The 108747-nt window shown below is 39.6% G+C and overlaps 5 protein-coding genes across 7 annotated transcripts; 4 read left to right on the top strand and 1 right to left on the bottom strand.

Annotated features, from left to right (window-relative positions):
* The first annotated feature begins 2355 nt into the window (after positions 1-2355).
* supv3l1 (SUV3-like helicase) lies at positions 2356-10360 on the top strand. The gene is made up of 16 exons (XM_040137878.1): positions 2356-2782; positions 3008-3085; positions 3982-4089; positions 4182-4296; positions 4492-4660; positions 5188-5299; positions 5709-5786; positions 6143-6234; positions 6350-6530; positions 6905-6998; positions 7412-7531; positions 7647-7746; positions 7859-7939; positions 8436-8612; positions 9307-9455; positions 9593-10360. The coding sequence occupies exons 1-16, from the start codon at positions 2527-2529 to the stop codon at positions 10020-10022; spliced, it is 2340 nt and encodes a 779-aa protein (XP_039993812.1). The 5' UTR covers positions 2356-2526; the 3' UTR covers positions 10023-10360.
* Positions 10361-11747: 1387 nt separating this feature from the next.
* On the top strand, positions 11748-25191 carry LOC120783192 (hexokinase HKDC1-like). Of its 2 annotated transcripts, XM_040116116.1 has the most exons (21): positions 11748-11980; positions 13666-13828; positions 13961-14118; positions 14335-14457; positions 14585-14680; positions 15081-15180; positions 16485-16668; positions 16787-16942; positions 17022-17255; positions 17878-18019; positions 18187-18343; positions 18609-18757; positions 19042-19161; positions 19391-19486; positions 19699-19798; positions 20807-20919; positions 21039-21190; positions 21982-22137; positions 22332-22419; positions 23339-23484; positions 23662-25191. In XM_040116116.1, exons 1-21 carry the CDS (start codon positions 11918-11920, stop codon positions 23795-23797), a joined length of 2832 nt encoding a protein of 943 aa, XP_039972050.1. In that variant the 5' UTR covers positions 11748-11917; the 3' UTR covers positions 23798-25191. The 2 variants fall into 2 exon arrangements, with proteins under 2 accessions (XP_039972050.1, XP_039971960.1); XM_040116026.1 differs by lacking the exons at positions 11748-11980; positions 13666-13828; positions 13961-14118; ... (12 more) ...; positions 20807-20919; positions 21039-21190 and adding an exon at positions 21593-21696.
* Positions 25192-30575: 5384 nt separating this feature from the next.
* hk1 (hexokinase 1) lies at positions 30576-51346 on the top strand. Its single transcript, XM_040115568.1, has 21 exons — positions 30576-30638; positions 36987-37149; positions 41341-41489; positions 41611-41730; positions 42049-42144; positions 42279-42378; positions 42536-42719; positions 43454-43609; positions 43761-43848; positions 44153-44298; positions 44580-44772; positions 44870-44981; positions 45166-45314; positions 46019-46138; positions 46346-46441; positions 46539-46638; positions 46724-46907; positions 47068-47223; positions 47530-47617; positions 48104-48249; positions 49156-51346. Exons 1-21 carry the CDS (start codon positions 30576-30578, stop codon positions 49301-49303), a joined length of 2757 nt encoding a protein of 918 aa, XP_039971502.1. The 3' UTR covers positions 49304-51346.
* A 277-nt stretch (positions 51347-51623) lies between these two features.
* Positions 51624-60245, bottom strand: tacr2 (tachykinin receptor 2). The gene is made up of 8 exons (XM_040115694.1): positions 60120-60245; positions 59182-59333; positions 58157-58452; positions 55065-55259; positions 54114-54264; positions 53774-53893; positions 53611-53687; positions 51624-53520 (listed from the first exon to the last, which is right to left on the bottom strand). Exons 2-8 carry the CDS (start codon positions 59314-59316, stop codon positions 53181-53183), a joined length of 1314 nt encoding a protein of 437 aa, XP_039971628.1. The 5' UTR covers positions 59317-59333; positions 60120-60245; the 3' UTR covers positions 51624-53180.
* Positions 60246-64231: 3986 nt separating this feature from the next.
* tspan15 (tetraspanin 15) lies at positions 64232-97196 on the top strand. 2 transcript variants are annotated; one of them, XM_040115820.1, is made up of 8 exons: positions 64232-64454; positions 73046-73231; positions 76526-76600; positions 80342-80437; positions 89710-89826; positions 93572-93622; positions 94246-94362; positions 96505-97196. In XM_040115820.1, exons 1-8 carry the CDS (start codon positions 64365-64367, stop codon positions 96670-96672), a joined length of 900 nt encoding a protein of 299 aa, XP_039971754.1. In that variant the 5' UTR covers positions 64232-64364; the 3' UTR covers positions 96673-97196. The 2 variants fall into 2 exon arrangements, with proteins under 2 accessions (XP_039971754.1, XP_039971836.1); XM_040115902.1 differs by having other exon boundaries at positions 64245-64454; positions 73053-73231.
* The last annotated feature ends 11551 nt before the right edge of the window (positions 97197-108747 follow it).

Genomic DNA, 108747 nt, shown 5'->3' with positions numbered 1-108747 from the left:
TTGTAAGCACTGGAAGGTATGCAGTATCAATATACTGTACAATCCAACAATGTTCCACTGTGACGCTCAGACGGGCAGTGTAGGTCCTGCTTTAAAGACATACTCGTACACGCACAGTTACCAGTCCTGTGTGTAGGGTCAGTTTGCCCTTAAGCTCTGTCGCCAGTTTTGCACTTTTCCCTCCAAAGCTTAACTTTGTATAAAGGGGCATGGAAGCTGAAATGAAACATCACTCAAGGACAACTTCACCTCAGAGATCTCCTGTGTGTGTGTGTGTGTGTGTAATGAAAATTATACTGTAATTTATATATCACTACTTATTTTAATTGGACTGACTAAGTAAAATATTTTGTTGCTTTTTGTCTCTTTACTGTGCAAGTCATATCTCTATGTTATATGTTTCATTTCTTAAATGTCTGCACACTCAGATTCACTTTAACTCGGTTTTTCTTTGCTCCTTCACATTAGTATTGACCTTGCATTTTGGTCTTTCCTTTGTCCAGGCAGTGTAATTTATTTGCAAGTAGCGCTTTGTTCCTTTCTGCCTGTGAGATATATTTTCTGTCTTTCTGAACACTGTACTGGTAGGGTTTGTTTGGTGTACTTTAAATGCCTTCCAAGGTAATGAAGAAACACTTAAATGCCAAAACTCTCTGCCCCTGTCTTATCTACTGCATGTTAATCGTTACACAATGTCTAATCGTGTGGGAGCGTGAGTGTGAGAGTGAGAGTGAGAGTGAGAGTGTGAGGTATGTGTGTGTATGTATACACCAAACCCAAATATATAGCTTAAATGAATAGTGAATAAAGCAAATTTATACTGAATATCTTGTGGAAAACACTCTTTAAAAGAAATGTGGTCAGAGGAGTTCAATTCTTTATTAAGTATATCTCAACATATGTTGTAAACCTAAACGAGAATAGTGTTGGATGTTAAATTGTGATATTGATTCAGACGGTGACATCAGTCTGCCATCAGAGTTTTCTTCACAATGGCAGGACACTTTACGTTCAAGACTACAAAAATGCATTAGTTATCCACCTTGAGGTCTGTGTGGATAATACCCACAGGCTCCAGGTATTGCAATGCAGGCCAAGTCACTGCTGACAACCTACTTAGTCAGTATCCATTTTCAGAGAGTTTACTGTTGCATAGAGAAAGATTGCAACATATCTAAATACTGTCATCTAATCTCCTTCAGAGGCAGAGGTCAGAAATATCTATGCTTCATTAAGTCTGTAAGACTCATGTCCAGATGTTCAAATTACACAGAAATGTGTCCTCTGTCACCAAAAAGGTGATTCCACTACACAATGTTGCATATGTGTGTGTCCAGTTTTTTGATATTCTCTTCCCATGGAGGCCATCTGCACAGAGACTACAGAGGTCACAGATTTATTTACTTGAGTACTGCATTGAAAGCTAAAAATGACTCTTTTAAATACAACTGACAGAGTCATTCCACATAGTATTATCACAACTCAAACTTTCAAATCCCCAGCTTCTTTCTTGCCTTTATTTCCCCCTTGATTTTTAATCCTCTCCATGGTCACTGGTGTTCATCGATGCTTTTGGCAGTTCTCCTAAAGGATTCAGCATGGTGCATCAGAATCTTGATCTGTAAGACTGGAGTAAGCTTTGAAAGAACAACTTAGATGATAATATGAGAAGATTAAACTTTAAAAAGTATAACCGCATAGTTATATTAATATAATTTTAAAATTTCATTGAAATTTTCTTGGTGGCTAGTCAAACATTTCTGTGGGGCCTTGAGGTTGTGATGAATTTTGGGTTAGTACCTCAGTATTTCTACAATTCTGGCTATGTGCATGCCAATAGAGAAAAGAAGTACTTACTTTTTTTTTTTTAAAGTGTACTTCAACATTTGTCTTGAATTATACTAGAAAGGTTGATATGGAATGGTAGACATTATTTTTTATCTTTTTTTTTTTTAATTAACTGACCTAATTAACCTAACATAGGTAGGCCTAAGCCTCGATACTGTAAATTTTGTTGGAAGAACAAGCGTTAACGCGGGTGAATGTATGGCATTGGAAACCTTCAAAGATCGTTTTTAGTCGTTATCAATGAAAGACACCTAAAGCGGAACTTTTTTTTTTGAAATGGTGAGGCAATGATCAGTGTAGTATATACGATCTTCGGGTTCAGCTATAGAGAAGTCCTTGTTTTTGCCTATTTATAACTCGATCAACCGAAAATGAATTCAGGGTCATATTAATTTATTTGAAAAATGCGTGCTCATGTTATTGAGTAGCTCTCATTACATTTTTATTACAAGTCATTTTACTTGTAATCGGATTTGCTTAATTTTATTAAAGGCACATTTGCGGGCAGCTACACAGAGACTGGTCCTGTCCCACGTTGTGTTAGCAGGAAGGTAAATGTGTTGACCGTCCTCTGCCGAAGCTGGTGGTTCGTATTTAGACCTGCGGAACAGTATGGCGCGACAGTAACACGGGTGTTGTACGTAGCCCACAAAAGGTGCTAACACCCGGGGTGTAACTATGTCAGTAAACCGGTGTATGTCTTTGTTTTCTCGGCTGCAGCGCCACATTAACAGCCGTGCTTGCCGCATCACCGCTGGCAGCTGTCATGTAACTCCACATCAGGCCGGTTCTGCGGTTTGCAGCCGAAATGTTGCATCCAACAGCTCTCCTCCAAAAGCCCCGGACACTTCTCTCTTTGTCCCCGTCTCTCTGAAGACCGACTCGTCGGCAGATGGGAGTGTAGGAGCAGAGCTGACCCAGCCGCTCGAGAAAGGTCAGTAGATTCGCTTTTAAGTAAGTAACAACACCTATTTCACTTACGCTGGTGCTGTTGCTGTCAGGTTCGGCTCCAGTGCTCGGTCTGTCAGACGCAGCTAGAGTATTTTGCTGTGTGTTTGGTGCTTGTCTGATCTCTGAATGACAGTCAATTTTCTTTGTGTGTCTTTGTTTTTCTTCTTCTAATGCTAGTTTCTCTCCGCTCTTTGTTTCTCTGATTCAGATGAACTTTTGAAAGTTTTGAACCGGTTTTATAAGAGGAAGGAGATGCAGAAGCTGGCAGCAGATCATGGCCTGGATGGTGAGGAAACAAACTGTCAAATCAACGGCTGATCATTTCACAGTTGTCAATGCGTTGTCTTCGTAAGCGTTACTTGCTCTATTTGTCTACATTTAACTCAGTCACCATTAAACTGTCGTTTAATTAATGTTCTGTGTGAAAGATCACATCGTTTTAAAACGCTGTATCATTACGTTTTGTCACATTCATGACAGTGTGTATTCCTTAGCTTCCATTTCGTTAAATAAGTTAACATAGAAATATAATGCTAAGAGCCTAACTACATAATTAAGAAATACAAAAAAATAATTAAATAGTGAAAACATTCTCACATTTACACACATACACAGGGGGAGAAGAAAAACCTTATTAATACAAGATGTAAGTTTCTTTCATTGATCTTTCCGGTATAATTACACTGTCAGAGCTAAACATCGGTCTGTAGTGACATTATTTTATAGATTTTCTTGTTTTGTTTTTTTGGAATGTGAAGCTTCTTTGAGGCGAGAAGAGATAAAAGTTGTCATCAACCAGACAACGTTTATTCTTTAAGCAGAGTAAACCTTCGTAGAACAAATAAAAAACTAAGAAAGTCAAGATCTTTACAATTCAGCCAAAAGGGAAAATTTTGTACAAAGTAATCAAGTCGATAGCGAGTTCTTACATCAGTGGAAAGCCAGGGGTGTCCCATCATGCAACTGAGGTTTCATCATCTGGTGCTGAAAGCTGCAGCCGCCTTGATCACTTGAGGTTATCCTTGCTGATGTCAGCATGATCCAAAAGGAAGTCGGACAGAAATTTAACCAGCATGCTTTGTACAGTGATCTCTGGTGCAGACCATGTGTCTTTTTGTTTTTGTTTTTGTGTGTGTGTGTGTGTGTGTGTGTGTGTGTGTGTGTGTGTGTGTGTGTGTACAGCTCGTCTATTCCACCAGGCCTTCATCAGCTTCAGGAAGTACGCCCTGGAAGTGTCGACACTCCCCGCCGATCTGCACATCATCTTCAGTGACATCTGCTGCGGAGGAGGTTTTTCATTTTTGTTATTAAAGCCTCAAGATGTGTGTGTCATTAGAAACGAATTCAAGTCATGATTTAATTTCATTTCTGCTGCTCTGAAGGTCACATAGACGACATCTACCCGTACTTCATGCGTCACGCCAAGCAAATCTTTCCCATGTTGGACTGTATGGATGACCTGAGAAAGATCTCAGACCTCAGAGTCCCTGCCAACTGGTATGTAGAACAGATCCAGAGCTGGGAATGTAGACGCTGTTAATACATCTCATATTGGATTTAACTCTCTTGCACCCACAGGGGTTAATACCTTTACTTCAATCGAAATGGTTCTAGGTTTCAGTCACTATCAGTGTGCATGTGTCATAACTTGCACTTGTGGTTTTAGTATCTCTCTGTCTGTGTGTTCATCAGGTACCCTGAGGCTCGTGCCATCCAGAGGAAAGTGATTTTCCACGCTGGTCCCACTAACAGTGGTAAAACCTACCACGCCATCCAGCGCTACCTGGCTGCTAAGTCTGGAGTCTATTGTGGCCCTCTAAAACTACTCGCCCACGAGATCTTTGAGAAGAGCAACAATGCTGTGCGTATCCACCAATCACTGTCCACTGAATTTACACATCAGGGTCTTTTTACAGGTCTTAGGCAGTACTGCTTCATATTTGGGGGGAAAAAAATGCATAAAGCCCTTTGTGGCTTCAGAAGGATCTGTGTGAAATCTGATTGATTGCTCAAGTTGACACCTGAATCTCAGACCAAACTGTCGGTGGTCAAGTTTGATTGTGGATAAAGTAGGCGCTAGGTTTTGAAGAACAACACGTGGAGTAAAAGGGGCTGTATCTGTGGTTCTTCCGCGTCAATTTTGAACCTTTTTAAAACTGTCCATTGTGAATTCAACAATATTGTAGGAATGCAATGCGAAACTGGTGGAATACTCTTTCCTAATATTCTGTCTTTTTCTTTTGGTAATGTCTTTATCTCACCGTGTGTCTCCTGTCTTTTCTACATCCCATATCTGTGTGATGACTACTGCCCTTTGTGTGTGTGTGTGTGTGTGTGTGTGTGTGTGTGTGTGTGTGTGTGTGTGTGTGTGTGTGTGTGTACTCCCAGGGTGTGCCCTGTGACTTGGTTACAGGAGAGGAGAGGACTTTCGTTGACTTGGAGGGTCGAGCAGCTGGTCATGTGGCCTGCACCATTGAGATGTGCAGTGTCACCACGCCTTGTAAGTAGACATAAAACACACAAACATTTCTGCTCAGTAGCATAAAATGTAACAAGAAAACTACATTGCTCCGTACGACATTGCAATAGCACTGATCAAAAACCGTTGTAATCATAATGAAACCAAATGAATGAAATAGTTCTTTCCTTTGGAAATAAGGTGTTTGAAGTTTTTGTGTTGTGGCTATAATCGTCGATGCTCAGATGCATGTACTTTATTACTGTCCTCAAAGTGATACAATTGTATTTAAAGACCAGCGATTAATTTGTTTGTTTTTCATGTGATAATCCTTCCTGCGGAGGGCTCATCAGCCAAAATACAGAAGTTTTGAACAAGCACATCCATTCCTTTTGATGTTTATTGAACTTCACCTAGAATATTTATCACTTTTTTTTTTTTTTTTTGGTAGATGAGGTGGCTGTAATTGATGAAATTCAGATGATCAGAGACCCTTCCAGAGGCTGGGCCTGGACCAGAGCACTGCTGGGTTTGTACCACACTTAAAAAACATACAGTCAAACACACACACAGAAGGCCTGTTGCACTGTCTTGAACCCTGTGATTCATTTGGCCTAAAGCTAAAGTAATGAGAATCTTCTAAAAATTTCCTTTACCACTCAGTTAATAAAACCCATACTTAGTATTTGCACTAGTAACAGTCATGTTATGTTACGACACACACAACATTTTTAGCCCTTTTTACCTACATGGTCACCTCTAACAAACCTAATTTGCACTGCTTTTTCATGTGATTCTTTCCGATGTACCTACGATTTTTATCATTTGTTTTGAATGATGATGTTTCCAACCTCCACGGATGACATTATCTTTCTATTTCTGTAGGTCTCTGTGCAGAGGAGATCCATGTGTGTGGAGAACCTGCAGCCATAGACTTTGTCAGAGAGCTGATGTACACCACTGGGGAGGAGGTGGAGGTGAGGCTGTAGCATGTAGTGCATCAGAAAGAGCATGGCTGATGTTGTCCAACTTTTCTTTTGGGCCACCACTCACTGCCCTCTTAACTTCCTCTGTCCCTTCATTCCTCTTAAGGTACACACCTACCAGCGTTTAACTCCATTCTCAGTCTTGGATCGGGCTGTGGAGTCATTAGACAACCTGAGTCCAGGGGACTGTATCGTCTGCTTCAGTAAAAATGACATCTACTCCATAAGCAGACAGATTGAGGCCAGAGGACTAGAATGTGCTGTAATCTATGGGAGCTTACCTCCAGGTGAGTGTGTAAGTTTTTTTTGAGAACATGTAAACTTGTCACGTGGAGTCAACTTGGTCCTCAGTCCTAATGACAACTAAAAGCAAGCTAGAAATATAAGAGGAGAAGTTCGTCCATGGAGCATCTGCATGTGTGAGTAATAAATGGAAAATCATCAAGATCTTAGTGAGCTCAACTTGCAAAAATATTAATTGACTCCAGCTCAAACACTGCAAAAACAAAACCATTAGGATAAAAAAAACATGTTGTTCATAAATTATTTACAGACCAATATTTCAGACTTAGAAACTTTAAAAAACTTCTGGAAATGAGCTCCAGACTCTGCTGATTACTTTTTTTACAAAGACCAAGCTTAGTTGTTCTGTGGTTTACAGGCACTAAGCTTTCACAGGCCAAGAAGTTCAATGACCCCGATGACCCCTGCAAGATCCTGGTCGCTACGGATGCCATTGGCATGGGCCTTAACCTGTACGTACCGACATACACACTGTAATATTACCAAGATGTCTTTATAAATGTTTTTTTTTTGTTTCTCTACAAAAATAATTTAAAAGCCATTACATGACCTCACTGAGTTTGGTTTTCCCAAAAGAGGTGTTTAGTTTGTTGTCAGTGTCTTGTGAAATCAAGCCTTCATTCTCTTGGTCCTGCTCTATGGAGATGTTAGTTATTTTTACATCATTTAATACCTCCTTTCAAATGATTCTGTTCCACCTTGAGGAGTTGCAAAGGTCAGACATTCTTTAATCCTACAAACAGAGACTTTAATATGCTACAGTGGCAGCGTAATGGTTAAATTTTTATTAAGAAATTGTGTAGATTCAATCAACTCCGCTCACATCCATCCATTTGTCTGTATCCCCTCCACTTTCTCTTTCTAGGAGTATAAAACGTATCATCTTCAACAGTCTTGTGAAGCCTAATGTTAATGAGAAGGGGGAGAAACAGATGGAGACCATCAGCACATCACAGGCTCTGCAGATAGCTGGCCGCGCAGGGAGGTCGGTCTCATGTCTGCTTATATTATCCCCATTCTGGAGGGTTAAAGGTGGCAGAGATGCAACCCTCACAAGCAAGATAGTTTTTTAAACCCGTCTCCTCTGTCACCTCAAATAGGTTCTCCTCCAAGTTCAAAGAGGGAGAAGTTACCACCATGCACAGAGATGATCTGCCTGTCCTGAAGGAAATACTCAGCCACTCAGTAGACCCCATAGAGGTGATTATTCATACTCAGACACGGGCATATACTCAACCATGCACACAAAAACACACACACACACACACACACACAGCTGTACTGGATGTTTATCTCTCCTCCTTTGTCTCAGACTGCAGGTCTCCATCCCACAGCAGAGCAGATAGAAATGTTTGCATATCATCTACCTGATGCTACACTATCCAACCTTGTTGTGAGTACGGCCGTCTATTCATATACCCTCCCACCTTTTTTAAGCAGGATAGCAACAGCGTGAGGAAAATGATCGCACTGAGCTGGAAAAGTGGGACAAAATAACAGTCATGTGGCTTTAACAGTGAAGGCTTCGCAAATGTACGCTCAATGTTTACATTATTAGCATATTTTGAGCTTGAAGGTTCATTTTTGATGTTGGAAACAGAAGTTTGTGGAAAAACTGGAAAAAAAAAAAAAAGAAAAAAACTCAAGTTCCCCTTAAGTAGATTTTTTTCCCAGAGCTTTTAGCTACATTTCTGGGCTTTAAGAGTTCTCTGCCGATTTAGCACTGTCGGACTCCTGATGGATAGTCTAGAAAACACTGCCAAATTCTGATGGTTTTATCCACAGTACTTGTAAATATTTGATGCTACTTTTTAATGTATCCATTGTAGGCTCATCTTCTCATCCTGACAAACTTATTGACTCGCCTCTCTTTCGCCTCTTTTTCTCAGGACATATTTGTCAGCCTCTCTCAGGTGGATGGTATGTATTTCGTCTGCAACATTGACGACTTCAAGTTTCTGGCTGATATGATTCAGCATATCCCACTCAACCTGAGGTCCCGCTACGTCTTCTGTACTGCTCCCATCAACAAGAAGCAACCCTTTGTATGCACCTCCTTCCTGAAGGTAAGGATGAGTAGAAGTAAACAAGGGAAGGAGGTATGAGGTACATGGAGAGAGACCAGGAAGGAAGGATGGGCAGATGAGCAGTAGCAACACTGAGGTGGATAGTTGGAATAAATTAATAGTGACAGCAGTGACTGGGTACAGTGAAAGACCAAACTAAACGTTGGATCTGTAGATATCGCTCAGACACACTCGGTTTTGCTTAATCATTTCAGTTTATCAGACAACAGAAACAGATTCAGTGAGTCAGTGTCCAAGGAGGGCTGAATATTTTTTTATAGACACTGTACTATAGACTCTCTCACTTTATAATGACATCACACTGATAAAACAAGATAAACTCCAGAATAAAATTATTGTCCTCAACAAGTAACCTTTGAGATTCAGGGCTATGTTCTGGATATCGGTGTTGTTTATGTGTACAAAGAAAACTCCCTTCTGCTTGTGGAGTGTTCACGAAGTGTATGATGCAAATGCAAAGCAAAATATTTAATTTAATGATACACTAATAAGATTTTTTTCTGAATCATGAGCTTGTATTTCTCATTATTGCATTAATATTGATGGTAATATTATGACACTGTTCATGTGGTATAGTATAATATTTCTTTATCTTATTTCTTCCATTTCCTTGATGGTCAAGCTTTATATACTGTCCTGTACTTACAGCTTTGTGCACTGGTTTCTCTTTCAGTTTGCACGTCAGTTCAGTCGAGATGAACCCCTGACTTTTGACTGGGTCTGTCGCCATGTCAGCTGGCCTCTGGCTCAACCCAAAAACATTAAAGACCTGGCTCACTTGGAAGCTGTTCACGATGTGTTGGATCTTTACCTCTGGTTAAGGTAACTTTATCTTTTTTAACGTTTCCAATGTTTCAAACTCTTCTTTACAATATAAAATTGTATTTTTACAGGCAACTCTGTTAATGACATGTTTGCAACCCTAATCCTTGTTGCTGTTGATGTCTGTCTGTCTATAGCTACCGTTTCATGGACATGTTTCCAGACACTGCCATGGTTCGAGAAATCCAGCAGGAGCTTGATGATATCATCCAACAGGGCGTCCGAAATATCACCCGTCTCATCAGAGCCACTGACCCAACCATTACTAACTCACCAAAGGCACAGAGCAGCAGGCATAGACAAACAAGTGGCAACAGTGGAACTGCCGATAGTAATTATTTGACCGGCAGCAGAGGTCAAAGGGGACAGAGGGGCTCAGGAGAGATGATGGACAGCTCTCTGGCCAGTCGACTGGTAAGAGACGGGCTGTTGACCCCTGATTTGCTCCGGCAGCTGCAGAGGGAGTGGTCCAAAGATCAAAAGCAGGATTTCACCAATCAGCGCGCACTCGATACAGAACATCACAATAATAACAACAAAGGAAAAAGGAAAAAGAAGAAGAAATGAAGAGTAAAACAACTACGTATTGATGGTTGCACGATGTCATTACTGTTCCAATGGAGTTCAATAACTGATTCAAGCCTGGGGTAGTATCTGGTGGTTAGTATGAAATGAATCATGATTTCAGGCAGTTCAAATGGATCTGTGAACCTTTTCTAGCCCTGGAGGGATCATAAAAAGCATTTAGCTTGAGCTGTCATAATAAAGACACCAAAATGTAGCTTGAACACAAGAGCAGTGTTGTATGGTCATATGGTTTTGTCTGAGATTTACACCAGAATACTGTCATTAAATTTGTCATGTAATTGCTTATTTTCTTACTAAAAGGTAACTTTGTATGTTTTCTTCCAACCTATAAATGTACATAAAGTAATTCACAGAATCACCTTGGAAACTAATTTAAAAGGGTCAAACTGGCCCAACAACGATCTTTACAGACCAGACTTGGATTTTGCTTACTAGAAATAGACCCATTGTCGTGGATCATTGTGGGACATGCCATGTCCCGTCGGACTTACCACCGGCTCACAGTAAGGGCTGACAAGAAACATTGTTTACCAAAATAATGTTTCAGCAAATGGCACACCATCATAAATGCTATTTTAGAAGCATTTTTTGTGACCAGGAAATAGTTTAAAATGCGCACTGTGTGTGTGTTATGCAGGTCTGGACTCATTTTACTTTCACTTTGCTCACTTCATGGGGTGGACTCAAATGTAGAACTTCAGAACAGCATGAGAGTATATATCCAACTTATTCGGGTATACTTGAAGCATTCCCTTTAAACTACTCTCTAATGAATTGCATTTTCTGTGAGCATACAGTTAACACTATGGACAGATTGAATTGAGCAGAACCCTGTTAGTGTCCATATAGAGATGAGATGCCCTGTTTTTTCTTGTTTGTATATTTAAGTTGATAACATTAGTCAGTATGAATCTGTTGTTTTAACTGTCTGGATTTAATGTTTAATTGTTTTTTATGCGCCACACACCTTTTAGTTAAAAAATTCTGACGCATGAAAAACTTACTCTGAAGTAACTTATAATCAGTTCTTAATAAAAGGTCACATTATTTAATGGCAGTAATTCAATCAAAACCTTCCTGTGAATATTCAATGGACCATGAAGAAAGAACTCCAAAGAGATGAATCCATCTTTACGTATTATAACCAAATTGCAAGTTTATTAGTTAAAAACAGACTGTATACCAAACACAGGCAAACCACATCAGTCACAAGCCAGAATTAACGGACATGGATGTGGCGGACATACCTGCCTCTACAGTTACATCTTTCCTTCAACTGTTTGTCTACATCTTCGCCATTCCTAAAATATACAGCTTTTGGTGTTAGCATACATTCAATCTATACTTGTTTTGTTTTAATCTGGTATCATTTAATGTAATTGTCTTTCAAAAAGTCATGGGGCAAAGCCATCTCACTGAAAATTACAAAATATGAAACGTCACATCCTCATTCCCATGACCTTTGCTGAATAACTCAGGCATCAATGAATTGCTCATATTTTGGAGATCTTAGGACTCTGCAGAAATTCAGCAAAGGTCTAGTACAGGTAAAAACAGAGACTATAATGACTCCAAAAAGAAAACAGGGTTGGGCTGTGAGACAGAAAGAGAGGAGGAAGTGATGGTAGAAAGGGGTTTGGCTTATTGTTTATCACCGAGATAGTGCAGAAGCTGGTCTCTGCTCAGTGGACTCTGTCAGTGAGAACAAGATACAATTATTAGAGAAAAAGCGGGGGAAAAAGAGTATCTACATCTTAATATGTGTACACGCTGAACGCATTTTTCATACTTTCATTAAAGCGCATGCACTTGCATCTTGCACCGACCTATGAGCACAAAAGGACGTCTCATGGTGGTGTGCGTTGTACATCAAGATGTTTGCTGTTCATCTTATTTCCTTCTACTTCTCCAAACTCCACGAGGACCCCACAAAGAAGGTAAGAGTTATTCTATAGTGTTAACTTTGCGTAACAAACAAACAAGTTGTGTTCCAGTAGCAGATATACTCATCTTTAAAGAGGTAACTTTCCATATGTAATTTGCTACAGATGAGGTCTTATGAGACTGACGGGGATATGTGTAGATAATCATTACTGCCTGGTAACGATTGTGTTTGGAGCACTATCTATTGAGTTAAAAACAAAATAATTTCTTACTTATGAAAGTTAGTGATAACGCACTGGATTAGTCACATTTGGTAATCTTAGTTTTGTCTGGTTACTTGACCTCTTTCCACTGATGACATTATTTTTCAGTTTGCACTGTCATTTGCAAAATTGCTATGCAGTTTCCTAAATTATCTGTTCTGTTTTAGTATGAAATCACTCTTTGAATTTAATTGGTTTCTACAACGAATTTTGACTTGTTTTAGCTGACCAAATTATTGAAAAACATTTTAAATGCAAATCGTGATAAATTCATTGTCAAAGATTTATTCAGCTTCAATGTTTTGTCATTTAAGTTACATGATCAAATTGAAATTCTCCCTTTTTGCTCTAATGTGGTGTTTCATCATTCATTGTTGGCAATTATGACAGAATTATGACTTATCCATATTTTAAAATTTGTATAAAGCACTTCACCTGCTGAGGTTTTGCAAATGCACACAAATACCTTCATCTAAAAGATAAGGCAGTAGCTAATGCTGTACTAAGATGATCAATGTACCGTATAAATAGTTACTGTGTCACCATTTGTCTTTTCCTAAGAAATGATTAACATCCTCCCCAGGCAGTGACACTACTCCTCTCTTAGTGCAGAGGGGATCAACACACACTTTTACAGGGGCAAAACATTGACTCTCCCATTAGCAATGCTGCACACACTCTCACGGACACAAATACAGAGTGACACCCAGGTAGAGGGACTTTGTCCCATGATCGCGTAGCCACGGTGATAGTTTGGCTGAGCATACAGGCTGGAACTGAGTGTGAAAAAACAGTTTCCTTTTTATAACCTTTATTTCCCATCCACTTGTCGCAAACACCTAGTCCATAGTCTTCTATAGTCCCACATTCAAGTGCCACTCCCTGGATTAAGTTACTGTTGATAGTACTGAAGTACTGAATCTGAGTTTAGCAAATGTTGCTACAGATTTTAAACCTATGCCACATGCAGACCATGAAGATTAAAGAAACCACTATTTTTGCTGATACCGGATAACTATTCCCATCATTTCCACATCTTTACAACTATGATGGGAAGATACCCCAAATTTGAGGGTCCTCCTCTCCTCTTTCCCCCCTGCTGTCTCCCTGCCTTCCTTCTCTCGCTCAAGTCTATTCAGTAGTGAACAGGGCCGTATCCTGGTGCCACCCAAATGCTAGAGTGCTGTCAGTACCACTTTTCATTTCATACCACCTGTATTAGGGCACAGGGCACTGCACAAGAGCCTGAAAATCGTGCCCAGTGATTTCAAAGCCAATTTTCAAAGCTCTATTTCTCTCTGACAGAGTTTTCGGATTTCCCATGGGCCCCGCCGAACGGTTCTTGGTCCACTCTTTTGCTACGTTATTTAGAAAAATCCTGGAATTGCCCCTGTTGGTAATTAAATCACTATGCCTCATTTCTCTTTGTTTCTGTTTGCTCTCCGTTTGCACTGTCTCTCCTATAATTTTTTTAGGTGGACAGGTTTCTGTACGCAATGTGTCTCCATGACGACCAGCTACGAGACATCTCGGCTCGTTTCAAGGCTGAAATGAAGAAGGGGCTTTCAGCAGAAAGCAATGCTGTTGCAGCAGTGAAGATGCTGCCGACACATGTCCGCTCCACTCCTGATGGATCAGGTTACTCACACATGGGGTTTTCAAACTTTTTCAGGCTGATATGTTGGTCAATGTACTCTGAAGGAATATATAATACATACATAGAGCACAATGCAGATGATGTAATTTTGTCTCTCCCCTTCTCTCCTGCAGAGAAAGGACAGTTTCTGGCATTGGATCTTGGAGGCTCCAAGTTTAAGGTGCTCCAAGTTAAAGTGAGAGAGGGAATGGGGATTAGGAAGGGAGGAGTGGAGATAGAGGAGAAGACTTTCACGATACCGGAGGAGCTACGCATGGGGAGAGCAGTGGAGGTAAGAAGGTGAAGTGGAGAGACAGGAAACGTGGAGAGTGGAATTCAAGGAGGAACAGAAAAGGAACATATGTTTGGGAGCAGGATGGGAGCAGACGTAGGGGCGTTCGAGGAGGGTTCAACAACAGAGGGGGGGGGTTAAAAAATTCAGATTTTCCATCCTTGTTCTTGACTTTCTTTCTCTCTTTTGTCTCTCTGTTTGACTCATTGTGTGTAGTTATTCGACCATGTGTCAGAGTCTCTAAAGGACGTCCTGGTTGAGAAGAACATCAGTTTGGAGAAGAAACATCCTCTGGCCTTCACTTTTTCTTTCCCCTGTGAACAGTCCACCCTGGATCAGGCAATGACACTCATTTGGTTTTCATGACATCTACCTGCAGTATATTCTACTCTCTATGTTGACATGGCTCTGTCTTTTTAGATTTACATCCCTAAAAACCTCCTGACAACTTCTCTCCTCTCTGTAGGGATTATTGTTAAGCTGGAGTAAGAACTACCGGGCTCGAGGCCTCCAGGGGAAGGATGTGGTCCAGGCCCTCAGAGATGCTATTGACAGAACTGGGGTATGAACTACTTTTCATTCATGAGACAGGCCCTCAGAGGAACTGAGACATGATTGTTGATTAGGATCTTATTTTACACATTTAGCTGGTACCTCTGTTCAAAGAAACTTTCAGTAATTCTGACGACTGCTATAACTGGGATACTACTCATAGCTGACATTATCAAAAAACATGAAAACAGATAAGGGGGAACGAAATCAGAGGTAAACTGTGCACAGGACTGTATGGGATTTTTTTTGCTTGGTGTTTTGCTAAGAGTGCTGCATTATGGTCACCTCAGAATAGACAGATGCACATACAGAATGCACCCATATGACTGACTACATTAGCCCTTTGAAAACGTTAAATAAACTGTACTCTAATTATAAACCGGTGCATCACTCTGTAACTCACTCTGCAGGGAATGGATATAGAGGTGTTAGCTATGGTTAATGACACTGTAGCGACCATGATGACCTGTGGTTTTGATGACAAGTACTGTGAAGTGGGACTCATCATTGGTAAGTACATTCACATAATTCATACTATTCACTGTAGCACTTGTGGGAAAATAATTATGTTCATTTACTCTAGAGCTGTACTTAAGTACAGTTTTGAAGTACTTGTACTTAACTTGAGTGTTTCCATTTTTTGCAACTTTATACTTATACACAACTAAAATTCAGAGTGTAATGTTGTACTATTTACTCCACTACATTTTTTTGAGAGCTTTAGTTACTGGTTACTTTTCGGTAAGTTTTTATATAAAGAAAAATATGATACTCTTATAAAATACAACACATTATTAAAGATTTCCAACCTTTTGGCCTGTCACCTCTTACAAAAAAAAGCAGTGTATAGTTGGTGCCCCTTGTCACATTTCAGATGTCTGTGAGTTGTTTGCAACTCCACCAAATAGTGATTTCTCCTCCAAATTTATCACATGGTTTCACTTGAATAACTGTTCTAAAGATTTGTGTACCAGAACTTTGTTTTTCCTTCCTTCTTGCCTCAGATTTATCTGGTGACCCCCTTGGAGGGATCAGACCCTTTTGTTGGGAACCAATGGACTAAACCACATGACTGTATATGAAGTAGTTAATACTAACACATTAAGAATCTAATAACCTCATATATAATAATATATCAGTTACCGATTTGAAAGGATTACTTTTACTTTCATACTTTAGGTAAATTTTGCCATTACTAATTTTGGACTTTTACTTAAATAGGATTTTTTTTTTTCATGCATTTTTCATTCTTTTACTTGTAATGGAGTATTTTTCCATTGCTGTACTTCATCCACAACAGCCTGTAGCTGTGTAAGGCAGCAGCCAGCTGGTGCTGTAAATCTACCTACAATTTAAGAGATACTGCTCTGTGTGTCCGTTGAATCTTCCATCTTAATGCTGTCGGTGTAATATACTGTTTGGGTGTTGGACAAAAAAGGAACACCTGACAATATAATACAATACATCCACCACGACAAACTGCAGACTCAAAAGTTACAATAAAATTGATCTGACACCTTCCTCAATGTTTTAAAAGTTAGAATTTAATTTTAGTGTGAAATTAACATATTTTGGTATATTAGAATGAAATAATCAACCTTTGAAAGTTGTGTGCACCTTCAGTTAAGTTACTACTCTCTCTAGTGGTTCGCTGTTTTATTGCATGTACATGTGTGTGTGTGTGTGTGTGTGTGTGTGGGTAGTTTATGTTAGACATCTTCTTGTTGAGGATTAAAGAAAAGAACATTAATGTAGCCAGTGCAAATTGATTCTGATAATTATAATTCACTCAATAAATAGGATTTTGTGTTTAGGCACAGGCACCAATGCGTGCTACATGGAGGAGCTTCGTCACGTTGACCTGGTGGAGGGAGACGAGGGCAGGATGTGTGTGAACACTGAGTGGGGAGCCTTCGGAGATGATGGGGCTCTGAAGGATTACATCACTGAGTTTGACAGGGATATCGATGCAGCCTCCATCAACCCTGGGAAACAAATGTAAGCGAAGCAGCTTTGTCTTTTTTGGCGATATGGCATTCAGTGACACAGCATGAATGACACAGTATCAACCTTAAGCCCTCTATTTCTCTATTCCCACACTTGTTCCGAATTGCAGCTTTGAGAAGATGGTCAGTGGGATGTATCTGGGTGAGTTGGTGAGGCTGGTTGTGTTAAAGATGACTAAAATGGGACAGCTGTTTGACGGACGTGTGTCTGACGCCCTGAGGACCAAAGGAAAAATAACTACTGCACATGTGGCAGCAATGGAGGAGTAAGTTAACTTTGTCTTTATGTGTCACGCTGCCTCTGTCTGAAAGCAGTGAGATATTATATATGTCCATCTTTCTTAGGTACAAAAATGGCCTGAAGAACACCAGAGACATTCTCACAGGCCTTGACCTGAACCCTTCACATGATGACTGCACTGCTGTTCAGCGTGTCAGCACCATTGTGTCCTTCAGGTCCTCAAATCTAGTGGCTGCAGGACTGGCTGCCATCTTGACTAGAATAAAGCAAAACCGGAATTTGAGGACATTAAGGATCACTGTAGGTGTGGATGGGACAGTGTACAAGACCCACCCACAGTAGGTTATTATGGAAAGTCATACTCATATGCCAGTGGCGCACATCAAAAGGCCTGTTTCATGGAAGACATTTTGACATGTCACAGTAGGAAAAGCACAGGTAGGAGTAAAAAAAATTAACAATGGCTGAAAACCGTTTACCTGTCTCAGTTTCACGGCCCTGGAACTATACATGCTGGTTCGTTGTCACATTGTCATGGCTCACTGGACAATTGAATAGAATTGTTAATGTTATTATTTACACCTGTGCTTCTCTTACTGCGATATGTTAGATTTTGACATCATAAATTAAATCTAATCAATCTAATATGTACGAAAACAGTGTAATAAAATATATAAAAGCATGTTTGGAGATGCAGTATCTTGATTTATCCTCCTTACTAGTCTCATTGTAAATACTGTACCTTTAATTATGATTCTGACTGGTCACATTGTTAGGGCATGATACATTTAAAGGCATCTAAATTAAAATATAATTATGCATTCTTATTTGTTAAATCAACTTGTCATTGTATGCCAGACTTTAACGTGGGGAAATTCCAGTAGTAGTGATGTTGTTGCAGCTGCTACAGATTACCTATAGAGGTCAGAAACGTTAAACATTACACTCCCTCCATTTCAGGTATCCTAAACGTCTCCATAAAGTTGTGCGCCGTTTGCTTCCTGAGTGCCATGTCAGATTCATCTTGTCAGACAGCGGCAGCAGCAAAGGAGCTGCCTTAGTAACAGCAGTCGCCCGACGACTGGCATCACAGAAGCGAAAGGTTAGGATGCTCTGTGTGTTTTGTGTGTGTGTGTGTGTGTGTGTGTGTGTGTGTGTGTGTGTGTGTGTGTGTGTGTGTGTGTGTGTGTGTGCGCGTGCGCCTTCAGTTGTCTTATCCCCCTTAATAAAACGATGTCTGACATACAGTATCTCTTACTTGTGTTCCAGTTGGATGAGTCACTGTCTCCCCTCAGTCTGAGCCACGAGCAGCTCCAGCTGGTGAAGGCCAGGATGAGGGCGGGGCTGGAGGCAGGGCTGAAGAGAAAAGGCCCCACTGCAATTAAGATGTTGCCTTCCTTTGTGTACCGTACACCTGATGGCACAGGTCAGGGAAGCACCAGTGTGTTTTCCCTAAAACTGAAATTACAGTTAAAACCTCTGTTGGTTAAGGAAACACATGGGCAATTGCCACATGGGCAATTTATTTTGTCACAGCTAATGTCTCTTTCAGCTTTCGGACAAGAGAAGTAACTTCTTGGTTGAAAAAAGTGGCCTATTGCTTTTTTAATTGCCCACATTTGAATGAATACATTTAACTGGATCTAATTGAATCAGATAATCAGCAACCTAACTTTTTGTGTTTTCTCAAGAGCATGGAAAATACATCGCCCTGGATCTGGGAGGAACCAACTTCAGAGCGTTGCTGGTGAACCTTAAAAAAGGTCTACAACAGAACTCACAAGTCTACCATAAGATCTACACCATACCACAGGAGATAATGCAGGGAACTGGAGAAGAGGTACGACACACAGATACACTGTCAGCATGTTTAAATAATATTGGCAGAAAGACTAGCAGTGGCAGGCAGACAGACCACATGGAAATGGGATTGGGTTTAATTAATTATTTATGAAAGTTAATGAGGATTTCAAAATACAGACTAAATAAGCACATGCAGTGTTGTCTAAATAGGCCTGTGAGAAGTGGAAGGCCAAAATTCATTTACCTAGTACCGAAAGTGAAGTACACAGTTGACAGTTTTTCTTTAGAAAGTGTTCTTTCTCTCTCTCTATCCGACTCTAGTTGTTTGATAACATCGCAGAGTTTATTAGTGACTTCCTGGACTACATGGGGATGAAAAAGGCTCATCTTCCCGCGGGCTTCACCTTCTCTTTCCCCTGCGAGCAGACGGCCATTGACACGGTAAGCATGGACATCAAGAGGTGTGTAGTTGGGCTCGTGTTCAGTTGTGTTAGGTCAGTTTGTTACAGCCACAAAAAAACTTTTCCTCCATGGAATAGCAATCAATGATCAAATTAGTAGCTTTTCAAATGCATCTTTTCAAAAGATACATAAGCAGTAAAAAAGTAAACCGACACCAAAAGGAGAAACATCCATATGTAACCCTCTCCAACCTCTGTGTGTTCTGTAGGGCACACTGGTGAGCTGGACCAAGGGCTTCAAGGCCACCAACTGTGAGGGACATGATGTTGTTACCATGCTGCGGGAGGCCATCAAGAGACGCAATGTGAGTCAGAATACAACAGAATAGAGTTTTATGATTATGATCGGGGTTTTATCAGATGAGGTGAAAGAATAATGCTGCACTCTTTCCTATTGGTACCTATTTGTCAGTGTAAAAATAGTGACAATGAACCTGTAAATATAAATGCACCAGTAAATAACATATGTATGTGCTTGTGTTTGTGTACACACCTATGTATGTTTGTGCCTATATAGGAGTTTGACTTGGATATAGCAGCTGTAGTCAATGACACAGTTGGGACCATGATGAGCTGCGCCTATGAAGACCCTCTGTGTGAAATTGGAATGATTGCTGGTAAGTGACCTAAAAGTGGAAACCGAAAACTTTTCAGCCCCCCACGTTTCATTATGAGCTCCACTGTTGCAAAGATGGGTCACTTTCTGTCCTCACTGCTATGATAAGGGCAGAGTAAAACATCCGGCCGTATTAATAAGTGGGCAGGTTTTTTTAACTTTGCCTGCTGATCTAGTAGAAATAATGCCAACTGAATGTCGGTTTTGAACCCTCTCAAATCCCGGAGCTCTCTCCACTGAGTGAATGCCCATCGGAGGTTCACTGTTGTCTCACCTCAGTTTCTGTCACTCTCCCTTTTTGCCTTCTTTGCCATGTTCCGACAACAGGGCTCCATTTCTTTTGCCAGGCAGAGTTTCCACAGTTACTCCATTTCTTCCAGTTGTTACCTGTGGAAAACGTTTACCTGGTAAAACAAAAGCATTACCCTCTTTTTTGGTTGTGAAGTGGCAGATGCACTTCGTTGTACCATAAATTAAGCCTCAATTTTCCCAGGAGAATTCGTACCCGGTGGCAGACAGAATTGCATGAATTGATGGTGTCATTACTCTATAGCCATTATATCGTGCAATCAACATTTACTTCATAATGATAAGTTAAATCAAAAAACCTTGCTATTGCCACTTTAATGGAGAGGATATGTTTGCAAAGTGAAGACATTTCGGTCCGTCCTCACTTTTTAAGAATGCTGCTTTTCAGTTAGGTCTTTGCTTTCAGATCAAGATTAAAACTGAGTTTAAGGTTAATTTGAGAGTAGTGGTTAAGGTAAGGGTTGTATTTATGATGGTAAATTTGGGGTTTCGGGCCACAAAAAGCCTTCAGCAATTAGAGTCCTCACTATTACTGCAATAATAATGTATATTTGTGTGTGTTTTTTGGTCCAACTGGATTGTGTCCCTAAACTCAACCCAGCGAGTTCGACAACCAATATATATTTTGAATTCCTGCTGTGTAGTAAATGTAATGTGTAATTAGTAATACAGAAATCAAGCATATGATTCTGTTTCACAGGAACTGGCACTAATGTTTGTTACATGGAGGAACTGAAGAACATTGAGAAAACTGAACAAAAGAAAGGACAAATGGAAAGAGGAGAGGGGATGCCTGAAGGAGAGGGGGATAAGGTACAGGGGAATCCTAGAAAATGCTCAAAGTGTTCAGTTTGTCAGTCAGATGTGGTGATGTAACGAATTTTTGGATGAGAGCCCATATATTCAACCCCCTCATTTATATCCGCACTCAGGAGGACGATGGGACGGAGGGAGATGCCGAGACACAAAAGATGTGTATAAACACAGAGTGGGGAGGTCTGGGTGATGATGGCTCTCTGGATGATATCATCACATTTTATGATGTTGAAGTTGACCAAAACTCACTGAACCCTGGAAAACAAAGGTTGGAAACTGTCTGTGTATGTGCTGACCTCTAAATGCTCCCTGAATCACCACTGAACACACATATTAAATATGTATGTATGTACACATGTGGTATATGTGTATGTGTGTGTGTGTGTGTGTACATACGCAGAATATATGCGTATATATGTGGTATATATGAGAGTATGTGTGTACTCGGTGTATTTACTTGTATGCGTGTTCGCACATCTAGCATACCTGCGTGTCTGCATGTGTATACATCAAGTATATATGCGTACATGAATGTGTACACAAGCAGTATAGGCGTGTACCTGGCCGATGGACTGCACTTATGAAAACGCTTTAGACTACATTCATCCACTCACACACGCATTCATTTTTCTACACATGCAGCGCTTTCTTACACATCCACACAGTCACACGAGATGACACATGATCGATCGGGGATCGAACCGCCGACCTTCCGGTTGGTGGGCGACCCGCTCTACCCCCTGAAGCTTAGCTTCCGAGATCGGGCGTATCCAGGTTGGTACGGCCTTAAGTTACAAGTGCGTGTGTACACGTTTAGTATATGTACTTGTATGTATGTGTACACGTGTAGTATAAATGTGTGTATGTGGACACTCTCTCACTTTTGCGTAAATCACTTGGACGTGTTTTCATGTGTTTAGGCTACATATCCTTCTCATATTTGTCTATACTTGCAACCTGTAACGTGGTCAGGTGGTCACGCAGTCCTAATGGATCTAACAAATTCTGTGTGTGTGTGTGTGTGTGTGTGTGTGTGTGTGTGTGTGTTTGTGTGTTTAGGTTTGAAAAGCTGACCAGCGGGATGTACTTAGGTGAAGTTGTCCGCAAAGTTTTACTGGATTTAACCAGAGGAGGTTTGCTGTTCAGAGGACACGTCACTGAAACTTTAAAAACACCTGGAATATTCGAAACCAAATACCTGTCGGAAATAGAGAGGTAGGGGAAACTTTTCTTGTGTGTGTGTGTGTGTGTGTGTGTGTGTGTGTGTGTGTGTGTGAGAGAGAGAGATATCTCCAAACTACCACACCACGCGTGTGTGTGTGTGTGTGTGTGTGTGTGTGAATGTATATGCCTGTATAGTTGTGTCTGTGTTTTGCTGCAATGTGTGTAAGTGTGCTGTCTCCCCCTAGTGACCGCCTGGCTCTACTGCAGGTCAGATCTATTCTCCAGGGCCTGGGGCTCGACAGCACCTGTGATGACAGCATCATTGTAAAACAGGTAGGGGATAGAAAATGATGAGCAAGGGCAGGGGCCCGAACACTGACAGCTGCCCGGAGCCAAGTCTTTTGGTGAACAGTTGTGCCAGTACATGGGCTTTTTTTAAAGACCTGTGCGTTTTTGAAGTAAAATCCAATCTTAAAGATATCCTGTGCTTTGGTTGAATTCTGTGGTTAGCTGTACGCGACGGCCGTGCAGGACAAACCCGGACATTTTAATCAATTATCCTTGATATTTTATTAATAGTAGTCCTTTTTTACCACTCTCTCACCCTCACACAGACAGACTACATCACAAGTCTAAATCAATTAACAGCAATTGTATACGGTACATACTGGACCAGTAGGCTTTCTTTATAGCAGACATTTTGGCCAATGATTGAAGAAAAAACACAGCTTTATGTGTGGCATTAATTATAGCTCTGTTCTATTCAACATCCCTTGCTAAGGGTTGCTAGCGAAAGTCCTTAAAAAAAAAAAACGCATAAATGACATGGAGCAGTCACTAATGTTATTAGTTACACCTGTGCTTTTCATGCTATCACATGTCGAAATATCAGCCCCTAAAAGGTCTGTTAGCAAACAATGAGGAGCATGTGGTGACTGTGCCAAAACTTTGGCACCTTGTTAACAACCAATAAATCTAAGGGTTGTAGTTGTAAGGCAGCACAATTCTGCACCCTTATGGCCATCTCTTGAATTCGAGTTCATCCCAAATTTCAGAAAAGAGGTTAGAAAAGTTAAAAATATGACCCACTGCAATGCTCAAAAAAACATGTTCTCTGTTGCAATGCTCAAATTGGGATTAGTAAGATTTTTTTCCACTGTGAAATGATTTGATATTGTCTGTCTCAGCAAACCGTGGCACCAACAGTCTATTAACTTCTGCAGTAATGATAATGGTTTTCATTGTTGTATAGGTATGTGGAGCAGTGTCACGTCGTGCAGCTCAGCTGTGTGGGGCAGGAATGGCGGCCGTGGTCGATAAGATCAGAGAGAACCGAGGACTGGACCATCTCAACATCACTGTAGGGGTAGATGGGGCACTCTACAAACTACATCCACAGTGAGTTATTTTTATTATTCCTTTTCGTAGTCATAGTTTCAATGAATTCAGTTCAATTCAAATTTTATGTTGTTGGTGACTGGATTCAACAGCTACTTTTACTCTTTTACTCTTTTATTTAGTTTTCTCGAATTACTTTCTACAAACTACAAACTCTTCTTCTTCTGTTACTTCTAGTTTCTCTGGAGTCCTCCAAGAGACTGCCAGAGTTTTGGCTCCCCAGTGTAACGTGACCTTCCTCCCATCAGAGGAGGGCAGCGGGAAGGGTGCCGCCCTCATCACAGCTGTGGTCAGGCAGAAGGAGGAGATGTAACTTGACACGACTGAAAAAATGATGTATCAAAGTTTGTTTTGTTTTGTTTTGTTTTTTCTAACTTTTTGTCATTTTTCTTGCAACTGGAGTGTAAGATTGTGCACTGTGCACTGGTACTCATGTCACTGCTAACGTCCTCTGTTGGTCTGGGAGAACTTCAGACTGTTATTTGTTGTCTCTGAAACAAATAGATTCACCAGCCACTACTTTTGTCCTGACAACAAGGAGCTTCGCATGCAGGTTCTCAATCCCTAACAGGCTTCCCACCAGCAAACACAACTATTTGTGCTATCGTGCAAAGACGGAAGTACTGATGCCAGAGATTTAGATTTTTGTCCCTTAAAATGTTTAAAGAAGCAGATTTCAATTACTGGATTTTTACAAAATCACAATAAAACTTGTTAACCTGCTTCTCTGTTCAGAGAAAACGTTGTTGGCTCTGTATCAGAGATGAACTACACAATTCCAAATTTCAATATAAATGTATGACTGGCATAGCAAATATATTTGGTTCTTCATCCATGTTTGATACTTGACGGCGTTAAACCAAAGCTTTTCACTTTCTAATCATTAACAAGTCAGCCGCGGGATAAGTGTCACCCACAGCTGCATGGTCACATGCTAATGTTAGCCATGCACTGATTACACTCCTGCCTCTGATATCAGAGCTGAGTACTTAGTAAGTAAGAAAGTAAGGGAGTAAGACAGGCTTCAGTTGTCAAAATGTGATCATACTGTACTTATGTTGTAACTCTATGAAGATAAGAACTGAACAGTCTCTTCCCTTCTGTTCAAATACTCACACATTGCAATGTGTTCTCCTTCGCGGAATGTGCTTGTAATCCTCCTGTGTGTCCACCAATGCTGCCGTGTTTGAAGTTTTTATGTTCAGCTTTTACACTGCAGTAATTTGTATCAGTGATTTGGTTAATAAGTTCTTCACTTCTTTGAACCAGATGAAAATAATTAATTTTTTTTTTTAATATTTGATGTCAATCTATTTAGAAAATGTGGTACATGTTGTATAAATGAGAGACAAAGAGAAGGTGTGTGTGTGTGTGTGTGTGTGTGTGTTAGTCAGCAGTACTTCAGTATTGATGAAGGGCAGGAGGAGGATAGGAATGCCGCTGACCACATTTCCCAACAATAAAAACAACTAATGCTCTGTTCAGTCATTCTGGACTGACCCCGTGTCCTTGTGATCGCCTGTCTGTCTGTCTGTCTGTCTCTCTGCTCTCTGTCTTAGCATCTGTGCCATTTTGGTCATTCGGTCTGTGTCCTTTATCTGGCTGGCTGGATCCTTGCCCATCTGCCTATGTCTTTATCTGTCGATCTGCTTGGCACATTCTAAAATAACAGTACAGGCGAGTTTCAGACATTCATTCTGTTACAAGTGAGCCGAAGATGGAGTTTTAGTATTATTGGTACAATTTCAGTCTAGGGACCTGAATTACGAGGCCACGTGTAGAGATTGTCTTGGTGAATGTGATGGATCGATGTTTTTATTAACAATTTTTGGCAGAGAATTATAACTGGTGTTTGTGTTTACATGTTGCATTATAATCTCGAACTACTGATCTGACAATACTGGAGAGGGAATGAGCAGTGCAATGATCAGTGTATTTATGCTAATCCATTCATGACGGATTAGATGATGTGTTGAAGATGAAGGCAAGCAGGAAGAAAACAGCAGAGCGTAAGGGAAAAAAGGAAATAATAAAGAATGGAAAACAAAATCAAAGCATCAAGGAAGAAAGACTGACAGAAGGAAACTAATTAGAAAAGATAAAAGTGCAGAAGAAAATAAATCTATAGAGAAAGGCTGCATGCTAACAGGAGTGAAACAGTAGCTAATCTGTCAGGGATTAACATGTTAGAATGCTACCAGATGAGGGTTACGTCACACACACAGACAAACCTACCAACACACACACAGTACAGTACAGTAATCCCACACCGTCCTAGTGGTGACCTAGTAGCTTCATGGTTAAACTACACATGCACTGACACTGCAGCTTCAATGCAGCAACACACACAAACACAGCTGGGCTGCTGAATCTGCAGCTCCTGCAGCAAAGTGAAGTCACTGATAAAGAAACTGGTATTACTTTCTTTTCCTCTCATGTTCTGTAACCATGTCCGTTCTGTTTCCTCTTGCTGTCTTGCCCTTTCTTCTTTATTCTTTCATCCTGTATCAACTTCCTCCTCTTAATTCAACATTTTTTACACCTTTTCTGTACATCCCTTTTTCTTTCAGCGTTCATTTTAGTTTGAATAACCTCCAATACACCTCAAACCTTCAGATTTTCCCTGAATTGGCATTCCTCAGGGAGCAAGGTTTGTGAGTGTTATTATAGATTCATGTTCTTTTGTGTGTGTGTGTGTGTGTGTGTGTGTGTGTGTGTGTGTGTGTGTGTGTGTGTGTGTATCCAAGTCTGCATGAGTATGTGCTTGTGTGTCTTTGTCTCCCCTGTGAAGCAACAATAAGAGCTTTGACACACACACACATGCACACACAAACACTGAAATGGTCGCCAGTAGATGGGCAGAGTTGAGACGCTGGTTCTTAAGGACCTACAAAGGGAAGAGCTCTGGCTCTTTTCTGGTAAGACCGTGCTCTGGCTTTTTCCATACAGTTTTTCAGGGAGCACAGGCTTTCATGTTTATTTTTTCACCCATTTACTGTCTCCAAAGACACAATGAATGAGAGCTTGAAGCCGGGATTTGAACCTCTGTATGGAGCAGACAGTAGGAGAGTGAAACAGCTCAATGCCCCGAAACATCGCTGTGGTGACAGCTGTTGGATACCGGCTCCTGTGGATCATGGGAAAACTTTATCAATTAAGGTAACTGAATTATTTAGATAGTATAGTAATCTGGAGGAGCTAACACTGCTGGGACTGCGATTTTCTATAAAAGTGCAACTGCAGGTTCAGTGGCGAAGATGTGGGATTAGTTGTGATGCGTGTATTGCAGCTGGAGCTGCGGGTAATGGGAAATCGAGTCTGTAGAAGAAGGCTACAAAGATATTATGGAAAGGGATGATAGGGTGAAGAGGGAGGAGGCACAGCCCTGTAGGTAAACGTGAACTATATAGAACTTGGAAATACTGTATGTTGTCATGTAACTTGATGCTGCAGAGATCCACCATACTCACAGATAGCTGGTTTTGTTTGCACATAACTTACTGTCATGTGTCTCAGCCTTTAGCAGGGTGGCTAAAGCTATCTTATGTGGATTGATCTGTAGTATAAACTTTCCTGGCTTGATGCTTCAGCCAGCACAGCTAAAACTGTGGTCAGATTAACGTGATCTTTAAAATGACAAACATGCCAAGAGGTGTTGCTAACATATGTTAGCATATTGCTATTTTGATCGTATTTGAAACAGTATTGAAACAAACAGTAAAGCAATTTGCAAATGGTGTATAGGAAAACACCAGAAAACACTTTGACTGAGAGAATTGGCCTGCACTGTAGCAGAAATCAGAGGCTTAAAGGAGATACCAATTAAAGGATTAAAAACTGTTTCCTTTGAATTGCTAAACCAGAAAGAGGACTTTTGACATGAAAAACAGCAGTGGGTGATGAACCTTAGAGAGATGGTGTTTGTCTTCCTGCTGTTGATAAGTGACGGGCTGTACATGACATGCACAGTTTGTTTTCAGTTCAGATCAAATTTTATACGAAAAAATGTGCTCTAGTGCTCTGAAATATCAGCAGTCGTGATCGCCACATAGGTACATTTCACGCCCGTCTTCAACAGTCTCGCGTAGAGAAATCCATTGTAGAAGAGGCTCTAATGACTTCAGCCTCAAGAGATCTGCTTTCATTAAGGCCAAGGCAGTTTGTGTTTTATGTAAGCAGCACAACTCTCACTACTGCTCACTGCCCACATGAATGCAACAAGTTCAGGCAGGTTGGCAGGGAGGATGTTGAAGGACATCCTGCTGCACTAGTATTTTTGTGCCTTGCTGTGCGATCAGACAGTGTAGATTTTGATGTGATGATGTTTTTTGCTGTATACTGGATGCCCTGGAAGCTGTGGCAAATTTAAGTTCTGTCAGTACAGGCTGAATTGTAGTCAAAAATGCATTTTTTAATTGAAAAGGTTTTCTAAAAGAAAGCCAGTTAGCACCACTTTACAGTTTCCATTTAAGTCTCGCTATTACTTAAACCTTATTTTTGCTTTAACCTTTCCATCATGAATTTAGAAGTCAGAGTCAGTTACAAAGCATTTTCTGTTTAACGTGTCTTGGATGACACTTTGGCAGGGCTCGGACTGAGCCTGGCTACCCACTTTGCCACACTGCTGCATTTTAGATAAGATACTAAGGTGGAATTAATTCCAGTTAGGTCCACTTTTAGTATATGAAGGATTACAGTTCCTCTGTGTCTGTGGTTGTTCTCTAGAGAGTCCAGACAACAGACAGCTGTTGTTGTTAGGATGATGATGTCATGCCTGTCTGAAAGGACAGTGGAGCCGGAGAAAGCGGCTGTCTGATGGGTTGACTCTCAGGATGGCTGAGCGAGCAAGTGGCTTTCTTCCTACTTAAATTATGGAAGATCCACTGAAGCGATAGGAGTGGTAGGTGGACGCTCCTCTGTTGGATTTCTCAGTATTGTTAAGAGGTAGGAAGACATGTGAAGAGAAGTCAAACCATCCGCATACTCATCTGCGCTCCAAACAAAGTTTATCAACTAAGCTTTCAGTCACACAGATCCAAACAATTGCTGTGGTGTCACATGCAGGCAGGCGGGCTCATGAATGTTTGATTAGCACACCTAAAGTGTGTTCACAATAGGTGTGCTATTACAGGGTATTATACGGCAGTATGGTTGCTTTAAAATGTGTGTATTTTCACATGTTAGTCGATGTTTGACATTAAACCCTACAATTAAATCATAGGCCTTCAACCACGCATAACATTAAATAACAGGATCATCCATTGATAACCAACAAAGGCCCTACAGAACACTAGAGAGCTCCATCTAATCTGAGGTAAAGAGGCAAAAAAAGATGGAGTGAGTTAAGAGACTGAGACGCACACACACACACATACAAAACTATTTTCATTTTTGACTAATCTGCAGACTATTTTCTTGATTAGTAATTTTTTCATGTCATTAACATGTCAGAAAATAATGAAAAATTCCCAGTATGATTTCTCAGAGCCAAACATGACCTATTCAGATTGCTTCTTTTGTAAAACCAACATTCCAAAACACAAAGATATTCATCTTTCTATTGTATATGACAAAGACAAGAATCAAATCCTTAAAATAGAGAATCTTTGGCATTTCTGCCAGGAAAAAATAGACCCAAATGATTAATCAAGTGTCAAAATGGGTGCTGATTAATTTTGTGCCGATCAATTAATTGATTAATCTAATTGTTTCAACAATATACAGTATATAAAAGACGTAAAGCCTAAATGCACACAAAGTCATACATACATGCCCAGCCCTCACATTACACACCTTGCAAAACGTAATATTGATAGAGTCAAATAATCATTTCCCCAAAAACAAAATACAAAACAAAGCAGTGTAAAAAAAAAATCACAAATTGAGTTCCCCTCAGACTGCAGGCAGCCCCATCTACGCATCACACCTTCTGAGACAATGGTCGTTCAATTAAAATAGTATTCATACTCAGCTCTAAAAGACGTGGAGACCAGCCCCATAAACAATAACCATAAAGTATAATAACATTTGGATACAGTTTGAAAAAAAACACCAACGCTACAAGGGGCCCCATATAACTCCCACCACTGGAGGTCCCCTGACATCTTAGAGAGAAGGAGCTTTTACAGTACGCTCCACTTAAACTCTGCCACACTCTTCCCCCTGGTTACACAGCCACTGATTCTCCCAAACCTCCCTACAGTCATGTTCCTGAACTTTACCAAAGCTGCGTGTAAAAAAAAAAACTTTCCTTGTACCCCTCAAAGTTTCCCAGGGTCAAAGAGGCAAATGACTGTGGGTGTCCCTCCTCTTCCTCTGGGGGCTCATGAGTCAGCTGACAATTGTCTCAAGAGCTTAATAGTGCTCTGAGTAATATCATGACTGTGTGACTAATTTTCTCTACAACAGACTGAAGGGAGTCTAACTTTATAACTTCCTTGAACAGTAAAACCCAAATTCCCTGCTCACTTTACTTCCTTCTTTTTTTTTACATATCCCTCCCCCTCCCCCTCCCCGCCTCTCCTCCTCCCTAATTAGGCAGAGGGGGCTCTTCCTCCTCCATCGCTGAGTTTGCCTCCAAGGCGTCAGCAGAACAGCCAATCGTAGAAAAGAGGATGTGGCACTCACACCCCCCCCAAATCCCCAGCCCCACCCCCCCCACCCAAACCAATCACACTCTCTAACCAATGAGCTCACATGTAGTGGGCAGGGCTCATGTTCTGGCCCTCCCTGCCTCTCTCCCTTTCTGCCTCCTGCAGCTGAACTTGCTGTCTCACTCATGCTTCCTGGCTTCACTCACATGCTCAGAGAAGGAAGAGCTGTTGAGTCTTAGCTGCACATGAAGCAGCTCTGTCTATTTTAAACCACACCGGATTGGACTCAGGATATTTTTATATCTCTTGCAGTGTGTGACAGATTGTATGTACGAAGTACAGCCAGAGCAGAGTTTCTCTGTCTTTTTTTTACCTTTTTATTTCAGATTTTTTCGAATCTGACTGTAGGTGAACGTGTGTGTGACAGAGAAGAATCGAAAGAGAGTGTGTGTGTTTGAGTGAGTCTGCATGTGTGTGTGAGACAGAAAGAGGACCAGGATGATTGCGGCCCAGCTACTAGCCTATTACTTCACTGAACTCAAGGATGACCAGGTTAAAAAGGTGAGTGCTTTCTGCTTCTTCCTCCTCAATTTTTAATGTTGTTCGTGCTTTTGTCTTTGTGTGAGTGAGTGAGAGAGAATGACACAAAGAAAAAGAAGAGGCTGTGAAGAGAGTGGTCAGAGAGAAGAGTTAAGCATGTGTTTTAGAGGTCATTGAGTTTATTCACACTTTCATCATCAAAACTTTGCTGGAAAACTTCACTGAACTGGAATGCACTGAACTTGAAAGAGTTGTCCAGTGCAGTACGTGTTAAGAAATGTAGATGTACCTCTTTCAGGAAGTGAATAAAACATTCATCATGTGGGGTGAGCAGCGTAAGAAATCACCAAGATTCGTTTTTATAGTAAGATTTGAATCAACCGGGTTCAGTGAGACGTGAGCAATTGCACAGGAGTGCTTGTGTAGTAAAATGTGTAGGATACACGACACACTGGTGTGTGATTATTGCCATGATGTAAGTTTTGAGAGGTGTGGCGGAGAGGAAGGAGGAAGTCAGAGGCAAACATGAAAAGTCAGATGAACAGAGGGATGAGAAGGTGGAACTTCACGTGAAGGAGGAAAGTCATTTTAGGGGTCATTTACTCTTATTTATGATCTTGTTCAAATGATACTTGACCTTTAATTTCCCTCGGCGGGGCTCAACGGAGTAGAAATAGGAATTTAAGATAAGAAGCCTTGAATAAAATCATAATTTTTCTGCTGTCTGTTAACAACTGATCCTTCGACGTAATCATTATCATCATTATAACCCTAGGAAAACATTCTATGATTAATTTCTTTTCTTTCTTTTTTCCAAAAAAAGAGAAAAAAAGTCCCAAGTAACGTAGTAATAGCCAACTAAAAAACAGTAGCAGCCATGCACATGATGTGTCTCCCTTGTCACCATATCTGCCCTTACCCAATATCCATATGATCTCTGTCTCTTTAAAAGCCTAGTTTGTGCAGCATTAATATGTGTTTAAGCTAAAAGAATGAGGCAAGAACTGATATGAATACAAATGCGAAAAACATTTTGCTGAAACTGATTCTTGTAGCTTCGTTTAGTAAGTTTTAAAGCATGATTGTGTATGAAAAAGTTCAGCCTTAAAGAGGAGAAGAATGACATGAGGTGATCACCATGAATGCATGTCTTTCATAACTCCTCAGCGGAGCAGCCCCTGCTGCAAGACTTCTGGTGTAAAACTGATTGGACCTGTTTTAGTTGCCCTCAGAGTGTAAGCTGAGCTTTTCCAGTCGCTCAGACCTCAACAGTTCCCAGTAATTCTTGATCGACTGTGCTTCGAAAAAATTACGTTGCCAGGCAACAAACGCAGTTAGTTGTATTTTGTAATCTCATGTAGTCCCATAAAGTAAACTGAGTCAGAGGAGGTTAAAATACTTCCAGATTGTGTCATCCAAGGTGTCTTTGGGAACGTGATCATCACATTTTTGCCTGAATTTGAAAGTATTCCAAGGCCGTTTCTCAACATGTGCTTTTTAATTCGTATATGACGGAGATACTGATAATGTCACAGGTCATCACCACCTGCAGATGCTGAATCAAACTCTGGTCTTTTTTCTGTATAAATGGAAAACGCTGTCACAATTCCTTCCTCCGTTTTCCTCACCTTTCCTTGACTTCCTTCTCAGTTCAGTTACACTGTGCACTCTTAGTTGCACAATGCGCAAAGTCAAATCACGGTCTGTCAAGATAAAATACATTTATCAGTGACAATGATCTGATGTAATACACCACATCTCCCTCCCTCTTTACTCCTGCTCTCCTCCTCTCCCTGCCTCCCTAAAATAGGCCAGCTTTGAACCACGTGACCACAGGTGACAGGAGGAGAAGGCTTACACACAAATACACCCACACACTCGCACACAGGGCCAGGTGTGTAGCTATTGTGTAGCTCTTCAGAGAGCAGGGTTTGTTTAGGCTGCGACAACAACTTCAACATACAGCTCAGGATTTAAGCAGCCACAAGTGAATGTGTACAGATAGTTTCATCACTATTTTGTTTTCAGACAGACTGGGTTGTGTCTGCAGTTGTCAAAGAGCCTCAATCAGCTGAGTGCGTATCCCCTCAATCCACTGCACTGTCCTTGACTGTACTCTCTGATACACTGTGGGCTGTTAGCGGGCATTGAAAGCAGTGTTTTAGTGTGTGTGTGTGTGTATGTGTGCGCGCACGTGCGCATGCGCGCGCGCGCACATAAGGTAGAAGGAGGGAAGGTGCAGGAGAGGGCAGTGTAGAGGACAGTATTTTTCCACATGGCAAGGCTGTGCATGCACAACACCGTGCACACGTACATACACAATGGAGTCAGGTTTCAGTGCTTCCCTGAATCACCTCACGGCCATGAGGAGAACAGGGCTCTGTTTAGAGGAGGAATGCAAACAGAAAGGAGAGGGAGAAGGAGAGAGAGAAGGGGGAAGAAAAAGGCTGGGAAGGACAGGCAGAGAGTGTGATCTCTTCCTACAACTTGAACCAGCTCCAGGTGGTGTCAGAGAAATACGTGTGTGTCAGAGGTATGTTTAGGGGAAAACATGGCCTTTATACACTCATGCGTGCAGACAACAGAGGCCTCATGTCACCTCGTCGGGGAATGTCCCCTTGCTCAACATGAGTGGAAAAAAGAAAGAAAATCTAATTATTAAACTGCGAAAGTGAAGTTATTTGTGAAAGATGAGGATGAATCATATTTGTCGAGCACAGTATTTTCTGTATTCATGTGACGTATAAAACTCACAGCAGAGATATTTATCTGAGCTGTGTGAGATCAGCTGATGCCCTGCTATAATAAAGTGCTTACACATGGTTTCTAGCTGCAGAGTGCTGAGTCATAGTACAGTGATGCTAATTTCTTTCCTGCAGCATGAACTGAATTTAGTCTGTGGTTCAGTGGATTTCTCTTAGCCTGATGTGGAGAAGCGTGGACAATGCCTGCTTTTAATCCTCCTCTCTGTAACCAGGACCTGGGGCGGTCAGCTAGGAACGCATTGTTATTTAAGTAGACTGGCTAAGAATGCATTCTCACTCAATTAGCTGCTTAGGAACACATTCTTATTTTAAACAGGCTATTTGAAAAAGAATCCAAGTTATGTATGAATAGTCATACAATTGTGCAGTGTTTGGCAGTACAGTTTCCATCATCGGTAATGCTTAATAAGGAACCTGAACAGGAAGAGGCTGGGGGGTGATAGGAGGACTATAACCCGAAAGAGCAGTGAGTGGCAGGGAGCAGCAGTGTGGAGCAGCAGTTGGCATGGGCAGAATGCGTTGGCAGCTTAAACAGATCGCCATGTTGAAGCATCCAACCCTGAATGGATCTGTTTGCATCAGCTGACAGCTCATACAAGCTTAATTTCTTCATTCAAAGAAACAAAGACACATCTGTTTCAAGAAGGTTCAGCAGTATAACAGTGTGGTACAAAGTAAGCTGTAACTCATGAAGCCTTGATTTACTAGATCAACTTATTACATTTTTATGGCAAACATCTTAAGAAACACTTGGCTTCCCTGACGGTATGTGCAACAAAAGGTAATGATGGGTAAGATTTCCAAGGTTTGGACTTGAAACATTCACGCCATTGGACAGCTGAAGTTGGCAAATGCAAGTTCCATTAATAAAAAGGCAATTTACTCTTTCGATGATTATTCATATACCACTGAGATGTGACACTGTGTTCAATGTGATAGGCAGTCTGTCTGCAGTGGAGGTAAAAACAGTGTTATTTCCCTGAATTAGAATTCATTCAGGGCATTGTTATTTTCAGTGAAGGTCTCTAGGTGACATGAAGACCTCAGTGTTTGTCGGCTTGTCAGACATTTCTGTGAATTAATGCAAGGTCAGAGAAGTCACAATTACAATCTGTATGGGAGTTTCTTTTTGGAAACTGATGATATATGTTGTGCAAGAGCTCTTGCGTTAATACGCTTTCGTTTCCTCATATTAGATAGATGGCCTGGGTCAAACAGACCAAAAGCAAAAATACATACACAAATGCAACAACCTCTTTCTATCTGTTTTTAAGCTATTTTATTGTCTTACCATAACGGTTTACTGTGTAATGAAATAACAGATGCTGAGGGCTTGCAGTAGCATCTTGAGGGGAGGCAGCAACATGTCACTGCTGTTAAAATGTCTCTTCCGTCGGCAGGCTAGACCTCAGTGTAAAATAGAACTCAGGGAGGGCCATGGGCCTGTTGTATGGCGCCATCCAGCAGTTTTACAGTGCTAATGTATTTTCCTGCGCTTATGAAGGTGAGAGGTTACATTTTCTCAGCTGTGGGCTCCTGTCTGGCATGAGCATGTGCTAATGAGCTTTCATCCCAGAGGCAGACTCCACATGTAGACAGAATATAGGGAATGTAACACCTATATAGTAGTTCACGTTTGGATAGTGCTGTTCTCAAGTATGCGTCTCTCCAGCCATGTTGGCTCGCAACTTGTTCATATTATTCAAACTACCTGTTAACGCCCATCTGCTGTATGATAAAAGCTAGACACACAAAATCTCATATCTCAACACACTCTTTTCTTTGCTGGTTCTGGTACATTGTTATAATATTCCGTTTCACCCTGTCTTTATTATTATATTTTGTGCATAGAAATCCTTTTTTACTATCTGGTAACAAAATCAAACCACAGTTTTGTCTACCTTAAGGTAAATATCTGCCGACTGTAGCCTTCATGTCAAAAGCACTGGATTTGTCCTTTAGTGTCCGCACACATATTTTTACTACTATGAAGTCCAGTCCTGCGGCACAGCAGATGCAAATTCCTGTAAATACTCTAACACCCTACTTGGCATCGTCCTGAATCAGATCGCAAAGAACAGAGCTATACCGGAAATACAGTTAATGTGTGACTCCCAAGACAGGAAGTTTCAGAATTTCTATCTGATGTCTGTTACAATGAGTAATACTAGTAAATTATCACACAGGGCCGTAATGAATGTCACAGTACATACAAGAATTGTTTGTGTGTGAATACTGAATCATGTGAGCATGTTTGTGTGAACTAATCTGACCCTGTAAGTGTTATGTATTTGACATACATACACACATACACACATATATGTGTGTGTGTGTGTGTGTGTGTGTGTGTGTGTGTGTGTGTGTGTGTGTGTGTGTGTGTGTTTGTAATGGCTCCAGCAGATTCCGGGTACATCATCTGAGGTCTCTGTCCAGTCCTAGGAACAGCTAAGATACTGCGCAGAACCCTCAAGCTCCCAGGCCTGGTAGAAGACCCGAGCTTGAGGAAGACACACCACCACCCTCCATGGGAGGGGGGTGAGAGGGAGATTTTTTTTTTATACACACATTCATACACACATATATATATGTGTGTGTGTGTGTGTGTGTGTGTGTGTGTAATATGTGTATCTCACATATTCTCAGTGTTATGTTATGTTATGTAACAGACTGGTGATAATCCAGTCATGAGTCCTGCTGACAATTGGTGGAGTTAATCTTGTTTAGCTTCATGTCATTTTACAGAGCAAGTCGTGATGAACGTGACATTTAAGCAGAGTTATGTGCGGGCAATATTCTGCCCTGAAATTTTTCATACTCTCCTATCATAAAGCAGGTCTTTGCTTCATCGCACTGTGTGATGCAACAGTAGATTTCACCCGGATTGTTTAACATCCTGTTCCTGATAGGCCACACAGCTCAGGCGGTTGTGTGCTGTATCTGCGACACTTTATACACTGGGCAGTTTCGACAGGCAATAAGATTGGTCAAGATATATCATTTTCACATCTGTGCTCTATCTGTGGATTGGGTACTATTCCTGACCAGAATAATTTGTGACTTTTCCTGTCTTCTTCTGTAATTGATTGTAGTTATATCTCCTACTTAGCCTCATCACCTACATACAAATAATAAAATCACAAGGAACGCCGTTCTGTGTAATAATGCCTTGAAAACAGGACTGAGTGAGTGTGTTACTGATGATTTCACTGTACATAAGTTGTACAATATGACCACAATGTGATAGGTAGCATTCAGCATTCATCAACGTTCTGCAATAAAGCAATATAAAAATAGTTATGTTATATGGCTGTGATTCATTTCTGGGTTAAGCAGGGCTGGGATCAAATTAGTTTTATTTTAGTCAATCAAGAAGTGGATTATCCTCATGGATGACTAAAAAGTTATGGGATGGGGAGTTGGTCATATTCACTGCATCATTGTGCTTATAGAAAATAAGGGCTATGTGATTAGCAAATCCAGTAAACCTCTATTACTTGAGTTAAAAGTAAAAGTGACTTAGCGGCATTGTTGGGATAGTGTTTTGTATATGTGTGTAATACGTGAATGATTATGATTTTTTTTGTCGTCTGATCTTTCATTCCAGATCGATAAGTACCTGTACTCCATGCGTTTCTCAGATGAGACATTGCTGGACATCATGCAGCGGTTTCGGAGGGAGCTGGCCAAAGGACTAGGTCGGGACACTAACCCAACAGCTGCACTAAAGATGCTGCCAACATTTGTGCGCTCAATCCCCGATGGCTCAGGTCAGTATCTCTAACACTCATTGGAGCCCTGGTTGGATTATCTGAACCCCACCGGGTGAAGCACTTTTTGTGATGAAATCAGTATCAAAACCAGTTTGACCATTTTATCCCTGTATGAATGAGAGTCCACAAAAGTCAGTCTGCACAATCAGCTATTGAACATTGTTATTCTTGTTAAAGAATACTTCAATAAGCCCCATGCGAACATGGGGCCCCTGGACCCTGGTCCAAATTCGGAGAAACCTATAAAGAGAAAATGATCTGCTAAAATGACAAATCTATAATTTTGTCTCCTCTTTGCTTCGCTTTTCATGGCAAGTAGTCCTACTCTGCTTCATCCAAATAATAAAAGTATTGATACAACAGAGACAGGAAGGACTATTTTGTAGCCGCAGCTAAATAAAATGTATTTTGACCAATACCATTCAGCTCTGTAGTCACAACAGATAATGTTTCACCGTGTGCAATATTAAGTTCAGTCATGCAGTCACCAGGACAGTGCATTGTAATCAAGAGACAGTTAGCAAAGGTCAGTTTAGGTATTTTTTATAGTAGCTGGGCCCTGTCTCACCTTCCAGAAGACAAAGAAAAACCTGCTGCCGGAAGGCACTGGCATTCATGAAGCATCTCCACTTGACCTGATTTTCATGTCTTTGGCATGTGGGAGGAAACAAGGTTTAACCATAGTAATACAGGGCAAACACATACACACTTACACAAACAGTTCTGGTGTGGTGACATAAGCCAAGGTTCTTCTAGCTGTGTGTCAACAGTGCTAACCACCACAGCGTGTCCAGTTAGATTAGATTACAAGCAGAACCACTTGTGCCAGTTGGTGATGATGAACACTGAAGTTGTTCATCTGGTTTGAGAACAATACAATCCTGAAAACATGTTGATTGATAATTGTGTCACACAGAGAAATGTTTACCTTGTAGGAGATGGGTGACAAAAAGCACTGCATGGTACTTTTCACTCCTTATTTGGCACATCAGATCTCTTGCGTACATTAATCTAACCTGAACTTAAAATCAAAAGTACTGTTCCCACTTGAATTAGTGACATATACCAGTACATAAATATGTTATCTCCCTTCTTTTCCTGTCATTATGTCATTGCTTGCTGCATAATGTCTTATCCTAATTTACTGCAGTTGTTCTGCCTTCAAATTCACGTGAATATGAGTCAGAATTTTATCATGTCTGGTACGTGACGCACATGGGGAAGAAAAGTTCTGCCCACTTTAATTGAGAAACAGATTTTATTACTTTACTCAGCTGAATACTAATGGGAGCAAAGCCTGCTCTCCCCCTCTTTTTCTCCCTCCCTCTCTGTCTGTCTCTCTCTTCCTCTCTCCCTTACAAGCAAACACAAGTTCATAAAAAGGGAATCTTAGATTTACTTCATTCTACAACATGAAAGCTGTACCTCCAGACACACAATTACTTACAGACAGACAGACACACATACACACACACACACACACACACACACACTCACACAAACCATAACCACTACTTGCCTAACTCTAATCCCAATCTAACCTAATGCTAAACTCAACCACTGACCCAAAAATCATTTTTTTCCCAACTGGGGACATGGCTTTTGTCCCCAATTAGACCAGCCTTCCCCAGTTAACTGGTGTTTAGTTTGAAATCTGTCCCCAAAAGTCGCCTATGACAGACAGACACACAAACACACTTCAAATACTAACACTAATCCTGCCATTGTTAGACAAGACAGTGACAGTGGAATCCTAATGTTACAACAATGCACATGCATTCACATAGAGTTATATAACAAAGTGTTTATTTAAATGCCTGGCTTCGTGCAGCTAACTGCTGCTCCTGCCTTTGTTCACTGGCCAGCAGCCTCCTCTGGATAGTGAGCTGATTGACAAACTATTAATCACTTTTTCTGTGATACGGGAGACATTTATGGATAAATTCATGCATACCATCAATCGATACCAGTGCCAAGTCAGTAAAGAGGCAATTCGGCATGACAGTCATAACTCGTTACAACTTTTGTTAGTTTAGTTTGTTTGAGCTACAGTAAGAGTGTTTGGCAGAGATTGGAATGGATGGGATTATTATTCTGTTGAGACAGACAGTGGAATTAGCCTGTGTGTTGTTCATTTTATGAACTGGAAGTGAAGACAGGTTATGTTTCGCCGTCTTCTTACTGTGAGCCACTACAATATGTTTAATTATCTACTGTATTTTCAGATGTGCACAATTAACACTGAGCAGCCATGAAAAAATATCAGTTACAGTCTTATTCCATGGCTCGTCCCTCTCTGTTCCCACTTACCAACAGAAAATAAAAGTAATTAGAAAATACTTGAAATCAAAAATAAATATTTCATGTTTTCTCATTATCTTAAAACTATGATTGCAACTTCCTGTGGTATCTTGATTCCCAGTTTGAAAACTGGTTTCCTGTTGTCTCTACTGCATTTACATTCTTTCCACATAAATGACCAGTCACTCTGCCCCAAGTGAGCTACACTGACCTGACCTTGCATTCTGATCTGCACAAAAAGTTGCAGCGCAAGATCATAAGAATGTGAAATTACACCACTGTTTATTGTTGTTTACTGTATATTGTTTTTAATATTATTTGACATTTACTCAGAAACAACATAATGTGGCATTTTGCCATGTTAAATCATTGTCTACAATCTTCATTGCTAGCAATCTTAGAAAAGCAGGATGGACTATATCTAAATTAGTTGTTAGACAAATCAATGGGCTCTTTATTTTAACTCTGTATCGGCAGCAGTAACACCAAGAACTTTCTGACCTGCAGTAGGACATCGTGTTAGTACTTTCTAAATGTGTACTTGAGGTGAAGGGTCAAAGTTTGATTCGTTTGTACAGGATCACCAAGGAATAACAGTAGAAAGGAAACGAGTACAAAGAAGGGAGTGGACCAAATCTGTGATGAGTTACTGCCTGGTTTATCACCTCTAATCAATAGGCAGGACGCTCTCTGAGTCATCTTAATGATGACTTATGATAAACAGTGAAATACTATTCCAGTTTATCTAATCAGAAGGCTATAAACCAATTATGATCCCAATTCAGACAGAAGAATAAACTACCGTCACTGCTTATTGGCAAGTGACCATGATGATATACCATATTTTTATGTGAATTAGTGGTCTAAATGAGCAGTACCCTTAATCACAGGTTACAGACACCATCAATACCTAATGTGTATCCTTAGTGGTTAGGATGGGGGTTAAGATCAAGATTTAAAACCTACATGTTAACCTATACTAGTATCATTTTCTGTAGACAATATTTACTGAACACAATAATTGCTTACAGTGCTTGAGACATAATAATTATCTCAAAGCTCTTTGAGGCTTTAACAACAGTATTAGTTTGAATAAAAGGAAACATTGTATTTGGTGCACCTCTTGGTTTAATGCTTTTTTATTCCAGCTATATAATAACAGTTTACTCATCAACATTTACTCATGAAGCATCATCTCTGATAAGCTCTGGACCAGGTGGTGTGGCTAGCATAGCACCTTGGGTGGTGTTGGGCAATAACCAATAACCAATAACCAATAAATATACAGGGGGTTGACCTTGCAGCAGGACAGAATAGAGTCAAGCAAACCTATGGTATGCACACCGGCATACACACAGGTGAAGAAACAAACAAGTATGCATATAAACATACAGTGTTTGACTGTAAACTTTATTTTCTATGCATTTATTTACTCATTATTTACTATTTACTTGTGTCTGGAGGAGTTGATAAATGTCCGCTTTGGCCCAAAGACAAGATATAACTTTGGATAAAAGCCATCTGGGACCGCTTTATCTTTCAATACACCTCTTCTTTCCCATGTTGCTTATAGGCTGCACACTGTGTGACATTAATTCACTGTCGAGTAATGATGAGAGCTGTATTTGTTTACTAAGCGAACAGAAGGAGGATGTACTGGTATTGGATGTCTTCCTGTTGAGTAAAAACCCAGCGTATTCTTCAGTAATGTCTGCAACACTTTCTCTAGAAAACCAAATGACTAGTGCTGAAACCTTGCCCTTTGCAATGAAGGGGACACATTTGCTATAAATTACAACGTCCGTGTATAAGTCTATAGCCATGTGACTAACTCCAAAATGTCATTTCTCCCTCTCTGCCCTTTCTTTCGTCTGTCTGTCTTGACAGAGAAAGGAGACTTCATTGCGTTGGATCTGGGAGGCAGTAACTTCAGGATCCTCCGTGTCAAAGTGAGCCATGAGAAGAAACAGACTGTTCAGATGGAGAGTCAAATCTATGACACACCAGAGGACATAATTCACGGCAGTGGAACGAGAGTAGGTTTATACTGAAACACGCGCGCGCACACGCACGCACGCACACACACACACACAGAAACACACAGTCTCTTTCAGCTCAACCTGAGACGGCCTCTCCCTCTTTCAACCTCTGTTCCAGCTGTTCGACCATGTGGCAGAGTGTCTCGGTGACTTCATGGAAAAACACAGCATCAAAGACAAGAAACTCCCAGTTGGTTTTACCTTCTCCTTCCCCTGCCAGCAGACCAAACTAGATGAGGTAAAACAATATCTGATTTATCGAATGATGAAGGTTCTCAAGCAGTAGCCAGAAACACCTTTCTTGCCTATACGGTTTGCTGTGTAGATGACATCCTTGTGACACACTACACTTTCCAGTTATCATCTTTTATTCAAATATCTGAAGATTACCGTACAGTCCATTTACATTATGAGTTGCCAGAACTGTAATGGAGGCGTGATCCACAGTTATGGTTGTGCCAGGCTCTGCCCAGCAAAACCAAGTCTCCTTTAAGCATGAAATATTTCTGGTTTGTTTCTCATTTTTGTCTCGTGCTTTCCTTCTGTTTGTCTCCAGGGTTATCTGATAACATGGACAAAGCGTTTCAAGGCTGGCGGAGTGGAGGGGATGGATGTTGTCAAGCTACTCAACAAAGCTATTAAGAAACGAGGAGTGAGTCGTATGTTTTTTCTCATTTGCACTCATTTAATGCCACACTTGAGTTCTGTAGTCTGAAGTTATCAACTTGTTTATCCTAACGTATTTGTACTAACCGTGTGTGTGTGTGTGTGTGTTAATTATTTCAGGACTATGATGCTGATATCATGGCTGTAGTAAATGATACGGTTGGAACGATGATGACCTGTGGTTTCGATGACCAACGCTGTGAAGTCGGCATCATCATCGGTACTAAAACTATGTGTATTGAAATAGTCAAAGTACCAATCAGATTCGAGAGTGCCATTGTTCCACCTAAAATGGAATTTAGTATTATCGAATAAAATCAAACAAGTAAAATAGAAATTATATAAAACTGTGAGGATATGTATTTCTGTGTTTTTAGGTACAGGCACCAATGCGTGCTACATGGAGGAGCTGCGTCACATTGACCTGGTGGAGGGAGACGAGGGCAGGATGTGTGTGAACACTGAGTGGGGAGCCTTCGGAGACGATGGCAGGCTGGAAGACATCAGGACAGAGTTTGACAGAGAGATAGACCGAGGCTCTCTCAACCCCGGCAAACAGCTGTATGTCAACACACACTATCAGGGCCTTATTCATCCCTGATATAACTTAGATGAGCTGCGTTCTAAGCTACATGGGAAACACAGAATCAGCTGATGATTAGCTTTCAGTTACTCAGCCTGCTGTTTATTGTTTTAGGTAGAGAGAAAGATTAAGATGATTTGGAAAAATTTTATTCATTTATGTCGAAACAAAAAAAAATTATCATAATTCCAGTAATAACATTTTTTTAAGTAGTTACTACAAACTTTAAGGGATAGCAGTGATGTACCTCTAACCCCACTGTTTTATCATTGGATAAATGTTTCTGATTGATGATCCAAGTTGGCCTGCATTGTTGTTGTTTACACAAGTTGTCACAGAAGTCTTGCACTCTGTTAATATGACAAGCAGAGAAAAAGGCAGTGCTCTTGGTTGGCCCTCTGCCCTTGTTTTTTTTTTTTTTTTTTCCAACATGAGAGGCAGTCTGTTTTTCTAAAAATGTGAGGTGCCTATAGCTTCACCATGAGGTGAGTGGCACCTGAATTAGCACATTTAAAGCTTCCTCTGAATGAGCAAACAGGTAGAAACGTTTAAGCATCAAAAAACACAAATATTCGCATCTTCATCTATTAGAAAACAGCCATTTGTTGGAAAAAGTACGGTATAGTGCTATTTATCCATATCTCAGGATGTTCAACCAAAAGTTTCTGGATGTCTGTTTTACCCTCTTCTCTCGTCTTTGACTGTGCCGTAGATTTGAGAAGATGGTCAGTGGTATGTACATGGGGGAGCTGGTTCGTCTCATTCTGGTGAAAATGGCCAGAGAAGGCCTGCTGTTTGAGGGAAGGATCACCCCTGAGCTGCTCACTAAAGGGAAGTTTGAGACCAAGCACATCTCAGCCATAGAGAAGTAAGTCAGTCTACGGGGTTACAAACGGCAGAATGAAGTGCACTTGCTTAACCAAGTAGTTGTACAAAACTAAATTATTTAAAATTCAATCATATTATTTTCCAGTCAGTCATAGTGTCTGTGTGTGTGTGTCTTTCTCTCTCCTGTGTAGGAGTAAGGAAGGCCTGACCAAAGCCAGAGAGATTTTAACCAGACTTGGTGTGGAGCCCTCAACTGAAGACTGCATCGCTGTGCAGCATGTATGTAGCGTTGGGGAAATTCCACTTGCCACAGAAGCCACTTAGAATAAGGAATTAATACCTGGTCAAGTGTTTCATTTATTACTTTCAAAAAAAAAATGTTTGAAGAATTTCTATTTAGATGCTTTTGATTTCAAAAGTAAACAAGGGAATTTATACTACCATACATTTTTTAAAACATATAATCACCTTTTTAACAACCAACTTGCATAACAGATGAGGTGCTTTGTTTATCCTCAGCAGCTCATGAAGTTTGGATAAGCTGCTTGATGACTTTCTCCCCTCACCTCTCCTTTCCCTTCAGGTTTGCACCATTGTGTCTTTCCGCTCTGCCAACCTGATAGCTGCCACGCTTGCTGCCATCCTAATGAGGCTAAAGGAGAACAAAGGTGTGTCACGACTCCGAACCACCGTAGGCATCGATGGGTCTCTCTACAAGATGCACCCACAGTGAGTGACAGTAAAATAAAAACATTTATGCATTTGTATTTACTTTGCATGTTCTATCAGCACCGTCTTAATTATTTTTATTTCTCTTTTGATATCATACATCTCAGTTTTGCTCCCCACTTTTCCGCTATAATCATTGAGAGCTGCTGTCAGAGGCTCAAACTACAAACTTATAAACTACATTATTTTGTGTGTTATCAGTCTGTAATACAAGCTATCTGAAGAAGAGGAAATTTGCTATTAAAGCTGTTAAAAGCACTTCAACACTACATTTATTACAGGTATGCCCGTCGTCTTCATAAGACAGTCCGACGTTTGGTCCCGGACTCTGATGTCCGATTCCTCCTGTCAGAGAGTGGCAGTGGAAAGGGCGCTGCCATGGTGACAGCTGTGGCGTACAGACTAGCCGACCAATCACGACAAATCATCCAAACACTGTCCGAATTCCGCTTGACGACCGAACAGCTGCTGGAGGTGAGGAGAGGGAGATGCTGAAGTGTGTGTATTTGTGTGTGTGTGCATCTTTCACTGTTTCTCACTTCACTAATTAAAATATTCTGTATTTCTTTAGGTGAAGAAGCGAATGAGGATAGAGATCCAAAATGGCCTTTCGAAGAGCACTCATGACGGTGCTACTGTCAAAATGCTGCCAACATTTGTGCGAAGCACTCCCGATGGCACAGGTGACACACACACTCGTGCGCACATACATACGTAATCAAGCTGGCACATTGCAACTGCACGTGTGTGTCTATCAGGAAGGAAAAGTCACTAAGGTCATTATCTCTGCTTGTGGGCATGTGTGTGTGTTTGACATGGTTACTGTTTTGTTTATCTGTCTGTCTGTCTGCCTCTCTTGTTATCCAGAAAATGGTGATTTCCTGGCTTTGGACTTAGGAGGAACCAATTTTAGAGTTCTGTTGGTCAAGATTCGTTCTGGCAAAAGGAGAACGGTGGAGATGCACAACAAGATCTACGCTATTCCTATGGAAGTGATGCAGGGCACAGGGGAGGAGGTGAGATACATCAGTCATTTGACCGAGTAATCCATGTAAACTGATAGAACGTATGCAAATAGAGTACTAGAGAGAAAGATAGAAGGATGGGTGAAAAGCTTTGAACTTTACCTCCTGTTACCTTGGTGGTACTGTAAAGTTTAGGGTATTTAGGTAGGAGGCTGAGGGTGTGACGCTTGTTGGCTCAGAGGTAAGAAAATAGGATAGAAGCAGGGAAGAGCGTCAATAGGTAAGATGTAGACAGACAGACAGACAGAGAGGTTGACTGGTCAAGATTAGCATTGAGTTGACAGTCTTTTAAAACATAGATTTGAACTCTACACTGGTTTAGGCTAATCCTGTCTGTCACCTTTTGGCCTTTTCATCCCCGCTAACACTCCTCCATCCGTTTCTCTGCCTGTCACTATACTTATTGTAATATTTCACAGGCGTTTCCACTTATTTCGCCAAGTTACATGTCTGTTCACTCTCCAACGGGACAACATGCTCCTTTTATCATATTTATTCATGTACTTAGTTTGGTTAAGTCACACATTTCCCACTATATATTTCTGCCCACAATCTAATAAACGCCTAATATTGAACGGTGTATGTAAAAGCCTAATCACTGGAGGCTGAAAATGGAAGAAAATGTCAAAAATGTTTTTGAAATATAAAGGCCTACTGTAGTATCAAACATTGTCATATCTTCTCTCGTCCTCCAGTTATTTGATCACATTGTACAGTGCGTCAGTGACTTCCTGGACTACATGGGGATGAAGAATGCTCGTCTTCCTCTAGGCTTCACCTTCTCATTCCCCTGCCGACAGACCAGCCTGGACGCTGTGAGTGTAGACCTCCTCCTTCCTCTCTGTTATACTGTACTGTGTCTTAGTTACTCTTACTTACCTGAATATGAATTTTTCAAGAAGCAGTTTTGTTGATAGCTTTACAACACTATGTTTCAACAGCCCGAAAATGGAAACACATCCTATGCAAGATGTGACAATTTTCAATTGTGTGTGTGTGTGTGTGCGTGTGTGTGCGCGCAGGGCATCCTGGTGACATGGACCAAAGGCTTCAAGGCAACAGACTGTGAAGGAGAAGATGTGGTGGGACTGTTGAGGGAGGCCATTAAGAGGAGAGAGGTGGGATATGAGGAGCAGGATCATTGAGTTAAACATGGTTCTGTGTGCAAAAATACAAACAGTGATGTGCCATTGCCTTGTGTGCTTCCTTTTCTAGGAATTTGAACTGGATGTAGTGGCCATAGTCAATGATACAGTTGGAACCATGATGACATGCGCCTACGAAGAACTCAGCTGTGAGATTGGACTCATCGCTGGTTAGTTTACCTTACATTGATTCTTTCTGATAAATATTCAGTTTTCTGTGCTCTGTCCATCTAATGTGTCTATCTTTGATTATAGGCACTGGTAGTAATGCATGTTACATGGAGGAGATGAGGAACATTGAGATGATAGAGGGAGATGAGGGACGGATGTGTGTCAACATGGAGTGGGGGGCTTTTGGAGACAATGGATGCCTTGACGACATTAGGACAGAGTACGACCGCGCTGTGGATGATTTCTCACTCAATCCAGGCAAACAAAGGTTAAAATCCCCCTCACATACACACGTATTCTGTTCACGCTCTTCAAGTCAAAAACACCTGTTCCATGTTAACCCTTTATTTTTCTGGGCTCATATTTTAGTAAATTACTTCCAGTATGTCTATTTATGTGTATGTCTTGTGCTTGCATGTGTTTTACAGATATGAGAAAATGTGCAGTGGCATGTACCTTGGGGAAATTGTTCGAAACATCCTCATAGACATGACCAAGAGAGGATTCCTGTTCAGAGGACAGATTTCTGAGACACTGAAGACCAGAGGCATCTTTGAAACAAAATTCCTCTCACAGATAGAGAGGTAAAAAAAAAAAGAGTACTCTGTTTGTTTTTGTCAAGTGGGAGTAATTTACTTAAGAGGGTGAAAAGTATTCTGGACTTCATTCTCATCTCTGAGTTGTGAAAGTGGCCACATCTCTTCCCTACAGACTGTACTCCATTAGCAACCCTTGTAGAATGACATCTGCAACAAATTATCTTTGTTTATTTCACTGTTAGGATACTGATGCTCTTATCTTTAAAGTTGAATTTGTATTTTTTGGCTGAGTTTATTCCCCTTCTGCTACTGGCTCAGTCCTTTGTGTGTGTGTCTGTGTCCTTCTTTCAGTGACAGATTGGCTTTGCTGCAGGTCAGATCCATCCTGCAACACTTAGGACTGGACAGCACCTGTGACGACAGTATCATAGTCAAAGAGGTGAGATATAGTGAGATACATATGAAACAATAATAAACCATCGGAAACCATTATATTAAAATATGTTTTTCAAATTTTTAACCAATCAAAACACGAGCATGTTTAGTAGCTAATCCAGTCTCACACTCAACTCTTGATAATGCATCAAGGGCAGTTATCAGCACAAACTCTTGACTGTTTTTGCACAACGCATGGTGTTTGGAGAGAATAAAGGATTTATTGCAGGGCTGTTGTACTAGACTGCATTAGTTTGAGCTAGGTGTACCTAATAAAGGGGACACTGTGAAAGAGTCTGACCCCCACAATACATTTTTATCAGGCCTTTCTTGTGAAAGAGCCAGGCACATGTGACAATTCAAGAGTTAACACAAAGCAGACATGTTATATTTGTTTTCAATAATTGTGGAGTTGTGGGCATGCACTTTTTGTGGCATGCACTTTTTGTTAACTGTTGCAGTAATGATAATGGTTTTCATTGTTGTATAGGTATGTGGAACAGTGTCACATCGTGCAGCTCAGCTGTGTGGGGCAGGAATGGCGGCCGTGGTCGATAAGATCAGAGAGAACCGAGGACTGGACCATCTCAACATCACTGTAGGGGTAGATGGGACACTGTACAAACTACATCCACAGTGAGTTCAATTCATCAGTAACTGATCATACAAAACTATCCACTGTCTACTAAAGTGCATAAGAAATCGAGGTGAGATATAACGCATGATGACCAGGCCATTCGGTCATGTGCGGAAGTGACTTGTCTCAAGGACTTGTTTTAAGTTCTAGTACAGCTAATGACACATGCACCTGGGGTTGGAAATTACTGTGCAGTAGATAAGCAAATACAAACAAGGGCAGACTCAACCTGTTATGGACAGCAATGATGAGAAGAGCTGCAGGCCACTATATCTGAACAAACAAATGTCCTTGTTTGCTATACTTTTGCTACTCAAAAGTATAGAAAGTACACTTTTTACTTTCTATAAAGTATAGAAAGTATACAACTGTCATGACAAAATTTGTCATGACAGTTTTATGTCTTAGCCATCTCTTGACAAATTCAACTGTATGTTGTTGCTGAGCCTGCCAAAGCATTACCTGAGGTTAAATGAATTTTCTCCCTCGACATCCTGTCCTCTTTGCTAGTATCTTCTCAAAAGCTCCATTAATGAAACATTATTGTTTATTATAATAGTGTTATTGATATAGGTCATTTTAGTTTAGCTGTCATGCCAATCAATTTACAGTCAGTGGCAGAATCAGGAGAAATTAAGACTTGGTTTATGCCTAACTAACTTAGCCAGAAGAGGCATACCCATAGTCAAACAGGAGAGCTCTGGCTGTCTGGCTGCTCCACCTGCAGGCGGATTTAGGCCTCCATAGAAAACCGTGATCTCACTCATGACATGTCAGTGAGTGAGATCACATCATACCCTGCTTCACCTCAAAGTTACATTTAGACTGGCTCTGTTTTTCTAATTCATCCCAATATCTTTTACTTCCCTGTTTAACATTGGGTCAAATCTGTTGTTTTTGTCTAGTTTCTCCCGGATCATGCACCAGACAGTTAATGAACTGTCTCCTCAATGTAATGTCAACTTCTTGCTGTCGGAGGACGGCAGTGGGAAAGGAGCTGCACTCATCACAGCCGTGGGCTGCCGGCTGAGACAAGAGTTGAACAATAAATAGAAAATATCTCCTCTGTCTTGCTGTTATCTCCACGCTTCTCTGGGTTCCCCCTCTACTCATGTCTTTCACTCTTTTTCCCACCCATTGTCTCCTTTTCCTCCAGTCAATGTATCACACTCCAGTAGCTGCTTTAGTCTGTTTATGTGACAGAGAGAGAGAGAAGGAGATAGCTTTCTCTGCTGTGTTAAATATTACAGAGTCAGGCACTATGTTGTAGTTAGATTATGTTTGATTAACCAATTGTAACAAAACCCACATTCTTAAGGTTTTTTTGCTTTTTTTTTTATTTCTGAGTTTAAACTTATCATAGAGATAAACACACACACATTCAACTCTTGAAAAAATGTGCAGGTCAGAACAAAAAAATAAAACAAAGACTTCACATACACTCCTGTATTGCTCCTATGTCACCATCTGGAGGATTCTTCAGATAACTGAAGTCTGTTGCAATACAGCAAACACAACAGCTGCGGGACCATTTCAACAAAACATTGCAGTAAAAAAAAACAAAACTATCCTTGCAATATGTTCAGTAAATGCAGTGGGATAAACAAACTGTTTTAGACCAAAGTCACGAAACTGTGTCTGCTGTAGGCTACTCACATACTGTAAAAGGGATAGGAGGTGATATATAAATGTGTAATGAGATGAAAGGGAATATTGTTTGCTTTAAATTTTTTAGTATCTTACCCAGAAATAATACAATATGTTATACATACATTGTTGCTATTTATTTTATTTTTATATCGGGAGATGTTGAAAAATGTTACTGTTGCTATAATGATGCACACAGAAGAAGCCATCATTCAAAATGCCCTCAGACGTTACCTGTCCTGTGAACGAGGGCAGAAACATGACAAAAGAGGGACCTTTACCATGACTTGATCTGCAGGGAAAGCCATGTGGCGTACTTGCTGAATGTGCAGATTTGTTCTAATTTAAGACAACAATCCTTTTCGTCTCTGATGTTCTCTACTGTAAAATATGTCCAAAGAGCACTTGTATTTTACTAAGCAGAAATCCTGTTGTTGTTATTAATCACAGCTGCTGATAATTTGTTCTCGTCTCAAGAAGTGCTGGCTACCCTCATCACCACAGTGAGACTTACGAGTTACATAGCAACCGCCATGAAGAAGAAATTGTGGTGCTAACACAGATGCCAGAGGAACAGCTATGGCCAAACTGTGTATAAGAAGAACATTACAGTAGCTGAAACCTTTAAGGGAATTTAAACATTTTTGATCAAGCTCCTTCCTACACTCACTCCCTGTTCTCCATATGCTCCTAAAGGCTCAGGAGGGTGTTTAAGTGAACTACTGTATGGCTCATTCAAGTAGCACAATTCTTGCAAATTCAATATTTATTTTCTCTTTAATAAAAGCAAATAATCAAATTAATGACTGCTACTTGTGATACTCATTGACAGATGGGCTTATTTGATCACTGCCAGTTCTGAGACATTTTTTATCTTTGGCTGGCCTTTTCTGATCTCACATGAAGATATTGTAGACATGATGATGATGATATATTGATTATATATATGATATATGTGATGATATTCTAGATGTTTTTAAAATAAAACATATGCATTCTTACACTGGGGTTGCACGTGCACCAGGTTAGTGGTATCCACAGGGTACCATGATTCAACGGCAGTTGTGGTGCATGGATGGCCCTTTGAGATGTTACTTGAAAATTACTGCCGTCTACATGAACCACAATTGAAATTCTGGCTTGTGGGGATATGTTAGCACCAGTCCAACCTGAAGCTAATACTGATAACAAATCATAGCGATGAAACTGCAGGCTAATTGAATTTCCATTCCTACTTACTGCCAAGATAAAGAAGGTCAGCCTATCCTACAGGTCCTAAGATACCCTGCTTTCAGAGGTCAGTCCAAAAGCCATCCCCATCACACAAAAACATGCAGACACCTTGATCTCTTTGCCTCTGTTCACAAAACCTAGACTGTATCTATCCAACACTGTCAATCAACCAGTCACTAAATAAAAACAAACCTGTGTCAATCTGATATTGTAGTTCTTTGCACCAGAGATTTTGAACTCATGTATGTATGGATTCTGTTTGGTGATGGTTTTAGTCTATTCAAAAGTCACCATTCCCCATGTCTGTTACCATTAGTCTGAAGTGTTGTTCAGCAATACACCTGCGATGCACCAGCTCCAGACCTGTTAACTCCAGCACTAGACCTCTGATTCCTCTGTAGCTGGAATTGACAAAAAGAAAATGGTTATAACCATAGTTAATAGGTTGATGAGTTCGAGCAGCTGTGTGCATATTCACAAAACCTCAATGGGATCACTCCAGGATACAAAAAAAAGTGTTTGGATACTTTCTGCATTGCAATTTTATTATTGTTGTCACATTTATTAAGCATATTATTGACTTTTTTGTTCTAAAAAATGCAGATGTTTCATATCATCACCATGTGTATGTTACAAGTTAATAAGCTGTTACAAAGAACCGAAAGGTTTTTACTACATTCTGAAATGTTAACGCTGACGGGCTATATTCTTTACAGCATCATGCCCTGACTGTAAATGTGCAACCATCACACAAGTTGCATATTTACATTTGCACTTCATTAGCATATTTTACATTAATCTACTCAATGGATGCCAGTGTTACATTTCACATCAGACTCTTTTAAGTAGCAACACTTTGACTTTATAATCCGGACTAATGTACACTGACCATGAAAAATTTTACACTTGAACTGGTGAAATCACAATATATGAGCACCAAACTGCATGACCACACACTATGTGACTGTACTGTACAATAATAGATTTGTGCTAAAAGTATAATTAATGTTGGGAAGAATCAGCAGATTCTGTGAAATAAGGTAAATTCAAGAATGATTTTCCTTCTAAAATGTGTAATGATAAATTATTGTGTTAAAGTTGTATTTATGTTAGAAACAGGAGCTTCTTGTGTTCAGAAAACGTTGATGTTGTCCTGCTGCTCCACATAAAGTTGCACAGTCATGGTTTATGTGTCACTTCCTACTTTTTGTACCATGTCATCAATATAGCCAATTTCAGACTAACTATAGGGGCTAACCTGCACTTTGGTGCTAATTTTGAATACTGGCAAGGTTGAAAAGACATTTTTTTTTTCAATAAAGTGAGGAACCAGAATTAATTTAATTATCACTTTGTGCATGATGATTGGTGAAGAAAAGGAATTAAGAAGAAAATGTCCCTTTAAGAATGAAGTCCTGTGTTCAGGGCAGTCAAAAGAAGAAAACCCACGATAACAACAACATTGAGGCTTGGTGGTGATGTCAGGGGATTGTTCATCCATTGTACGCATTAGAAAACCAATAACCACAGATAAAAACTTTACAATTACACTAAAATGTCATGGTTTGCAGTTTTTTTTCCAAAAGAGGGGAAGAAAAAAAGAATAAGTGTAGGAAAAAAGGATTTAGAAGATGGAGCATGGGGGAAGGAGAATGTGATCAAGTAAAAGAAACGAAAGATGGATGGATTTATCCTCAGACTTTCCCACTGGCAGCAAATGCTAACAATGCCAGAATAAATCGCTCTTGTTCGGTATGCAGATGTATTTTCTCCCAGTTATAACTATATTTTCAGATGTTCCTATGGCCACTTTTGCATTAACAGTAAAACATCCATCAGCTTGATAGTCACATTCATTCATATACCTCTGTAACAAAAAAGGTCAGGTCTGATGAACATGAAAGTCACCGTAGCTTCATCAACTCAGGAACTATCTTATTTTGTTTGTCTTCACTGGCTAGTCTTTATTTTAGTTAGCTCTGTTTTAGCTATAGAAAAACCCTGTTGCCTTCACATCAACAATGTCCTCATTGTGATTTTTTTTCAGTTGTCAGTGGTTGTGCTCTAAGAGTTTGGCAGCTGGTGAGCTAGTGTCATCCGGCCAGTTAATCACATGTGTGTTGTGTGCACTGTATATTTTTGACAAAGTGTATTCTTTAAGATGCATGTAAGCGTCACTTTCTGTGTTTAGCTCATTTTGGACAGCTGAGTTTGGGTCGAAGGTGATGTTTGTTTTGATGGAGGTGTGTGCGTATGAGATTTTAGTAGCTGAGTGGCTGCGTTTCATGGTGACTCTGAAGGTGTGTGTGTGCTGCAGTTCCAACTTGTCTTTCTCCGACACTTTGATGAACGGACACCAAGCAAACGCATGACGGAAACCGGCACGAAACCTGCAGAAAGAAGGGAGAGTTGGCTTTCCGCTTCCTTTTTTGAGACACGGAAACTTGAGGAGTTTCTGGGTGTGAAAGTGTTTTTTTTACCTTTGGTTTAGACAACAGTAAATGATGGGATTGTACATGGTCGAACTCATCGCCAACCAGAATATGGCCAGGTACACCTGACAAGGAAAGGAGACATGATGCCCAATAAACAGGTAACTCAGACTAAAAAGAGTTAATAACAGGCAGAGAGGCAGCTGCTAACCTGCTGAATGTAATGTTGTTTATAAATGTCTCCGTTGAACGATCCCAGTATGAAGTAGATGTGGTAGGGAAGCCAGCAGAGGGCAAAGGTCATCACCACGACAACCATCATCTTGACCACCTGTGGGAAATCACAGACAAACGATATATAGGCCCATGTATGTACTGCTGTATTTTCAATTTTAGGTCAGCATTGTGTTTAAGCTTCATCTCATTTTAAAATCAGTCACATCAGTTCAGCTCAGATGAATTTAGAGCAGCTTATCTGAGCATTTTGAAAATAGTGTGGTTGACACATTAGAGTTACAGTTTATGACACCAAGAGAGTAGAAGTGTGTGACCTTTCTCTTGGCTGTTATCTGGCTGTGGTAATGGTCTGACGCCTCTCCGGGGATGTGTCCAGCCCACAGCGACTGGCCAATCAAACTATAGGTCACCAGCATCACCAGCAGAGGGAGCAAGTAGATCAGCAATATGACTGAAAACTGGTAACTGCACAGGGTAAAAAAGAGCGGAAGCATGTCAGTAGGTTCATGTGCCTGTCAGTGTACGTTCACACCTGTTGTATCTTTTAGTATTTATTCGATTTCAAGTGTGTGTTTGTCAATGCACATGTCTCTTATTCTTGCAAAAACTGCGCGGCTTCCCTACGACCATTTGATCATTTGATTTTCTAATAACACCGCTTACTTTGAAAGCTTTTAAAGACTGTCCCTGGTAACTAAACCTGAGGTTCTGAGCCCACATTTATGTGAAAGGTCCTTCTGGGTGATATATGCCCGCTGCTAAATTAGCTTACTTTAGTTTTAAACCAACTCCATGTACTGACTTGCCAGCTTTTAGAAGTGCAGACATGACTGCACATAAAGTGGGGGGGGGGGAAATCATTATTCTCCTTCATTAAGAAGTTAAGAGAAGTTTAAAAAGTCATTAAACCAACAATTATAAATGTTAGTCAGTTATTAGTAAATGGATTTTGATCCAGACGTTTTTTTTTTTACAGGAAGTGTCAAACAGTTCTTGGGAGCTAAAAAGACAAACTAGAGGACATGAACCGTCCAAATATAATAACTGCACCCTTCACATAAATTAATGCTCAGAGATTTTTAAAAATTTGCTCATTATTATAACTTGCTGTATACTGATCTGCAAGTCATTGGTGTCATGGTATAAATGCTTTTACAGTAAGTATGCTTTTGTAAAATGTATCCTGTCATACAGGCAGTATATATGTGTTTACTAACAAAATGTATATATGTCCATGTATGTGACATGTGCACTGTCTCTTTCACCTTAGCTGATGTTTTCCTCCATAATCATCAGGCCAGTTGACCATGCACACGGTTCTGGAGTTATAAAATCTTGTATCGCTGTAGTAGCACTGGGGGAAAGCCAATGAAATCGCTACAATCCAAATCAAAGCGATCACAACCTTTATTGAAGTGGAGGAGAGGCGGGGCTTCAGAGGGTGGATGATGGCCATGTACCTGAAAAAAAAAAAAGGTTTATTAATGTACAGCATGAGCTAATGGATGAAATCATGTTAGAATCATGTTAGTCTGAGGTAAGACTATTGTTTTTTTTGTTTGTTGCATCCATGTGGCATTTCCTTTTCTGCAATCCTCATGAGCACACATTTTTCTCAACCTAATAAGCTTCACAATTGAAACAACCTGTAATTCAAACTAATGATGTATGAAGGGTTTTTCACCTTTAATTCAATTAGTACTTTCACGTGAAAATTGTGCACAGTAATCATATGTTTCTCTGTGTGAAATGTTCATGAGATGACTACATTGATTCTGTTGATTTGATATCTGCCTTAGAGTAGGGAATCAGCTTAATGAAAGAGGGGACTACTCTACAGAGAGATATCACGCTGCAAAAAATGACAAGCTCTACATTTTGTGTGGTATTCGGAATTATCTAGATTATTTCAAGTCGCTTTGAGTCATGTGGACAATAGGCAGAGGAGTATTCATTATTGTATTGTATTGATTGATATGTATTCATTCATTATGTCGTGGCGATCTGCCAAAGTTATAATCACAATACTTTATTCCTTCCTACATCTCTGGGTGATGGGAGCAGAATTCAGTGTACTGACAGGGCCAATAGTAAATGCAATATCTTCAATTATCAATATCTTACGTATATGGCTCTGTGTCATAATTATTTTTTGAATACAGAAAAATCCTTTTAACAAAGTGAATTAACTTTCAAGAAGGAAAGACTGAAAAATGAAACAGAGATATAGTAGCTGCAGCAAAGACTCACTGATCATTTACATGATATATAAATGATCATGGATAAAAGCTACTCCAAGTGTTTCCATATCTGATGTGCCAGAACAAGAATCCACATGGTTAAGGAGGAGAAATGTACTACACTGAAAAGAAATAATGTCCCCAGCTGTATCAACCTAGTCAGCCCACTGATGGCAGCTGTGTACCATGTCATGGAGAAGCTGTGTCAGCAAAGGTAGAATAATACCAATAAAGGAAATAATGATATTAATACCAATAATCCTGAAGGCCTTGGTAACCCATCGTGAATCTCGTACAATGTACTCAAAGTCATCTGCTTAGCAACAGTACTGAGTATTGTCACCATTATAGTCAAATGATTCAACTACGGCCATGAATCATTCATGTGAATTATTCAGGACTGACAGTGTGCATCTTTTTTTTTTTTTTTTTTTTAATTTTATGGATGTAGTTATAACAGAGTGTGATCTTTCATAAAATGATTTGCATCAAAGATGAAATATCAAAGTAATTTCTTACTGCATTCTGCTGTTGTGGGTGGAACAACTGAGAAGTGTGGCCTCAAATTAAGCTCAGTGGAGCGTTAATGAAAAGGAAAATATATAATAACTGAAACAAAAAAGTCTTTAAACTTGGTATGTAAATCGTGTAAGCGTATGCAGAAATAATAAATGTAATTCGAATTGGTTTTCTGTTTGCTGTTGCAGCTGATGACACAAAAGAAAAGCCTTGAATAAAGTGACGTAAGATGATGATTCCACATATTGGAAACTAATAAGGAGGAATTATCGAGTTAGAAGCAGCTTTTTACACCTGGTCTGATCCCTTCATAAGGCTCATTCATCACTCCACCTGCCCTGAGCCACAGAGAGCCACGCATCATATATGTCATACATGTATGAGAGAATTATGAAAGGCTTTAATGGAACTCTCTCCTCTGGAACAATTGCATTGCAGTGTATGTACAGTTACGTGTTTACTGGGTGCACCTGTGCTATCAAATGCAGACTCATACCCAAAGTCATGCGAAGTTGATAATGTTCAGGTTGCGTCAGAGAGGAGTAGGTTCAACTCTATGGGCATTTTCGAAGCTATAATTACTGGTGGTGTTGTACAGGACTGAAAGGTATTAACATTCAGTCCCTCTCACGTATGTAAATGAGGGTGGGTAAACTTTGGAAACACCTGCGGTCTAATGCAACACCAGCACTTACCACAGCTTCAAAAAATGAACACAAGCTTCACATACACAATATTTATTATTGAGCTGTTGTATTTTATAGCATTAGATTGTACAAGTTTACCAAATAAAGTGGTAACTAAGTTTACATATTCAATGTTAAGCACGGTTTTATACTTAGAACAGATTGGCCATTCATGTTCCAGTAAGCATTAATGTCATCCGTGTCTCTGCTGCCTGTTGACCCATATCTCCTTCATGCAGTGTTTCAATCTGTATCGGGTGAACAGTTTCTGCAGCGGATGATGCTATCAAGTGATGCTCATGTATCTGAACAACTGCTCATCTCACAAGGACTTGCTGTTAAATCTCAAATGACAAACCCCTAACTGACACAGAAGCTCTGAAAATGGTCAGTTATTGCAGGATTACCTGTTGAAAAAACATTGGAATTGGGCATGCCCAGATTTGCCATTAAAGACCAAAATGCGTGGGACAACATGTAGTTCTCAGAATATTTAGTACTCATCGACCATTAGGCTATGTAAACCACATTTACAGTATAAACCATAATTGAAATCCATAAAGAAATAAATGCTGATATGTATCACAGATGGTGTAGTAATGTCGCAGTTAAATGGGCTATTTGCTAATACAGCATGGTTTCTATAGTGCTGTTTCAGTAACTGGTCATCCATCCCTTTTTGACTGTTTGCACAATGCAACTCCTAAATGAGGTGTTGTAGGAGCTGAGGATCAGTCATTTCATTAGTGTCTAATTGGTGGTTCGGAACAGTTTCTTAGGCACTGACTTGCTCATTTTTAATGGCATTTTGGATGAGAGCCCCAGCTTAGCTTGGATGTAATTCTACTTTGCGACACAGTCAATAGATCAAGTTAGACTTAATATGGTCTTCGCGCAAGACAGCTTTCTTACCTGTCCACTGCGATGGCAGCCATCGAGTATATAGATGAGAACATTGCAGTGATGGGGAAGAAGTTCTGAAATCTGCAGAAGCCCAGGCCAAAGTACCAATCATTGTGAAGCGCATAGACAAAGTTAAAAAGAGTGTTAAAAGTTGCCATGGAAACGTCAGAGAAGGCCAGGTTGACAATGAAGTAGTTGGTCACAGTCCTCATGCGTCTGTGAGCAAGAATAATCCAGATCACTGTGACATTCCCAGTGATGGATACCAGGATGATGAGGGAGTAGGCTATAGCCCACAGAGCCACCTGAGAGAGGAGAGGAGAGGAGAGGAGAGGAGAGGAGAGGACAGGAAAGGAGAGGAGAGGACAGGAAAGGAGAGGAGAGGACAGGAGAGGAGAGGAGAGGAGAGGAGAGGAGAGGAGCCGAGAGAATGGAAGGAGATGAGAGGAAATGAGATGATATGAAAGAAGAGAATTTAAAAATAAATAAATATACTGTCTGCGTTACAGTAAGCAAGTCCAAAGGGCAGTAGTTCAATCCAATGTCAAACTGCCCAAACAAGGTAATAGCCTGAGTAAACACATTTAAAAGATACTGAATTAAAACGTAATAAATAATATTATCTCCAAAAAGACTTAATTTGTGGCTTTGAAATCACTGGTTTTATCTTTAAGACAAATCAGTCTGCCAGTGTTTGTCAAAATGATTTGAGGAATGCATTGGGCAAAGGCACTGACCATCACAATATTAAAACGAACCTCAATTTTATTCAATTTCATTCAAACATTTTTCCTTTTAAACATCATTTTTTCAAACATGCGATTCCAAAAAGCATGCATTTTGGTTTGGTTATAGTGCTTTTATAGAACTTGAATACTAAGTCCACAGTTTCGTTCGTCCTTCGTCGTCTTTCATCCAGCTTTCCTCTAGACGCTTCCAGGCTCTGCTGGATGTAAACCCCCCCCCCCCAGTAAGAAAGCGCCTGCTCTGACCTACGCCTGTTTCATTTTCTCCTCTCGCTGTATTTCTCCCACCTGCCAGTCGGGCTGCTGGAACTGATTCCCAGTCGTCTCGTTTCCGTCCTCCGGCCAGTCGGAGGTCACAGATAAGGGCAGTGGGGTGGCCTCCGCGCCTCGTTCAATGTGCCGAATATCACTTTCGGCGTCCATGTTTTCTCCCCGTTCACCTGGTGACAGAAAGTTTTTGTTTGCGCGTTGTGCACCGTGCGTAATGAGACTTGACGAGGGGTAGACTCGATATATTCTCTTGAAGGAGGCTTATAATTGAATAAAGGTGTCCGCGTGGTGTGTGTTTTTCAGTGGCAAACGTTAGAAATGTTTCGTGTATCTACAGTAGGCTATATAACCTCTGTATGACATGCTCTTCCACTGTGCCTATAGGCAATAGGCAAAAGTATGTACCCACCCAACCACTCGTTGACCGTTTTAGTTGTTCTTTATTCTTAAACATGTTTTGAAGGTGACATGTATTTTTCTTTTAGGGGTTGCATTAGCCAACAGTCCTTAGAGCTGCTTTAATTCGATTTTGTTCAAACGTTTTTGAACAGATTTGAGGTGATCATGGCAAGTATTTCAATTTCACAATGAAGGCATTTTGGGCTCGCTGAGCATCAGCTGAGTCGGGTTCATAATTTAGCATCGTATCCCTCTCATGGCAAGTCTCAGGGTCTCCTGGTAGTTTATAATTACAGCAGCGTGTGTTAGTTTTGATAATAAACAGGTTTAACAGTTTCCTTGTGCTTTAAATAAAGCTAACCGCTTTTAGTCCACATTTGATCACAAAGAGGCTTTAATAACTGTTACTAAGGCAAAACGAATTCAGGCAAATTCGGGCATTTGGCAGACACACACAACAACATGGTAACTTGGAGACGCAAGTGAAGAATTCACTGATTGGACGAGCCCTAAATAAGGCACACTCTCAGTTAAATTGTTGCTCTCATCTGTCTTACCTCTCTATTGAGTAGTCAGTTTTGACATCAGTTTGTCCAATCCATCGCTGTTTGCGTCCGAAAATTGGACTCCTTCTGCGTACCGGACAAACCAGACCCATCCAATAATCCACGGAGACGTCGCTGCCCCCTCTCTCCCGCTCTCTCACACACGCATATATATATACACACACACACACACACACACACACACACACTCTGCCCCTCTCTCCTGGAATGTGTAAGTTGCTTATTACGGCGCGAGCCTCAGAGGGTGACGGAGATGCACATATAAGCAGGCACGCGACTGTGCGCGTGGAGCTGCGCCAACTCGACGTACAGAGGGGGAGACAGGTAAAGAGAGGGAGAGAGTGAATGAAAGAAAGGATAACACTAGCGCTGGCCCTCACTCTGGTTTTCAGCTGTAAAATGAAATGTTGCAAAAACATCTGTTAGCGTGTTGACATGAAAGAGGGAATGTGAGAAAATCCAAAAAACAGGAGATGTTGGCTGTGAAGAACTCCATGAAAAGCATGATTAGGGTGTGAGTAATATGCTTTTTTTATGGAGTTTGGAATCAATTTCATAAATACTACGTAATCTTTTTGGTTTTTGTTTTTTTTTTTACTCCCAAAAAATCCTGGGGTCCATTCCTGTAGTGGTGGTGTCCAACCCGCATAATCACCTGCAATCATTCAGGATCAAGTCAGATTATCCTCCTGAGGGGTCCTTTTTGTGGGTTTTGAAATGACTGAAGAGGTCAAACTTCATTACAGTGCGGGCGTGGAGGTTTGGTGCTGGTCCTGTGAGATGGTTGGCAGTCTCTCCATTCTTTGCAGCAACTTGTCTCATACAGCCCCTCCAAGATCTCCGTTTTCCCCCCCTGGTTGGGTTTGGAGCAGAGTCCTTCCAGCCCATGGTGGACCTTTTTGGGGTTGTGCATGATGTTTTTCTTGTACTTCTAAGCTGTACACAATCAGCATAATATCAATATTCATCATTAGTTCGCTGTTGATAACACTCTCATTTAACAAGCTCTGTTGCTTGATGAAAAAGCAAAGAGGTGTTCTGTTGAGTGACATTGTTGATATCTAACTCAACTGCAATGTTTCCCACAGGCTGGGAATTTATCTGAGGTGAACTGATTGCCGGGTTGAAAGCGGGGGCTGTGTTTGCAGTCATTGGCAGTCACTTACTTTATTTAGAGAAGCTGCTGCTGTTCTGTTACGTCGAGCAATGGCTTCTGAAACACGACAAAACACTTAAATGTCGTCCCCAGAGATCGGATGAGTCAGCGTTTATGTGCTGCTGGTTTAAGAATGTGAACATAAATAAAGGTTTTAAAATATGTCTGTGTTATTTAAGTCCGCCCGCGTCTGCGTGTCCTGTTGCTTTGTACAGTATTTGTGTTGTGAAGGGGGCATTTGTTGGTCTGTGTTTGTGTATATCGGCCCGGTCCCTCTTCATATGAAACACATATACTGAGTTTATGTGTGTTTAAAAAGAGATATACAGTATAAACATGTACGTTACTTTTTATCGCACCATAAGGTGCCACTAAGGACACTCATATGTACACTTGCTGTACTTTCACAGTGTGTACATTTCACATCACACATTTCAATGTGTAGCAACATGCCTGCTTTCCTACTGCTATATCTCTTCTTGTGCTTTCTGTTGCTTGTATTCTCACCTAACTACCACTTTGTTTTCTGTTACTCCTTACAGTTGTGCGCTTTGTGTGTCTCTCCTCCCTCCTGCACTGTGTGAATCTGCCTCCGTCTCAGGGGAAATCAACTGTATTTTTTCTCATGTTGTTGCACAGAAAAGAGTAAACTGCTAATCTCATTCTGTCTTTTTTTTTTCTCTTGTGTGTGTACAGTATGCACTGCATGTGTGTACTTTCACATGCTAACAAATCCTTACTTGCCAGCGATGTCTGGTGAAGAGCATGTTGAAGGGTACAGACAGGGGAATGAAAGGTTCCCAGCGAGCTGGCGTAACTGTACTCAGTAAGTGTGACCTCCTGAGTGAATCTGAGCTGAAGGAGTTACAGCTGTGACTATCCAAGGCCTAATGAGAAAGGGGAGGACATTTGCTGTATCCTGTCAACCCCTGACTAGCACCAACAAATACAAATGGCTGCAACAGCACACGTCCTCATTTCTTCTGTTAAAAGTGGCACCTGAACACACCATAAAGACTACATCTGACTGCCCAACATTTTGCACATATTGACTAGTGATTACTCTGTGTTACTATACCAGAAAAACATAATTGAAAGACAAGCAAAAAAAAAAAACATTTATATTTGTTGCCAAAGTTAAAAGCTACTTTTTATACTTCAGAATACAAATAGAGAATATGTCTGATAAAACCTGAAACTGTTCTGGTTTGCTTTACTTTTCTTTGCACTGCTGTTGTCAGCCCAAGGTCTTTTGCTTATGGAAGAAGATAAGAAAAGGTAGAGGTGATAAATAAGGAATAACCACACTAACCAGGGGAAAACAGTGATTCCCTTGACTGAACAGCCACTCAGACAATTCCCCCCTACCAACCCAACATGTGTTCGGCTGAACAGTTGCTGACAAGAGTTGACTAGAGCAAAGTCTTTGCATGCAAGTCTCACCACTTGGCAGCCATCTTGGCAACGCTCCCAGGCAATTAAATCAGGCAAAGAAGACCAGGCCCCTATCCAAATAATGGGGGAAAGAGCCATAACTTCATTTTCAATGGTCACTGGGATGTAAAAACCGCATGTATAGAATCACTAATCAAATCTGTTAAAACCCACTTTAAAAGTTTGGTGACTTTGACCAAAAATAATATTTAAAACGTTATTGTTACGTTTGCCCCCCCCCCCCCCATATTTCATATTCTGCTGTTATGCTGCCTGTCGTTTGGGTGTATCGGGGCCCTACAGTGTCTTGAGTGGTCCTTGGCGGTATATCCATAATTACTTTGCACGCTCTAGGTTTGAATCTGAGATTCAGATGATTTAACTAAACAGCAGTCAAATCAAACAAAACACTCTCAAAAATACCATACAGCAACATTTCAGATTTAGGAGCTTTCATATTGCACTAAATTCAGGTCAAATTGTCAATTTTGTACATAACATTGCAATGTTTTAATGGTGCTGTCTAGGGAACGTGTTTGCATGTATCTTATTGATCCAGTGTGTGGTTTGTGTGATGTGAAAGTCTTGTTCAATTTAGCAGTCACAGAGGAGGTGGTGAGTGTGTGTGTGGCTTTAACAAAGATACTGCATGAAGGGCCCCATCAAAAGTTGTTAAAGTCCACGTTTTGGGAAGTCATCTGAAGGAATCACTTACTGTTCCCTCCTTTGGGCCACAACACATTAGTAGGGTCCCGCTGTGTGTGTCTCGCTACTATTCTTCACCACTAGGGGGCAAAGTTTTATGTTTTGAGCATAGACTGTATATAGTGTTAACTTACTGTTTAATCCATAAAGTCTGTGCTAGTAGTTGCTGTATGTGGAAAAGGAAAACTTTAAACATCCTGCTTAAAAAGCAGAAATAAATTGTTGAAAATATGGATGACCGTGTTCTCTCATCATGTTTCTGTATGATTATATACTTCACCATGTCTCATATATGTCTGTTATTAATTAATAAATAATTAGAGATACTTCCTGGAAACACAGGACGGTTGGTATCTGATTGCACAAAGGAAAGCATATTTAATGCGGACGCTGTGTATCAAACCTTTCTAGAGTGAAAAAAAAATCAGTTTAGGTTGTGTTAAGCTTACCAGCTGTAAAAAAAAAAAAAAGAAAAATGAAAATAAATAAAAAAGAGGAAGGGAAGTGATTATCTTGTGTTGTAGGAGCACTGTTTTTTTGCTGCCCTCTTGGCCAGCACTGGCTTTCATCCTAATCCCAGTGAGACTTTTACCTGGTTAAATAAAGGAAAAGAAGAGGAAGTATAATGAGCCAATAATTCCTGGCTAAGTCCCTGGACAGAGGGAGTATCAATCAAAATCAATTTTGAGATTCAGCGGTCAAAAACAGTTGTAATTCATCATAAACATCATTCATTCATCCAAAAAAAAAAAACCCCTCACTAAACATGAAAATGGTTATAACGTGGAGACTCGCTCCCATTTTCCCCGATTATGTCAGCCCATAAACCTCCCATCCGTCCATCACTCCACTTCCAGGTGTGGTGACGAAGACAACGCGGAAGTGTGCTGTCAACAGCAGCGCGGGGAGCCGCTGAAGACGACTGTCCTCAGTCAAACACCATGTCCAACAACAACGAGATCCGATACTGTCAGAGATGTTCCTACATTTTCCTCAAATTCATCCTCTTCTCCTATGCCATCGGCTGGTGGGTGAGTAACGCCATGCTTATCGTTTGCGAAAAGACGAGCGTGCGCTTTGTTTGGACAGATATCCCGGCCGGAGGAGAGCGTGTGTCAGCGGGGCCAGTGTTGTGTGTTGTTTCGGCTCCACAGAAAACACACGAATAGGGCTTGGTATGGCGAGAGAAAGATCGAGCCAAGACTTCCTCCTATTTTTCCTTCTCAGAGAACAGCGTTTGCTCGCGTGAACTTCAGCTGTGAACACCTTCCACAGGTGTCGGACCTGTTGGGGTTGGTGTTACCCGGCAGGGCGGAATTACACCATGTAGTCGTCTGTCTGAAACAAGGTGGCCACACCCTCGTCTGCGCACCTTTACCCTACACTTAGCTGCCTGATATAGGTACTGGGTAAACACGGGCAGAGAGCAGATAAAGAAAGGAAAGTGGTTCGTCCTTTTTAGCGCAACAACTAACATAATTCTATCTGCACGGCAGCCCAAAGTTAGGGGGAGGCGTATCTTTGTAAAGTTTTCAAAGATATTTCAGGCAATATACTTCTCTTTTACACACAAGGAGACACAGGACATTACATACATACACACACACACACACACACACACACACACACACCCTGGACTGGAAGTAGTGTGTGTTTGAATGCAATTTAAACAAGTCAGCACAAAAAATAAATAAATAAGTAACTGCAGGGCATTTACTATTACTAATATATTGTTGGATAAAGTGTATGTGCCAACTGAGATTAAAAAAAAATTAGGTCTGTTTGTGTTGTGCGTGGGTGTGCTTTAATTTGTCAGCCTGTGTCAGGTTTTGCTGAGTAAAACAAATAAATAAATACGTATAATGCTTTGGGTAATAGGGAGAAAATAAATAGAAAAGGGAAAGGGGATTTCGCAGCAAGTGAAATGGCCGGCCGGGCAGCTCCTCATTCCTGGTAGTATACAGTACTTGGATCATTTGATAGACCTGCGCTGTCAGGAGTACACCATGCTTGTCCACGTGCTCCAGAGTAACGTAAGCCACAGTCTACAGGTGCTTGATGAAATTTTTAACGAGCATCAAAAAACTGCTATTGCAAAGACACCCTTCAACTGATTTGGGACTCATTACTGTGATAGTGATGCATTAAAGATGGCATCGGAGTCTCTCATACATGTGAAATTATAATAATGCATGAATCAAGTGCCGCTTTTTTGTAATTAAGTGGACTACGGTAAAGGTAAGACGAAGGTTAAGTTACTGAAAGCCTGGCGTAAGTCTGCAAAGCCTTCTTTTCTCCATGATTTATTGTTTTGGGCCGTTTTGCACCATGGCTTTGTGTCATTAGCATGGATATCTTCTCTAAAGTTGTTTTACAAGGCCCCAGAGGCTGCAGTTAAGCATGATAAATATGCTGTGTCTTTGGGATATCTTCAAGGGGAAATTTTGAGTCTGCACGACAGAAATGCAAAACATCTCTACAAGAATAAGAGGCTGTATTTTATTTCTAAGACAGTGTTTTCCAGTAGAGAGGTCAAGTGAAGACAAGTGTTGCCTGAAGAGCACTCTTTGCCCGACACACTTACTTGCTAGATGAATTAGTGAGTAAATAAGAAGTAAACGAAAAACATACATTATCTTAGCGGAAGAAGCGACCTGATAACAATGCCTAATATATTTCAATGGCAATAGAGACTCTTTGCAACCTTTAAGTTTTTAAGTACTAAAATATGTTTTAAGATGCTGTGCCTTGCAAAAAACATGGATAGAATACGTTAATGATAATAATTTTCATGCATCAGTTTATTCTTTTAAAGGTTGTTAAAATGATTTGACTCGCTTGTTTGAGCATCTGCCTTGAAATAACTTTGTCATAACTGCAGCAAGATGCTCTGATGGCTTATATTATGTCGTTTTTTTAGGAATAAAGGGTTTGTGCAGCATAGCCAAACCCCGCAGCTGCTCCCTCTCTCATAGACAACATGACAGCTTGATTGTATAATGTATTTGTGCAGACCGATGGCTGACTGAGATGACACTTAGTGCACTAAGAAAATCACTTGTTTGAAACGCTTATTCAGGGACAGAGAGTGGGATGGTGCAGCGGAGTAGCGGGTTTGTTAGGGAGAATGAATGCCTCCTTGACCCAGGGCTGAAACAGATTAAAGAAATTTTTATTTACTTTGCTCCAACAGCTTGTAGATTCAGTCACGTTACAGAGACAGCACACTGAAGAATGTGGATTATCTCAGCATGATGCGGTCAAGAATAAAGAGTAGTTTCGGTCATGTTGTCACACCCTCTACAAAATGTAGACAGTAGCAAATGTACACACACTCAGTATTAGAAGTGGCGCTGTTTTCTGAACTGGGCACCAGCAGTGACTTGACTCTGCCAAAATGTTTCATGAAACTGATGTGTGGGACTTATTTTTAGCTGACTGCATGGTGTTGTCAGTAACACTTTTCCACATTTCCTGTAATTAATGATGGAAACAAATGCTGATACAACTATGGACTATGATACAACAACAGGCAGGTTTTTTGGCAGTATTGCAGAGAAGCATCGGACCCGAGTGCTCTGGTAGTAACTTATTTGGAAGGTGCCCAAAGAAATTTCTGATGCAAATTTTTGACCCCAGACCTCTGCCTCCTCATATTTCAACTGACCTTTGAAACAACTTAAAAAGATGCTTGGAGACTATTACTATCTTGTTTTCTGATTTTTATTTATTCCTTTTTTTAATGACCTGTTCTTCAAAGTGATTCAGTGTCCCAGAGGACAGGATGTCCGTGTGCTGGAGCAAGCAAAATAGCATATGTTAGAGGAACAATGCTCAGCAGTTATTTCCTGCTTACTGTGGAAAATGATTTAAGTCATAAAAGGACAATAGCTTAATCTAATCTAGCTTTATCGTGTATGATCAAAGGTGTTCCTCTTTACAGAGACTAAAACCAAAACTAAAACGAAACATGCGGATGACGAGAATACGACAGGTAACTTTTTACAGTCTTTGAAAGCCATTCTGAGTTAAATTTTTTATTCCAAAACATATGTAGAGAATAAATGCAAACAGTACATTTTATAGACAGAGCAGAGGTTATTATTTTGATTACTGGGACATGATAATTTTTGATAATTTCTTTTTTCCTGTCAGTTTAATCTTAGAATAATGCATAAACAACTGGAGGTTGGTTTTTTTTTTTTTTTTTTTTCTTTTTTCTTTTTAAGATAACCTTCCTAAGTACGATCCCAGCTCAGAACGTCTTGTTTCTTGGGATTCATTTCACTTCAGTCAGCTGCACAAGGTTATCTGCTTTCCTTAACTTTTGAGTTACCCAGTGAATGTTTATTTAACAGTAGCTCATACAGATAACACACTAAAACACCTTCAAGGATTGGGACTTACCAGTTTAACACCAGTTCCTTGACCTTTGACCACTTGCAGTCCTAACTGCCCTGTAATTTGGGACTGCATGTAATGGTGGGTGATTGTCCCAAAAAACTCATGTCACAATTTTGAAATGTACTGCTGATAATATCCAGACTCGAACCAGCCTATGGACTTATCTATTTGTACCATTTAAAACACAATATTGCATCAAAGACCCTGTTTTCAAAATGGCCAATGCGTTTCAGTGTCTTAAATCCCAAGCTGTCCACATCTTTGAACGGCATCATATCCTTACCTAGATAGAATTTGACTGCCTCAGTCCACTCTTTCCATCATTTGCTGCTTTTATCGTAATTTTTCGACTGCTCTGATGCGTCGGTCATTGATAACTGTTTATGTATCAAGACCTTGTGAGATACAGATGAGTTTCAGCACTGTATGCTCCCATAGCAGTTAGTTAAGCACAGTAATAGTACTGTGAAGTTGTCTTAGCAGTCATCTGCAGCTAAGTGCATGGGGATAAACACAGCGATGCCTGTGTTATTATATTATCTCAGCTATTTTAGTTAAGATTTGTTTATATAAACCAGAGTGAATCGCAAACCAACAAGACTCTTTGTAAAGATTATCACTCATGAATGTTGACATATTTTATTGTTGGCAGAAATTTAGACTTGCTGTTTGCTCTCGGCTGAATGGAAGTGAGCTTTTTGGGGTGGGCGCGTGACCAGCCTGCAGCAAGATACCATAACAGACAGCAAGCAGGGACATGTAAGGAAAAAACATCATGGTGGAGTATAAACAGTGCTTTGACCTTAAGAACTCAGAGATGACTATTAATTTTCTTTCCTTCCCTCCTTCCTTTGCTTCCTGCACGCCACCTCTTCTCTGAAATGTTTTCTGTCTTAATTTCAAAAGGCTGAAGACAGATTGCTGACAGCAATTAGCAACAAATCTGTCAAAGAATGAGGTTTTTTTTTCAGTAGCACTAAAAGTGTGTGTGTGTGTGTGTGTGTGTGTGTGTGTGTGTGTGTGTGTGTGTGTGTGTGTGTGTGTGTGTGTGTTTTCTCGGAAGTCATATTTGCTTCAAGGAAATTTTGTGTGACTCTGAATTAAAAAGGTTGACTCCACCTTTGACTCCACCTTTTAATTGTTTTCTGTTGAATGACTGCTGGTGTGGAGTAATAACCAACACAGCAAGTGTGAAGACAAATAAAATGCAATCTACTGTTTAAAACCACTGGAAATTGTTTAAAATGATTTAATAGCTGTGTCTTGTAAAATTGGTTGGCCTGTGCTATGAAAAATTGAAATTGTAATAAGTTGTTATATTTTGTCTATAAATAAAGGGTGTCTTCCTCTGGTTCCTTGTGCAAGAAACACAAGCTCCAGTGTTGTTGAACCATTGTATTGTGTTTAGCAGCCTACAGGTAAGTAAAGATGTACATGTGAGGAAGAATATTGCAAGGAAGCACACTCACTTGACCCTTCCTGGGTACATAAAGGATAAAAAAATAATTGATGTTACTATAAATGGATCATTGGTGTTTGGCCTCTTACTACTTAAGTTGCTTGCTCACATTACAGGCCTACATTTGCCCATGTCCTCTTTGGCAGTAATTCAATCTATGTAAGTAGCCTTTTCAATTTTAGATTTGCCTGGAGTACATTGTAGGAACAGATTTGCTCATTCAATTTTATTGTCATGTATTGATTTTTCTACTTCAGTCTTTGGAATACATTGACATGGAAAAGGAAAAGTTGTCTCAAACTCCCAATCCCATGGAATTTTTCTTTTTACTAGATAACATTTCAGCTCTCAAGCCTTCTTCACAATCAACAATAAGAGTAGCAACACCATGCACAATGAAGCTGTATTGAAAATTATTCTTGAATTTTAGCAGACAGGATTTCACTGCTAGCCTGTTCAGTATACTGTTGTGTGTTCAATTCGTTATTTCAAAGTGAGCCAAAGAAAATCAGACGTAAAAACCTGCTCAGTGCATCCTTACTTTCTAGTACCCGCAGCTGTGTCTTAGAGTAATAATGTTTGAAAAGATGGTAAGGTGCAAAGATCATCCAAACTTCTTCTGTCATTATAAAATAATTCCAGTGAAAACTGTGAACTGTAGGGACTTTGAATGATTGTATCTGGGACATTGTTTGTGGAAGTGCTTGTTGTTATTGTAATTTTTTGAGTATTTATTTCTAAATGTATGGAGCTGAGTGGAATTCCATTTGTTCCACTCACCTCCTTATGTACCGGGGTTGCATCAACAATATCATATCTCAAAACCTCAGCAGAAAGAACCAAAACTATCTGGATGTCTAGATAATATTAGAGCTAAGTGGAAAAAATATGTCTTTTTTTTTTGTCTTTGTAAGTTGAGTGAACTGACCATTTGAGGTTTTCTTATTCTCATACTGTCTGTTGTAGGAACTGTCAGTCGCTGTTGCTAATTGCGTACTGATAGTAGCTGCTGCCACACACTAATTTTATGCAGATTGCAAATGCTAGTGTACATTAATCTGACACTGAAGAAATGCAGATGAGTTAAGGAAAACACATCACACTTGACTGGATAGTCTGCAAATTATTCTCTGACTTAAGAATCAAGATTGTTCATCTGTTTTGCAATGAGCTCAGGTTTGTCTAAACTCTTGTCACTGTTAACAAGATCAGTGTGAAACAATTATTAAATTTGCCAGAAGATTTGTTATAAGTTAATTAAATTGACCTTTTTAAAGGTGATCTGGTCATTTTAAATGTATGGTTGTATGGCTGTATGGTTTTGCTATAGCTACATAGCCAACGTAAGCAATAACCGCTGTCTACTTACCAGTCAAGAAGAAACATTGCAAGTTCAGCATCAAACTTCAGTCCTTTACCTGCCAAGAGCTGCCTCCAGGAGTGGGAGGCAATGCTTATTTTAACTCTTATTTTGCTTTCGCTTTTTCTATCACTTCTTTCCTTCTACTGAAGTTAGCATGCTAACCAACCAGCCCCACCCATCCCGACTTGTTATACCACTACTAGTCACGTTTCCATGTAATTGTCACACAAATTTAAAGCAAATTTTTAAAATTTTGCAAAAAAGAAGAAAAAAAAAAAAGAAAATGCAAATTAGGTGCGTTTCCATGAACTGGCTGGGAGTGAATGAACTAGGCTGCATGGTGTTGTCAGAAAGTGGCAGTATAGGCTATGGTATGCATGGCTGTAATAAACAGAGTAGAAGAAGCAGAGGTCACAAAGTGGAAACAAAATAAGTTTTTTGCAAACGACTACAAAACCAGGGCCCTTAGCCATCTATGAGAGAAAAGTGGAGAGAAGGTTTCAGGAATTTTGTCTTGTAAACGCAATGATGACTGAGCTGTTAATGCTAACCTTGGCTATGTAGCGATAGCAAAAACCTACATACAGCAGCTTGAAGGAAGGATAGAATTAACAGTTTGAATTACTATGTAAATGAGCCTAGATCTCATAAAATCTTCACTTAGTCGGGAGTGGTGTATAGCTGCTTAGTAGTGGCGGGATTCTTCCAGTTTTCAGTTGCGGGCTTAAACTGAATATCTCACCATGCAGCCCAGGCTTATTAAAACAGAGGGCTCGTATCAAATGGAGGAGTCACTTGTGGCTGACCTGTTTACATATGTTTGAGAAGAAAGCATGCAATTAGCATCCGTTAATGGCTATACTTAGCACTTCTAGCACTTGTTGAGACCACTTTTATTTCTGTCATACAAACACCAATTAGGCAGTTGGTCGTTGTATACTGCTATTTGAACACTAAAAAAGACATGCAACCATCATTATGGGGCTGATTATATCAGTTTTCAAAAAATGCAACTAAGTTTTGTTATAATTATACTGTATTTAGCCCCTTTAATTGGACGTTTGTTGACCTTTTGTGAGACCTCTAAATTGTCCTTTTTAGATTTATTGAAAAAAAATTTAATGCCATTTGAACAGAAGGGTGTATGTCAGTGAGCTCTGTCAATGGAACAAGCTCTCATGCGAACCCCGAAAGACAGGCATACAAAGAGGGCCGATAAAGAGAATGACAGGGCTAGGTGGTCTTTCCACCAGCCCACATTATTATGTATGAAAGTGCCAGTCAGATTTATTTACTTATTAAATCAAAGGTGCCGGGAAGCAGGTCCGGATCATTCTGGCCCACTTAAACCCCTGGATAGATTGGTAGAGTCTAGTATGCAGCCACCACTGACAAAATCCGGTCTTTTGTCCATATAGAGAAATGGATCGACAGATGCATTATATTTCAAAATTGAGGGACTGAGGTCTGTGTGTGTGTGTGTGTGTGTGTGTGTGTGTGTGTGTGTGTGTGTGTGTGTGTGTGTGTGTGTGTGTGTGTGTGTGTGTGTGTGTGTGTGTGTGTGTGTGTGTGTGTGTGTGTGTGTGTGTGTGTGTGTGTGTGTGTGTAATGGAGAAAAGTCTGTGTGTCAATGTGTGTTTGTGTACACAGTCGAGACAGATTATCTGCTTCGCAGCATTATTAGTTCTTCAAAAGTCTAAAGTCAGGCCTGAATTGATTATTGAATTATGTTGGAGTAATCGAGAGAGAGAAAAGGCTGTGTGTGTGTGTGTGTGTGTGTGTGTGTGTGTGTGTGTGTGTGTGTGTGTGTGTGTGTGTGTGTGTGTGTGTGTGTGTACACACTCCAGACATCACTGATTGTTCCCAGTAGATTCACTATATCCCAAAGTAAAGTGCTTCAGAGAACCTAATTAAAGAATCTGTCATTTACCATAACAAAACTGTAATATCTGTTACTGCAGTTCCACTCCAGTCTGGTGAAAATGCATATTATGATTAGACTCTAATTAGGCTGTGTGGGCTAACTGGCAGAAGTTTAATACTCTCAGGGCTGTAGAGATTCCTACAGACAGGCCAGTGCTTAGAGAGGTCAGTTTTTGATTTGTTAAAGTTGGTCCATGGAAGATTAAACAAGGTTTATACCTGTATCATGAAACCTGGTGACCCCATGACTTTCCTCTTCCAATGCTCCCTATATATACTTAATTTGTTGTAATTGGTCTAGCAGAGTAGAGACAATTATGAGGCTTTCTCCTCAGTTCACTACATGTTCTTGTAGTCATATTTAAAGCTGCTGAAACTGTATGAATTCAGAATTCCAAAAAATTGTGCCTTTTTCCCATTATGTTCAAGCTGATGACTAACCCATGCAATATTCTTCTACTTTGTTTTTCAAGTTAATAGGCGGATTCATCCTGGCCATTGGCATCTATGCTGAGGTGGAGAGACAACGCTACAAGACATTGGAGGGGGTTTTTTTGGCCCCAGCTATAATCCTGATCCTCCTGGGAATCGTCATGTTTATTGTTTCATTCATTGGAGTCTTGGCTTCACTGAGGGATAATCTAACTCTACTGAAAGTGGTGAGTGGCTTCCTCACAGCCAAGTACCACATCTTTTTTTTAAACAATAAAGTGGCTGCTAGGATTTACAGGAGTCTGTAAATGTTCTATTTTTTCTTTGTTTTTTATAGTGACACACTATAAGAACAATACTTTCACTGTCATTTCACTGTGTGCTTTATTGTCTTATGTATGAAGCTGCAGTGGTTATAAAACAATTCTTTAATTTTCACCTTTTATTTGTACCAATGAATCAGTTTTGAAAACTATAAAACCAGCAAAAAAATGTAAAGGTCCAAAGATAAACATACACTCACCGAGCACTTTATTAAGAACTCCTAACAATAGGGCCTCCGTTTGCTGCACATTCATGCTGTGAATTTCTCGTTCTACCACAACCCAAAGGCATTGTATTGGATTCAGATCTGGTGAATGTCAAGGCCACTGAAGTACACTGAAGTCATTGTCGAGTACATGAAACCAGTTGGAGACAACTTTCGCTTTGTGACACGGTGCATTATCACGCCGGAAGTAGAAATCAGAAGATGGTAAATTGTGGCCATAAATGAATGTACATGGTCAGCAACAACACTCAGATAGGCTGTGGCATTCGAACCATGACTGATTGGTGGAAAGGGATCCAAAGTGTGCCAAGAAAACATTCCCCACACCATTACACCTCCACCAGCCTGGACTGTTTACACAAGGCAGGTTGTGTCCATGGATTCATGCTGTGGATGCCAAACCCTGACGCTACCATCTGCATGCCTCAGCAGAAATAGAGATTCATCAGACCAGGTTACATTTTTCCAGTCTTCAACTGCCCAGTTTTGCTGAGCCTGTGCCCACTGCAGCCTCAGATTTCTGTTCTTGGCTGACAGGAATATAACCTGACGTGGTCCTTCTGATGTTGTAGCTCATCCACCTCAAGGTGCAACGTGTTGCTCATTCTGAGATACTTTTCTGCTCACCACACTTGTAAAGAGTGGTTATCTGAGTTACTGAAGCCTTTCTGTCAGCTTCTGTCCTCTGCCCTCTCTAAACAACTAGACGTTTCTGTCTGCAGAACTGCTGCTCACTGGATGATTGTTTTTTTTTTTCTGTTTTTTTTTCCCTCACTATTCTGATTAAATTCGAGAATCTGTTTGGTGTGAGAATCCCAGGAGATCAGCAGTTTCAGAAATACTCAAACCAGCCCGTCTGGCACCAACAATCATTCCACGGTCAAAGTCACTGAGATCACATTTATTCCTCCATTCTGATGTTTGATGTGAACATTAACTGAAGCTCCTGACCTGTGTCTGCATGATTTTATGCACTGCACTGCTGCCACAAAACACATCGGATAATTGCATACATAAGCAGGTGTACAGATGTTCCAAATAAAGAACTTGGTGGGTGTATAGTTGGAACATAACACAGTACCTATATAAAATTGTGTCTTCTAGTGACTTAAGAAGTGTTTTATTCGCCGGTTCTTCAGATATTGCTTAACTATAAAGCAATGTGTGAAAGTGTTGTTAAATGAGAAAAGATAATGTGAAGAGGAAGAATTTAAAGTTTGTATGAATTTAACAGATTCCTAGTGATTATTTCACAGTTGCAAACACAAATGTACTAATTGGGTCTTTTTTTTTTTATTGGCTTGTTTGCTAATAGCAGTAGCAGACAGGAAATAACAAGCTGTTTCATAGCATCACAATTATAATGAAACAGTAGTGTTTGTGAGTGAAGATACTGAAGAGAGTGAGAACGTCACATGACTGGGAATGAGATGTTTCACCTACGTATCATGTAGGTGACCACATCTATGAGGATTTGTGTTTAATCTGCAGCTTCTGAATAAAGGTTGGTCGTATAAACAGTAGATGGTGAATGGATAGAGAGATGCACAATGATATGAATTTGTCTATTTAGTTTGTACAGGTATAGAATAGTGTTTGCCATAAATTATATAGTCACTGCCCACAGCCATGCCACCAACATGGCCCACCCGGATCCACCGTTCAACTTTGCAGGATTTGGTTTCTCCGAGTGTTTACCTGAGATCTGCTATAATTTTATTTGTTTTTTTTGTTTTTTTTGATCGATCTCTATGAAGGAGTCTTATTAGTGTTTTGTTCGGCCTCTCCAACCATCTTTTCAACTTTTAATCTTTTTAACGCTATTCTTCTACTGATCGTTGGATTACAATTATCTTGCCGTTTTAAATTTCCCGTTTAATAAATCATGTGGTTTCAGAGTTACACTTGGACTGAAAACCAGCTATTATAATGGCTGTATGTGTTTGTGTACTGCAAACTCGCTTACTCACAGCTCAGGGATGATATACACCAGAACCAGGCCCAGGGTTCCAGTGTATAGCTTCACACCAAATCCAGCCAGAGCGTTTCAGTCCGCATTTGACCGTCTTCTCGGCTCATTTTAGCGTTGATTGACCATTGACATTTGCATTTACCGGTGAGTTTTTTAAGCTACAGTAGTTGGCTACTATCCATTAACTGTGGTTGGCCTGGCCATGTATCATTTGGAAAATGGTCAGCCAATCAGAGGAGAGGCTCAGAGCCTCTCTTCTGATGGGGTGACCAACACAGAACCCCCTGTTCTTGATAGAGAAGAAGTGTGCAAGAGGAGATGTAAAACTACTTTGAAATGGTTTTTGGCACTTAAAACCACAAATATACTGTATCTTCTTAGTGATATCAAAACTTCAAATAAAATACCAGAAAAGTGTAAAATATGGGACCTTTTTAAAGTACACTGCAAGAACCAGTTCAGCAGTTTACAGCAGCGGTTTACTTATGTGAACGTATGCTTCCCTTTTACGCTGAAACAAATGTGGCTATAAAAAGAGAAGGTGGGTGAGGAAATGAACACAGACAGCACTACACATACAGGACTAAATGACTGCAGTTGTTGCCAGATGCAGAAAAACAGACAACCCTAAACAAAGCAGATCCCAGGAGGAGGAATGTTAGAAAATTTAATATGTTTGTGAAACAAGTAGTTTTAAATATACAGCATAGTTAGAAAAGTAGGGTGCAGACATTGGTGCCTGAATTGCTGACTAGTCGCTGTCCTATTGAGAAAAGCCACTGTTGAAAGGACATGACACACACCATCACTGCGCCTCTGTGTGAGGATATGGTGCGCGTCCAAACTGTTAAGAGATATAGCTTAAAGGCGGAGGACTTATTGTATCAAAGCTGCTAATAGTTTATTGATAAGTTTAACTCCAAAAAAAAACAACATGATTGTAAAGATAAATATATAAGTATGTAATTGCTCTTCTCTTTCTTGTCTGTCTGATCCCAGTTCATGTACACCCTGTCGTTGTGTCTGATCCTGGAGCTGCTGGGAGGGATCCTGGCCCTGGTGTTCCGGAACCAGGTGAGCACCTGTGCAGTTAGAGCATCTGTCAGGGAAGTTTTAAGTCGAGTCAGTTTTATTTATACGACCTAATGTCACAAAATCACAGGTTTGCCTCAAGGGCCTTTACAATCTGTACAGCATACGGCACCCTCTCTGCTTCAGTTTGGATACAGAAAAAACTTCCCAAAAAAGGAGGGTTCTTTCTTCCAGGACGGTCAGGCATGCACTAGATTTGTATGTATAGAATAGACCAAAATAACAGGATTATCGGGATATATATGATATAATATCGGCATGACAATATCGAAAATGCAGCAGATGATAGATATATAAAGAGTATGGATCTTGGAGGGCATGGAGCAACTTCCCGGTGCTGACAAAACTGAGCCAAGCAACATCTTCTCCAAAATGTAGACCTGGAAACAGGACAGATTACCCATACTGTACCTGTTGTAGTGTGGGAATGTGATAACAACCAAAGCTTTATACATCAGTAAACTGACATTGGCCTGCTGTTGATCATCAGGAAATGACACAAACCACACACTGCGTGCAATGTGCAAGGTCTTACGAATGAATGAACCGTGAACAACTACATTACTTTACACTTAAAAATGGCATGATTTAGTGGGATAGAGTAAATTAAAGAAAATATTAATGTCATGATTCTCATTTTTCAAAAATTGACAGTCACCAAATGGCATATTGACAAATAATGAAGTAAACTTTGCGAGTAGTAATATATAACTTTCATTAAATGCAGACTTAACTGACACCACACTGAAACCTAATTTGCTCATATTTCTACTCAGGAAATGTATAGGGACAGTATAATCAGAATGAATCTGTTCAGAGAGGGAATAGGATTACCGTTTATGTGATATCAGTATGCGGATGGCACGTTCTGCTTCCTTGCTTACTACCTCGGTCTTCATTTTTTGATTTTTATTTCCCTCCCTGCAATAAAATCCAATAACGTTCCTGCACATACTAACACAGAATGATCGCTTGTTTTGATGCCGTCATGACTCGGCAAACAGCTTTTTCTAAAACCGGATGAGGAACAATACTTTGTGTTTAAAAAAAAAAAAAAAAAAAAAAAAGCAAAGACTTTAACATGACATGTAAAGACTGGACTTTATTAATTGTTTGGGTACTTTCATTTTCAGTAATTACCACATGAATATAGTAACCACTTTGGTTGTTCAGTGATGCACTGCCAGTGGATTATTTAAAATACAGTGTTTTCTCTACCTTGGAGATAACCAGCCCAGGAGTCTAGACCACCTCCCAGCAAATCCCCATCACACAAGTCATCGGTCATCAAAAACATCAAGACATTTTTCTGTGATTTTTATTTTTATTATTATTTTTTTTTCCATGATCATTTTTAAATGTTGAAAGGCTGCAGAAGGCAGCAGCTTGTTTCAGTTTAAGTGAACCTCCAACAGATCCTAAAAGTAATCAACACCTTTAACCATGCTGAGATTATTGGAAATCCACAATGTCCGCAGCTCAGGCTCAGGCACTGGATACTCACGGTATATACACGTATAGGAATCCAAAACCATACAAAAATTCAGCATATCATGGGTACATGTTAAGAAAACGACTTTAAAACATTTTTCTGTAAAGCAAATAAAGTCTTAACACTCCCACTTTTATTGATTTAGATGTAAACGGAAAAGAAAAAACAGTGTTATACTTCACAATTTTGAGCAACACTGTTTAAAAAAAAAAAAAAAAAAAAAAAAAAAATGAATGTCTGTCAGCACTCTGGAAAAATACTAACTATGCCTACTGTATGCTGATCCACGTTAGTGTTTTATGAAAAGGAGAATGTTCTATATAAATAAAACTTCCTTGTCTTTGCCTTTGGTGGCCAAACCATACTTAATGGCCATGCTAGTGTGAACCCAAACCAAAGCAGATTATCAGAATGGAATAAGGAAATAGTTTCTTGTCATAACTCTCTAACGCACAACTGCATGAAAGTGCTTTAAATTTACATCCAGGAAAGGATCTAATAGGAAAGCTGCTGCAGCCTTCATCCTGGTTGCTGCTCAACTTTTTATCAGACTTGTGCCTGTATCTGGAATTACTACAGTTTGCATTACAAACAAATCATCACTAACTCTTTCTTGTTGTGTCTTTGCATTTGTGTGATTTTTATAAGTCATTTATAGAGAGGTATTGAACATAAAAAAAACACTAGTGCAAAATGTCCTTTTGCATTTTTTTATGGTTTTATGTCCATATCATTTATATGAAGATCATGTTACAACTGATGATGCACGAGGCATTAAAGTGCCTCATGTCATTTCTGTCATGAAATTTACATTTATAAAGCATTTTGGGAACCAAAAAACATGTTCCAATTCATTGCAAAGATTAAACTTAGAAGATGAATTTGTTGGCTCATTAGACTTACTGTACACAGAAAAAAATCACACTTTTAGAATTGAGGTTTTCATGTAACAGACATTGGTGGAGGATTACCACTAATGTGGTCATATGCCCATGATTCATCAAGCCAGAGTGGTACGATACTGACAGTCCTCTTTTGAGATATTCATTTCATCAGTTGTCTTGATAAAATGCTCTCTCATTCATGAATATCATAATGTGGCTCTGTGGGGACAAGCTTGGGTATCTGGGTCTGTGTGTTATATTACACATAGTAATGGCCTGTCTTCGATTCGCTTTTTCAATAGTGTCACGCAGTGCATTTTAATGTGCATCTCTGACAAAAGAGAAGCTGAATTATCAACATCATGATTGTACATTTCAGGGTGTTAATGGCAGTTTTATTTAAAATATAATGAAGTTCCAGCTTCTCATATGTCATTTCTTTATTTTACTGTCGTCTCGTTTACATTGAGATTAAAATAATACAGCAGTGCATGAGAAATGTGCGCATTTTAATAAGATTTCAGTTTCCTTCCCGTATAAGTAGATTTTTCTAAAGATGGATTTTTTTTTTGGTATTTCCATGAACACCTTGCTAAAAATGATAATGGCGTGTGAGCTTATAGTGAGTTCTTTAGCAATGGTCCAGTGTCATCTGTCTCTGAGGGAAACGCCTCTAAGTCTATAAATCTGCTCATTGAAATGTGTTTAAAACATGGCTGCCCTGCCCCTATGGATTCACTGTGAAGACAATGTTCAGGGGAGGAAAAAAAATAATTTAAATGACAAGATCAGTCCCTTTTATTCTCTGACTTTCATGAGGGTAGCAGTCTCAATTCATTATTATCTTTGGTTAAAAGAGAGACAAGACGGAGAAATGACAGGCCTGAAAGAGGAAAAAGCCCAGAGTTTTGCTGACCTCTCTACTAAACTATAAATAAATCTAATGCATTAGAAACAAAGAGAGCAGCGGAGGGTAATTGGGGAAATAAATGCACAGTTCCCTCAATTAAATACATTCAATGAAAAGCTCTCAATGAGTGTACTTAGTGGAGTTCCAAGTTGCAAATATTTATTCTCAGTCTCTGGATAGATTAATACATTCACCTAATGTAACCCCTCTGCACCAGATTGTGACTGACAGATGTTTGCTTTCAAACTGTCATATTTTAATATTCCAGTTCAGCGGATCTGTCACCTTGACTAATCACAGCATTTCCTCTTCAGAGCTGCATGTCTGACACATGAATGGTAGATTAGCTGTGTCATTGGCAAAAAGAACGTGGCAACGTGACCCCCCTCCATCCCATTAACACACCTAAACTGTTTTGTTTATTTTCACCCTTTTAGACGGTGGAATTACTGAACAAAAATATCCGAAGGGGCATAGTGAACTACTATGATGACCTGGACTTCAAAAACATCATGGACTTTGTTCAGAAGAAGGTAAGGTTATGTCACTCCTTGTTTTCTTGCATTTGATGAGGAACATTTCTGTCAACAAAAGACATAATTGAAAGGTCTGTATTAGCTTTTCAAATATGTCAGGGTTGCAAACACAGTTGCGATACAGATAGTGTGATACCGTGTGTAGCATTGCAAGGTTGCTTCAAGATCTGTTTAGAGTAAAAGTACCACCAGTGAACTGATCACAGCAAGTCGTATCCAAAATAATGAGAGGACTGTGTTGAGCCATCACTGCGCACCTGCTCCCACAGTACATCATGCTGCCACACACAAAGCCTGAAGCAGAAGATCTAATTACCAGTGTGCTTTATCAGGCACAAGGGGTGTGTGCCTGCGCTAATTAACAGACAAGAAAAGACAAATCTTCCTTTGGGAGAATTTGAACAAACCAATAGAGTGACAAGCACATGTACCAGCGGAGTAGGATTGTGAGTTGATTAAATGATATTTTTTTGGATGCTTGAAGGCCCAAAAGTTGTTACTTAGCTGGTTGTGTCGCAGCTAATTTGGTGGATTAGCAAATGGAAGTTGAAGCCCCTGCCTCAGTCCTGATTCCTGATTTTTATTATAACAATGTATTAAATGACAACATGAAAACAATGTGACAATATGAAAGGTATCTCTCATAGTGATAAAACTGCAGAGACTTATCATCTCAATTTTGCAGCTCCCCTCGGCCTTGCGGAGCTTTATACTGAGTTTCAGTTCATTGCTTAGCTGTCTGTGCTACAGTGTTTTTGACCAAAGCAGGAAGCTGTTTTCATTGAAGAAGCTCTAAAAAAAAAAAAAGCCCACTGCACACTACCTGCTCAACACCAAACAGTAGACAGACAAAGTTAGCAACTAGCTGGTGAACATAGTGGCGCATTTAGCAGCTAAAGAGCCAGATATTTCCTTCAGTATTTGGTGAAGACCAAAAAAGAGCTAAAAGTAAGTGCATATTGGACTTAAATTCTCCAGGTTGCCAACCAAAATGACTCCATGATGAAAATGTTGAATATACACCTTTTTGCAAACAAGTTCTACATCAAATGTGATTTTTCTTTTTTTTTTTGTTTTTCTTTTTTTTTTTTTTTTTTTTGGGCAATAATGTGTTCACAGGTTGTTTTCACTGCCCCTGAGGGGCCAAAAATAAATTTATGGCAAGATTAAGACATTAATGATTGTCTTAAGAAACTCCGTCATCAGCGCCAATTTTTTCAGTGCTTCCAGGAATAGTTGTTGTTGCTGGAGAGAAATCAGAAAATAATGCTTGTGCAGTTTAAAGTTTAGGTCAAAATATGACTTCTCCATTTTTCTTTTGGAATGACTCCACAGCTTTTAATTTTCCCCTTTCCCCCATTATGATTCCAAACAAAAGAGGGCAACCTTGCTTTGGAAGCAGAATCTTTATATTTACCTATGATGTGCTGTTTGAAGATCTTAACTTGCTGGCACTGTGATCTACTTACTCTGATAACAACAAACAGTGCTTCAGTAATGGTAGAAAGGCATTTGGCAGCAGCGGTGTAAAGCTTCTTCTATATTTTTCTTATCATGGTGTAAGGCTGATGGTTGGCTCAAGTGTCCTGTAGTAGGAGAGATTAAAGTGTTTTCCCTGGAGGACTTGGTCAAAAGACAATCAGAAAACCTTAGTGCGGACTGAGGCCGTTTCCACACGTAAATGGGGTTTGTGGATTTATCTGTGTTTGTGATGACAATGGCCTATATTCAGCCTTGCTTGTGTGTTGATTAAAAAAAGTCTACGGTGACACATCTTTTCTCAGTAGTAAATAAAAGATGGAGAAAAAAAATCCCTATTTTGTGTGGGGGTTGGTGACTGCATGGAAACTTTAGGTGTGTTTGTGAGCGCAGTGTGTGTTGTGTGAGCAGTCAGATTGAACCTGCGCTTACAGTGTATTTTTTCCCCTGTTCTTTTTAAGAGGTAGATTATATCACCTCTCCAAGTTTTTTATTTTTATTTTTATTTTTATTTTTTTATTTCAATATGTTACTTGAATTTTAACACTGTTTTCCTGTCAGTTCTTGACATTCTGATATCCAGCCAGTGGAAAACCTTTCTAGCACAGGAAATTTCAGATCAGGAATGACAGCTGTAACTTGAGCAGGTCAGATGAGACTTCCCTGGAAAATACCAAGTTAAGTGTAAACTTAACAGGAAGTGTCTTATATAAAATAAAATAAATTAATAAAAAATATAATTTCAACTCATATCCTTCTTCATGATCCATCATATATCCTGCAAGATATTTCAGTGTTTGAATCAGACTTGTCACTGTCATGTGGTGTTTGGAAAAAGTTTGGTTTTAAATGTGTTCAGACAACACTTTATATGAATCAGTGTAGAGCTGAAATTATTTATTGATCAGCTGATTAACAGACTAACATTCGGCAGCTATTTTGGTAATTCAGTTCATCGGGGGGTTTTTTTTCATGTCTTTTTTTTTTTTTTTTTTTTAAATGTTGAACATTCTCTGGTTCCAGCTTTTCATTTGTAAGGATCTGTTGCATTTCTCTGTCTTAAGGGATAGTAAATTGGACTGTTTTGGACTGTTGGTTGGGCAAATGGAGACATTTGATGATGCAACTTTGAGCTTCAGAAACTTGTGATGGGTACTTTTCATAGTTATCAACTGATTAATTGAGAAAAAAATTGCCAAATTAATCGGTAATGAAAATAATCGTCAGTTGCAGCCGTAAACGAGCTTGTATGAAGCTAAATGAACCCTTTTAACCCAGTGTTTCTTGTGACAAAACCCACTGTAAGCGATTTGTTCCAGCTGTAAAAATGTGTAGCCCTAAATTGTATCAGGTTTGCAACAACCGGAAATGAGAAAAATCAAACCCTGGAGCTACAACACAAATCCATACATTAGTGATAAATCATATCATAACCTGTATTAAGTTCATTTACAGCTGACCTTTCTATCCACTGCACCTCAGTATTCTAACGGAAATTTGACAATGGCCTTTTTCCCCACACAATGACATTTCATAGTTAAACATAACACTAATCATAATATTGATTACTGCAATGTCTTATTGCACAAAGCTGCCATTTTTTCATTTCCGCTCATCAGATGAAACCCTAGCAACTCCAGGCACCTGTCCACACAACGCAGCTCAAATATTTAAGGCCATTTTTTAATCACAATTTACATTGGAGTCACAGCTATCGGTGTTCTCACAGCTGCTGCTGCAGAATATTGTGGTTTATATCAAGACTTCTTACAGCACTGCAAACAACAAAGCCGATCAGTCATGTGGGCACTGACTTAATTTCCCCAGTGCTGAGCCGTCGTTTGACACAAAAGTGATCGATCGTGCATATTTATAAGTTCATTTTGGATTCATCACAGGCGGCATTGTTGGCAGTTTGGCAAAGCAAGTCAAGGCGATATTGTTTTCATAGCACATTTTGAACTATGCTATTTAAATTTTAATATTTGAATTCAATGTCCTTTTATACAGCAATACGTTTTGTGTTTGTGTGGGTGTATGAAAGAATAATGTATATACAAGAAAATGCAATAACAACAAAAGAGAAAGGTATAACAAAACCATCCAAATACATTAGTAAACCTTATGTACACATAAACATATACACACACAGTAACTACTCCAAGCTATGTGTAAGTTGAGAATTTTAGGTTTACTTTTGAACATAGACACACTTGTGATAGAGCTTACATTATCAGATAATTTGTTCTTCTTTTTTGAACAGGACCACAGTAACTCACCACATCTGGATCTTAGGCAGTTACAAAACCACTGCATGATGTTCTGAGAGATTTAAGTCAAGTCAAGTCAGTTTTATTTATATAACCCAATATCACAAATTACAAATTTGCCTCAAGGGGCCTCACAATCTGTACAGCATACAGCACTCAGACGTGTGCTGGAGAGCCAAATTATTGAATGCTTTATGTGCTGATAGAAATCAGACATTGGAGACATGTGGACATCTTTTATTGAAAAACTTAACACTTGATCAAGGCAGGGAAAGTCACAGTCTGTAAAGAGATCTTAATAATATCAATGCATTGATTAAAAAAGAAAGACAAGCTGAAACAGTGTAGTTGGGATGGACCTGAGGGTCTTCAGATCTGTAAACTAACAACCTTTATTAAAAGAAATGTAATGTAATCTTTACAATGTTAGTAGATAACTACTTAATAAGTTTGGGTTTATGTGATATTCATAATTTTTTTCTGACTAAAGTGCCTTAAAAACCAGATAAAACGATACACAAGCTATGGCTTTGCTTTGCTTTGGCTTTCTGGTAACAGTTATACAAACATTGTGCCACTGTGGCTCCTAAAATAATGAGTATGAGTATTAAACATGAATTGATGGAATCATGTAACAATAGGGGAAAACTGACAATAAACAAAACAATGAAATGAAGAGAATCAAAGTATGGTGTTATCAAAGTTATTTAAAATGCATAGGTCAATGCTGTCCTCTCTGAAGAACCAATCAGTAACTCCACCTGTCTATTATTGACACCTGGCTTCATCTATTAGACCTGGAGAAGCCCTGATTGATCAGTTTGGTCTACAGACTGTGTCTATCCATCAGATAGGAGGCTGGCTTAACATTAATAGGAACAGTCCATTATTCCATGGAGCAATAGATTGGTAGCAAGACTGATTTTTCATAGTGCATCGCTAACACGTGCAGCTCTAAGCAGATGCTACATATACGCTAACCAGTCTTCATACTAGATGGGAACACTAGATGTAGGGGAGATTATTTTATGACATTTAAGCATTTATTGCAGTAAAAATACAAATGCTGTATCTGTTGAGCTGCATTGGTCTACCTATCATGCCAGTGTTAAGTGCAACATTTTGGTATTTGCACCATGATAGGAAAAAGTATGTGCTGAAATCCACCTAGACTGTTTTTGTAGGTGTCTAAAAACCTTCTGAAGACATTGTCTTTTAAAATGGGACCAAACAAACCTGTAAAGTGTGATTGCTCATCCATACAACATCTAGACGTGCTCAGAAAAATATCTCTATACATTTTAAGAGCTGGAATACACAGTTCTGGTAAGCACACCTAAGTAAAAAATTAGTATACTATTCCATATCTAAATTATACTAGTTTGCATGTAAGTATACTTACATGCACACAAGTATACTAATAATATAACCACACTTATTAAGTATACTAGTAAGTATGTAAAGTGTGTTAAATGTTTAATTGTGTATATTTCCCTATATGTGAGTATACATTGTATTATTTATTATTCATATTATTTATTAATAGTTTTTTATTTTTAACTTGGGCATACCACTGTAATAATCAGAGAAATTAGAGGATTTACATAAAAAAAATCATCTATACAAGTATCATTCAGGGATGTAGTCCACCAGCAGATGTTTAACTAGTTAAAATTGCACTACATGCATCTGTCCATGTCCAACATACATGGGACATTGTCAGTATTTTGACATCACAAATGCTCAGACCGGTAACGTGATGTGCACCATCCTGAAGTATTACATATTATTGAGACAACCCAGTCAAAGCACAATGTAAAAGGCACTGAAGGTGGAATGAGAAACACAATTCTCCTGCTGGGTTTGAAAGAAATATGGAAAAATTTAGCTGTTTTTTTTTTTTATTATCAGTGCAAGCCAGCCTCGGGGGTCAAGTCCTTCCTCTACTACGGTTCAGATGGATGGACACCAATTACAGCAGCAGCTTACTTTTAAATGTTGGTTGTGGCTCTAGCACTGGGATAGAAAGATAGACAGATAAAAACTAGGTAGGTATTTAGGTAGGAAGGTAGGTATTTGCATATCAAGTATTTGTAGGGTTGAGACCCTTTTGTTTTCTGATGTTTTATTAACCCTTTGCCTCTTCTTCTACTGCCTTTCGAATTACTCTAAGATAGCACAAGATAGAGACATGACATTTGGCAGGATGATGACCAATAGGTTAATACTCCCCAAATAAAACAACCCCACTTGGCCTGATGAGAGTATAATTAAAGGTACACATGCAGGCGTCTGCGCAATGATCGCATGGAGGCGACTGCAAATGACAGAAACATACTTTAGGTTTAAGAATCAAAAGCCTAATAATACATTTCCAATATAGGACCTAGAGTTGTCTTAAAACGAATATTGGCATGGCATGTGAAATAATATACACATAATAAGTTGAAGCTCACAAAGGTTGAAACTATATCCATAAAACTTTTATGGAACCCAAGCTCGAATGCAAATTTTACATTTCATGCAAATCCATTAGTGTTGGGCTTATTATAGACTTATTTGAATGTTGAAGCAGTTGCAGCACAGTTAATAACTTTCGCAGCAGACAAGTTTGTGCATGTAAAGCATTGTTTACTGAAAACAGGAGGACAATAGTTTGGTGCAGACTTCATCAGGGGTTGATTCCTGAAAAGAAGACTGGACTCTGTAACAGGTCAGCACCAAAACCTTGCCAGCTTGGTCATCATTACTTTTAATTTGGAAGGGATCAACGACCACTAATACAAAATACGCCCTGTGTCCAAATGTTGTAGTCTTCAGTCCTCCAGAGGTGTTCTAATAACGTTTTGGTGCCACTATAAACAATTTGAGGTGGAAGGAAAGTTAATGAGACTGCAAGTATAGCAAAACTATTCAAAAAACATCTTTAAATCTTTAGCATATAATCATGCATGTCACAAGGTTTTTTCATGGGTGCTGTGTAATAATGAAGGCAGGGAGCACAGGATGGACTGATTTGCATGTCTTGAAGCCCACACTGTGAGCAGTCAGCTCAGCTGGCCAGTTAGGCACCCAGCTAGTTACTTAGTCAGCCAGTCTGCCAGTGTCATCAGTCTGTTAGGAAGCTGGCTACAAAAGGGACAGATGTGAGTGACTCTGAGGATTTTCTCTCGGTAACTGACATCCGAAGAATATTTGCCATCCAACAATGATGAAGATGATATAAAACAACAGAAAAAGAAAAAGAAAATGGTAAAGGAGAGGTTCATCTGTGACACCAGCATAGCAGTCTTCGTTTCAGGAGCTAAGAGAAACACAATTAGATTTGGACAGTGCCATTGGTGTTGACAGGTGTTTTGAGACATAGGTGCTTCAGTTTGCAAAAACCCCTGAACTGCACTTGACATCGATCAGCTGTACAGCTGCACCTACTAACCTGGTAACTCAGTGTGAACTTGTAATGTTTTTTTGGATTCATGCCTAGCAGTTGCAGACATGAATCACATCATAATTGCTTTGCCTTCCTGTGACCCTTGTTTGGGTCCTGACCCATTGCTGGCATTCTGTGGTGTCACGCCAGCGAGACGAAGGAGTAACTTCCTGGCACACTGGCGTCATGTCAGCTTACTGATCGCACTGTCTGACAAAGAGCAGCCTCATTTTTATTCATTAATTCAGCTTCTCGCTTTATCTCTTGTCTCATCCTACTCTTATTGTCTCTCTTGGTGTCTGACTTTTCATCCCATTTCTCCTCTTTTTCTGTTTTACTGCCTTTCTGACTCACTTTCTCCTTCCCTATAAAATATTTGTCTCAGTAAATGAAAGCACAACTAATAGAGTTTCTCTTGTGTTTTTCTGAGTGTTTACTCTCCGCGGTGGCTGTGCAGTTGCTATCTGCCCATTGAAAGTATAAATCAAATAGAAATTGCTGATTACATATTACTGAGATGTTAGATGGTTGATGTGATTTGTTTGCTTTGAGTGCTATCATTTGAGGCAGTACATTTTCTCTTTTATTCAAATACTGAAAAAGCATTTGGTCTCAAGGGGTTGACACATCCATCCTATTAACAGTCTTTTCTCACAGTGCATATTTTTGCCTTGTCAAACACAGGTATAACTAACATCTGTAACAGCTGCATGCCATTAATGTTATTTTTTACACCTGTGCTTTTACTTCCATGAGAAGTCAATGTCCACAGTGACAAATGTCTGGGGAAAATGCTCTGTTGTTTGCGTCAGATTGTATTGTTTTTATTTTTGTGGTAATTGAATTAAAATTGACATCGGCATGGTTGCTGGGCGGAGCGGTTGTTGACAGGCTGTTTGTCTAACCAGCCTTCAAACAATGTGACACAAACACCCAATTAAACCTAATAATGAAGTTGTTAGACACAGTGTTTTAGTCAATGTGACTCAGATGTTCTCAGCCAAAAGCAATAATCTTTCTATAGACAACTTATCAAACTTCATTTATTGTCCCTATGTAATAACACTATTTTGTTTTCTCAAGTGTTTGTCAGTAATGGCTGAAATAGAGGGCAATTTAAAAAAAAAAAGGTTGGTATCCCACTATTTTGTACCTGTGAACCAACAACAGGAGGCTGGCAGGTACCAATTTGTTGTTTGGGGCTACAAGTGGGGCTGAAAAACTTCAGTCTGTGAGGCTGCTGCTTGATGCTGGCTGAGTGTGTAGGATGGGTAAGAGAGACTACTTGTTGGAAAAAAGATGAAAATTTGAATTTTAGTGTTAGAGCTTTTAGGTTAAAAACAGTATTTTTTTTACCTTTAGAGATATGAGGGAAGGAGGGGGACAAAATACTGGGTACAACTTACAAATTAATTCAATTTTACCACTAAACTATGGATTTAAAAACTGAACAATACACAAAAATAAAGTTCATTGCAGGGTTGCTGTACTGGATTAGGCTATATTTTCAGTTGTTAAATGTTTTCCTTACTGTCTAATTTAAGTGGAACTATATTATAATAACACGATTATATTGATTATATATCATTTACAAATTTCTGTTGTCCAAATTAATGATTCAGAGCAAATTAATTAATTGTAATTAAAAAAATGATGTTTGTGATTGATTTGCCATATCGAGATATACAGTATATTGATATCAGAAAAAACGTTATAATATTGTATATTGTAATATAATATTGTGTTATATTGTAATATCATAAAATTTATTTCAACCATGTTGCCCAGCCTCATCACCACTTGGCACAGATTTTGGTAAAGTAAGAGAGAGACAAACAGGCACTTATGGTTCATTTCATTGCAAAATACTGGCATTACGTGAGCACAGCAGGAATAATGTTTACAAAGTTGTTTACTTACTTTTTCTCTCCCCTCTCTCTCATTCCTACCTACCATCTCTCTATCTCCCATCTACCTTATACATCTTCTTCCATCTCGTTCTTTATCTTTATTTTTTCTTTCACCTTCTTTCTCCTTCCATTTTCTGCCGTTCTCCGTCTCTCCTCTGCCACTTTACTCATCTCTGGCAGTTTAAGTGTTGTGGAGGTCAAGAGTATAAAGACTGGGCGGTCAACATGTACCACAACTGCTCTGCACCTGGTCCATTGGCCTGCGGTGTCCCATATACCTGCTGCAGTACTACAAAGGTAGGTGTCACTGTCGCTTTTACTATTAGTATTACCACAACACTAACTGCTAGAATGTCAGATGTTGCTGTTACACAGTAGCACGTACTGGCTGTCTGCTATGGGTTTCATGTTGTAGGTGACATTACCGCCATTTCTGCCACTCTTGGCACTTCTACTGCTAAACTACTACTAACGCGTCGCAGTGCAGCATCCATGACTATTACCTGTTCCATTACAGCATGGGTTCAACTATTATTACTAAGTCAGTTCTACTTCTACTGCTGGTATTATACTGTCATATAAGTGCTAATATTTGCGTTACATGCCAGTTTGTGGTATATTATATGAAGTTTTATTATTTATTAGTTTTAGTATTTGAAATACTTTTCAAATAAAATGTATTCTGGTTATCACAATACAGCACTGACCTAAAAAACAACGCATGAACAAGGCGCCATCATGAGCTCAAATATCTTAAAAGTTTACAGGTACACATAAGGTCCAGACTGTGCTTTTTGCATTTCACTTAACATTTAAGAGGAAGTGCCCCAATCTCACACATTTAAGTCTATTAAAGGGTGTTGGGGTATACTACTGCACATGTGAAAAAAGCCATATAAAGCTTTTTCTGGCGCCAGAGGGAGAAGCACGAAACCTGATAAATGACCTCAAGTGATGTAACCTGAGTCCACGTCGTCTGTAGCCCGCTCCTCACCTCTGATTGAGGCTAGGGGATCAAGACTACATCAGCCGCTACTAGCATAACACACCTCCATCTTCGACAAAACTGTCAGTGGTCAGGTTGTATTGTGGGTAATGTAGGCGCCAGGTTTTGTAAAGGAAGAAGAATGTGAGGAATAAAAGAGACTATATCTCTGCTTCTGCTGCACTGATATTTTTTAACTGTTCATGCCAGTTCATGAGTCCAATGTTATAGGAGTGCAAAGCTACATCGGTGCAGTACTCTTTTAAAAAATAAGTTTAACATGCAGTTTTCATGTATGTGAAATGCTGGAATCATCAGAATTACCTTTGGTTAGGAATGCTCTTAATGACTGAATGAGTGCTGTTTCAATCCCTGCCAATTATACCTGCCAATCACCCAAAGTCAATGAAGAAAGGCACTTTGTGTGTGTTAAGTAGTTTTGAAGTTCAATGTTAGATAATAGCATCTGTAACATTACCTAAAGTGCTTAGATAAAGTAAACATTAAATCATTCCTGGCTCTATTTATTTGTTACAGATCTGTGAAGCCCTGCAACCTCGGTTTAGTTTGTATGTCATTATAATAATAGTTGTAATAGTGTTGGGGAACATTTTAAATGCATCTCACCATCCAGACACACTCACAGGCAATTTTCTCCCACACAAAACATAACGTGCTCCCTTTAATTTATACACCTACACTCTCCCGGAGTTTATAAAGAGAGAACAAAAGAGAGAACAACAACTTTTGTGACAACAGTTGAATGAACAAACTCACACTTCCTCGTAGCTGAACCCATGGAAATTAAACCACCAGTCCAGACCCATCCTGTGTTGTCAATATTAAATTCAGTTACACACAATTACTTAAAATTTTCCATTATTGTGAGTCAGTTGTGATAACAAGGTTAACTAGAGTGGTACTCAGAACACCGCATACTTCAGCCAAGGCGAAAAAAGTCCTATTTGGCAATGTAAAGGAATGTGATTTTAAAAAATTTCCGGGATCCGCTCCTTTAACCAGATCCACACCAAAAATGAATGGGTTCTTCCCTGGCCCATGCCTCATCCCTCCACCAAATTTGGTGTAAATTGGTTCAGTACTTTTTGCTTAATCCTGCTGACAAATAAACAAACAAACTAACCAACAAACAGACACGGGTGAAAACATAACCTCCTTGGCGGAAGAATTAAAGTGACAAAAATGGCAAGCACTTATTTTCTATTAACCGACAGCATGTGACGTCTATCTTGTTTGCCTTTTTTCAGTGGTTGTAATTTATTTTTCGTTCCACTGTTTTAGTATCCTATTTTCTGTATTAATGTTGCAGTAGCAGCTAACTTCTGTAAAGTGTAGAGGAAACATTCAGTTTAAGCAGCCTAAGGGCAGACTATGTAATATTTTTACCATCACAGTGTCAATATGGAACAGTGATGAACCAATAATTAATTCTCAGCATGGTTTCTTGTTTTTCATTGTATTCGGCTTCCCATATTTGTCAGCAACTATTAAAATAGCCAGAGCCACTACCACCAGGGGTTGTCATCTCTTTACATAAATGTGTAAAGGAAAAATTCTCTTATCAAGATAGCATGGTTCACAGATTGTATTGCTCAAAGAATAAGTTCAGTTGGGTCTTGACTTACAGTAGGTGACGGATCAGAAAAACTGGCAAAATACACAACCCTGTGTGCCAGAGACAACACATAGTAGGCAACGGAAGCTCTCAGTAGCAGCACATATGTCTTGGTGTACCTGAAGATATTTTTTTATAGTTACTCATACTTTAGAAGTAGAAAGTAACAGGTGCCAATTGGTCACAGACACATAATCCATGGGAATATATCACAAAATATAACAAATCAGAATATTTAATTGGAAAAACTGGAATTACACATAATTTTGCCATTTCCTATACGGACAGTAAAATGCATTTGCACTCCACCCGTCAAAATGTTGTGCATTGGTACGAATTTAAAATCAACGTAGATAATTTGTGTAATAATTCAGATAAAATGTCATCTAAATTGTGCTTAACATCTCATATGATTTCGTCCATATTTAGATACATATCATGTTTTTATTTAGGTTCACTTCCATGCATTGTGCGTTATCAATGACCCAACAGTCCATGAGTATTAGCTCAGGTGACTCGTTAAAGTCAAGCAACAGTCGCTCAAAAGTTCAGTTGTGTACGTTATAATCTTTGTAGTTATGCTTGTAATTGCAAGCCTGCGTTTTCATATTAACATGCGGCACTGATCACCTCCACTTGATCGAGAACAGCGCTTCTTTTTAGACAGAGGACTGGCAAGTTTTCCCACCTGTTTCATTGAAATAAACGGGTCAAAATCTCCTGCTATGTGTCAAGCTCATAACTGTCACTGATTCTTGCTTTTCGCCCTTTTACTGTTTTATTTTCCTCTTCTTCTCTTTGTATGGAATCATGATATATCATAGAAGACTGTATTGCAGCCAATCACTCAGCAGAATCATGGGGAAAATATGGTGACAGTGTGGTAAGAGAGTTATCCTCACATTCCTTCATCCAGTCACATCAGTTAAATGGTAATGCTTAAAAAATCTCCAAAGTAAAGTAATTGAAACTCGTATAATGACTTAAAAAGGGTGAGCTCTGCTTCCCTCTTCTTCCTGTACCAGACAGTCACGAGAGATTAGCAGTTTATCTCATCTTAAATGAATATATGAATATATTTCAATATTTGAAAATAGAAAAGGCTTGCTCACATGCTCAGATACACGCTACAGTTTTTTCACTCTCTCTCTCTCTCTATCTCACACACACACACACACACACACACACACACACACACACACAGTGTGTTTCTGTGTGTGCGCCTCTTTGACAGTCTAGCTGTGCTTTTTGTACAGTTTCCACCTCTAAAGATACATTTTGGCTGAAGGCTCGGCTTCTTCTGTCTGCTGTTGACTCCTCTTGATAATGGAAGCTGTTCGGAGGCTACTGTCTGTATCCCCCTTGGTTTTTATTTCTAACTCTTAAATTTGTCTCTCTGTCTCTGGTTCTCTCTCTTCTAGCCTAATGAAGTGGTCAACACTTTGTGTGGCTACAAGGTGCTGGAAAAAGAGGTAAGACTATGAAGAATGGCTTACATGACTGAATTTTAAAAAAAAAAAAAAAAAAAAAAAAAGACATGTCTCTTTACCCGCCTTAGAAGTGCAGCTCCTCACTTTAAATGTCAGTTTAAAATTGTAAAATATTTTTGCCTGCTTTAAAAACCAGAGCATAATGATTTAACCTGGCGTTTATAAAACATCTGACAGTTACTTTGTATTCGGGTAGTGTGATGAGTAGTGTGCTGCTTCTCTGGCTGTTTCTGTTTCTGGAGGGCAGGCTAGCTGAGCAAAGCCTGCCCCCCAGTTTGACCACTGAATAGGCCTCCCGGGTCCAAGATGTTGCTAGGACCTTCAGGGATTTTCACCTTCAAGTAAACATGAAAGTCGTCATTTCAAAATGTAATATTTTTAGTTACAGTTCACATAGGGAACATTATAGAATTTGAAAATGTAAGGAAAAACCCAAACCTCACAAATAACTTGATACATTATCCCTCATATCTGAGGTACTTTCAGAGTTTGATAACTCACTACACAGGTAAAATAATGGATTGTTGTGGTTTTTTTCAGGTGGTGGCTGTAAGTATTATTGAACTGTGAGAACCGATTGACAACAAGTGGTTTGTTTCTCATAGCGTTTGGACTTGATCGAAATCATTCATATCAGAGGCTGCACTGACGCTTTCTTCATCTGGCTAATGGACAACTATAAGATTATGGCTGGACTGCTGTTAGGGATCCTATTCCCTCAGGTAAACACACTCTCAGACACACACACACACACACACACACACACACACACACACACACACACACACACACACATTGGTTGTTTCTCTTTAGGCAGTATAGTATTCATGATGCTCAGTGCAATTTGTTCCTTATATATGTGAAAGGAAAGGTGGTCTGGTGATGTTCTGACCAGACTTTATTATGTAATTTGGTGGAAGATGAAGCCAATTTCATGATTTATTGTTTGTTTCTGATGATTTCTTCTTGATGGATGATTATTAAAAAAAAAACTTGAGCTCTGTTTTAGGAAGGGAACCTTTTTTGTATGTGTGTGTATTGATCTCATTATTGCACAGCATTTGATAAGGAAATCTAACTTGTATAATATTTTAACTGAACTTTTTGTGATACTCAAAGGTTAGTAGTGTTGTGTCGTTTGTCATCTTCACAGAAATACAATATTTGCTAAAACTCTCACCACTGGCAGAGACTTAACGAGTCAGTTTCAGTATGTTTGTGAAGATCAGAGTAAAACGTTCATCCATAGCTCAACAGCCTGTCTAATGCAAGCAAATCCGATTACTAAGCGGGGGGGAAAATTGAAATTGCTTTACCTCAGGTACATCTGACAACTACGCAGCATTATCAGTAACAAAATAAGCAGTGCAATTTTCACAAAATGCTTTGCCTGCTGGTCCGTTTTATTAAGGTTTCAGATAAAACAAGCAAAATTCTTGATACATCAACCTATTAACAAAAATGATCTTATGTTAAAATCATACATCTGAGCTTAAAATTACATTTTAACCACAAGATTTTTGAAATCGTCTGACTTTGATGTTTTTCTAGCATTAAAAACAACATTATCTAGAAGATAGTGTGACACTTTTAAACCTACTATAAATCTGCCATTTCCCTCTATATAATTTTTTTTTTTTTTCTTTAGCAGCTCAGTTAGAGGACGTAGTCTTGACAGACACAGAAGCTGTTTTTTATCACATTGTCGTTTCTGTCGTCACACGTCTCATTTTATCTCACATGATACATTAAAATCCAGACACACACACACACACACACAGACATACACTGGCGGCTATCAATGTATGAATGTAGATGGTGCTGGACTTTAATAAGCATGACAGGCTTTAGTGAACAGAAGCTGTCAGTCAGTCTTCCAGTCCAGACAGGAGATGTAATGCTTCTCATTTCCTAATTTCATTTCTCCCCACTCCTCAGTCTGCGGCTGACACAAAACCCAGATCTGGTCCGCCATCATAAAGGACATCTCAGTTCCTTTATTTCTGTTCAGAGGTGGGAGCATACGTAGGGCCATCCTTCACAGAAGTCTTTCGCTAGACTGACACACCACTTTTATTAGAAATCTAATCGGACTGATCTGATACTTCATCTCCGCAGTTTGATATCAGGACAAGAAACAGATTCAACTCTGGTGCTAAATCATCACTAAGTCTTGTGTTTTTTCTTTTTTTTTTCCTGTGTTCTGACTAACCATTTAGTTAAAAGTATTGGATCTGTGGTAAATGTAGGTTTGATTAATAAAGAAAGCATAAAGCATAAATTTCAATCAAGGTCAATTCTGAGACATTCACATCTTAACCAGGATTATCACATAATCAGTTTTATCAGTAAATGCAGATGCAAATAATTAATTAGTTAATAAATAAAGCAACTGTCTAAGAAGCGACTGTGGTTTGATGGATCTTTTCACAATATAAATACGAAATACAGGTTTTAAATGAATGTGCAGATGCAGAGATGTTGCACATTCACTTTTGGAGGACATCACTACACCGCTGCCCTGGCAGTAGTAACTGCTTGCTTTTATTATCATTTGGGCAGTACCTCACATTATGTGTATGTGAGAATACGAACACTTGCAGGGTGGCAGGTGATCCAGCTGCGCCGTTGTGATCAGAAACTGACTCACCTCAGATGACAGTTCATAGGAAAGGCAGATTTCTCTGAAATCATGCTTCCGCGTTCCTCGTATCTCTTCCTTGCATCTTTCCCTCGCATCCTATGTGGAAGGACTAAGACGTCAGGGTGAGACGCAAGTGTGGGAAACAAAGAGACATTTGGTGACCTCCCTTCCTTTCTCTCTCTCTCTCTCTCTCTCTCTCTCTCTCTCTCTCTCTCTCTAGTTCTTTGGTGTGATAGTCAGCTGGCTGTATATCACTCGTGTTGAAGACGCCATCAGTGAATACGGTCACTACACGGACGGGCTACTGGAATCATACGCACAGGAAAGAGGAGCCAAGAGGCAGGGTCGCATGGCCAAATGGTTTAAGTGTATGCCAGAGATCAACTAAAGGAGACAACCATGCACAGTTTCTTAAATCACTCCAGTTGATCCAGATACTGCTGCAGTCAATGTGGGAGTCTGCCTTTGCAGGTTCACTACAAGCTGACTCCACTGTGGAGAAAAAATGTTTTTTGTTTTTGTTTTTAATTGGGGAAAAATGAATTGTTCAGCAACCAGATTATTTTGAAGGCTGATATTCAAGTGTTCTTTTTCAGTTTTACTGTAAACTTACTGTATGTATCCAAGAAAGTAAATACTTATTAATTACTGTGTTAACGTACAGTGTACTAATGCATGAGTGGTAAATAAGAGCAGATTTCGATATGTGCCTCTGCATTGTGCCTCAGACAGTCTCAGGGATAAACACAAAAACCAACACAACCACTTTTGGTTCCTGTGTTATAATATGACATGAAATGAGTCAGTTCGGTTACGTCACACAGACGCAATCTACAGCACTGATGTACTTTTATACCTGTGTTCATTGTTTGTTTTCTACTACCAATTAAACCATTACTTGACTCCTCAATACAACTACTGGTCCTATCATACAAGCGCTACTGTTGCCAAAAAACCTGCAGGGCTAAATACTGTACGACACCATTTTTTTTTTGCCATCTGAAAGCAGTACGTGTTTGTCTTAGCTGTATATAGAACTGGACATACTCTGAGGTTTTAGACTAAAAAAGACTTATTTTGAATATAAGCCTGTAGAATAAGAATTTATACCCTGCATATCCCCTTATGACCACAAGTGCTCACTCAACCTTCATGATGTGTCCAGCAGAAGAGGTGTTGTCTGTAATGCTCATTGTAGACATTTTCTTAATTTCTTTATCAGAGCTTTAACTTTGACTCCCCATTTGAACTCAAGTCCAGATGAGAAAATGCAAAGCATTATCCACTGTGAGTTGATTTTAAAAATGAATGCTAATGCAGGGGCTCTGCCATATCAAGAGGATAGCTCAGGTTTATTGTTAAGTATAGCAACCCAGTCCCCTAGAAGTTACATTTATGTACTACTAATGTGCATCCTTTGAGACACATAATGACACCTGTATTAGGTTTTTTTATTATTTTCATTAGCATGAGGAAATTATTTTAAGGAACCAATCTGCTACATCGAAAAATGTTGACACAGGACATGCTTCAGGATACACAACCTTGTGACTTGAAACACAAGATAAGTATTTCATGTTTTTCTTTATTAACATTTAACCGAATCCACGATTTTCCCCCAACTTTAACTAAAGTGGTTTTGTTGCCTAAATCTGAACACTCACAGGATTTAGGATTCAAAACCCCAGTCTACGGTGTCAAAGTCCTGCACTTTATACACCATCTATCCACCCTGACCTCCTCCCCACAACATGTTACTTGTCTTACTACACTTGAAATAAAAGTTGCACTGAACATAATCCAGGTAGCTATTACGTTGGTCTCAAAATACATTTGGAAAAATGAATTAGATGTGTAATTTCTAGGGCAAAGAGTTGTATGTACACATTCAAATAGGCTTGCCAAGATGTAGAGTAGATAAAATTGCCTTAGAACTTCTTACAATGTATAATCCAGTGTGGTTGTAAGTTTGGAGATACACACTTGCCGTAAGTGAATAATGTGAAGTTAATATGCTATTGAACTTTGTTTGGTTTGATGTGAAGTTGGAAATTGCGACCAAACACCTAATCTTTCTTGAAGCTGAAGTTGTGTCTTCGTGTGGCTGCACACTACTGCACTGCTACTTCTTAATGATACATTTAATACTGTACTTACACCACTGCTATAAAAACATGTTTGCATCATATCGTTATTCTTATTGGCATATTTGCCATTTCAGGGCCAAATATCTAATAATCCAGTTTGAATTAATTGGTCGATGCAGCTCATGCTCAGCTGGCTGCAGAAAAGAGCTAATTCACAAAAAAGAGTAGGCTTGATTTTAAATTTACTAGCATGTAACAGCGATCCTTTATGTTTGGCCTTGATTAGAAAAGGGGGTTTTGAGGTGTCAACTTGGTCCCTGTTTGACTGTAACTTGTGAAGCCCTTAGCTGGTTGGTTGAAGGTAAACATTACTCAGTTGGTTAAGGTTTTTTTTATTTATTTGTGCTAAAGTTACCAACGGCTTCCTACAGTGAGGCTGCATTCACACAGAGTTAGATTTTCAGGCTTTTTGACACATCTCTATTGTCGTCGATAAACACGAAACAAGTCTGAATCATACAGAACAGACGAAAGTTCATCGCTGGTCAAACAGCAGTAAGAGGAAAAGGTCTGAGTTTTATGTTTTGTGACAATTCATTTGGAAGAAAAGGCTTTTTTTTTTTTTTTGTTCACACAGTAGTTTCCACTCAGGTCACCTCATTTGTTTTCTTCATTGAGCCAGACACACGTGATGGTTTTGAGTTAAAAGGACCGCCTTGACTAATTAACAAGACAGCACACACATTTACCAGCCTCACTTTTCAGTCCAGGTTATCAAGGGAATTGGCATCAAGAAATTTTTTCAGCATGTTTTTTTCTTAAACAAAAAATGTATTGACCCAGCTTTGATAGAAAAATAACTATTATTTCCATTCTATACTCTCTTGTTATTTTTTTCTGAATCCTAAGCATCCTCCATAATAATTACAACCAAAGAAGGTCCATACTTATTATCTTTAATGTGGACCACATGGAAGATGTTTTCTGAATGTTTCAGTGGTTGTAATAATGATCTTTATGTAACTATCATGACTACAGTCTACTACCACAGTACCTACACATCACAGTTAAAGTGCCAGTGTTGTCTCCTTAAAGGAATAAGATGATACATAGATGTATATCCAAAGTTCAAGGGGTAGCTCAAGTTCACTGGAAATGCTATCATCTGTCTGTAAAAGTTAGTAGCATTGTCTTTTCACTGAGTTGCACAAAAGTACACTTATTAAAAGACGTATCTTGTCAAAAAGTTTTGCCTATTTGAGCATGGAAAATAAAATGAATTATTGCTGTTTGATGAGTTGTGTTGTTTATCCTTGAGCAGGCTGTAGCACTGAATAGATCTTCCTGCAAAGGAGTATTTGAAGGTCCGGGGGCTGTTACATTCTTGATGGCTGGTATCACACTGTGTGTTTTCGAGGGCAGGCTCCACCCTGAGCCACAAGTAGAGGCTAAGTTTTTTTTTTTTTATGCTAAAGTTTGCAAATTAAGTACGTGAAAGGTCTAACTATGAATAAAGTTTAGAGGAAAAAATAGCAAAGACCCTGTCAGAGGACATATTAAGGTTACTTCTGCTAATATCTTTTAAACAAAGCAAATTAGCTGAAAGAGAAAGTAGTGAAGTTGAAATTCCAGTGTTACAAATGGTCGCTGTTGCTTGGATGTGAAACTTTGATTGAACGTGTTACATACAGAGAACTACATAAGTAGTCATCATTACTATTGTATAGCACAGGATAGTCCTACTGTAACTGTACTGTAGCTCCTTTATATCTTTTTAGTTTACATTTAGTTACATTTAACCAATGCGGTCCTCCACAAACACACATCGTATTTGTAGGAGACAAAGAAACTTCTTAGTTCTCATCATAAGAAGGATTTAATGTACCAATGTTTTGTTGATTCATCACTTAATTAAGACTACAAAATTGATATACAATCTGAATAAAATATGAAAATTACAGTATAATCTACCCACTTGTAAGAAATAAAATCCGGGGAGCAAAATTAGTGGCATGAAAACATGAGTCAAAGTCAGAACAGAACTTCATTGTTACCCTGACCTGAAAACATACAGCAATCAGCCACAACATTAAAACTGGCAACTGGTTTTAATGTTGCGGCCGATCGGTGTAAATGAATAGATGTTTGATCAGCTTGTCCAGTAACTCATTCTGCATTACAGAAGGAAGCAAGCGCTTGCTTCTCATGCACAGACAGCATTACCTGGCCCCGGTCTAACCAACTTCAACTTAAGCTCCTTTACTGATTGGAAGAACTTGTGTGGAAAGCGTTGCAAAGACTGAACCCTGAGTGGGGAGTGTCCAGAGTGGTTTGGTGTTTATTTATGTATCCTCTTCCCTACTCTTACTCCTGCTTCTCCTGCTGCTTTGAGGACTTCCTGCTGAATGGAAGCTATTAATATTTTACCTGAACCACCATAACACAAAATTATTTTCACCAACAAGGAAGGAAGAAGCTGTTGCAAATGGTCTGGATGGCGTGCTCATGTTGCTCTGTTCCACCAACACGCACCTTAAAATAACTTGTTTGGTTTCTTCCCACCAGCTCTTATTCTCGCTACTACTCCACAACCAGAAAAAAAAACACATTATTATTATCATTATTATTAGTAGCAGGCTTAAGTAAGTTCATAGCAACAGTCACAGCTGTGTGAGCTCAGTCCTCCCACCATTTTTTGTTGTGGATCTGATTTACCATGTCTCATAATTAAAGTTGATCACATTATAAGCTGAACCTGCTATTCGTGTCCCTGACAGTATTTCCCACGGAGGCTTTCTGCTTCGAAAATGTTCAAATATTTCATTTGATCATGTAGTTGAGCATATGGGAGCAATCTTTCCTCCAATGAGCCTTTAGTACAGTTGTTTGTCCTTACATAGATTTGTCTTCCAATATTTATTCGGCATGTTGCTTATATTTCCAGCTTGCTGCATCTCATGAATCAAGCTCCAAAACTGTGGACCATTTACAGCCTCCTAAGGAGGCCAGATGTGTCCTAATGTTTTGTGTCGGGTTGTCAGGTTGTGATCTCAACTTGATGAGACAAAAAAAGCTGTTAAAGACATCCTGAGTCTTATGAGCCCTATCGCCAGACAGGAATGTAGATATTGGACAATTCTGCAAAACCCCGGATTAAGTTCAATGACAAGATTTCCTTAAATCCGCTGTCAGCAAAACAATTGCTTTCTGCAATACCAGTAAGTACAGCATGGTGTTAATTGCAGGACATGCCAAACGTACATCCACCGCCACCCTCTGCCCTGCTGCATAAAGGGCACACTACTTCCTCCTCTGGTAGTGAATGTAAAATGTGCGGTACAGAATCGTCCAATATAAAGTTAATTCCTAGAAATACTGGATTGCTCTCTGTGTAGTTTTGTTGGTCATGATGAAGCATCATCATAGTCCAGTAGGACAAAGCTACACTTACCTTGAACAAACGTGGCTTAGTTTCGTCACACCACATCCTGTTTAAGTTCTGACTTTCCCAATTTACCATAGTAACGGACGTTTCAAATGCTGTAGATGCAGTCAGTCTCTCACACTGCACAGAATCAGTCCAACAGATTCACCCATCAACAGTCAGTTGCAGTGTGAGTGATCTTTTGGGCTTAAGGTTATGTTATTACAAGTAAAAATCTGGGTGATATTAAGTAAATGTTTCTTTACATCTAAATTCATGCCAAAAAAAATTTGCCTTCATTAAAGTTTAAGCAAACACAGTCTTATTGTTTATCTTTTGGCTATTTCATTCACATTAACTCTGCCTCCTGGTTCACCAGACTGGTAGAGTATACAGTGTGTGTGTTTTACTGCATGATCATAAGTACAAATTTGAGATCAGACAGAGCAGAGTCAAATTTTGAGCTGATCTGCGTGACGGTCAGTCATCTCTGCCCATCTCCAGCTTGTTTTTTTTTTCTCCTTGACTTTCACTTCTACTATTCAGCTGTTCACACTGAACCACATGAGCAAACAGATGTCGAGAGAGCAGAAGAGAGTAAGGCAGACAGCTGGCCTTATATGACTGTACAGGACATGGTTACAGAAGCAGACAGTGTTCCGCTGCTTTAATTCAGTTCTTTCCTGGTATTTATTTATTCCGCTGTCTAGTTTGATATATCACATACATTCTCATCGTGGACTACAGCCTTTCAACAGAACTGATTTATCAAATATTTTCTTCTGCCATTTTTTAAAATCAGTAGAGATTAATCTTCCCATTCCATAATACTAGACACATTATGTGACCGAAAGGATGACCATCAGCAATGGTGTAGCTACGACCAATAAGTTATATACGATGGTGAAATATATAAATCAGTTGTTACACCGGAGACACTTACAGCAGGACCGTCATAACACAGTGACACAAAAGCATTAATCCACGATAAGTGTACTACAAGATTTCACTCCACCGGCAAACAGGTACAACTTAAATTCTTATCTGTAGTCTGTTGAGTGTTATCTTCTTTCTGCACCTTCCTGAGGCAAAAGTTGTTTTTTAGTTTAAGTTGTCCGAGTTGCAGCCAGAGATTGCACTTGTGTTGTTGGTCCAGAGCGTGAGTAACTGATTTTGTTAGGGAAGATCATTATTCAAACTGAATAATTATCTCATTAAAAAGTGGTAAAAGCAAAAAGTACATCAAGGAAAAAAGAACACATCCATGCAGCCGAACAAACTAATCTCTCTGCAGAACAGACTTCACATTTTCTCTTAGCTTTTTATCAGCTCGACAGCACTTTGACTCAAAAGGCTGGAGGACTGAAGCAGAATCAATTACAGAAAAGTATACTACCTTTGCAGACTTCTGATGCTGAATTTTGTGGTGAGGACGAAGGAAAGGTTTTCTTCTGATGATTCTTCCATGAAGGTCATATTTGTGCAGGTGTCACTGCACAGTAGAACGGTGCACCACCACTCCAGAGTCTGCGAAATCTTCCTGGAGGTCTTTCATAGTCAAACAGCAGTTTTCATTTGGCTTTCTAACAATCCTACAAGCAGTTCTCTTGGAAAGTTTTCTTGGTCTTCCAAACCTTAACTTGACCTCCACCATTCCTGTTAACTGCCATTTCTTAATTACATTACGAACAGAAGAAACGGTTACCGGAAAACGCTTTGCAATCTTCTTATAGCCTTCCCCGGCTTTGTGGGCATCAGTTATTTTAATTTTCAGAGTGCTAGGCAGCTGCTTACAGGAGCCCATGGCTGCTGATTGTTGGGACAAGGTTTGTGGAGTCAGAGTATTTATAAAGCTTTGAAATTTGCATCACCTGGCCTTTCTTAATGATGACTGTGAACAAGCCATAGCCCTAACAAGCTAATTAAGATCTGAGACCTTGATAAGTTATCTGAGAGTTAAAATCTCTTGGGGTGCCCAAAAAAAACCACTTATCCGTCTTAAAAGAATGTTTCACCTTTAATTGTATACCTTTTGGAGATCAGTTCATCCTCTACTCACTGAACTATTCACAGTAACAGAAATTTTGACCAGGGGCACACAGAAACCTGACAGTGTAATGTTTTATATTCATGTGGGAATATTTGTACCAACAAAGCTAGCAAATACACACACACACACACACACACACACACACACACACACACACACACACACACACACACACACACACACACACACAATATGCTTTCACCTCCCACCCATTAAACCCCTAATAATGGACCACTTATAAGAAATAATGGTCATAACGCAACCACTAAATTATTAAATTAAAAGCATGCTCTGGGGCCAAAAACACGTAGCTCAGTAATATCACATTTCTGTTTGGGCAATAAAATGTAAATAAGCAGAATTATGATTGTAAAAGCTTTAGTTAGATGAGGTTTGAGTCACGGAGTAGATTATTTTTTAGCTCAAAAAAATAATAATTATGAAATAAAACGTAACCTTTTCTCGGTTAGCATGTAAAATAAGAGTTATTATTTGATACAATACTATAAACAATTTAAAGAAACTATTGTTGCATTCACAATTTTGGGAGTTTATTGTCAATGGCTTGTTTAAATGCAGCCATATTTATCAATATGAAATAAAACAGACTTAAGGCAACCCAATTAATAATGTAACACATCCTTATGTTTACATGTCATTTTTTGTAAAATTGAGGCGGTATAACTGAGTCACAGCTGTTACTGATGTGGATCACACAACAAAAATGTGCAGTATTACTTCCTGACCTGACATGACCAAACTGTCACTCTGCACAAATGTAAATTAAACTTATCCAGAGGCACATCTGCATTTGGTTGCCTCCCTACCAACAAAGCCCTGAGCAGGTCACCCACATGGCAGTGTAGTTGTCAGTCATCTAAATTCCAATTAAATGCTTTTCCCACTTTGTAGACACATAAAATCTCTTTCTCTCTCTCTCTCACACACACACACACACACACACACACACACACACACACACACACACACACACGAGAACACACTGACAGTGTGTCACACCAATAATGTGTGGGAGGACACTGGTCATTCATTAGTCTGGTGCATGGCCCCCCGTGTCTAGTCTGATGCTGACATTTAGCCCTGCACCTTGTAACAAATTAACCTAATCCTTCAGTGTGGACAGCAGCAGGAACACAGACGGAGAGGGGGATCTTTAGAGCCAGGCAGCTTTTTTTCACACCTACAGAGATGAATTAACGGGCTCCTGGTGCTACTTGTTCCTCTTTATGCCTCTTGGCAGTGAACAGCTGGGAATAATTACAGTCAGCTCCAACACATGCACGTATGCATACCACATCAGAAACAACATCTAGTGGGCCGTGGCCATGGATGTATACGCCACATGTATATACTCCTCTCACTGTGACCGTGGAGAAATTAGATATTTATTCTTTGGAGCAGACCAAACAAACATGCTGTTTTAAATATATCAACCAAATGACCACTCCATGACAACCAATATCGTGTGCGACTCATTTATTAGTCTGGTAATCATTCTGGTCTGATGCTGGTATTTAACACCGATGACAACACTCAATAATAGCAGGAATAGATTGAATCTGGAAAATGCAACAGCAAACACAGGGTCCAAAACAAATACTTCTGTTAACAAAGATGTATCATCAGCTTTACTTTAAGAGGGTGATATGCAGTAAACACTTGTGTAGTCTGGTCTTGTCAGCAGACCCACACAATCCCTGTTTCTCCTATGTACCTACAGTAATTGAAATGGTCGTGCAGTAAGGGAAATTGAGTTTATTCATCTGGATTCAGGCATTCTAAATGATGATCATACAGTATATAGCCCAGATCATTTCTAGGAGAGCATTAATTTCCTTTCTGTGGCATAAAGTGTTACCATATCCTCAGTCACACACCTACAGTACACAGGCTACTTTAAGATAAAACTGTTGTTCTCCTCGTGGTGGTTTTCACAGAGTTGTTGCTGTTTAGTAGGTATAATGTCTACCATATTCACTGTCATCGTTTAGCATATTAGCAAGCACTTGCTGATTATCACAGTTTTCCGGGTATTTTGTCTTAAACCAAAGTATTTATTTTATAAACTTTGACCCGATGATGGTGGTAGAGGAAAAGCTACGGGTGGTATTTACAGGTAATGCCATCAGTTTAGATCAGATTAGCTGGCTTTGTCTTGTTTTGGGTCTTGAAAGTGCATTTTAGTCGCTGACATTCTCCACCAGCAGAGCCTCCAGTGTCTGCAGGGTTCAGGAGTTCACTGAACCCTATATGATCATTCATCAAGTGTTTGACAGTCAGACTTTTTATACTCACCATCTCTCTTTGTTGCACTCAGTTTCCAATAGCAACAGCTGCACAGTTGCTGTTGTGTTTTCGGTTTTGTTTATTTGTGCTTTCTACTCCTGGGCCACCATAGTAAACACCTCTTACTGTATTAGAGGGTATTTCAAATGCCTCTGTGACTTCTGGTCCAGATTTACAAGTTGACAGATACGAGTTGATCCCAAATCTCACTATTGTAATATACTTCAGGGGAAACATTGTGCTGCTGTAACTGCAAAGATAAAATTGTTATCTTGCGCAGTCATAGCAAACCACTTTCATTCAATATATGTGACATTTTCCAGTTGAGTGAGCCTCTCTCTCCACTCCAGAAGCTTCTGAAAGCATTGTTTTTTATGACAACCTAAAAACACTGAAATTAAAAAAAAAACAGGAACATGCTCTGAAGTCACAAATTCCCGGTATGCAGTGTAATGTACTGCTGTGTACCCATTAGTGTGGCTGTATGCAAATATTGTCAGTGTCACTCAACAAGTTTGATGGATGATCGTTTACTTAAGTGCAGAATGCAGCTTTAAAGGCATCATCATCATGTTTACTTAAGTGCATGCAGCTTTTAAAAAATCATCACACTGTGAAAACCCACATTGGTATGCGGGTTGTGGTGTTCCAGGTTGTATAGATTGCACAGTGCAGAATTCCATTAAAATTTTAATCACTGATATGTTATCCCACAACAATCTCAAAAAATTGGATCTCATTTTCAGCTTCATGTTGCTTACTGGGTCAGATGCATGGCAAAGGTCATAAAGGTCATGGTACACAACAACGGCTTGTAAACACTGAAACAGCAAAACTGTAATGTTGGAGAAAATGGTAGTGGGGAAGAGAGACAGGCTTGTTACCCCAGAGTTGCCAGTTCAAGTTTAAGGACTATGAATAAGAATATGATGAATGAACTGAATACACTGAGAAGTGAATAACACTCTCCACTCCTTTAATAACTTCTGTCCAAAATGCTATCACCTTTATCCTCCTCTGGTGGAGCTGCTCAGCAGCCGACAGTCAATGGTTGTGGCTGTACTAAGTGAATGTGAAGAGGTAGAAATATTCTGTAAGACTGAAAACAAACATTTTCCGTTGACTTCAAAGTAACTGTATAAAAGGTTCAATAACTTAAGTCTTCTTTAACGTCCCCAAAAACAGACCATTAATATCAGTGTATTCTTCTACCATTTTGTCTGCAATAGAAAGTTAACAGTGTAGCGTGACAGAAAACATGGGCAAAAATGGGGGGGTGACATGTAACAAAGCCAAACCAGATACAACAACTTTACCAGGAAGCTCATAACGAAAAAAATTTAAAAATTGTAGCCAACAAAAGCACAGAGAGTTATTCATTAAAAAAACATTCATTTTATCTTAGGTGGGACATACCATGCTTCACAGAAAAGTCATATGTTACATTGGCTTGAGAAATTTGGAAAATACAGCTTGATGGAAAAACCTGATTCAAATTTTCCTTTTCAAACTTGTTGCTAACTGGCTTAAAAATCTGCAACATTTGGATGAAATCCGGTTATCACCTACAGTATATCTTTTTTGTTTTTAAAACAAACAAAAAAAAAAAACGACCAGCTATAAGCTGTCTGCACAAGACACACCTTCAGCCAACATGAGCCAGTTGTAAGACCTGAACATGCACCATGATTGAGAGCTCATGAAATCCAGTTAGCAAGAAAGCAGAAGAGTGGAAATAGCTCAAAGTAATAAATAACCGGTTGACTCATCTAGCTTCTGCTATTCCGAGTGGTTGTACGAATGCAAACTTGAAAATAGGAGAAATGCGTCCAAGCCTATGTTTATAGGGCAAAGGTTATTGTAATGTCTCCACCTTTTTGTAGAACAATTTAGTGGAACTTATAGCAGACTCTCTTGAGTGGTTTTGTAAAAACATGTTACATTTTGCAAGTGGCAGTGAGTGACTTGAATTCTTACAAGTTGACGCGGTAATTATTTCAAATTGGGAAGAAAACTTTTACATCAAAGTGTAAAGGCAGAACTATAGAGTGAGAATCTGACACGCTGCCTGTGCTAACCTGTCAGGCAGTCCATGTTGTTGAGAATGGGGGTGTGTAAGGTGCGTGGTGTGTGTTTATATTCCTGTGTGGTTGTGTTGTGTTGTGCTGTGCTGTCTGTGTGCACCGTTTGTCCCCATTCTCTGTTTTGTGCGTACGTGTGTGTGCGCACACCTTATTGTAATATATGAGATGGCATTCTAATCAAGTCATTAATTAGAATTAATTCCTACCCCCTGTCCAGATCCCAACATGCACTGACACCCAGCTGGATGGGTGTCAGTGCGGAGGAGGGCCCCCTGACGCTGCTCTGAGCCTGTTTTCAATGTTCCATTGGCTTTCTGGCTGATTAAACCTAAATCTGCATATATGAGGTGCTTTCACCTGTCTATAACTGTAAGATTAATTAAATTCGTTCTTATAATGAGGGGATATTAACTTCACCTGCCAATTCCTTTTATACTTAGCTTAATCTAGTCGAGACCGGAAGTATTTGGACATTTACACATTTTTTTTGTTCTTCAGGCTCTGAGCTGCA

This window comes from Xiphias gladius, chromosome 1, assembly GCF_016859285.1.
Source record: "Xiphias gladius isolate SHS-SW01 ecotype Sanya breed wild chromosome 1, ASM1685928v1, whole genome shotgun sequence".
NCBI classification, from domain to species: domain Eukaryota; kingdom Metazoa; phylum Chordata; class Actinopteri; order Istiophoriformes; family Xiphiidae; genus Xiphias; species Xiphias gladius.
This window is presented reverse-complemented; position numbering and strand designations above follow the sequence as displayed.

Bases quoted from the DNA above. Each gene is read 5' to 3' on its own strand.
- supv3l1 (XM_040137878.1), top strand. From the start codon at position 2,527: ATGTCAGTAAACCGGTGTATGTCTTTGTTTTCTCGGCTGCAGCGCCAC. The intron at 4,661-5,187 runs GTGCGTATCCAC...GTGTACTCCCAG, and splicing joins TTGAGAAGAGCAACAATGCT to GGTGTGCCCTGTGACTTGGT. The intron at 7,747-7,858 runs GTGATTATTCAT...CCTTTGTCTCAG, and splicing joins ACTCAGTAGACCCCATAGAG to ACTGCAGGTCTCCATCCCAC.
- LOC120783192 (XM_040116116.1), top strand. From the start codon at position 11,918: ATGTTTGCTGTTCATCTTATTTCCTTCTACTTCTCCAAACTCCACGAG. The intron at 19,162-19,390 runs GTAAGCATGGAC...TGTGTTCTGTAG, and splicing joins AGCAGACGGCCATTGACACG to GGCACACTGGTGAGCTGGAC. The intron at 19,487-19,698 runs GTGAGTCAGAAT...GTGCCTATATAG, and splicing joins AGGCCATCAAGAGACGCAAT to GAGTTTGACTTGGATATAGC.
- hk1 (XM_040115568.1), top strand. From the start codon at position 30,576: ATGATTGCGGCCCAGCTACTAGCCTATTACTTCACTGAACTCAAGGAT. The intron at 44,299-44,579 runs GTGAGTGACAGT...CATTTATTACAG, and splicing joins CTCTACAAGATGCACCCACA to GTATGCCCGTCGTCTTCATA. The intron at 46,442-46,538 runs GTGGGATATGAG...TTCCTTTTCTAG, and splicing joins AGGCCATTAAGAGGAGAGAG to GAATTTGAACTGGATGTAGT.
- tacr2 (XM_040115694.1), bottom strand. From the start codon at position 59,316: ATGGACGCCGAAAGTGATATTCGGCACATTGAACGAGGCGCGGAGGCC. The intron at 58,453-59,181 runs GTGGGAGAAATA...CTCCTCTCTCAG, and splicing joins TCCAGCAGCCCGACTGGCAG to GTGGCTCTGTGGGCTATAGC. The intron at 54,265-55,064 runs GTGAAAGAGACA...TACCCTGTGCAG, and splicing joins GGAGGAAAACATCAGCTAAG to TTACCAGTTTTCAGTCATAT.
- tspan15 (XM_040115820.1), top strand. From the start codon at position 64,365: ATGTCCAACAACAACGAGATCCGATACTGTCAGAGATGTTCCTACATT. The intron at 76,601-80,341 runs GTGAGCACCTGT...TCACCCTTTTAG, and splicing joins CCCTGGTGTTCCGGAACCAG to ACGGTGGAATTACTGAACAA. The intron at 94,363-96,504 runs GTAAACACACTC...CTCTCTCTCTAG, and splicing joins TAGGGATCCTATTCCCTCAG to TTCTTTGGTGTGATAGTCAG.